The sequence below is a fragment of the Mustela putorius genome, unplaced genomic scaffold (assembly GCF_011764305.1).
Source record: "Mustela putorius furo isolate JIRA1106 unplaced genomic scaffold, ASM1176430v1.1 tig00003898_pilon_pilon_pilon, whole genome shotgun sequence".
NCBI lineage: Eukaryota > Metazoa > Chordata > Mammalia > Carnivora > Mustelidae > Mustela > Mustela putorius.
In genome coordinates this window covers 5,368,019-5,512,197 of record NW_025422047.1, presented here as the reverse complement: position 1 = coordinate 5,512,197, position 144,179 = coordinate 5,368,019, and the positions used below count along the sequence as shown (strand labels likewise).

The 144,179-nt window shown below is 36.5% G+C and overlaps 2 protein-coding genes across 2 annotated transcripts; one reads left to right on the top strand and one right to left on the bottom strand.

Moving 5' to 3' along the window:
• Positions 1-25,539: 25,539 nt before the first annotated feature.
• Positions 25,540-137,149, bottom strand: SPRED1 (sprouty related EVH1 domain containing 1). The gene is made up of 7 exons (XM_004751073.3): positions 136,936-137,149; positions 75,208-75,382; positions 61,214-61,382; positions 57,851-57,900; positions 44,938-45,090; positions 32,362-32,463; positions 25,540-30,639 (listed from the first exon to the last, which is right to left on the bottom strand). The coding sequence occupies exons 1-7, from the start codon at positions 136,965-136,967 to the stop codon at positions 29,989-29,991; spliced, it is 1,332 nt and encodes a 443-aa protein (XP_004751130.1). The 5' UTR covers positions 136,968-137,149; the 3' UTR covers positions 25,540-29,988.
• On the top strand, positions 137,096-137,851 carry LOC106005614 (basic salivary proline-rich protein 3). Its single transcript, XM_013055357.1, has one exon. It carries the CDS (start codon positions 137,096-137,098, stop codon positions 137,849-137,851), a length of 756 nt encoding a protein of 251 aa, XP_012910811.1.
• The last annotated feature ends 6,328 nt before the right edge of the window (positions 137,852-144,179 follow it).

Below are 144,179 nucleotides of genomic sequence, written 5' to 3'. Positions count from 1 at the left end.
CAGGGCATGATCCCAGAGTCCTGGGATCGAGGCCCGCATCGGGCTCTCTGCTTAGCGGGGAGCCTGCTTCCCTTCCTCTCTCTCTGCCTGCCTCTCTGCCTACTTGTGATCTCTGTCAAATTAAAAAAAAAAAAAAAAATCTTAAAAAAAAAAAAAGCTGCTAGGTAATGTATAGACTTATCCAATCACTATGCTATACACCTGAAGCTAATGTAAATTGTCAACTATAATTTTTTTTTTAATCTGCTAGGCACAATACTATCAACAACTACATGGCGTCAGAAAAAACATTAACACATTTAGCACACTTCATCTTTCACAAATCAAATCTCATATTTTGTCCTTCCCTTTCAGGGGAATTCTGCTTCTATCTTTGGTAGGCTAGATTGTTTCAGAACTACATTCCTATTAGTTAACATTCCTATTCATTGGCTAAACCTATAAGTAAGGCGAACAGAAAAAAAGCATCCCTCTCAAAGACTGGAGCCCAGCTTTGAAGCACGTCAATTCCCCTCAAATTAAAGTTATATGAAATTGCTAGCATCCCTTGCCTAGATGACTGCCTAAGCAAAAGTGAATCTTCTTTGAAGAAGATAACATAATCCAGAGCTTTAGAATATTTCTTCAGTGTCAAGATCTCAAAAAAAAAAAAACAGAAACAAAAAAAACAGGCATACAAGAGGACAAGGCATAACTGACAAGAGAAGAAGCACGCTATAGATATAAATGAACAGGGGATTCAAATGATGAAATTTTCATATACACCCTTAAAATACATACAATTAATAAGTTCAAGTAATTAAGGACAAATCTGAGAATGATGGCAGGGAACAGGAAAGTATAAAATATAATCAAATAAAAATTTTAAACCTGAAAAATAATAAATGAAATCAAGATTTCAAAGGGTAGATTTAATAGCAAATTAAGCACAGCTTAAAAAAAAAAAAAAACCTGTAAACTGGAAGATAAGTCAGAAGAAAATACCTAGACTGAAGCATGAAGAAATGAAAGGATAGAAAATAAAGAAAGAAGATAGACAGTCTAGGCATACTTTGGAGATACTGCTGGTTTAGTTCCAGACCACCATAACAAAGCAGATACTACAATAAAGCAAGTCAAATTAATTTTTTGATTTCCCAGTACATATAAAAGTTAAGTTTATACTCTACTGCAGTCTATTAAGTAGAGAATAACATTATGTCTAAAATCAATGTACATTTAATTAATTAAAATGTACATTTTTGTTAAAAAATGCTATCATCTGAGCTTTCAGTGAGTCATAATCACTAATCACAGATCACCATAACAAATATAATAGCAATTGATACACTTGAAATATTGTGAAAATGGTCAAAATGGGACACAGAGACATGAAGTAAGTAAATTCTATTGGAAAATGGTGCTGATAGACTTGCTTGATGCAGGGTTGCCACAAACCTTCAATTTGGAAAAAAACACAGTATCTACAAAGCACAATAAATTGAGGAGCATAAAATATGTCTGTATGTGATAAATATGAACATCTATAATTAGAAAAGAGAGAAAATTAAGACAAAAGAAAAGTCTGAAGAGATAATAATGGAGAATTTTCCGTAACTGATGACAGACATTCAACTATAGAATATAGTTGTAAGGACTTTGACACAGGAAACACACAAGCTTCTGCGAGGTGCAAAGCATTTTTAAACAGTTTTGTATAAAATTCACTTAATTAATGGCACCTGGGGCTCTCTGTAAATGTCTGGATTTATCCATTTTTTTTTCAGCAATAGCTTGCCTGTGAATCATGTGGAGAATAAATTTCATAGATGGTGCTATATTTGTAACTCCAGAATCTTTTATCTATTTATTCTGGTCACAGTCACTCCATTCAGTGGGGTAACATGTATAAAAACTTTCTATAATATTAGTGTTTTTTACCTTTAAAATATCACTTCTTACTGAGACCATATATTCTGTGATATAATCTTACATAGCAGTTCACCCACAAAAGTAGGCTTTTGTATATTTCATTATTGAAGTATTCTAAGATATACAATATATTTTGATATATTAGGATCATCTAAGTCCTAATTAACTAACTCAGACATCAGCAAACTTTTTCTGTAGAGGCCAGATAAAAAATGTTTTGGGCCTTGAGGGCCACTTACAGTCTTTGTCATAAATATTCAACTCTGCCATTGTAGCATGAAAGTTGACATAGGCAACTGGTAAGCAGATGAGTGTGGTGGCTGTGTTCCAGTAACAGAAATAAGCAAAAGGCCAGTTTGACAAGCAGGCCATAATTTGCTCACCCCTTGATCTGACCGGATAACAAATCTCCCATTCTACATAATTTTTTCTTATATTTCTATCTTCATATGATCAGCAATGATTTCTGTCTTCCAACAGTATATCCTATCAACACAATGTAATTTATATCTTTGTCATGTTGATTCTTGTGACATTACTAACAATGTGTTTCCAAATGAAATTTAAAACCATCTTTTATTAATACCAAGTAAGAGTCTTCTAGAAATGTATCGTTGAGTTCAGAGAAATCTATATGCTGCTGGACTGAGTAATACAGTATATTCGTAAGGCTCTGCAGCCATCACCACGATCCACTTCCATAATTCTTTCCACCTTGTAAAACTGAAACCCTGTACTCATTAAACAACAGCTCTCCATTCCTCTTCCTCCTCAGCCTCCAGCAACCACAGTTCTACTTTCTGTCTCTGTGATTTTGACTACTCTAAGTATCTCATATAAGTGGAATCATGTAGTATTTGCCCTTTTCTGACTGGCTTACTTCATTTAGCATAATGGCCTTAAGGTTCTGCCACATGACAGCATATATCAGAATTTCCCCCCTTTAAAGCTGAATAATATTCCTCTGTATGTATGTACTACATTTTGTTTATCCATTCATCTGTCAATGAACATGGGCTGCTTCCTTGTTTTAGCTATTGTGAATAATGCTGCTATGAACGTGTTGTTCATAGTATCTTCAATAACTATGCCATGAGAGGGTCATTACTGAAGACAGGAGATAGAAATTCATACTTCAGATGGTCTCTTGGCAGTTTCTAATCCTTCAGGCTGACTTTAGCCACCCTGGCTTTAATCTCATGTTGAGGAGCTTGTACTGGCTATGGCCGAGCCTTGTCTACCATTTCCTTTATAAACATGAACGGACATTCATAGTATTATCTTCAATCTTAATCTTCTTTGCAGTAATTTTTAAAGCTACTTGTCCATTTATCATAATTTATTTGTTAGAAGTAAATAACATTACGGGTAAGTCCCCCTCAACTGAGTATATACAAATAGCACATAGTTACAAAAAGGGTGGTGAGCTTCTTGCCTGATCTCAGAATGCATTGGTTAACATCTATGTAATGTGATTAACATACATACCTATTTGTTTTAGTAAATACTTATAAAGATGAATTTGTTTTTTAAATTTCTAATTACAAGTAAAGATACTTAGAAATTCCATTATTTTCTTCTCAGACCCTAGTGAATTGTTACTTATTAGCTGAATGATTTACTCCCACTTTAACCATGGATCTAAAAATTAAAGAACATCTAAAACAATGGCACCCTTGTTATTTTAAAATACTTGTCATATCTGAGAATTCCAAAACATTTAACTATATTCCTACAAACTATATAAGTAGTAGCTCTCAGCTTTTTTGAGATCTGGATTCTTTGAAGAACTTGATTAATTCTATAGCATCTGTCTTAAAAAAGGACTTCCCAGTCAGCTGAGTGCCTCTGCCCTGTTCTTACCCTCAATCCTGTCTTCTTCCCTTGAATGGAGGTAGGGGACTGGAGGAATGATTTAATTTGATAATTAAGGAAATTATTTAATTTCCTTAATTGAGAAAATTTTTTTGAGGAAATTTTTAATAGTAAAAACATTTTAATTCTTTGTACAATTACCATCCTATGTAAAGATGAAATTTGTGTTGAGTTCAAGATTTTCATGGAATAAAGATCACACAGTACTTTACAAAAAGGAACATAAACATCATAAATATTTTCTTTCTTCCTCTCTCCCTCTCCGCCTCCATCCCCACTCTTTCTCCCCTCCTCCTTTTCCCCTTCTCTTGCTAGTTTAGTCCAAAAAAATCTTTGGGGTCAGGGACCTGGGTGAAAAAGATGCATGTGGTATCCCTGGGGAATAACAGGGACCTGCACAAGGAAATTATGCCAGTGTGGGCAGTGACATCTCAGAGACAGGGAGAGGGCCCACAGAAGGGAGATACACTAAGTGGGATCAAGCAGGATTGAGCCAGTAGGTACATTGAGGAAATGGGCCCGAGCCTTCTTACTATAAAAGAAACTTACAACCACGGGAAGAAAGAAGCAAAGAATGAACCCTGTGGTATTAGACTGAAATCAGAGATATCAGGTTGAACATGTGCTTTTAAAATACACAGAAAGATAGATTGATAGAGATGTAAATGTGTGCATGCCTATACCTGTGTATGCACTTACCTACATACATACATATATTATAATGTGTGTCCACTGAGAAGGCCTGAGAACAAAAATACCTCTGTAACAGTGAAGTACCTTGTGCCCAGATCTGGAATTCTAACTGCCATCTTCCAGTAATAGGTGCTAGAGCTTATTGGAAAGGTGGGCCAGTTCCAGGGCTGGGACAGGGAAAGTACAAGATAAGCCTGGAACATTTGTTAGGCTAGAAAATTTAAAAGCACTCAAAACATGATGGGGACATAATCAGAAGTTAGTTTGAAGGGGATCACCCTGGCTAAATCTAAAACAATAGGTCATCAATATAAACAGTAATACTAATATATCATAACTCCCTGAAATACCATGATTCCACACTCACATAATAGAATAAATAAAAGGCAAATGTGGAAAAGGGAAAGCTCCATCTTACAGTAGAATGTCAACAAAAAATGTAGAAAAGGATTTTAAAATCAGCAGGGGAAAGTTTGATGACTTTGATGAAGGAATAAATAATAGTGTAACAACAACAAGATAATACTGGGGAAGTCAAATCACTTGATTTTCCATTGATCAAAGAGAGGATAATTTGAACATTATAAAAATAATATCAGTCATGGATTAAAGTACATCAAGTATGTTAAAGTCCACAAGTTCGTGGATCTAAAAACCTCATTGGCTGCTTCTAAAGTATTCTAGGGAACCACCTGACTATTTTGAAGACTAGTAAGTTGAAGGAAAGAATCAAGCACTTACCCTGCCTGTTCCACATGATATAAGCCTCATGGTAACCAAGATAGTTGCCTAGGGGCCTTCCCTTTTATGGAAGCACCCCAGTTTATAAAATGAAGAAGGAACAGAAGAATCAGAACAGCATCATTTTATAGCACTTAATGAATTACTGGAACCAAACAGTGAACACTAATGGCTAATAATATCAAAAAAAGAGAAACAACCCCACACCATTTCCTGATAGAAGTATGCCACCCACGAATTCTTCTCACCAAAGGAAAACAAACTTGCATCTGACAAGTTTTGGATAAGTCTCAAAGCACCCACCTTGAGTTATATACAAACTCATGGCCCTAGGTTGGGGGAGCCTCAGGAAACATAAGCCTACAGAACACATACCAGTCTGTCCCTTAGCATTCATAAATTCTTGCTATCCACAGGATGCTGGCTGATATCCCACAGGTGGCCATTCACGGATTCCAGGCAGCTGTGTGAACCTGTGTATTCCCGACCTAAATCTATGCTTATAAGTGACTAGACATTAGGAGCCTAGTTTTCAATAGATGCATTTCTAAATGATGACTGGCTTTGCTTCCATTCACTATTATTTCAGAATGGCCAAAAATGTGTTTAAATTTCAGGTGGTCAGTTGATTGGAAATCCATGTCATCACAACATAGACATGGTGACATTCCCCACACCACACCTCACATTCAAGCATGGACACAGAGCCTCCACATATTCCCACACTGCATGTGTACCAAAAAGAATATGTCCGTTCTCAGACTCACTACGCAGGGAGCCTGACTTCTCGGCTTCCTCCCTGGTGATTTCCCAACTTGGCTTCTGCAGGAAGCAGATCTGCTTTTCTCCCAGAGGAGGCCAAATGTCATAAAAGAGGAAAAGGCTGCAAGCAAGTGAGAGAGCAGGAGAAAGGTTGGACCCAAGATCCTGAACAGATCATTTTACTGGAATAGAGAGAGAAAAATGGTTTTTCTAGGGCTGATTCATTTACTCCAGACACTTCTTGTCCTGATGCCTCCATGTTCCTTCCTGGATTCTGTCCGCCACCCCCACAGAACCCCTTCATTGCTAGTTTTGGAAATCAGTGAGTGATAGGTTAGCCTGGGTCTCATCCCATGGTGTCACCTAGCAACGTGATGTTCATAAATAGCCACAATCATGTCTTTTCCAAAAACGGCTATAACTTCTTTTAAAGACATCAGGAAAAATGCTTAGCTCTTTCCACGCTGGTGTGAAATATTCCCTTGTCTCAGCCCTCCCACTCCCAGCCTTCCTCTTCCCCTTCTCAATTTGACCTCCCAGTATGTTTATTGTTTATACTCTGCTTTTTTTTTTAAATGCACATTTCCTTCAACAGGGTCACATAACAGCTGTTCATGGAAGAATCTCCCAGTAGTTTTGTGAACTTCATTCAGCTCAAAAACAACTCAAAAGCCAAAAAACAGTCCTACTTAATCCTCATCCCTTGCACTGTAGAAGAATTCAAACTAACAGTCACAGATTACAAAAGCTGAGGGAGAATTGCTTCTAGGTAAGTGAAGACAATATTGGTCACATAAAAGTTTTACCCTTTTATTTTGTTTTGTTAAAAGTTTAAATATAAAAGAACAAAAAGGGTCCCTTTAACGAGACCAGTAACCAGCAAACCTTATTAACTCATAAATCCAACATATATATATATATATATGGCATCTACTATATTTCAAATATTGTGCTAGATAATGATACAAAGATGAGTAAGATTTCACCATTGAAGGGCTCACAGTGCAGGGAGAAATAGCACGAAATTCTCATTGTCGATGGGCTGCACAGACAGGACTCAGTCTTCTAATTCTGCAGTTATTAAAGATGGAGAACAACCAATGGGCAACCTCTACATAAAAACCATGAAGACCTAACAAAGTGCCAACACTTTATAATAGCATCAAGTCTTGGGTTCTTGGCTTAAGGAAGGGGATGCATGCTGGTACCATGCCCTGTGGTGGGAGGACTGAGGTCTAGGAGGTATGGAAGTCCTACTGGGGCTGTGTTACCTTTGCCTAGTGGTGTCCATATCCATCTGGATCAGGCAGGAAACAGATACACTCTCAACTGGGGCACAGCAGAATGGTCAGTGAACAGACTGTTCCAAGAGCATGGGCAAAGGGAATAGTAGACCCTGGTGAAGCTTGTTGAGACCAACCATAGCACTGAAGGATGATAGGCTCTGGGCCTGAAGGAACACGGGGAGGAAGGATGGGCTCACCAGAGAGAAGCCAGAGAGAAGAGTTGTGGCCACTGGGGAGGGTTCCCCCTGATAGAGGGAAACATCTAACCCATGGTGAGCAGGTGCAGAGAAAGACAAGGGAATGCACACTGGCCCTCACTCGCCTTCTACCTTCCCATCTATTGCCAATGCTTCCCATTAGGCAAACCCAACTGGAAGACAGACAGCTTGGTGATGCTATGTGTCATGGTCAGCCTCAGAGAGAGGACACAGAGCAGAAAGAAGATGGGAGGAGAGTGGATCTGGAGAGGAATATGGAAAACATCCAGCACTGCATCCAAATGGAGATGTTGAGAGAGTCCTTTTGGTTAGGCAAGTCTGGGAGTCAGGGGAAGGTCAGAATCAGAGATAGAAATTCGGGAGCTCTTCAGTGAATAGATAGTAATTAAAGCCATTTTGCAGATGAGATCACTCAGAGAAGACAAAAGGGCTGAGGCCTGAGCCCTGGAGCATAATACAGCAGCTTAGCAGAGGAGGAGGAGCTAAGAAAGGGGTCTGAAGAGGAGGCCCCGAGAGTTTAGGCAAAACCAGAAAGTGATATCCCCAGAGCTAAAAAAAAAAAAAAAAACATGCATGTTTCAAGATGTCTAGGGTCCTGAATTGTCTTTCACATAGACATAAAAGTATAAAAAATACTCCACAAAAATGTACTCATTCCATTGAATAAGTAGAACTTTAGGGCACAACAAAAAAACAACTTAATCCCTTTCTCACAACTGCCTTAATAATTCTTTTGAGTGAGCTAATTTTGCCTCACCCAAAGGCATAGAACTTAGGCCAGGCCCATGATTTTTCAGGTTACTCTCAGATATAATTACTTAAATTATTATTGGTTTCCTGAATGTTCTTTCTTTTGGTTTTCAGAACCGGACAGGCTCTTAGAGCTCAGGGACCAGTGGATAGATGCGCTCTGTCCTTGCAGGATCTCCAAGCAGACAAATCCACATGCAGAAGCAATCCCAGGTACCAGGGGCAGCAGGGATGTCCTACCTAACCTTCAGCACTCCTCATTTCCTTCCCAGGGGTCATTCACTTTCTGCCGCAATACTGTGTATTAAATGATGTCAGTGCCCTTCTACACGATTATAGTCCTGAGGAAAACAGATTACTAACTTGAAGTGTTCTAGTCTTGAGGTACTTAGACCTCGAGGGAGAACCAGAGGAAGAGGGCGATGCTTAACAGTATTAATTTATTTTTAAAATATTTTTTGAGGGGCAACTGGGTGGTTCAGATGGCTAAGCATCAGATGGTTAACCATCGGCTCAGGCCATGGTCTCTGGGTCCTGGGATCAAGACCCGCATCAAGCTCCCAGCTCAATGGGGGAGTCTGCTTCTCCCTCTCCCTCTACCCCTGCTTGTGCTCTGTCTCTCTCTCTCTCTCTCTCTCTCAAAAGAATAAATAAAAAATCTCTGAAAAATATTTATTGAGCTCCTACTCTGCTAGGTGCTGGGGATTCGAATAATGAACAAAAAATAAACATTGTTCCTGGTCTCATGGGAATTATAGCTTCTGATTTAGCAAATAATAACACGGATAAATGTCAAATGTATGCCTAAAACTATGGGAGAACATAGCCAGCCAGGGAGTCCAGGGAAAGTTTTTTTGAGAAAATAATGCAGGGCTTCTCAAAAGGTGAGTAGGAGTTCATCAGGAGAGGAGATGTAGTGGGAACTGTCAAGCCGGAGATTGCACAAGTAATGGACTTGTGGTGACAGTATGGACAGAAAGAATGAAAAGAAAGACAGGGGAGCTGGAGCTCTGAGGCTGAGGGGCCTGTAGAGAGCCCCCAGCAGTACTAAGGGGCCCGTGGAAAGCCATGGAAGGGTTCAGAGCTGGGGAGGTACTCGGTCAGACCTGAATTATAGAGAAGGGGTTGAGGGAGATGGGCCAGGGCACAGATGGGTGTAGGTGGCATAGACTAGGGTCAAGTTTGGGCAAGAGGTGATGGCAACATGGACCAAGGACATGGTGCTGAGCAGAGGCCCCAGGAATGGGAATGCAGAGCAGGGTGGGTCCAGAAGGACGCTGGGTTTCTAGCTTACAGACTGGTCAGATGGTGAGGACAATCACTCATTCATGGAGAAAGGCAGGGGCAGAGGACCATGAGGAATGTGAGAAACATTTTATTCTTTATACCATCTCTCTGTAGAACCTGCTTTCAGCCATTTCTCTCCTTTGTGGGCTACCATCAGTACAAAATAATCACCAATTTTGTTAGGGAGATAGCAAGCTGCTGAATGTAGTGTTTCACTCTTCAGTATGGGCAGGACTTTGCATAAGATGCCTAAACATTTTCAAAGCATGTTCACATCCAGCATTTTATTTTATCCTCACCATAATTTCATGAGTTCCCCCTACTCATCCTTTATTTAAAGATCAGCGTGTTCACAATCTTGATCCAATTGTGGTGTGTATTTCTGGGCACATCATCAAAAACCTGCAGCTGCTAAATCCATTATGAAATCTTAGAATCTCAGAGGTTTAAGGGAACATTAGCTCTTAGTTACTTCCAAACCACTCATTTTACTGAGGCCCAAAGAGCTCGCTAGAGACAGAGCCAGGATGATAGTCAAATAAAACAAGTACACATCCAATTAATACTCAGAATCTCTGATAGTTACTATATTACTTTCATATAGGGTTTTTTAAAAATACATGGAAAATTTAAGACTCACCTTAGCATGTCTCCATAATGCTAACGTGACAGTCCAGTTCTGCTAACAAGTCGTCCTCTGATATCAGTCATCAAAAAGTATATGGCTCCATGCAATGTGCTGTGGGCACTAAAAGACAGAAAAGGCTCATTCCCCTCACCCCGGCCTCTCCTGGATGGGGACGGACCCACACTCGGCATCAACTGTCCTCTTTCAGAAAGCTGCCCCAGCCCTAGAACTTTGATAGAGACCCCGAAAGGGTGAATAGGTGAATTAGAAATGTCCGCTCTAGCAGGGACCCAGGGTCATTCTTTGAAGGTATGCTAGGGTACTGTAAATTAGGTGGCTTCCTGGAACTCACTGGTTAGGGGATTTGAGGACAAGAAGATGGAAACAGAGATGGGAGATGATGAGTCAGTCGCACGGTGGTGCTAAACCAACCAACCAACCAACCAACCAACCAACCAACTGAGCTCCATACACATAAAATCAACTCCCAAACTCCTAAGACCACAACAGGCTTCAAGATGAATTTCTGTGACTCCTTTACCTTTTCAGTTGCCCTTGATGTTTATCTGAATCTGATCGGTTCTGCAGAAAAATGCTGGAGGCAAGAAATGAGAGCATTCCAGAGGATTTGCCTCAAGTTTACATCTTATCTGTCACTCTCAGGACTCCCTCGGCCTCTACCTCAGGTCACTTGTTCAGCGAAGGTTCCTGGAGTTTTCCCCAGTGCTGGGTTTTGTGTTAGGATCTGGGGATACAACACAAACATGGAAAAGACACTTTCCTGTCCTCCAGGGGTAGAGTGTAATGGGGACTCAGACTGCTAAACAGATAACACTGGATACAGATTGGTGTTCATTGGCTCATGAGCTAGTGCTGGAGGAGGTACTGGGAGAGACACTGCAAAGGAGACGGTGTGATGAAGCTTTGGAGTACATATAATTTGATAGGCTGCCAAGGGCATCCCAGGAAGAAGAAATCGTGTACACTGAAGGCACAGAAACATGGAACCACTGGGAAAATACTGTCAGGTGATGTCAGGAGAAGGACCAGAAGCATTCCACCACAATATATTCTTTATATGCTCAGGGTGTTCCCACACCCTGCAGAAGCTTGTTTTGCTACAGTGATGCTGAGGAAGTAACCGAAATCTCAGTGGTTTGTAACAACAAAGGTTATTCGTCATCCGCATTATATATCAGCAAAGGACTAGAGGAGGTTTGGCAGCCCTGTGAGTCTGAGGTACTGCTCTAGGTTGCAGGTGGACTGTATGTCAGGCCTCCATGTCTTCCCATTCTAGGACACAGGCTGACCAAGCAGCCCTTTTAGGAGACTCACTGTTCTCATGTCACAGGGTGTGGAGGGAAGCTCCCATATCCCCCAAACCTTCTGCTGAGGAGTCCTGTCTACTCACATTTCCTTTGGTCCAGGCAAACAGAGGAATGAGGAAGCATACTTAGTCTACAGGGAGGTAGGAAGGAATAACAAGGACGGTGAGGTAAAATACTCTTTTGGGAGAGGGAACGGATGATTAGAAATGATAACACAATGAGCTATAAATGGACTGAGAAGGAGCAAGGAGAGGCTGTTGCAGTAGTGAAAAGTGCTGGCAGTGCTGGCTGCCTAAGAAATTATCCCAAAATGTAGTGGCCTAAAGCAAAAACAATCATTTTATTATTGCTCATGGTTTCTGTGGCTCTAGAATTCAGGAAGGGCTTGGCTGGGCATTTCTAGCTTGGGAGATTATAATGCATTTGCAATTGGAGTTTAAGGGGAATGGAGCAGTTCCTTCTCAGGGACTCTCCAAGTCATCTGGTTTGTTTTTTCTTACAACATGATGACCCCAGGGCACTCAATCTGCTTATGCAGTGGCAAAGGTTTCAAACTTAAGCACTACAGTCAGCGGGGCAGAAGCTGCACTGCCTTTTACAATCTAACCTAGGGAATGACATACCATCACTTCCGTTGTACTCTACAGCAGGGATTGATAGACTTTTTCTCTACAACCCCAGATAATAAATGTTTTAGGCTTGTGGGCCATATGGTCTCTGGCACAACCACTCATAACTACACAAGTTGGCCACTGTTGCATGAAAGTAGCCATGGTCAATTCAAATCCCAAGAACACATAATTTATGGACAATGAGTTTGAGTTTCACATAATTTTCATGTCACGAGACATTATTCTTTTGATTTTTTCAACCACTTACACATGAAAACAACCTTCTTAGCTTGCAGGCTATATAAGAACAGGCATCAGGTCAGAATTGGCCCCCATGCTATAGTTAGCCAAGCCCTGCTCTACTAGAGAGGTCCAGCTGGTTATGTCCACAGGCAATTGGAAACACAAGTTTTACACTCGTAAGAAATATCTGGGCCAGCATTATAGAGTTAGGCGTCACCTGCTTGTGAGTGGCAGCTGAAGCCCCCAAGACCAATGAGATTTCCCCACAAGTATGCGTTTTGTAGGAAGCCAAGATATCCTGGAACAGAATTTTCAGAACTCAAGCATTCAAGGGGTGATTTGAGGGGCCAATGAAGAGAGGCCAGAGGAGAACCACAACCCAGCTTCCCTTTCAGCTTTTCTCTCCACTCTACAGTTCCATCTTCTTGTCCCCACCTCCTGCTCCTGTCCCCAACACCAAATTTCCACCCCAGACACTGTTTTCAAATTGCGAGTTAGACAGCAAGGCCTAAGACTCTTGTAATTTGGAGGAGGTACGCTTCACACTCCTTTCTGTCCCATTCACTCATGCAAAAAATATGGTTACTTCATTTGTGAAATCATATGTTATTTAAATACTAGGTGGCATTATTGCCTGTTAAGATTTTCTTAAAGCTAGGGAGACAAACCATAAGTGACTCTTAATCTCACAAAACAAACTGAGGGTTGCTGGGGGGAAGGGGGTTGGGAGAAGGGGGTGGGGTTATGGACATTGGGGAGGGGTATGTGCTTTGGTGAGTGCTGTGAAGTGTGTAAACCTGGTGATTCACAGACCTGTACCCCTGGGGATAAAAATATATGTTTATAAAAAAGAAAAAAAAAAGAAAAAAAAAGACTTTCTTAAAGCTAGCATAACAGATAGCTACAAACCATAATGGTTTACCAAATACAGAAATAGACCAACAAATTTAACCATATGAATTAGTATTTGAAAACATTATTATTTGCACTTTATTGACTAAAAAGGAAAATAAAATTTCTGTAAAGGAGTCACCAAATTGCAGCCTTTTGGAAAGACTGGAAGTTGCTTAACTATATTTTCTCCACTTTAATCTTCAAAAATCTATTCAGAACTTCTTCAAAGAAGGGAAGCTAACACTGGGTAAATAATTGAAGTAATGAACATACTTTTTATCCAGTGTTGGGGGCGTAGAGAATGATAGATTTGTTGGCACATAAAATGTCTGTGCAGAACAGGCAGTAATATTTGACAAGCAAGGTATTAGAAGTGAGTACAGATAATTTTGCAAATTGAGGCCAGGATAAAAATGACAAAAAAGCAGAAGTAGCAGAGTTCATGATGTAGTTCAAAAGAAGGCAAAAGTAGTGCAATCATGTGACAGGTTCTGAGAAGACAGATTTTCTAACTGGTGAATTAGGAATGTGGAAGGTGGGACCCTCAGGGACCTCCCCCTTTCTGTGATTCACTTATACTGTTCCATGTGGCTTTAAATAACATGTCACCAATTATTCACTTATTCAGCTAATATTAAGTAAACTTCTAAGCTGAGATACAAATCAAAATGAAGAGTACTCTGTCAGGCTAAACGATAAACAACATTTAGATAACATTCAGTCCCTGCCTAAGGGAGATCATATCTTGTTAGGGAAGATTCCATATGTACATGAAAGGATTATTATAGAAGACCTCCTTCTCTAGGCTGAGATTACTAGAGCTAGAAGCTCTGCCTCAGGAAACTATCATTTCAAAGACTGGTTCTGGTGGTGCTAATAGCCAAGGATCAGGAGATTGGCACCTTTGTGTAAGAAAACACCCTAGAGATGGGGTGCCTAGGTGGCTCAGTAGGTTGGGCATCCAGCTCTTCATTTCAGCTCAGGCCGTGATCTCATGGATTGTGGAATCAAGCCCCACATCTGGCTCTGTGCTCAGTGGGGAGTATGCTGGAGATTCTCTCCCTCTCCCTCTACTCTTCCACCCCTGCTCCTGTGCATGCATGTTCCCTCTTTCTTTCTCTCTCAAATAAATAAACAAGCTTTTTTAAAAAAAAAAAAAAAGAAAAAAAAGGAAAAGAAAAGAAAAGAAAAGACCCTAGACAGTGTTTTTATGCAAATTAGGTCCTAGGGCCCAGTCTGGAGGATGAAAGCTTTCCAGTCTAACAATCTAAAAGGTTACCTGTTATCTCCTTCACAGAGAGGGTAATTGTTGCCTAACTCTATATTGCTGGAGATTACTTTAGAATTTATAGTATAAATATCTAAGAACCTCATAATTCCATTTCTCCCCTCCCAGCTTTTGTGCTATTGTCATAATTTCTATTTCTACATGTTATAAACCACATACTACATTGATTAAACAGTCAATATTTTGGTAAAAAAGAATTAAATATGAGGGCAATATTTATTTGATCGTGTAGTGACTATTTCTGGTGGTCTTGACTATTTTGTTTAGATCCAGATTTCCATCTGGTATCATTTTTATTCTGGCTAAGACTTCTTTTCACAGTTATTACAGTGTGGGACTGCTAGTGATGAATTCTTTTGGCTTTCCCATATCTGAACAACTCTTTGTCTCACCTTTGTTTTTGAAATATGTTTTTGTTGGATATAGAGCCCTGATCTTATTTGTCCCTTTTTCATTTGGTCCAATTTTGCCAGAGGTTTATCAATTGTAAACCAACTTGTGACTCTGTTAATCTTCTCTACTGTATATTTTCCAGTTTATTTAATTCCTACCTTATCTTTATATTTTCTTCCTTTATAACCTTTCTTCAACTTTATTAGACTATTCTTTCTAACATTTCCTATTGGCTGTTTAGTAACAAGTTAGTTTTAAGATTTTCTTCTTTTCTAATATTAGAATTTCAAGTTATATATTTCTCTCCAAGTATTGCTTTAGCTGTATCTTACATGATTTGATATCTGTAATTTTTACCATTTCTCTGGTCTAAAGAATCTTAAATTTTGATCTTAAGTCCCTCTTTGAACCACAAGTTATTTAACAGCATGATTCTAATACACCTTATATAGTTTCCTTTTTTCTAATTATCAGTTTATTTCCCTAATTTCAGGGAGATCATAGGTGTGTCTATGACCAATCTTTTAAAGGTACTGAAATTTGTGTTAGGGTCCAATATATAGTCCATTTTTGTGACTTTTCTAAATGTGCTTGAAAATAATGTTCTATAATTTTGAGGTGCAATATGTGCTCATTAGATCAAGCGTACTTATTAATTACTAATCCTATGAGCCCTACAAAATGAAAGCTAAAGAAAGGTGAAAGCAAATATACCAATACATACCAATTTTACCTCTCTAACTGATTGCTCCTTAAACTAATTCCTATATTTAAGTTCCTATTCAAATCTCCACATGGGTGTCTAATAGTCACCTCAAGTGTGACATGCCTGTCCTTTCCACCCCCACCAAAACCTGCTCCTTCCCCAATCTACTTACATCAACATCTCTCCAGACTTAGTGTCCTTCATTGATTCCCTCCTCCCACATCCCCCTTTCAATCCATTAGGAAGTCCTTCTGCTGCCTCCTCTAGAACTTACGTGGAGTCTGTCCACCTTTATTGATGCTTACCACCATTGCCCTGATCCAAACAAGAACAATTCATGAAGACTACTCTAACAGCCTCCTAACTGGCCTTCCTGCTCTCTGTTTTAACTTTCTCTTCTTAAATCAGTTCTCCATAGAGTTGCCATCGGAATCTTACAGAATTATAAATTTAAAATGTCACTCCCCCCACTTAGAATGCTTCAATTATTTCCTCTCGTACTTAGAATAAAGTAAAAACTCCTTACCTCAGTTTACAAAGCCTGTGTGATCCAGCTTCTGACTGCTTCCCCATGCTCACTCTACTCTTATTCCAGTCATCCAGCTCATCTTGCAAGCTACAAAACTTGTCCCCATCTCTCGGTCTGTATCAGACAGGATAGCATAGGTTATGCTACTGCAGTATAAAATCCCCACGTCACACAAAGTATCTGGTAGGACTAGACAATTCCATAGGACAACTAATACCCATGATGGAGACTCAGTAATTCAGGCAGCCTTAATCTTGAGCTTCTGCCATTTCAGCATGCAATGTCACCAATGTTTATTGTGGTAGAAAAAGAGAGGGTCATACATCAGCCTGGAAATTATTTCTGTCACTTCTTCTCACAACCAATTTCTCAGAATTTGTCCATAATCCCACTTACTTGTGAGATGGTTGGGGAGTTTAACCCTTTGTATGTTAAGGAGAAGCATGTCAGATATGAGTACCAGAACTGGTCTCTACTCCTGGAATGTACTTTCCTCTCATTTTCACATAGCAGGCTTCTTCTCAGCATTTGGGCTTCATCTCAAAAGCCACTTTTGTAGGCTGTGGCTGATCACTCAGGTATTCTGTGTTCCAAATAAATAGTCGGTTTTTGTACATAAATTTCAAATCTCTAATTTAGTTGTTTGTTTATTGAATACTCTCTCCCCAACTTAGAATATAAGACCCGTGAAAGCAGGTAATATGTCTATCCTGTTTACCCTAGAATCCCCTGAATAAATATTTGTTGAATAATTTAAAAGAAAAATCACTTGGGATCCCTGGGTGGCTCAGTTGTTTAAACATCTGACTCTTGATTTCAGCTCATGAAATGATTTCATGATCTCAGGATTGTGAGATCAAGCCCCCACGTCAGGCTCTGTGCTGGGCATGTAGTCCACTTAAGATTCTCTTTCTTCCTTTCCTCCTCTTACTCCTCCTGAGCTTTCTCTCTCTCTCTCTCTCTCTCTCTCTCGCAAACAAAACAAAACAATAAAACCCATCACTTGAAAATGCAAATCTGATCCATGGCATCTCTCCTTCCATTAAGAGATTTTTATAATCTGCAGAATAAAGTGTAGACTTTCTGGCATGACATATGAGTCTTCAGAATACAACATTTAACTTCCATTCATCCCCAGAAGTTGCCACTGGAGATACGGTAGTAAAGTTAGAATATCACACAGAGCTTCATATCTAACTCTACTCTTTGCTGTACTCTGGGTTAGAAAAGTCACGTAACAATTTAAGCAGCTAACAAATTCTGTTTCTTTAAATAGATCCTCTTCAAAGTTGAAGATTTACTTAGTGAGGATGGGGACAGATTAAGAGTCTACCAATAAATATTGTACAAAGAAAAAGATTCATTTTCTAATTTGCTTTCACTGATAAATTCAGTATCCTAAAGTAATTCAGAAAAATGCTTATGACTTACATTAGTCAGGACAATCCTAGATTATATTCTTGAAACAAAACAAAACAAACAAAAACCCAAAGTACTGTGGGCTTAACGCAAAGGTTTATTTCTTATTCAGGCAAAGTTCAATGAAGTTAGGTGATTCTCCTCTATCTTGAAGCTACACCAGCTATAGATGACTTCCCCGTGTGCTGCAGCAGGGCAAGAGACAAAGGAGGCAGACTGGTTCTTAACTGCCATGCCCCAAAGCTGACACATGTCATTACCTCTCAAATTAGACTAGCTAGAATTAGTCATGTGGCTTGAACCTATCCCCAGGGGAAGCTTAGCGAAGCAGAGAAGCACATGGTAAAAATCTCTGCCTTAAGGAGGTCATCAATTATTCCTTTGATCCTTTCACAAAGAACACAATCCATTCCCAAGTGAGACAACCTAAAATACAGATCTTCCTCAATTTATGATAGTATTATGTCCCAATAAACCCATTATAAATGGAAAATATTATAAACCAAAATATATTTAATACACCTAACTTACTAAACACATAACTTACCCTAGGTTACCTCAGATGTGCTCAGAACACTTACAGTAGTCTATAGTTGGGCAAAATCATCCAACACAAAGCCTCCTTTTTAATCAAGTGTAAACATCTCATGTAGTTTGTTAAATACTGTCCTGAAAGTGAAAAGCAGAATCATTACAAGTGTACTGGTTGTTTACCCTCCTGATCACCTAAGGGAGCTACGCCTTACTGCCCCTACTCAGCATCACAAGAGAGTATCAGACTGTGTATGGCTAGACCAGGAAAAGATCAAAATTCAAAATTTGAAGTATGGTTTCTACCAAATGCAAATCACTTTTGCACCATTATAAAGTTGGAAAGTCATTAAGTCAAACCATTTTAAGTTGGGGACCGTCTGTCCCGTGCTATTGCATCCAGCTTATGTTCTAGATCTTCTAAGCCAAGAGTCAACTCTCTGTTCTTCCCTCCAACACATCCAATATACAATGCTGCATCAACAGAATAACCACAATAAAAACTCTCATTTGAAAATTAGAGGAATAGCAGATCTAAAGCAACCAAAGTCATAGCAATTCTTCTACTTGGGGAATACCAGGAAAGTCTCCTACCCTAGAAGTGGGAAAGAATCCTTGATTAGACTCTTGATTTTGCTGAGAACTACTGCCTTATCCATTGTTTTCTAGGGCCCAATGCTCTGCCTTTTGTGAAATGTATTCATTTTCTGTGGCTGTTGTAAAAATAACCACAAACCTGGTTGCTTACAACAACAGAACTTTATCCTCTGACAGTTCTAGAGGCCAGAGGTTTGAAATTAGAATCACTGAACTAAAAATCAAAGCACCAGCAGGGTTTTGTTCCCACTGGAGAATTTTGGTAGGGGAGAATCCTTTCCTTCCACTTCCAGCTTCTAGTGGCTGTTGGCTTCCCTTGGCTTATGGCTACATCCCTCTAATCTTCAAGGGCAGCATTTTCAAATGTCTCCCTGTTCCATCTTTACAGATGGTATGTGAGTGTGAACTACCTTTATAAGGATACTTGTGGTTGCATTTGGGGCCTTTTTGGACAATCCAAGACAATCTATCTCAAGATCCTTATATTAGTCATACTTGTAGAGACCAATTTTTTGATATAAGGTAACACAGGTTCCAGGGAATAGGATCTATTATCTTTGAGGACCATTATTCAGCCTACTATAGTAACTTAATCCTTTCTGGTATCCTCCATAACTCCATCTGAAGTGGGCGTGTGGAGGCTGCATAGCTTTCTCTGCCTGTTTCTAGCTGGTGGGAGTTTAGTCCAAAGATTGTCTTGTCTTGAACTTTCCCAGAGTTCTGGTTGTTGATTCTTGTTGTTGTTGATTTCTTTTTATTTATTTATCTTTTAAGATTTTATTTATTTGACAGAGATCACAAGTAGACAGAAAGGCAGGCAGGGAGAAAGGGGAGCAAGCTCACTGTGGAGCAGAGAACCCTATGTGGGGCTCGATCCAGGACCTTGGGATCATGACCTAAGCTGAAGGTGAGGCTTTAACCCACTGAGCCACCCAGGCGCCCCTGTTGTTGATTTCTTTTACCACTTTCTGAATTGGATGGCTTCTTGAGAAGCACAGGGGAGCTTAGAAATTAGATACTGGTACAACTAATAAATAACAATTTACTTCTGTTTAAAAACACTACCATGTATTATTAGGTTTATTCATATTAAAATTGGAAAAAATTAAAAGCCTAAGAAAAATATCATTACACAGAAGATGATTTTTAAATGCAGAAGAGGAGAAATTCTCTATTATGATACATACAGATTAAACCTATAGCATGTCATCAGAAGTAGAGATGATTTTAACTAATTGTGGATCAAACTACAAGAAATGAGTAAGTACCAGTCTTTACTAAACACCAAAGACTTAATGCCAACCCATTCCAGGACAATGGCTTCTTTATCAGAATGTGAGGTACTGCAGACAACATGCTAAAGGCTCAGCCTGACTTCCCAGTTAGTCCTTTTCTAGGTCTTCAACACATAGACTTAACATCTTTCCCCTCTCCCCCCAAGATTTCACTTACTTATTTGAGAGAAAGAGCATGCATGAGAGAAGGCACAAGGTGTGTGTGTGGGAGGCATGTAGAGGGAGCCGCAGACTCCCCACCAAGCAGGGAGCCTAACAGGGTTAGATCCCAAGGATCCTGAGACCATGACCTGAGCTGAAGGTAGATAGACACTTAACTGACTGAGCCACCCAGGGACCCCAACATTTAATATCTTTAAGTGGCTTTTATATAGACAGTCATGAAACTAAGCCCTTTGAAAATCTAGTATTGCTCAAGCAATCATTCGTGGATAAAAATAAGTTAGAGTATAGTAAGAGGAAATGCAGAAGATGAGAGAAAAAAAAATCAAGGATTTGAAGGAAAAGAAGGCAGAATGAACAAAAGCAATAAAGGAATAGAAATCAAAGTTGAGGAGAAACCTGGGACTTAACAAGGGGACAATGGAGAAAACCCCACCAGAGGCAGAACAGTAGCTAGGAGAGTGGGAGTCAGAAAGAACAGGGTAAGAATTTCAGTTCCCACAATTAAGAATGTAGGTAATATTTTCTTAATTTTGGTATGCCCTCAGTTTCCTAATTTGTGAAATGGAAGTGATCATGCCTACTTCACAAAGTTACTAAGGAATTAAATAACATCTGTGAACATATTCAATCCAGTGCCTTGCACCTAACAGGCATATAAATGTTAAGTTCTCTTTCCTTATTGCCTGACCACAAAGTACAAGTGGGAAGGAAAGGAAAGAGTAGGGGAAGTAACTGTCAAATTAGGGGGAAAATGTATGAATTCTGAAACTATGATCATGGAAAAGACAAATGTCCCATGGACATAGGTAATAAACCAATTCTAAAAATAAGATACAGAAGAGTGAAAAAGTGGAAGCAAGAAGTGGTCATGGAAGTACAGGCAAGAGGTGAGTGAGGCTTGGACTAAGATGGTGGTGGTGCACCTAGCAAGAACCATTCGATTCGCAAACTATTTTAAAGTCTTCAATGAGGAAAAATTCTTGGATCAATTGGGTAAATTATGATTATTTCTTAAAATAAGGCAGATTGGAGGTGGAACATGTATAGAGTGGGAAATCAAGAGTTCTGTTGTGGACTTACTGAAATGGAAATGCCCGAGACAGCCAAGTGGAGATGTCAAGTAGAAGACCTAAAGTGGATGCACCAGCAGATGCATGACAGGTAACTGAGACGAAATAATATCCCCTAAGGGAAGTACTGCTAGAAGAGAGGGAATCTATTACTGTTTCCTGAGGAATTCCAACTTGTAAAGGTTGGAAAGATGAGGAGGATCTAGCAAAGAGAGGAACCAAGGAAATAGAAGAAAGCCAGGATCATGTAGTGAAAGGAAGGAAAGAATATGTCAAAAGCTGGTCCATGAGGTGTGTTCATCCACTGGATTTAGAAATGTAGAGTTGGTGGGGACTTTATTGAGAGCATTTCAGTGAAATGGTCAGGACAAAACTCGAGGTAATACATGAAAACCCAACCTCTGAAGCCAGTATTGGGTTTTCTATTTAAAAAAAAAAAAAAAAAATTTCACTGGGGAGCCTGGGTGGCTCAGTTAAGCGCCTGCCTTTGGCTCAGGTCACGATCCCAGGGTCCTGGGATCAAACCCCACATCTGGCTCCTTGCTCAGGAGGGAGTCTGTTTCTCTCTCTTCTCCTCCCACCCACCCCACTCACCCTCGCCCACCCCTCCTCCCCCATTCCTGCGCTCTCAAAAAAAAATCTTTAAAAAAAAGTCACAGCCGATCATTAAATTTCCCTTACAAAACCTTCCAGTGGATTTCTGTCATCCACAGAATAAAATCTGAAATCCTTTCCATGAGCTTCAGGTTCCCAGAAGATCTGGCACTTGCTATCTCTGTGACTTTATCTCCTTTCACGAGCTCCTGCACGCTGCCCACTCTAGTCATACTGACCTTGCAGTTCCTTCAACAGGCCAAGCTCCTTTGCATTTGCTCTTCCTTTAACCCGGATGGCTCTGTTCCAATTATCTTTTAAGTAATCAGCTTTGCCTGAAGACATGACCTTGTGACCTTCGAAAGGGAAATCTGTACCAGGTAGGCTACTTTTGATGTTTTTTTTTTTTTTTGAAAAAACAGGTTGTAAAAAGCAAAGAAACCTTTTGAATATGGGCTCACCTGATTATGGAGCTACTGATTTACTTATAATACTAACAGCAAAAGGATCTCATAGGTTTCCAGCAATTGACTCTTCTTTTACCTAAGCTCTTAGAAAACAACCACCACTACCACAATTAGACAAGCTTGTATTAAAGGGAATGGGGACTGGGGAAGGGGGGAGGAATGGCTTTAAGGAAAGGGGAACATACAGTTTAAAGCCCATCAGTTTTTTAAGTTTGTACCATACATTTCAAGTTGCTTTTAATTCCCTAACTGATCCTAAGTGCTCAACTATTCTTCAAAGTCACTTATCATTTGACCCCTCACTCCCACCATAAACCATTCCTTTTGTTTGTATTTGGGTATATATCAGTCTGAAGATGTCTACTTTTTATCATTACCCTGTTGAGTCTAAAGTGCTTTCACCTTTCAATCATATTTAAAATATAGACCATCCTTTGGTAAATACAAAAATGTACAAGTGACTCAATGCCTAATCCCTAGCATTAGTTCGGAGATGACTTGTAGTAGGATAGCAGCAGTGAGGATAAAGGAACACAGATTTAAGTGATATGCAGGAAAGAGAACTGTAAAAAACTGGGAATTAATGGTGAAAAGTAAGAGAAAATGAGAAACTGATGATGACCAGGTTTCTGAGACTACTGCATAAACAGTGGTATCACTATGCATCAAGATAGAGAGGAGAGAAAAAGGTTTAAGGAATGGTTGGGTGGGGGGAAATTAGTTTGGCGCTTACTGAATTTGAGGTGCCTGCAAGAGATGTATGCATTTAAAAATGCAGGCTGTGTTATTAAATGAATGACCCTGCATTAGTATCTTAACCTCCTTAGGTCTGTTTCTAAATTTGCAAAATAAGGGTGGTGTGTAAATCTCTAAAGAGAGGTTAGGATAGACCCAGTCCTAAAACTTCAGTGACCTCAACTTTATCAGCAATCTTAATTTGGCTTGGATCCTTATTTCTTTCTTAGAAGTTTAGAGTATCATCCTATCTGTGTGCATTTCACTTAGAAAATTTAACAAGAACTTTAAAAAGGAACTGTTAACTAGCTAGGAATTCACAAATTCATGCAACTTGTTTTCTCTTAAATTTTAAGTGATAGGTGTAAACCTGGTGATTCACAGACCTGTACCCCTGGGGATAAAAATATATGTTTATAAAAAATAAAAAATTAAAAAAAATTTTTAAGTGATAGTCAAACACACATTTAAGCTTGTTGGTCATTCCTGGGAATAATGCAGGCACTTTTAAAAGAATTATAATACACTGATGAAATTACTTCTCTATGTATTTTTCACCTCATGGATTTGGAGAGATTGGAGATATTCCTCTAACAGGGAAAAGGAGGGAGGAAAAGACAAAGGAGGCAAAAGGGGCTTAAGTTGGACAAGTAATATCCATAAGATCTACACCACAACACATTTTAAAAAGAAAGAAATCACTTAAATTACTATCTTGCAATTTGACAATACCAAATTAAAAATTAGTAAGAAATGGAAATTAAACAGGTCTCCTTAAGTTTTATCATCCAGAATAATCTTATTTCAATATTAGGAATCCTAGAGTTCTTCCTTTTTCAAATTGCACATAACCTCTTGGTTATTGCAAATTACTTCTAGGTTAAAATTAAGTTTGAGGGAAGAGGGACACCAACCTCATTGTGACATGGGTATAAGGTGCCTGGACACTAAATGCAACTCGGATTCAAATACAGGCTTTGTGGAAGAGCTGACATACAAATGGCTTACTATTTTAAATAAGAGTCCAGAATCCAGAAGACTCATTTGAGAATATTGTTTCCTACTGCCTCAACAGGAAGTATCACTGCTTTGGTGATAAAGAATCCCTCATAATCTTCAAGGAAATGACATCCAATTGGGCAAAATGAACAATACCACACACTGGACAGCATGTATGTCTTCAGTACTTTCTGTTGGATCAGCACCAACTGATAAATCTTGGTACGTTGAAGTATTACCACAATCTTACCCTCCCAGTTTTAAGGATCCCCACAAGCCATAATGCAGACGTGCACCACAACTGAGGAAGACAGATGACTAGGAGAACCAGAATTGATACAAAAGAGTGGGAATTAAGAAGTTATTCCCTTATATAATTTTCCAGCTTAAATAAAATTTCATTTTAACAGAACAGTATTGTTTTAAGTACATCCGTAACCCATGTAACAACACATAAAATTGTCTTGCGACTAAAAGCATAGATTTTGAAGTAAGGCAATTTGGTCCAAATCCTGGTGCTTCTAACGTGATCTTGGGAACATTTTTTAATCTCTTAAAGCCTAAACCTCCTCTTTAATTAAGAAAAAAAAAGGAAGACAATACTTCATTATGGGGTTGAGAACTGAAAAGTGATCATTTAAAATATATTATGTAACAAAAATAAAACCTGAGACAAAAGAAAAACACCATTTCAACTATGATTTTGTTAGACTTTTATTGTTAATATATTTTTTGAGCCATCATTTCAAAGGATCTCTATAAAACTGCAAATCTTAAAGCAGTTAATTTTAAAGGAGTCAACTCCAGTTTTATTATTAATACCAGTGTTTTTTTTCTTTCAGGACCACTGTGAGCATGACACTAGACTGATGGCCAAGCAGAAACCCTAGTTTGAATTCTCTGATGTAAAAACTATTCTCCTTACTTGTGGATATTAACTTGACTGTGAAGAATATAAAGCAAATTTCTGAAAACCTGTAAATAAGCACATGAGACTATATTTCATAATTCATGGTAAACAGTTAATTCTTGATTCTTCAAGTAAATGTAACTGTAATACAGTAATCTAAAAGTTATTCTGGTGTTGAAATATGCTATCATTTTTGAGTACTGTCCTATTAATTTTTTATCCAGAATAATTAGTTATTTTTGTTTATATTACAGATGAAACTCTGAAACCAAGTAGGACACACAAAAAATCAGTAGTAGTCTTGGGTTAAAAATTTCCCACATATCTTTCAAGGATTATCATTTAATCCAGGTTTAGTGGTAACATGTTCCCAAACCAATAAATATAACATGTTTATATTTATTGTATTTACCTACTTATAAGTAACAGACCATTAAAAAATCTGGATACAATCAAGGGTGAATAAAATGTCAATAAGATGAACTATACACATGAACTTTCAGTTTTTACCTTAAAAAATTACCCAAAAAGTCCATTTCTACTGCTTTCTCCTTGAGAAATTACTATCTCTTATGTGATAGTTTGTTATCCTCTAGAAGATTAAGAAAAAGTCCTTTTGTATTTCATGATAGGTTTAATCAGGTAATTAAAACAAATTCTTATATCATCTGATATGTCCAATTACATGGGTATGATGTAACAAAAACAGTTACAAACTTATATATGCATATTTACATTATATATCCAAACTATCAAGCTAATCAACTATATCTAAAGAGATACATTATGACATGAGTTAAACAATTTTTCATTGCTTATTAGGAAGAATGCAGTCAAGCTTTTAATGGAATATACAAGTGAGGCACTTTTGAGGTCAAGAATAGAAAGCAAATGACACTACATACTGGCAATGTTCACAAAAATCTATGTGAATCTTTAATACAAAGGTTTTTCATCTATATTATTCTTGAAAAGTTTCAAAACTAGCAACTTACGCAATTTAAGGAGCTTTCAGGAACAATGGCTAACATCAGTGTATCAAAGCATATGAAAGTTTTATAACCACCTGGCTGCTAGGCAAACAGTACCTTAATACCTTAAAGCCCTTTTTTTGTTGTTGTTGTTTTTTGGTTTATATAAATCACCTCAGGTTGTGATTTCTTAATGTTTTGACTTGCTGCAAAACACCTTATGGTACTATTATTATCATGGTTTATAGACCAATTTTTTTTTAAGTGCAACAACAATGCAAGTTTCTAGTGCTTTCCGTTCTACTTAGAAATGTGATCCTGGAGGTCAAATTAAGAATGAGAATATTTAGTGAAGAATCTGTTTTCTAGGTAACTGAAGTTTTCAAAGTTTTATATAGAAAAATGTTACACTTACTTAATGCATCTTTGGGCTAAAATTAAAAACTCAGTCTTACCCACATATTCCAAAGAGTAATCACAAAGCCTAAAGTAAATTTCAACAAAAGAAACATCCTTTAAATTGCCCATCTGGAGGAAAGGACAGGTTTCCTGTACTTTGAAGACATATGGGTATTAGAAAACATCTCTGTGGCATTCAGTTAAGGGGGTGAGGTGGGGAGTAAAAGAAAAAATGCAAGACTTACCCAAGATAGCAGATGGCACTATACACATGAATTGAAAGTGCATTTGTATTACTTCAAAAGTTCTTTTTAGGCACTGCTGAATAACCAATGAAAATAGGTAGTTTCAAATTTTCCCCTTTAAATTTTAACCCCTGTCCCAACATCATCCCAGAGACATACACACATTCTCTGAAGTTGTCATCATCAAATATAGGTGCTGTTTATTTATTTATTTTTTAAAAAAAACTCCCTGGTTGGTAATGGGAGGAAAATGAGAATACCATTTTGGTAATGGCTTTTGCACGTTAAAAGAATTAGTTTTATAAATGCTTCGGCACATCCATTAAGTTTGATTGCCAGTTCCAAATATCAAGAAATATTTTAAGACAGGATATGTAAGAAAAAAGTGCTTAAAATCTTTCAGTGACCAAAAGACACATTAGAGAAAACGTTCATTTTACAGCTCCTTTAAGATATTTCTTACTCTTGCTTTCTCTGTTTGGAGGTGACCACTACTTAAATAGCCCTTTTTATTGGTAGTAGTGATGAACCCTATTAGATCCTAATTGCCACCTCACGTCTCTGGTCTATAAATCATCCAGTAGGTGGTGCTGAAGTTCCATACCGCCTATTTCTTCAGCCTCAAATGATTCCCCTGTCAAGGCAGGAGAAAAATCATTTAATTAGCAGTTCTGAACACAACAAGCCATCAGACCAAAGTTTTTCTTGTTATGCCATCTAGATGATTTCATTTTCAATATTTACTATAACTTAAGCTGGTTTAGCCATTTGCTTATACTGCCAGATTAAAAAGCAGAGAAAGGTTTAAGAGGAAAAGCCAGTTGGCAGTGCCAAGTCTATATGCAGAAGAAAATGTTCCTGAACATATCTATACACGTTTTAAAAATGAGAAATTTAAACTATCCTTCCCCCCCCCACATAGTTCTAACTTACTCAAAAGAACATTTCCACATAGGGATTCAGATAACATTATATTATCAGTTAGTCTTCTAGACTGGTTTGGAATTTGAGTATGTTATCTATAAAGATCCAAGGTGAAATAAAAACCATTTCATCACCATAGTTTTTAATGAAGAAACTTGTTTAAAATTGTAAAGGAAAAAATGGGAATGGGATGGCAAAATCTTAGCAGCAAAGTGGTTAAACAAATTGAAAATATTAATGCACAAACATTAAAATATTAAAGCATATATGTTGCATATAAAATACAGTACAGAACCAGGAGTTGCACTATACTGATTAGTGCTTAACAGAAGAAATGATTAAATTTGTTCTTCCCAGAAGTATATACACAGTTCATTTCCACAGCATTTTCCTATAGAGCCAGCAAGTTATTTTCTTCAGTTATTCACACCTTGCTCAAACCTGAATTATGAACTCAGCACTTATAAATATGAAAATTCACTCACAAGGAAAACCAATATTTCCATTTTACCAGTAAAAAGTAATTTTGAAAGTTAACAGTCTATTCTAGGAAACCAAGTTTAGCTGAAAACTTCAAGGATGAAGATCATCTGGTGTAGCAGTGTTCAATTATATAAACAGTAAAAATAAGTCTTAAAACTGCTGCTACAGTGTCATATTTTGGATTTAGTTCATCCAATTGATTTTTAGTACAAAACTAGAAATAACCTCTTCTTCATAACATCTATAGTTATCAATATATTTTTCTTCTTTTCAATGTGAAATAATACTTCAAGATGATCTATATACACAATGTTGTCAGTTCAAGCTGTCATATAAATATAAATGCTTTCTTAAAAAAAAGTATTTTACAGACAGATAGTGTTATATACATTGTTCAGTTTGATCTGGGGCAAAAGAAGAAAGCTAACACAAGCTTAAGTGTGATATGTAAAAAGAACGATACATAAATGACATTTTAAAACCTGCATAGAAATGAGCTTCAAATGGTAGTGTGATTTTAATTTTATCACTTCGGAAACTTCAAGCCATTAAAAAAAAGGCACACTTCTCAACTTTATCCCTCTAAGGGAATGTTCTTAAAGAACCCTTTACTTGTTAGAGTTTTAATGTAACACTTAAAAAGACAAAGAAAACAAAAAACAGAGAACAACAAAAAAACAAACCAACCAGACAAATTGACCCCAACTACTTTAAACCATTTGTTGGAACATTTATCCAACTACTTAGTAAATAAAACATCCAGTAATACAATGCTCTGCAAAAGAAATAAAATTATATGTACAAGACATTTCATTCACAATGTTGGATTAAATACTTTCCTGGGACAGTTTAGTATACACTTTAACATAAATTTTGCTTTTGGCAAGTTTAAATAAAGTAAAATGCAACTGGGAAAAGTTATTGTTATGTGAATAATAAGCACTGAAAATTAAGCTTAAAAATTATTAATTACAGCTGAACATATTCTAGTTTAGCAGAATGATAAATGGAGATCTCAGTAGGAAACTTTTACATGAACTATCCAGTTACACTTTTTGCCTTGTAAAACATTTGTAAATGCAATATGATTTTTTTGAAGGAGGAAACTCTGAAAGAAAACAACTTGCTGGTTGAATACCACAAAACAAAACAAAACAACCCAAAACCTCACTTTTTTCTATAATGTTTACTCAGTCTCTTTTTATATAAAAATAAGTGTTACGTTCCCATCAGAACATTAGACAATTACATCTGTGCTTTAAAATAAAATTGGTCACTCAAGGCTATTAGGATATTTTTAAAGATTTTAGATTACCAGAATGTACAGACAGAACTCAATATAAACTGTAGCCAAAGGGAAATGAGGATGAAAATAGCAAATCATTCACATGGAATAAAAACATTATTAACTAGATGAGTAAAATATTCAAAACATAATGGAATGTGACAGTAGATATATGTACATCTACTTGAGAACTAGGAAGGGGAAGAAAAGTTTAATATGTGATAATTCGTACCTTATATTTAGTTAAATATAAACATTTGTTATTTATACATAAAACCACTTTCAAAAAACAACTAATAAATGATTTAGTTGTACTTGTTTTATTTCTTATAATTCCCAAGTGTTAACTTTCTTAGACTGATATCAACTGTCCCTTAGTGCACTTTTAGTTTATGTCTTAATGAATTTAAAACTCTAAAAGTCCCATCACCTAATGCATAAATATACAAAAAAGCCAAAAATTAATCCCTTTTAGGTTGGATATTTTATGCTCACTTTTTATAGCCAATAACCAGAAATAGTTTCCTTTTGCAAATACTCTTTACAACCTGTAACAAAACATGCCATGCACTCAAGGGAAAAAGTTAGGCATGGCTAGCATTTGTGAAATGCCAAGAACTAACAAGTTCTGCTTCCTCCACGTGTGGCCCCAGACACCAGGCAAGATTTCATATTGCTTGCCAAAAGCTTCCACAAATCCAAGTTAGCTAATTCCTGGAAACAAAGAATTTAAGCTCGTTTTGGCACTGGATCCTTTCATCCAGCAGCTTTATGTTTCCCACCACAGCACCCACATGCCTCACCACAACGATGGCACATTCTCAAGGGGACATAGCAGCACATACATGGTACAATGAAAGACAAAGCTACTAGGGCTAACCATCGTAAGCAGAACTTGTCATCACTAGTGTCACATGAACAGGGATCAGAAAAATCTCCCTCTGAGTCTGACATACAATGATATAACATGCTCTCTGCACAGAGCATGCAACTAACTTGATATATGCATCTTTTAATAGGGTCTGGAGCATCCTGACATTTTCCCCTGCCATTTTCTTCATGATTAAACCTTTCTTGGCAGTATACACAGCGGGAACGTTCACCATCTTCTTTTCTTCGTTTTGACTTCTTAAATTTTAATGAGGAAGGCTGTGTCTTAAATACCACAGAGTCTTTGAGTGAACTTAACTTAGTCTCATCTCCACATGAGTACAGATAGTCTGATTTTTTACTGTCTGGTTTAGAAAATTGAATATTGGAATCAGTATCATCTCTCTCTAAGTCATTTTTCCACATGTCAGGATGTCTGTAGTCTGCATACCGACGTATTAAGATATCTCGAGGGTTTATTCTGACAATCTCATCCTCATCTTGAAAGCTGACGTGACGGATTGATTTCAAAGGGACCTAAAAAGGAAAGAGATGAAGACGGCAATAAGAATGGTGAAGGTTAATTGTATATGTCAATTTGGCTAAGCTGCAGTGCCCAAATATTTGATCAAACGTTATTCTGGATGTTTAAGTGAAGATGTTTCTTGGATGAGATTAATCTTTAAGATGGTGGATTATGAATGAAACACATTATCTTCCACAACACAGACAGATTTCATCAATTAGCTGACGGCCTTAACAGTATGAAGACTGAGCACCCCCAGAAAGACAGAATTCTGCCTCTGGATGGATGGGACTGCAACTCTTCCCTCAGTCTCAAGCCTGATAGCCTACTTCATATTTTGCCTATGTATCTTCACTATTCCATGAACCAATTCCTTAAAATAAATCTGTGTGTGTGTGTGTGTGTGTGTGTGTGTGTGTGTATACATATATATATATGTGTATATATATATATGCAACTAGTTGGTTCTGTTTCTCAGGAGAACCCTTACTCATACAGATTCTAGTACCATGAACCGGAGTATTGCTGTTAGTAAGTACCTAAAAATGTGGAAATGCATTTAGAAATGGGTAGAGGCTAACAGAGTTTTGAAGTGCATGTTACAAAAAGTCTTGAAGAGACTATTGTTAGAAATACATTAGGGATGCCTGGGTGGCTCAGTCAGTTAAGCTTCTGACTCTTGATTTCAGCTCAGATTATGATCTTGGGATCGTAGAGTCTGCTGGAGATTCTCTCCCTCTCCCTTTGCCACTCCTCCTGATTATACACGTTCTCTCTCACTCTCTAAAATAAAAATAAATAAAATTTTTAAAAAGGGGGGTGGGGGAGGGAGGGGAGCAGAAGTGAGGGGAGAGGAGGGGAAAAGGAAAAGAAATTTGGGCATACAGAGAGGCAACAGGGGTGTGGATGTACAAAAGAAAAGACCATGTGAGGACACGACCAAGAAGCAGACATTTACAAGCCAGGAAGAGAAGGCTCAGAAGAAACCAAATGTGCCAACATCTTGATTTTGTGACAAAATAATTTTGTTTTATTAAGCCACTTCATCTGATACTTTGCTATGACAGCCCTAGCAAACTAATACACATACACACTAATACACACACACACACATATATATAGCTTGGCTATATGAGTCTCTGAAAATGACTTAAAACACATTACACCCACTTATTCTCATTCCCTCCCCTTCTAATCTTCTCCCAACCCCCTTTCTGGGTATATTGTCTTCCTGAGGCCCAGGAGCAAATGAAATCTTTCTGGAGATAAACCAAATGGGGTCTAAATCAAAATGACCTTTTCCCCTTTATCTATACAAGTGGGCTTCTTGTAGTCACATTTGTATTTCCTAGTCCTAGCCCTTGGACACAGTAACCGGTCTGCAGGAAAGCACCTGGATCCAGGTTGAGGCAAACTTCCATTCTCAAGATATTATGGAACTGGGGCTAAAAAAACCCCTCCAGATCTGGGCTACAGAAATGGTGCATACAGTCTATTAAATTACCAATATATAATTCCTATCAGCTTTATCCAGTGATAAACATACAGGGGCAATCCCCAGACTCAAACCAGAAACTTGGATAGAGTTTAAGTAATCATAAATACAGCAAATGTACACATGAAAAAACTTTTCTAGTATAATTCAGCTACATGGAGAATGAGAAGGACTAAAAAATTTCACCTATTTGTTAATTAGTTATATTCTATATCGGAAGATAAAACTAAGAACTTACCCTATTTTGGGACTTCAGACTTCCACAATCCTTGGATATTTGCCGTTGTACATATTCTATACTTCTGCTCTGAATGTCTAGGCCCGGATGACTGAACGTTATCTAAAAAATAAACAATTTCTACTTAAGTGACAAGAGAATGTATTTATTTTTAATAAAACCATGTGCAGTATGTATTCCAAAACTTTATAGCCTATTAGTAGTGAAGCTTTTCAAAACAGTTTTAAGAAAAAAGAATCACTTGAATTATCCTATTATTTAAACTTAGGTCATTCGTCACACATTTATTTTTATTTTTAAGATTTTATTTTTTATTTCAAAGAGAGAGCACGAGAAGGGGGAGGGTCAGAGAAGCAGACTCCCTGCTCAGCAGGGAACCCAATGGGGGACTCAATCCTGGGACTCCAGGATCATGACCAGGGCTGAAAGTTGGCCACTTAACCAACTGAGCCATCAAGGCACTCTTCCTTACACATTAAAATTTTAATTTTGAAAGTAACACGAACTTCTGGTTTCTGAATCTGCATGTGAGGAACTTAGTAATTGCCATTCTGTCCTAACAAGCAAAAAACCTAAATATCACTAACTCTTCTCAGATCTGTGATAGAGAGGATGACACAGTGTAAACCACTGCCTCCAAGATTGGAGACAAACAGGAAAATAAAGGGAGTCACAGCTCACCAGAGCAGATTCATGAGCAGAAATTGCAAGAGAAACCAGTGCTGAGGTAGGAAAACCTGAACTATAATTGATGGGGTCCCAGAGCTCAGTGTACATATGGAGTTAAAAACTCCAAGTGGAAGCAGTCATAGTGAAGCTCTCGAAGTTTTGTTGGGATTTACCTCCAAGAGCTCAACCAGGTTCTTGCAGTAAATACCAGAGAAATCCCTGCATGCTTTCAGAAGGAGGAGGGGAAAATGAACCTTTTGTAACTATGTCATAATACTCCTTTTTTGTTTGTTTTTTAAACAAGGTTTGCCCTCAGGAGAAACTAGTTAACCAGAGCCTGACCTAGGATATTATCAGAGCCTACTTGACCTAGGAAAAGAGAGCCAACTTTAGTCAACTCTAACCATGTGACCCAACTAAAAAGTTAGAAAAAAACTGCAAAATACTTGTGGAGTTCACAGTCCAGAAGCATAGGCTCATTCTAAAAGATAGACTTAATCAAAGGACTACGGAATGCTTCCCCTCCCCACCACATACTAAAGACCTATTTATAGCAGTTCCTTTTACCCAGTACATCATGTCTAGCTTTAAGAAAAAAGAAAAAATTTGTAAAACATATTGAAAGGCAAAGGCAAAAACACAATTTGAAAAGATAGAACAAGCATCAGAACGAGACATAGCAGGGCTGTTGGGATTAGGAGACTAGGAATGGAAAACAACTATGATTAATATATTAAAAGCTCTGATGGATAGACAGCATGCAAGAATAAATGAGCAATACAAGGAAAGAGACAGAAACTAATAAGGAATCAAAGAAATGCTAGGGGTCACAAACATTAAGAGAAATGGAGAATGCCTTTGCTGAACTTATTAGACTGGACATGACTGAGGGGAAAAAAAAATCTCTGAGCTATTTAAAATAGTAACGACTGAGAATTCACAACTAAATTAATGTCGGACATCAAACCACAGACACAGGAAACTCAAAGAACACCAAGCAGAATAAATGCCAAAAAACACACTACACTCAAGAATATCATTTTCAAACTATAAAAACTCAAAGATAAAAAAATCCTGAAAAATGAACAAAAACAAAAGTTCCTCACTTACAGAAGAGCAAAGAATTACATCTGACTTATCCTCAGAAACCTTGTATGTAAGAAGACAGTGGAGTGAAATACTTAAGGTGGTGAAAGAAAAAAATCTGTCAGCCTAGAATTCTGTACCTTGCCAAAAAGCAAACTTCAAAAAAGATAAAGACTTTCTCAGGCAAATAAAAACTAAAGAAATTTGTTGTCAGTAGACCTGCTTTATAAGAAATGTTATGAAGTTATGAAGAAATGTTATGAAGGAAAATGATATAGATCAGAAACTCAGATATATGTAAGAGTAAAGGAGCACTGAGAAAAAAAAAATTATTTTCAAAATAAAATACAATTTCATTTTCTTCTTATTATTATTTTTTTAAGATTTTATTTATTTAGCAGAGAGAGAGAGGGAGAGAGAGCAAGCACAGGTAGGCAGAATGGCAGGCAGAGGCAGAGGGAGAAGCAGGCTCCCTGCTGAGCAAGGAGCCCGATGTGGGACTTGATTCCAGGACGCTGGGATCATGACCTGAGCTGACGGCAGCTGCTTAACCAACTGAGCCACCCAGGCGTCCCTCCTTTTCTTATTCTTAACTGAGCTGCAAATAGGAATAATACACTATGCTAACACTAATCAAAAGAAAGCAAATATAATTCATTTCAGACAAGGCATACTTCAAAGCAAACAAAGTTTACTGGTCATAAAGAGGGGCACTAAGGAGCACCTGGGTGGCTCGGATGGTTAAGCGTCTGCCTTTGGCTCAGGTCATGATCCTGGGGGTCCTGGGATCGAAGCCCACATTGAGCAGGGAGCCTGCTTCTTTGTCTCCCTCTGCCTCTCCCCCTGCTTGGGAACCCTCTCTCTCTCTCAAAGGAATACATTAAATCTTAAAAGAAAATAAAGAGGGCATTACATAATGTTATGAGATTAATTTTCTAAGACCTGCAATCCTTAATGTGTACATGCTTAAGAACAGAGCATTAGCTTACAGAAGGCAAAACCCGATAGAACCGCAAAGAGATACATAGGTACCTATTACCATAGCCGGAGACTTCAATACCCTTCTATCATAAAAGGACAGATCCAACAGGCAGAAAATCAGTAAGGACATAGTAAGGACATAATGAATTCAACACAATCAACCAAGCGAATATAAATGACATCTACAGACTACTTAATAGCAGAATACATATTTTCTCAAGCTCACATGAACATTAACCAAGACAGACCACATTCTGGGCCATAAAACAGACTTTGCTAAATTTAGAAGAATACAAATTACAGTGTCTGCTCTTACACCACAAAGGAATTAAACTAGAACTCAGCAACAGAAGGGTAAGCGAAAAATCCCCCCAAATATAGAGATTAAACAAAACAACACACATTTAAATAACATATAGATCAAAGAAGAAAGCAACAGAAAATAAGTAGTATTTTGAACATAACAGAAATGAAAATTGTGGGACAGAGTGAAGGAAGTCCAAATCTAAATATATTAGAGAAGAATCAGTAATCTAAGTTTTCACCACTGGAAATTAGAAAAAGAAGATTAAATCCAAAGGTAGAGTTCTAGCTAATGCAATAAGACAAGAAAAGGAAATAAAAGGCATATAGATTGAGAAGGAAGAAATAAAACTGATCTTGTTCACAGATGACATAATCATCTATGTAGAAAATCTGAAAGAACTGATAAAGTAACTCCTAGAATAAAAAATAAGGCCATAAGATACAAGATTTATATATAAAAGACAATCACTTTCCTATATATGAACAATAAACATACAGAGTTTGACATTAAAAACACCGTACTATTCACATTAGCACTCCACAAAATGAAATACTTGGGCACACATCTAACAAAATATGTATGTAACATCTGTATGAGGAAAACGATAAAATGCTGATGAACAAAATAAAAGAAAATAAATGCAGAGATATTCCACATTCAAGACTGGGAGACTCAATACCATCAAGACGTCTGGTCTACAGAGTCAATGAAATCCTAATTAAACCCCAGCATATTCTTTTGTAGATACTGACAAACTGATGCTAAAGTTTACAGAAAGAGGTAAAAGACCCAATATACCCAATACCATACTGAAGTAGAATTAAAGCTGGAAGAGTGACATTACCTGACTTCCAGGCTATATTAATCAAGACAGTGTGGTATCAGCAAAAGAACAAATAGATCAATGGAACAGAAGATATGACCCTGGTAATGGCGATAACTTTTTAGATACAACACAACCCATGAAAGAAAGAACTGATAATGTGGACTTCATTAAAAATTTAAAACTTCTGTTCTGCAAAATACAATGTCAAAATAATAATAAGACAAGCCACAGAGAAAATATTTGTAAAAGATATCTGATAAAGGACTGTTATCAAAAATATACAAAGAACTGTTAAAAACCAAACAACCCAATTTAAAAAATGGGCCAAGATCTCTAAAGGTATTTCACCAAGAAAGATACACAAATGGAAAGTAAGCAAATGAGAAGATGCTGCATACCTTAAGTCATCAAGGAAATGCAAATTAAAATAATGAGATACCGCTACACAACTAGTAGAATGGCCAGTATTCAGAACACTTAGAATGCCAAATGCTGGGGACAACATGGAGCAAGAGGAGCCCTTACTGACTGCTGGGTGGGAATTCAAAATGGTACAAGCTACTTTGGAAGACAATTTGCTAATTTCTTACAACACTAAACATATTCTTCCCACATGATCCAGCAATTGTGCTCTTTGATATTTACTCATAAGATTCAAAATCTTATGTCCAGACAAAAATCTGCACAGCAATATTTATAGCAGCTTTGAAGGGATAAAGTGTGGTATACCCAGACAATAGAGAGTATTATTCAGTATTTTTTTAAAAAAAGTCATGGAAGAGTTTTACATATATATTACTAATTGAAAGAAACCAATCTGAAAAGGCTATACACATTATGATTCCAACTATATGACTTTCTGATCCAGGCAAACTATAAAGATAGTAAAAAGATAAGTGGTTGCCAAGAGTTGTGTTTTGGGGGGGTGGAGTAGAGGTGAATAGAAGGAACACAGAGAATTTTTAGAGCAATAAAAAAACTCCATGATACCATAATGATGGATACACGTCATACATTTGTACTTGTAGTATAGGGAGAAAATCTTTGAGAAAATAATAGGGAGGAATTTGTAGAAACACCATCAGGAAAAGAATGATAAATTTAGTTGCATTAAAATTTAGAGTATCTATTCATCAAAAAACCCTTTAAGAGAGTGAAAAACTACCAGAAACTAAGAGATATTGCCCATAAATAAAACTAAAAATGGAGAAATGCTACTGAAAATTTTATTATTCAGATTACTCAGAAACAAGGTCATAGAAGACCACTTAGTTAAAATCATTTTATAAAGGAAAAATCACAGCTATTTCTATAATCTCACAAATGCTCAATATCTCTTATTCCTAGAACACGTGAATCCTATAGACTAATTTGTCTAATTTGTTCAGAGTCTTCTGTACACATCAATGTCAATGTTTCCTATACATGCTGAAGTAAGTCTTACATATGTTTGTACTAGCGGTATGCCTAGTAACAACAAAAACATGCAAACAACTGAAATATCCACTGGCTAGAGAAGAAGAAATAAGTGGTTGAGCTACCAAGAAAAGCACAGGAATGCAAAGCAAATAAAATCCAAGGTAATGGTTACCTCTAGAATGAAAAGCAAGGAGATGAGACTGGGGGTGCTCTTTAAGTTGTTTGCTGTTTTCTCAGGTGTTCATTATATATATTGTTTTCTATGTATTAAATATGTCATAAATCTTCCATCAGAAGCTCACTGATACATGTGCTTTTATTTGTCCACAATGAAATGACCTTCAGGAACTTGAAAGTAAGCAAAATTGAGTACAAGAGCTATAATGGCTTCTAGGCCTATTAGATCTAACTGACCTAATACCTGACTGAGAGCATTAACATTTTGAAAGAATGTACCTATCCATCAAAAGGATTTAAATAGCCTATAGAAGCACAGAAAATGAGTCAAAGACAAATACTTACAATGCCTATCTATGCATATCTTGAGGAAAAACCTAGTGTTTTTTTCAGCTAGTGTTAAGTAACAATTCTCCAGAGGTCTCATTTCTGCAGATCTGGTGAGGAAAGGCACTGTTTGCCTTTGTTTCAGACTATTTCTATGCCAAGATGTGTGTAAAGTGAAACCACTGAAGTATAATGTCTTCCCAGTTTTCAGTTAGGTTTGTTTAGTATCCAGTATGACTACAACACTGTCTCCCTCCCCGGCAAAAGTCAGGCAAAACTTACTGTCCTTTAAAAAAGACTTGGGTTCCCTAAGCCCAGGGTTCCAATGCTGTGATGCAAACTCAAATGAGTGTGCAACATCTACTGAGCATCTCAGCACCAACCCCAGGGGGCCTAGAAGGCCAGGGGGCCAACGCAATCATGAAGCTCAGGCTACTTTATTGTGCTGTTAGTAATAATGCCCTTTGTCTCTCATCTACCAGTCTTCTTTTCTGTCAGCATCCATAGAAACTGCAGGTTAACCTGTTAGCCAGGATGAAAATCTCAGACCTTTTGTACTTCTTGTCTAATCCTTTTGGCAAGATCATTCTGTTGTAGGGAAGGATCCCTCAAGCTATCCAGTCAAAGGCAATTAAACATCCAAGCACGTAAGTACTCTGTTGAGCATGTGTGCATGAAGCTAGATTCTGGCAATCATCTAGTATCTCATGAAGATCTATTTTCTGTAGACAATGTACTAAAACAAGCTACACTAGTACTACAGTCCACATGATAGCTTAAATTAAATTTTCCATTCTAATTTTTATTAAACATTTTTCTTAAATTTGATTATTTTATGCCATGAAAGATGACGCATGTCTTAACATCCTGACAAAATATGGTTTCTGACCTTCAAGTTTAAGGCCAGACTCTGTAATACAGGTAATTCATTCTGTGAGGCCTATTAGGGGACATCCAAATGGACAAGTGGAATACCACTATAACAGGACTGTGCCAAATATAAATGTGCATTATTCCTGTTAAGAAACTCTGTAATTACTTATTAAATGCATAGTTAATATCTACAGTAGCTTTAAGGGAGAATACCTACTCCACTCTAATCCCTAATAAACTGAGTTCACTTATTTTAACATCAGCAAATGGGTAATTAAATGTCTAGTTAAACAAACTCATAAAACATAACCCTTGTTTCTCTATGTCACATCAATCTTAGAGATAAGGAAAAGTTGTAAAGAAGCTGGAATTTAGATCCTAAAAGTCTGGCTCCAGAAGCCATGTTCAAAATCCCCATGCTAAGAGCTGCCTGGCAAATGTTTACTTCCCTCTCTGCAGTGACCTCGCATTATTTTGTAGTTTTCTGCAAGGCCACTATATTCTTCAACCACTCCACTACTACCATCATTGCCAAGCTGGGAGAAGGGCTCAGTTCTTCTCTCTCCCATCAGTCAAAAGAGTAGCTTAAAGTTTATAGTTCTCTCAGCCAAGAAAGGTAGGCCACATAAGTTCCCAGGGTCTGGGATGATATTAGTTTATTGTAACTTTGTGTCAGAGTCACCAAGATTTTTCCCACTGCTCAACTATATGAATCACAGGTCTACTTCAGGATGTTTATATATCCCACTCTCCTCCACTAATGAGTTTTTCTGCCCATCGCTCAAGATATTGGAACATATTTTGTATTTAAAAGTATTAAACTGGATACCCCCAATCTTAACTATCTTATTTCCTAGGAAGCCTAGATGCTAATGAGCAAATAATGACTCCAGATGGATTGTTCTGATTCCAAAAATCCCCGGAAAAGGTATGCAAACTATTTTCAGTCTCTATTTTTGCTATTATTTTTCTCAAAGTGAAACTGGCTTAAAATTACTTTTTCCTTCTTGTACCAATTAATTTTTCTTGCATTTCTTATAAAATTTCATAGTAAAATTAGACAAAAACATGCATAAACTATAGATAATTTCTATCTCCCAAATGAGGTAGTTTGTCATAGAGGTTGCTGTGAAGAGCAATGAGTTATAGAAGTGCTTTCCATAGTACTCAGCATACAGTAGAGACCAGCTATGATAAGGTTCAAGGGGCCACACTTAATCAGATTCAATGAAATATAAAGCTGCCTGTTTACCATAAAAGGAAATACTTTAATCTGAGTTAGAATAAAAAGGAAGAGAAGGAGAAGAGGAAGAAGGTAGAAGGAAGAAACATTTAACATTTGTAAATAACCTCAGAATTCTTATAATCAACAAGTATCAATCTAATGACATTCAGAGGTACTTAATGATTCTATGCATGAATTTCTTTGCTGACAAAAACTAAAGATATTGTTTCTGCTCAAGTGTAATATCAGAATCAAAAGCACTTAGTGAAAGACCAAAAGACTATAAAAATCTCATTTTAAATAGTCTTCTTGATTTCCTAAGACAATTACAGAAGTTAGATAAAATTATTAAACATGAAAACACATATAACACTTCTAACAACTAATCTGAAAATAATTAAATATGAGAATGAAAGTCATCTTCCAAAGTAAAAGCAGAACGATTTTCTGAAATTAATGTGTTGCTTTCAGTAATTTTTTTATTTATGATAAACACCAGGAAGAAATACTACCAGGTTCCTTTATGCCACTTCATATACCATGATTTAGAGGGGAAAATGTGAAGAATATCGATATAAACTGCAGTTCTAGGTACTGGGGGAACACTCATGTGTTTGACAGAACAAATCAAGACAATCAAACACTATCAAAGAAAAAAGAGTCTCATCTTCTTAGAAGGAGAAAAAAAAAGCTTCACCAATAGATGACAATACCAATGTGTTTGAAAAATGGCCAACGTGAAAACGAAAGGGCCTATAAATTCTGAGGACAGGGGGGAAAGTGGAACTTCATTCAGTGAAGTAAACAATTAAAAACTATCTGATCACATGAAAGATTTGAGAGTCATCTTTTTCACCATGAAATAATCACAAGTTTATTTAATGATGATACACATCATTCAGAATAGAAGAGCCCACATGTCCTAACATACAACCTTCGGATATTAGGTCAATCTTTCACTCTGTGCTAACAGGAGTGGGAAGTGGGAGTGGTCCTATATTGGTGGTGACAGAAGTAACTGTCCTAGTCTTGCCCATCTCAGATAATGGCATCGTTACTCATTCTCTTGCTTAGACCTCAAACTTAGAAGGCATCCTGGACTCTAATCTATTATCCAGACTCTTTTGGCTCTTCCTTCCAGAATTTACTCCTTATCTAACCAATTCTCATCATTTCTATCTAGTCCAAATCACCAAAATCTTTCACCTGGATGAAAACAATAGCTTCAAAATTGGTCTTAATTCCACTCATGACCACATCCTAACTGTCCATTCTCCACACAGAAGCCATAATAATGTTTTAAAAATGCAACTGGGACCTTAATTGGAGATTAAAAACCTTCCAATTGCTTCTCATTGAAACTAGAACAAAATTCCTACTCCTCCCAACAGCCTACTCTATCCAAACTCTACTAAATTCTCTAACTATAACTTGCAGTATATTTACCACCTTTGCTCACTAACTGTCAGGTCTTCTCTGACATACCAAGCTGCTGCTTGGATATCCCGTCCCTCACCCCTGGATTTTCACATGACTATTGTGTTTTGTTTTGATATTACTCATATCTTCATATAAATAGCTCCCCCAGAGGACTTTCCCTATCACCTTATAGCTCTATGTAAGTCCCCCTCTATATTCCTACTATTCTATTTCCCATTACTTTGTTTCATAGCACTGTTACTATCTATTATTGCTTTAACTTATTTATTGTCTATCTCCCTTACTAGCATTTATATCCTTCATGAGGCTAGGGATGTTATTTTTCTTGTTCACAGCTACTATCAGGGCTTAGAAGAGGGCCTGGCACATAGTAGGTGCTCTAGCATTTATCACATGTACATATTTCAAAAACATATCAATGTCTGCATGAATGAGTGATCTTCCTTAACCCCTAAAATAACACTACAGGAGCAAGTTTTATTATCATTGATATTTACATATGAGGAAACAGTAAGACGGAGAGCATTAGTTTTGTAATCTGAAGTAAATTAAAAGGACAGGATTTAAAACTAGATCTGTCTTTGTCTGAAGCCCAAGATCTTACCAACTGGTGGAGAAATTTCTATCCAGGAACAATTTTTCTCCCGGTGCCTAGCTTGGTTCTATTAAGCAAACAAGACCATATGAAAAACAGCAAAGTAACAAGTTTAGGGAGGAAATGTAAAACATACAGATTAAATTTACACAAGGCAAAAAAAGAAACATCTCTTTGCTCAAAGGATGCCATGAATAGCCTTGCCAATCTCTTGCCAATCAGCCGTAAGTATGATTAAACCAGGATCTGGCACTTGACACAAAGGCAAGCCATATACTTACAAGATAGTCTAGAACAGGAGCTCTGCCCAAAAGTGGCAAAGTTGGATAGTGTGCAACATTTTATCTCTTCTTTGCCTAACTGGCCCATCCTGTAACCTTGGAATGGAGAGCTATGTAGCATATATAAATAAACCTTCCTTGAGCTGAACCAATAGGCTTCCTTCTTGTAAGAATATGGAATTGGTTTGGGACTATAAGGATCCAGGTTAGAATGTCATGTTGACTGAAGAGCTAAGCCTGACATTCTAAAAGTCATAATACACTACTAATCAATGAGGAAACAAAGAACCTAGACCCCAGGAAAAAAAGAATGAAATGGGTATGTAAAGAGAAACAGAGATAAATGGCCATGCTGAGTTTGTATGAAAAAGATAGAGGGAAAGAGTGGGAATGAGGAAAGAGAGAAGCTACTTAATGCCTAGCATCTCAAAAGTCCTACCTGTATTTATCCTCAAAATGAATCCTGAGGAATGCCACTGAGTCATTAAAATAAAGTCTCACACGGCACTGCCCCCACCCCCGCTGGGTAAATATATACAATGAAACACTACGCATCCAACAAAAACTTTGCCCTTTGCAACAACAAGGTTGGAACTAGAGGGTATTATGCTAAGTGAAATAAGTCAGGAGAAAGACAATTATCTTAAAATCTTTCTGATACGTGGAATTTAAGAAACAATGCAGAGGATCATAGGGGAAGAGAGGAAAAAACGAAACAAGACAAAACCAGAGAGGGAGACAAACTGTAGAGACTTATAGGAAACAAAATAAGGGTTGCTGGATGAAGAGATGGGTGATGGATACTGGGGAGTGTGTTGTACTGAGCACTGGGTATTATATAAGATAGATGAACCCTACACCCTGTACCTCTGAAACAAATAACATTGTGTGTAAAATTAAAAAATTATAATATAACGAAGTAAAGTCACCAAGTGATCCTAAATTAATCAAGTTCCCAGCACTGAATAAGACCAGGAATAAACCAAATCAAAACATCATTTGCTTCTAAGCTGATGCTGTTAGCATTTATCTATTCTCTCATTCAACAAATGTTAACTAGAGGTTCACTTTATTCAGAAACTTCTAGGTTTCTGAAGATATCAGGGAACAAACTAAAAGTACAAATAGAAAAATTAAATACATTAAAGTTAGGAAGTGATAAATGTTATGAAGAAAAATAAAGCAGAATAAAGATAGAGTAGTGATAGAAAAGTTGTTAATTTATTTAGACTACCCAGGGAAGGGTTCATAGAAAAGGTGACCTCAAGTGAGGGGTAAACTCCATGAAAATCTAGGAGAAAAATGTTCCAGATAGAAGGAAGAGCAAATGCAAAGCAAATTTCTTCCCTAACAAGCTGCATGTTTGAGATCCTCAGGTTAAAATGAGAATCATGAAATGAGAATCAGGTGGGCTTTAGTCATAGCCACAATCCCAACAGACACTAATACATCTTATAAATAACATATATCAAGAAGAGTACTTTAAAACATTTTTAATTTTTTTTTTTAAGATTTTATTTACTTATTTGACAGACAGAGATCACAAACAGGCAGAGAGGCAGGCAGAGAGAGAGGAGGAAGCATGCTCCCCGCTGAGGAGAAAGCCCAGCAATAGGCTCCATCCCAGAACCCGGAGATCCTGATCTGAGCTGAAGGCAGAGACTTAACCTAAAGGTGCCCCTAAAACATTTTTTTAAAAAGCACTTTGATTGGCTTCTGATTTTGTAGACATATACTGGGTATCGTTTAAACCACATGTCTTCATACTGAAACAGTTAAAATGCTTATTTAACAATGAAAGCATTTGTTTCTATTACTAAGAGAAATGGGGTCATGAATGGTCTAACAGATTTGATAACATTTGTGAGTGACATAAAAATAGGGTTACAGCCTACTATTAAGGTCTCATTTTTAGATCAACTGGAACAATTAGAAGGTTGTATACTGAGTACCCAAAGGAAACACTTTCACTAAGTTGATTTAGGAGTACATTACTAGTATCTGAGCTAAGCTACAAGAAACAACTCAATGAAATTTATCAGTCTATATGCCAAAACAGGTATGTTTGCTCAGGATATTTTTCACAGTATCTCTAATCTGAGAAGCTTCATGTAAAGTTAGGGAAACTTTTGGTTCCTAAGAGGCTAAAATGGCTTTTCCTCCCAGATAATGAAACTATAACATACTTTCCCTTTTCACCTTTATAATAAAAAAATATAAAGTCAAATTTATGGTTTAATTTAATCACATTCTCCTAGATTTCTGTTGTTTATTTTGTCTGACAAAGGCAGATAGTCTTAATGTTCTTCTCCAATATATCCAATTTCTATACATATGAATAATACACTGAAAAATATTTAATCTTCTCACCTGATTGGCTTGGCTTTGCAAGTAAACTCTTCTGGCATTCAGATCTTCAAAGGCAGAAGGTCTTGAGCTTCTATAAGGCTCACTGGTAACAACTGTCTCTTGCTGGAAAAGATGATCTTTCACTAGAGAACTGGAAGTGTCCTCTTCAGCTGCCTAATGGAATAATCCCCCAAATTCATTAGTTGCCAGGATATAAACAAAAACAAAGTAAGAGAGTTTCAGGCTAGCAAGTATTTAGCAAATCATTAAGTACCACTACCATCATTATAAATGGCAATACCCCAAACTCAAATAATTATGATTAGGGAGCCAGGTCAAAATAAAATAACAATAATATTAATAATAAATCAATTTTATGAGCAAAATGGGCTTCCCTCTGGAAGACAACTTAGGAAGAATCAAAAGCCTAACCATGCCACGTGAGAGAGATAATCTAATCTAAATGAAACTTTAAACGAGAAGTGACATACATACATAGAAAATGAAGAAATTATTACAGAGAAGAAACAAATCAATGTAAGTGTTGTCTTGTAAGTTAAAAAAGCATGTACCAAGGACTGTGCTGTGCTACATGATACAGGGGATCAAAAGAAAACCACAGGCCATGATCTTACTGAATGAATGAAAGAATTAATTAGCCTGAACATGCTGATTCAACTGAGGCACACGAGACTTAGGTAGGGGATAGGCTCAATGACAGGCCCTAATGACATGTTTTTGAAATTTCATAAATAATTTGTTTAAAGATATGCAGATTTGCCATTACTTTTCCTGTTACTGTGTAATTATCTGAAAAGACTGTGAAAGCCAAATAAAAATGACAGAAATACTTTCACTGCCTTAGCTTAAAATAATATTTGGAGTAATCACTACAGGGCTAAATCTTAAAGGTACAAACCTTTATGAACTTAAAAAAAAAAAAAAAAAAAAACCAAACATTTAAAAATCTGGTGCTCTAAGACTAAGTAATAAGATTAATAAAATAGCTAACAGATTTTAGTTTATAAATGCAGGTTCTAGTCCTTGCCCTGGAACAAAGTAGTCTTGTGATACTTAATTTCTGTGGAATTGGTTTCTTCAATTATCAAATACTTTTAATACCTATGCTATTTTATCACATGGATTTTCTTAAGGATTTAGTGAGATGATAATATATGTGAAAATGCCCTGAAAACTAAAAGCAATTGAACTTTAAAAAATATATTTGAGGGGTGTCTGAGTAGCTCAGTCGTTAAGTGTCTGTCTTTGGCTCAGTTTGTGATCCCAGGGTTCTGGGATCGAGTCGGGAGTCAGGGTCCCTATTTGGCAGGGAGCCTGCTTCTCCCTCTCCCACTCCGCGCTTGTATTCCCTCTCTTGCTTTCTCTCTGTCAAATAAATATATGAAATTCTTAAATAATAAAAAAAATAATAAAATAATAGATAAAAATATATTTGAGAATGTAATATCACTTAAAACTAAAATGTCAAACCCAGTTAATTGTTCTTTTTAGCTAATTTCCATTACAATTGTTCCAGTGAGTTATGATAGTTACTGCTAAATTAATTACTAGAAATAAGTCAGTTAAATACTAGTAACCAGCAAACATTCTTTAAAAATGCAAGATGAAAATTGGAAAGAGTAAAAAATTTTGAAAGGTATTAAAATGTTCTAGACAGTTTTTAAAATAATTCAAGTAACTATCAAAAATCATAAGCAGACTGAATAGAAGAAAACATGGGGGACTGGGAGGAGGTTTAGAGAAAGGGCCTAAGTTAGAAACTTGTCTCATCCAACTAAGGTATAAAATTTAAGCAATTAACTTCTCTAAATTATGGTTTTATTATAAGCTGGATATATCTGCACCAATAACTTTGGGGTTAACTGGAATACTCAAAATATTAAAATTTGTAAACAAGCATGAATTGCTCTGGTAGCAGCAGTAGTGGTGGCAGAAGTAGTACTAAGACCAGTAGTAACTACAAAGTAATTATCCTTATAATGCTGACAACTATTTGGACCAGGTTGTTTTTACTGAATTCCAATCTAATTGAGAAGTATTTTAAAATTTAAGATAAGCCTACTGAAAAATTTGTATCTGAACATCATAAACTTGTTATATAATACAAGTATTTTACTCTACTGACTTGGGTTTATTCTATTTATATTCTGTACATGAAGCAAAAACACATTTCAGTAAATCTGGTGTAACAGGAATTAAAATGTAGGAAAAAAGTCTTTAACAAAAAAATCTTCACCCACAAAAGAAATAATTCTAATAAATGTAAAAGTTCAAATTATACAGAAAAATTCTGCTCATTATCCCGACCCCATGGAATAAAACCTACTATAATTTGATAAAGAGCTTTCCAGACTTCTTAATGCATGTTTATTGGTTCAGATCCTACAAAGAATATGGTTTCACTTATACTATAGACAGTCTATCCATGTGGTGCTTTTTCTCACTTCAAAATGTATCATGGACCTTTCACCACATCAGTTTATAAAGATGTACCTTGTGCTTTGAAATGGTTGCAAAAAAGTTCAGTATTTGTTTGTAAGCAATACTCTAATTGTGAACCTTTAGATTCCTTCCAACTTTCTATTATGTATGTTGCAATGCACGTCCTTATACACACAACCTGGTGCAGTGCTAATATTATTTCCTTAGGATTCATTTCCATAAATATAATCACTGAATAAAGAATATACATATATCTCCATTTTATTACCAAGCTACCTTCTAGTAAGTTTATGTATCATTCGAAAACCCCTCAACAGTACATGTCAGAGAGACCATTTCCTCACATCTCTGTTCACACTGGGCTTTACCACTTACTGATCTTTGCCAATCTTATTTGTCAAATAAGAAAAATACTTTGTTATTTTCCAGGAACATATCTGCACTATTTCCATAATTAAAATTAATAAAACCCAAAACTTTAAGTTGGATACAACTGAGTAAAAAAGTATTCAGCTAGGTCAAATTTGAATGTTTTTAACGGAATTACAAACCCTTAAAAGTAACAATTACTATGGGAACATGGACATATTCTAAAGTTAGGTGTTGGGAAAAGCCAAAAATCTTTCACAAGAGCAGAAAATTTAACACATGATATACATAAAGACTGTACATACATTTGCATGCTCCCTGGCTTTAAACAAATTATCTATAGCAGTCCTATACACCCACATTCAATGCTCTTAGGATTGTGCTGGCATAGGCTCATCTGTATTATCTATATAGTAACCGATGCCAATATTTAATGTACAATGGAAATCTGTTTCACTCTCAGAGGCTGGTATAATAATTATTCTCCTATGGTTGCTAAGAGATTGTGTAGCTTTTTCTTTTTCTAAGACTACTATAGCAATTTAATGTGTAGAGGCAAAAGGATGCTGGGTAAAACAATAAAATAATTCCAGCTGTAGCTCTCTATCAGAACATAAGGCTAGATGACAGCTGCAGGGAAAATAGAAACCGACTTTGCTCCTCTCCTCCCTTTATCCCTTCTTACTGTGTAATTCTGAGTACAGACAACTTAGCGTTGTTCTGCAAACCTTTTAAAATACGATTCCCAATGAATAATCACATGTGGAAAAAGTATTATTGGTCTACTTGCTGCTCAAGAACTTTACTCTTGTTTTTGTATATCACAAAACACAGGTTTGAAAATGTGTGTCTGGGTTATAACCAACAAGAGAAGATTTTAGTAATTATATTATTAGTTAATTTTAGCATGATGAAAGAATTTTAAAATGTTCTTTGACGAAAAAGTCTTACATTTTAGCATTGCATATGTTAAAAATGTTACAAAAACTGTTTTTCTTTTGGCATTTAAAATCATATACTCAAATTATGCAAACTTGGGAAGCACAGAAAAAATTACAATTCCACAAGCCCAGCAAAATCATCATTAATATTTTGGTGTAGCACCCAGTAGCAATTCATTTTAGATTTGACCACAATTATCTCCTATTCTGCTCACTAGATTTCTTTAGTTCCTTTGATTAGTTTAAGAGTAAGAATACACTAACCTGTAAGTTTTTAATCTTGCATTTGTCTGTGAGCTTTGTCTAAAAATACTTAATAGCACATAAAGAATTTTAAGCAATCTGAACACAGTAATCAGTTATGAAATATGGAAGGAACGAGAAGTGTACCAAGACATAATGTCCCACAAAAACAGAAAAAAGAAAACAAGTCTTCCACCCTAGGTTAATCAGCAAACAAACCAAACTACTTTTCTAATAAAGTCAGTTTGACTTAAATGTGGTGTTAGATTTTCAGGAATTGTTTATTGTCTGTTAATTTGTTTTTTAGTTATTTTGTTCCTGGTAACGATATAAATTTATACAATCCTGTAACTGGTAAATCTATTTTTAGGATTTTATCCTAAGGTCACACCTGGAAAAATACCAACAAAAATTAATGTAAGAGACTGTGGAAAATAAAGGTTCAATAAAACATGAGTGGTTAAATAAACTGTCTGGCACAGTTACGTGATTAGAATGGCTAAATGCAAAAACTCAAGTCAGACTTTGGGGGTCCACATTTTAGGATTTATACTACTTAAATTTCAACTACCACCACCACTACCATCACCAATACAAACAAGAATCCTTCCAAAACACAATCAAGGAGTAGGCCCAGCTGGCTCAGTCCATGGAGCATGAAACTCTTGATCTGATGGCTATAGGTCTGAGCTCCACACTAGGTACAGACATTACTTAAAAATAAAATGTTTAAAACACACACACAATCCAAATGGAAAAGAGACTGATTCTCATAGTACTTTAAATAAAGAAATATGTATTTGAATACAAGCAAAAGAACAAAGAAAAACCTAGGCAGAGCTACCTAAATTTTTCATAGCAGTTACGTTTGCGTAGGAATAAATGATTCCTGATTTTTTCTTTATAATTTTCTAACTGCCCTAATATTCTGCTTAAAGATGTATTAGTCTAAGAGTCAAGAACAAAATGTAAATGACAAATCATTATGCAAAAAGGTTATATAGTTCTTTTGCTCCCTTGTTAGATAACAAAAACTCAATGTGAAATATACTCAAGTTTTGGGACCTCAACTGTGGAATAGTACTTAATGTAGGATGGTGACGGTCACAGTAACATAGCATCCATTTGTTAGCTAAATAACGCCTTTCCGCGGAGGTGCCTTGGTGGCTCTGCTAGTTGGGCATCTGGCTCTTGACTCTGGCTTGGGTCATAATCTCTGTGCTGAGACCAAGTGTGCCTCTGTACTCAGTGGGTCTGCTGGAGATTCCTTCCCTCTGCCCTGCGCTCTGCTCCCATGCTCACACTGTCCCTCCCTCCAAGCACATAAATCTTTAAAAAAGGATAAAAATGCCTATCCACTTAGTTTTCAGAAACAGAGCCTTATTAAAATGTTACCACCTTTGAAAGTTATTGCATGAACAACTCATATCCCCCTTCCTAAACCAAAGTTACATTAAACAATCAATAACTAACTGTAAGTCATAATTCTTAAAATGATTTTGGCTAAGAAATGACACTATCAAAAGAGTAAGTTAGTCAAGTATTTCTCAGTGGCCAAAAGAAAAAATAAGACAACCTTCCATTTGGATCAACTGAGTGTCAACTTTCTTTCTCCCAAAAGCATGAAATCTGAGATCTTTTCCTCTTAGAACCACAGCCTCTTGTGAGGTGAGTTTTATGGATTTTGTTACCAATTTAGCGTATCTGAACAACAAGAGCTATTCTCTGGTCGGAGAAACACTGTAAAAATGATCTTATAACAAATACGAGATAGCATTTTGAAAAACAAAAACAAAAACAAAAACACCTTAACTGGCTCATTCCCCCCACCCCGCAACTGGCTCATTAAAACAGTCAAAGAAAGAAACCAATGAAAAACAACATTCGTACTTTTTTACAGCTAGGTTAAAAATCCTAAGTGTGAAGGTTTTTCTTTACAAAGCCCTTCTTGGGTACCACCTAGGTATGTCATCAGCACTGTACTAAAAACATCAGGGATAAAAGATGAGCAAGATGCGATTTTAAATCCAAATGATAATGTATTTTATATAACCCTTCAAAGACAGATAAGAAATAAAAAGGGAGACTTCTTCCTGTTGATTTATGATGACTGATAAAGACACCAAAATTACTGAAAGCATAAAGGGCCCACCAGGAAATAACCAAATGCCTCATATAACTTTAGAAGAAAAGGTGCTCAAATAACTGGTGAATAAATTGTTGAATAATTAAAATGGAGAGGATTTCCACTCTGATATTTTAATGTCTTCGAGACATTTAATGATCTAAATAAAACACAATCATTACCTCTTCTGGTTTAAAAAAAAAAAAAGATAATGGGTTATTCTTTAAAACCCATTTTCGTTGCCTTTGCAAACAATCACCAATGAAGTAAACCTGACATAACCACTACTATGAATCACAACCAAGTTGTATTTGAAATAATTTCAAAATGTTTAGTTATGCCAAGCTCAAAGGTGAATTACAAAACGATGTGGTTTATTTCTGATACAGTGATTAAATTATTTTATAATCTCTAATATATTCTGAAGAATGACAGTAAAAACTTTGGCCTATCATGAAATCAATGGCACTAAGGTATGAGTTTTCTTCCATAGTTCTAATTCTGGATATCGATTCTTTAAAAATTTTTCAAACAGGAAGTTCAGAAAAATTTATCTCACATATTTGTAGCATCTCAGTATCCCCCACTCCTTTCTTGATATAATTAAGGTTAATGTATATATAATCAGGTTAGACTTTTTTAAACAATAAAGACGATTCTTTCCCTACCTGAACATACTCTCTGTTACAAAAGGGCTATAAAACCAAGATATAATACACTCTTCCACTGAAAGACAGAATTTACCCTAAGCTAGACATCATCTGAAAAACTGAGAACTGATGAAGTTTAGGGATTAAAGGAACATAACTACAGGTGTTAGCTTTCATTCTCATCATATTCCCTCCTGCTTGTGTACTGGTTAGCTATCCCTGCACAATAAATTACCAGAAAACAGCAGCTTCAAAGAACATACATTTATTATTCCACAGTTTCTGTGAGTGAGAAATTTTGAAGCACATTAGCTGAATGGCTCTGGCTTACAGTCCTTTAGGACATCACAGTAAAGGTACTATCCATGGCTGCAGTTATCTGAAGGCTTGTTTGAGGCAGGAAGACTTTCGTCTAAAATCAACCCATTTCCTTGCTGGCTGCTGAAAAAAGGTCTTAGTTCCTCACCACATGGATCTCCTCACAGAACCTCTCAAGTATCCTTGCACACAGTAGCAAGCTTCTCCCAAAATGAGTAATCCAAGAAAAAGAGCAAGATGGAAGCCACAAATTTTCTTGGGACCTACTCTCACTTCCTCCACATTCTATTTGTTAGAAGTGAGTCACAAGCACAGTGACACTCCAAGAGAGGGGAATTAGACTAGAATGAAGACAGGATATGAAAGAATTTGTGGACATATTTTAAAACCACTACTGTTCACCACTTTTTGGACAAATAATTTACAGTTATCTCATATACAAAATACACACACTCATCCCTCTCCCAAGGCTCCCCAGAAGTCTCATCTCTTTAGAGCAACAACTTCACTTCCAGGATGATGTGATCGAAATAGATCCATGTACAGATGATACTTCTCAGGTATAGTTCCTAAGTACAGTCATCTGAGTATAATTTCTCCCAACATGATGACCTGGGAACTAAAGCGACAAATTATCTGCCCTACACATACCCAAAATACAAGGGCAGGATAGGGAGGAAAACTGTTTTAATACCACCATGTACAGAAGAAAATAGGGAGGCACAATGGAGTCAGAGCCAAAGTAATTCTGAAATCAAGGTGGACACATCTTCCAAGCTGCATAAAGAGAACTTAGGACCTAGGAAGAATTCTCCATGGCTCTTGGCTCTGGCCTTAGAGATTTGGTCTCTGATTTCTGAGTCACCCTTCCATTTTTTGAAAGGTAGCCCACATTTACATACATGTGTATAGAATGTTTTAACCTGACTCCTACCAGAATTTTGGGAACCTAAATGGCCACTCTTCAGTCCAAGGTGGTGATACTTCTGCCAAAATAACTCTTTTGAAAACACTGTGGGTCTCTTGTGATTCTTATCGGGGTTCACACCATTAGACAAAAAGCACAGTCACAAATCCGAGATAAAACGCTTCTCTACTTTAAATTTTTGCTAAGGGACACCCTAATCTGATAATAAGCCCCATCACTTTGATTGAAAGGTTCTTGGAGGTATACCTTAGATCTTTCTGAGGTCTTAAGAATGGATTTTATAAATTACACACTTGGCTTCATCTTTAGACAAAGCTATTCTGAGAGTGCCCTGGATCTGATCTTTGCCTGGAAGCCATTTCCCAATTTTGGCATAGTGTGATATACTAAGAGGATGAGAATTTTCAAACCAGCAGGTCCTGGCTCCATTTTGTTTAGGAGCCCTTCCTTACCCCATTTCCTATAAGCAGAAAGAAGAAACCAAGCAACACCATTTTTTACCTTCTGCTTGAAAAATCTTCTTAGCTAGATCACCTAGATTTTCTTTCTCTTTTTCTTTTTTTAAAGATATTTATTTATTTATTTATTTATTTGACAGACAGAGATCAGAAGCAGGCAGAGAGAGAGAGGGGGAAGCAGGCTCTCTGCTGAGCAGAGAGCTCAATGCAGGGCTTGATCCCAGCACCCTGGGATCATGACCTGAGTCAAAGGCAGAGGCTTTAACCCACTGAACCACGCAGGCGTCCCCTTGGATACATTTTCTAAGGCCCATATTACTGCAAGTAACAGTGCTGCTAACCCTTCTGTGCCACTATGTAGCAACTCCCTTTCTCCCAGCTTCCTATATGGTTTTCTTCATTTTCATATAAGCCTTTACTGGCTTTTAAAGTATGTGTTACAGTAGCACCCCATTTATAGGTACCTAAATCTCTATTAGTTACAAATTACCCCCAAACTTAACGGCTTCAATTGACACTTAACATAAATGATTTCTGTAGGTCAGAAATTAAGAATTTTGACTGTTAACTGAAAGGGTTCTGGCTCACAGTCTCCAGTGAGTTACAATCAGAACATCAACTATGGCTACAGTCATCTAAAGGCTTGTTTGGGAGTAAATGACTGGCTTCCCAGATGGCTCACTAACACTGTTATTGTCACAAGACTTCAGTTCCTTACCACATGGACATCTCCACTGGATTGTTTGAGTATCTTAATCCTGTGAGAGCTGTCATTTTCTAGTACAGGCAATCCAAGAGCATCAGAAAGAAGCTGCAATGTCTTTTATGATCAACCCTTGGAATTCACATTTTGTCACTTCTACCATTAAGTCTCTTTGGTAAGAAAGAACTAGGTATAATGTATACTCAGGGAGAGGAGAATTAGGTTCTATCAAAAGAAATATAATTTAATAATCTATTTTAAAAACACCAAAGAATATAAAGGCAAAAGATAAAACTTGATATGAAAATCGCTTAGTAAAATTACATTTAAATGGAAGCCTACTGTTATAATCTCTAGTGACACTGCATATTTTCTATTTTATTATGAAAATAAAAAAACCGGGACGCCTGGGTGGCTCAGTTGGTTAAGCAGCTGGCTTCGGCTCAGGTCATGATCCCAGCATCCTGGGATCGAGTCCCACATTGGGCTCCTTGCTCAGCAGGGAGCCTGCTTCTCACTCTGCCTCTGCCTGCCTCTCTGTCTGCCTGTGCTCACTCTCTCTCCCTCTCTCTCTGACAGATAAATAAATAAAATCTTAAAAAAAAAAATAAAAAATTTAAAAATTTAAAAAAAATTAAAAAACCAAGCAAGTGCTTTAGTGTCTAATGAAGGTAAAATATAAATAACTCTTTAAGGGGTTGAGTGTGTGTGTAACATTTTGGACTGAGGGCACTGGAGATACCTTACTATGAAGTAGCCATCCTAAGGAGCTAACAGAATAACTACTCTTGCTGCTCTTTATACTACAGTAATTCTCTTCACTAGCATCCTGCTAATTCTAACTTTTCATTCTTTTGTCTGCTTCTGAAATAAATTTATTATTCTTCATTAATATCATCCCCATTTTTAACTCTACACCAAAGCCTTCATATATACAGTACTAGTAGCAAATACAATGATGGAAACAACAGTTTTTTTTTTTACAAAATCCACTGACTTTTATATGCACAGAGTACTGCAAAAATTATGTCCTATAGCAGTTTTTCCTTTACACAATGGTATATAAAGAAATGCTGTGAAACCAAATCAGAAGAATATCAAAATGACTAATAGCATTATGTAATGGACTGTGTTAGTATGTGAAACTCTACTTCTGAAACTGAATTTTAACCAAAGTTACTTTCATCACAGGGAGCAATCCAGAAAATGCCTCCTCATTTCCAGACTAATTTTAACTGATACCAGAACAAAATGGAACTTTGTTAAAGACTTAAGGAAAAATATTATTTTCATTTTATTACTTACTTCTTATATCTAATTAACTGCAACTCACTGTGTTTTTAAAATAATAAATAACCAAACATAAAATTAAAAGATTCATATATTTAAACACAACAAAGGATGCTTAAATGTACAATAGGGGGACTGGTAATTAAGATATATCTATTAAAAAACAAATTACATAAAAATTATAAACTTGAAGTACTTAAGGACACAAATATATACTGGAGTGGAAAAAAAAGACTACAGCATAATGATATTATAATAACCCATGTGCATGCCCATTTATGTCTACAGAAAAAAATCCAGCAGGCTTTATTCAAAAATATGTATGGTGGTTATCATGGATAGTAGCATACATGTTTTTTTCTTTAAACTTAGCTATATTTCTCACATTTTGCAAATAAAAACATTTTTATTTTCTGATTATAAATGCACATAAAACATTTGCCATGTCTTTAGGTTACAAGTATTTTTACAGTAATATAAATAATTAATACTAGGTATACAGGCAAATTTGGGTTTACTGTTATAATATTGTTGTGAAGTATTAATACTTATTATATCAAAGCTGCTAAAAAGTTCTAAAGTTCTGGAAAAGTTCTAAAAAGAAAGACATATATAGCTCAGAATCCCCCAATCCAAAAGTAATAAACAAAAATATTTAACATTTTAGCGTAGTGGTAACACCATATAATTTTTATGTTTTTATTACTTAGTATATTATAAGCAAATTACTAATAAAATGTTTAATGGTTACATGATAAAGATATACTTTAATTAATTCAATCATTCAAATTTTCCCAAATAGCTTATATTTATTAATACTTTATTTTTAAAAAAATATTATTATTATATTAAGACTTCAATTTATTTGACAGAGGAAGACACAGCAAGAGAGGAACACGAGCATGAGCAGGAGGAGTGAAAGAGGGAGAAACGGGCCCTACATTGAGCAGGAAGCCTAATGCAGGGCTCAATCCCAGGACCCCATGATCATGACCTGAGCAGAAGGGAGATGCTTAACAACTGAGCCACCCAGGTGCCCCTATTATTAATGCTTTAAATACTCATACCTAAAAATCTGTGTATAAAAAAACCTTTGTCCAAGAAAAAACAAAGAAACACTTTCTGCATCTCTATTACTTAGTATAAATTACTGGAAATTGGTTCACTAGATCAACAGGCATTCAGGTTTCTGTTTGTAAGGCTTTTTAATATATATAATCAAAATGCTTTCTAGAAAGAACCTACCTATCTACATTTTCTCTAGCACAGCATCAATCTGTCAATCTCACAGAGAAACACAGTACGGGACAGTGTCAATCATTTATTTATTTATTTATTTATTTTCTGAAGATTTTATTTATTTGAAAGAGAGAAAGAGAACAGGGAGAAGTAGATGATGAACGAGAGGGACAAGAAGACTCCATGCTGAACATGAAGCCCAATGCAAGGCATCAAGGATCCCAGGACCCAGAGATCATGACCTGAGCAGAAATCAAGAGTTGGACACTTAACCATCTGAGCCACCCAGGCACCCCGGGGTGGGGGTGGGGGGGTGTTGTCAATTTTTAAACCCTTCTTCCTTTGATAACTAAAAAATGTTAATTTGCACAACCTGCTGCTTACCACTGTTCATATACGCTTATTAACAATATGCAATTCCTTTTTTGTGAATTCTTTATACAAGTACTTTGCCTATATTTGATGGTTAATTTTATCTGTCAACTTGGCTAGGCAAACACCAGTCCAAACGTTGTGGAGGCATTTTCAGATGTGACTAACATTTAAATCAGTATATTTTAAGTAAAGGAGATTACCCTCTATAAAGCAGACAGGTCTCATTATGAAAAGACTTAAAAAAAAAAAAAATTAAAAAAAAGACTTAGGTCCCCCAAAGAGGAAGTCTGGCATGAGACTGCCTTCCAACTCAAAACTAAGACATCAAAGTATGTCAAAACTACCATACATGCCTGCCTAACTACCCTGTGCATTTCTAACTTGTCAGTCCCCACAATCACTGAGCCCATTCCTTTGCAAAAAACAAACCAAAAAAACAAACCTCCAACTACAAAAAACCAATCCAAGGAAACCAAACAAAAACAAACTCTCTATAACACATGCATACCTGTATCATGCCCACACATCCTATTGCTTTTGTTTCTCTGTGTTTCTTAACAAATACAATGTTGAAGGGGCAGGGATTGGGTAAGTCTGGTGGTGGGTATTAAGGAGGGCACATATTGCATGGAGCACTGGGTGAGGTGCATAAACAATGAATTTTGGAACACACACACACACAAAATTAAATTAAATTAAATTAAAAAAAAAACACCCAAATACAGTGTCAAGAAATTTTCTTAGAAATTTATAGAAGTTGTGTATTTCTTAAGGTTAGTGATTTCCTCCCTATCCTTACATTCAGAAATTCCTTTCAAGGCAAACTACTTACTTGTAAGTCATCTTCTGTTCCTTCAGCTTCATTTTTAAATGTTGGGCATCCTAAGAAAACAGGTAGATGTTAATTACGCAAAGAATTTTTGTCTTGGGTTTTAATAATTGACTAATTGATTAAATCATTACAATACTATAGAACTGATCAGAGATCATTCTGGGCTGCCTAGCAACAAGTCAGATGTTGGCCACTCATACCTGCCTCTTTGTTAGGAGAATAAAGTGATTGTTTACCTCTTTTATGGGTATATTTCCAGTAATTTTCTAACAAGATGTTCTCTGTGAAGGTGTACTATCTCTAGTAAGCCCGACCCGATTTTTCTAAAATGCTCACACTGCTAAGCAGGGTATATGCATTAAAATTTCTCTGGTGTTACCCACATGTGATTTATTCAATTTTCTAAATATTCTTACCCAGGAAACAGTATTTAATACCCCAAACAAAGATTTTAGTTGCTTTTGCAAGAAAGAAAACAAATAAGCCTTAAACCACTGTTTACAGCCAATAGCCAGCTGTTGCTATTGATCTTTGTGTATCAATGTCTCTCTGTATATTTTCCTAGTGTTCAAGAGGGTCTTTAGTTTTAATAAATTAATAAGGAATGATGTCTTAGCAAAGTATTCTTAGTTTATGCTACCCTTGAGAGATACAGCTGACATGGAGATGAGCAGAAATTTATCCTTCCGAAAGGGCTGCATATTTTATTCTTATTGTCATGGAAGATTAAGAAAAAGAAATTTAATGGGACTGGTGGAAGTCTATACAGTGGCTGGTAATAACACTAACCAGTATGTTTTTAAAAATGTTCAAAAATAATAAGATAGATTAGTACTGTAGTCTATTCTACCTGGCAAGGAGTTTGTAGGCTCCTCTACATATATAAACGGTCCTTTAAAACATGAAATTTAATCCTAATCTATTTGATCCTAGTGAAAGAAGTATCCTTTTATGGAGCCATGAGTGTGGCTTCAAAGTAATAACACTTTAGGGAATGTAACTGGTGCAGCCACTGTGGAAAACGGTATGGAAGTTCCTCAGAAAGTAATCACATTACTATTTACACAAAAAAATACAAGAACACTAATACATACATCTCTATGTTTATTGCAGCATTATTTACAATAGTCAAATATGGAAACAGCCCAAGTGTCCACTGATAGATGAATGGATAAAGAAGATGTGGTATATATACATAGTGGAATGCTATTCAGCCATAAAGAATGAAACCTTGCCATTTGCAACACCATGGACAGAATCGGGGAGTATAAGGCTAAGCAAAGTCAGAGAATGACAGATACCATATGATTTCATTCACACATGGAATTTAAGAAACAAAACAAAAGAGCAAAGGAAAAAGAGAGACAGAAATCAAGAATGAGACTATTAACTCTAAAGAATAAACTGATGGTTATGACAGGGGAGGTGGTTGGGGGTGGGTGAAATATGTGAGGGAGAATAAGAATACACCTATGAAGAACACTGAGTAATGTATAGTATTGCTGAATCATTGTATCATACACCTGAAACTAATGTAACACTTTATGTGCTATATATACATATACTGGAATGAAGATAAAAAGCTTAATAAAAAAAGGAAAAAGTAAAAATAAATTAAAAATTCTAGCAGCCATAGATAATGATTGTCTTTTTAAAGTAGCAGTACTTGAACAATAGCTAAATATCAGAATCAACTGGGGACATTTCAGAAAAGATGCTCGTACCACAGTATATTCTCAAATCAGTATTGCCAGAATCTATGGGATGAGGCATAGGACTTCATGTCTTTTTAATTTCTTGCAGTGGTTTGAGAGCCACAGTCACAACCACAGGACCTCAGGGACATTTTTTCCCCTCTAAATTCATAATAGAATCATTTCACAATTCTTCATCACATTTGAAATAGGAGGAGCTTCAAAAACAAACAAACAAACAAACAAAAAATAGATGCCTCAGCTCCTGTCCTTTGGCAGACAGATTCGAATAGTCAGAGTAGGGACCAGTTATTCTATTTTGCATAGTATCCCAGGTGACTAAAATGTGTAGCCAACATTGAAAACAATGACCTAGAAAGAACTTACAGGTTCTTGTAATAAAGATAAAATGAATGTCATCATTCCACAAAAATTTTTCTGAACTGGAAATCAATGTTTATCAATCTCTCATCTTTTAAAATAGCTAAATAAATTATTTAGGCACAGTTTCATGGACTATCAGTACAGATCTGTATTAAGCATTTCCAGGTTCTTGCCTATGGTCAGTCTCATTCATTTCTTCTAATTTTCCTAGTAAAATGTTATTTTCAAAATACAACAAATCTCAATGCTGCTAATATATTTTGATTCAGTTACTTTATATATAAGTTTATTTCTATTTATAGAGACAATTTTCCTTCTTTATTAGAAAAACAAATCAAGTCTTAATTATAACTTCACTTTGGGGATTAAATGGGCTTTAAAGTGATTTCTTTTTGCTTAATTAAGCAGAGGCCAGTCTTACATCTAAATATATTCTTTTTCCCTTTAAAACCTGCAGGCTTTAGAGTTAATAATCTTAACAGATTGGCAACATATACAAAGAGATGCATGGGGCTCTGGTCTCTACCAACCCTCAATAATGAAATCAGGTGAAGAGTTTCAAGAAAAGGTTTGCCATAGGAAAAATAGAGCCTACCTATGAAATAATAACCAAATACAGTTGAACCTTGAACAATACAGGGGTCAGGGACATCAACCCCTGCCCCACCCCAATGCAGTTAAAAATCCACATACCACTTTTCATTCCCCAAACACTTAACTACTAATAGTCCATTGCTGACTGAAGCATTACCAATAATATAAACAGTTTCAACATATACTTTGTATGTTATATGTACTGTATTCTTAGAATAAAATAGAGAAAAGAAAACATTAACAAGCAAATTATAAGGAAGAGAAAAATAAATTCATGGTACCGTACTGTGAAATAATCCACATCTAGTAGACTGGCACAGTTCAAGCCCATGTTGTTCAAGGGTCAACTATATTTGATTATTAGGAATGTTCTTTTTTATGACCAAAACAAGGATATGATTGATAATAATAACACACAAGAATTTTGAAAGTTCTGCCTATTCCCTTTTCACACTCCTACTTAAAAACATTTGCATTATCTGATGGCTGCTATTAATGGGTTCAAGAAAACACATGTAAGTGGTATATGTGACAAATATAAAACAGATTTAAAAACCCATTATTTTATCTTTGCCTACAGTGAGCTTTCAAAACTAATCACATATATCACAAAAGAGGACCTGCTTAAAATCACTCTATTCTACTACATATATGATAAACAAATTGTTAAAAAACAGTCAAGAAAACCTACCTTGAGAAATATCTTCTATAGCTCTTCGAATGCCTCTATCAAAAGCCCTAGCATCAGCAGGACTTTGAAAGGTAAGGCCAAATTTCTTGTCATCAATCTTCCAGTGGTGAAATGTTGGAGTGACCTTATTGTAAATGAGGTCTTTTTTAAGCATACATTCCAAAACCACCTGCCAAAGTTAAATGCCAAAGATTACTATACATATATCAAATAATCTAATGTAGCTCTTAAATATAAACTGAGGTGAGAATAAGAGCTATTATATTTCAGTAAGTGCATTTCCTCCCCTCTATTACCCCCCTATTAATGTAGAGGTCTTGCTATTTAATCTATTTCATAAAGTCACTCAATACAGAAATTTTTAAATGCTATTAAAGAGGATTCTGGGAAGATGACAAAGTAAGAAGGAAACTTTCTCCCCACCTAAACAACAATTACACTGGCAGAATCTGTCTGACAGAACAATGTTGGAACTATGAAGTCTGATAGGTTTGCAATTCCCAAGGGAAGACACAGACAATAAACTGGGGTTAACTGGTCAATTTCAGCATTAGTACAGTAGCAGCTACCCAAACCCCATGTCAGGGAGGTATATACAACATGTTCCTTAGAGCAGCTCACACACAAATCACAAGAGCCAGGGTGGGTAAAAAGGACCATGTCCTCCAAGTATCAGCAATCCATGTGCTCTGATTACTGATGGCTAAGAGATGCAGATGAAGGAGAGGACAACCATAGTTGGTATAACTTCCCTTACTGTTTCAAGTCCCTCCTCAACAAATGGAAGAGATGTCCAGGTTATTTAAAGGATCAGCATCCTTTTTTAGCTATTTTTTTTTTAACTTTTTCCCATTTTGGGTGCCAAACACTAAAGAGGAGGACATTCAAAACCAATTACATTCATGGGGAAAAATCAGAAAGTGACTATTCATATCCAAGGAAATACTCAGAAAAGACATGAGAAGACCTAAATTTACACTTCAGGCAGATCCTCAGCAGAGATAACCTACAACAATTTAAAAGGGAAAAAAAAAAAGCACAAATCTTATGGAAGGGGGACAATGTGATTTCCAGAGTTACCACATAATTAGACTCAATGTTCAATGTTCAACAAAAAAGCTCAAGGCACACCACCGGTAAATTCATTTTTTCATTTTCCCACTGTAAGTAAAAAGAAAATCAACAGAAACTGTTGAGCACATCTATTAGACAAAGGATTTTTAAAAATCCCACAAAACTGTTTTAAGGAAAAAGTCAAGAAAATGACCTACAAACAAAATGAAAGTATTAATAAAGAGAAAATCTAAAAAGAAATGAAGAAATTCTGGAGCTGTAAAGTCCAATAAATAAAACAAAAAATTCACTACAGAGATTCAAAAGCAGATTTGAACAGGCAGAAAAAGATCTATGAACTTAAAAATAGACAATGGACATTATTGGGTCTGAAGACTAGAAAAACAATGATTAAAGAAAAGCAAACAGCTTAAGGGACCTGTGGGACAGCATCAAGAGGACTAACATGGGGGTGCCTGGGTATTTTAGTTGGTTAAGCGTTAGAGCCTTGATTTTGGCTCTATGATCTTAGGGTCATGAGCTTGAGCCTGCCTAGGGCTCTGCTCTCAGGATGAAGTCTGCTTGGGATTCTCTCTCCTTCTCCCTTTGCCCCTCCGCATTGCTCCACCCCCCACCTCACTCTCAAAATAAGTAAATCAATCTTTGAAAGAAAAAAAAGAGAGAGAGAGAGAACCAACATACATTGTGGGAGTTGCAGAAAGAGAAAAGGAAAAGGGGCAAAGAGAATATGTGAAGAAACAATAATTTAAAACTTCATAAATTGATGAAAGACATCAATATAAACATCAAAGAAGCTCAACGAATTCCAAATAAGATGAATTCAAAAGATAGCCACACACCAGACAGAGAGAGAATCTTGAAAGCAGCAAGATACACATGAACCACCACATTCAAGGGGTCCTAAGAAAGAGTATTAGCAGATTTATCTTTAGAAACTTTGGGGACCAGAAGACAGTGGGCAGATATATTCAAAGTACTAAAAGAAAAAAAAAAAAAGTCAATCCTTTATTCTGGGCAAAACTGCCCCTCAAAGTAGGATAGAAATTAAGACATTCTCAGATAAACAAAGACTGAGAGAATGTTCCCACTAGATCTACCCTGCAAAAAAAAAAAAAAAAAAAAGCTCAAGGAAATCCTACAAAGTGAAATGAAATAATACTAGACAGTAACTTGAAGCTGTATGGAGAAATAAAGATCTCAATAAAGGTAACTGCATGAGCATTTTAAGAAGCAGTAGAATTTTAACACTGTTTTGTAACTGACACATAGTAAACCTTCAATAAACAGTAGTAGTAATGGTGATGTTGGTCATGAGGTGACAGCACTAATCCATAATACAATAAGTGCTATGAAAAACCAGATCAGAATTTGCGAGAAGACTTTTTTTAATAAAGAAGGAGGAAAAATTTGAATGATAAATAAAAAGCACTCAGGAGCTCAAAGAGCTTATGGATAGATTCTGAGAAGCTAAAGTTAACGGATTCTAAAGGCAGTGAAAAATTTCAATCTCCAATGTTTTTCCTCCTTCTGAAAGAAATTCTAGAGTAACTAAAACTTCTGAAGATATATTCCAAATTCTTTTGGGAAATATAGAGCAAAACTCTCATCATAAAATTACTGGACTGTTTGCCAGAAGTACTTAAAATAGACCAAGTCAAAAATGGGTACAAGTTCATTTTTGTTTTCATTAATAGCAACTAACAATTTGGGAGAGCAGAGTAAAATTAAATATGTACTTTCAAACTACTATGTACTTTATTATAGCTGCTACCTTACAAAGAGCTAATTACAGGTTTACAAATTGTATTATCTAAGAAGTAGTACAGCTGGCAACCAGGCTTAAGTTTTTTCACAAGTAATTTTATGAAGTATCTTTGACTCTGAGGAAAAAATCATTTCATTTTTGAAATAAAAATGCCAACTTCAATGTGATTACTTCTAACCAAAATCAATACTTGTTATCTCAAATAGTTGCTTCATTTCTAGTTTTCTGGAGGATATAAAATCCTTTATAAAAACACCAAGAAATATCAAACAATACTGTATTATCAAATATATAATTTTACTAATTATCTATTAATAAAAATTTGTCTTCCATGGCATGTTCTGAGCTGAGCGGATTTTAGACATTTTTAAAAAGAAACAGAAGAAACAATGACAGTGTTTCTCACATAAGAGCAGTTCAGCTACAACAGAAGGGAGGGAGTCAGTATTTAAATATATGTATGTCATAAAGAAAAGACTGAGGATCTGCTCTAGATTAAAGGAGAATAAAGTCGTGACATCTAAGTACTATGTGATCTCATACTGAAGGAACAAAAATGTTCTAAGAACATTTTTAGGACAGTTAACAAAACTGGAAAATGGATGGTAGATTCAAGTACCATATTTATGTTAAACTTCCTAAATAGGATAATTAAACTGTGACTAAGAAAATATCCTTGTTCTCAGGAAAAATACACTGAGGCACAAAGAGGTAAACGGCAGAATATATGCAACCTACTTCAAATAGTTCAGAAAGTGTGTGTGTGTGTGTGTGTGTGTGTGTGTGTGTCTTTCTCTCTCTCTCTCTCCTGGGGGAGGGAGAGAGAGTAACAAAACCAATAGGCCAAAATGTTAAAGAATTGGTATATGGAAGGGGAAGTGGATTTCATGAATTTGGGTAAAAGATGTTCAGGAGATCTTATCCTATTCTTGCTAAAAGTTGACTCTCTGCAAAGAAATGAAACAGACAAACAAAAAACAGCATAAAAGCACAAATAAATGGGGACACTTGAGTAGCACAGTTGTAAGTATCAGACTCTTGGTTTCCGCTCAGGTCATGATCTCAGGGTCGTGAGATTGAGCCCCACCTTGGGTCCCCACTCAGTGTGGAGTCTGCTTAAGATTCTCTCTCCCCCTCCCTCTGCCTCGCCCTCCCCTCTCCCCTGCACACTCTCTTTAAATAAAATCTTTTTTTCCCCTAAAGTATAAATAAACAGAATTAGGAATGAAAGTAGAACAAAACTGAAACCACGACAAAACTTTAGAAAGTAATAAAGAATACAGTATAAGGTTTTATAAACCCAAATTTTAAAAAATAGCCAATTTCCTAGAAAAACTTAATTAAAACTGATTGAAAACAGAAAACCACCAGAGACTTGTAACCATCAGAGAAACTGAATCAGTAGGAAGAGTAAAAGGGGATGAAGAAGTGGAAAATGAGATACATGGTCATTCCTTCAGCACCTGAGAGATATGAAGACCACCAGCAAGAAGATTATCCCCTGTAGAGAATTTAGAAGAGACTGCTACCAGTAGAAATTGGAGAAAACTGGTCAATGACTTCTAATTAAGACACTGTTCTAACTCCTGGTGGCCGCACAAACAACCACCCAAAATTCTTGGGCACAGGCAATAACTCCTGCTTCTTTACTTGGCTCTTTCCCAAGCTCCCATAGGCTGTTAGATCTCCAAACTGCCAAACTAAAACAAAACAACCTTAAAGGAAATGTAACATGGCACAGCCATTCTGGGAAAAAGTCTGGCAGTTTCTTATGAAACTATCATACATTCAACAACTGCACTCTTGGTCATTTATTCCAGAGAAATAAAACTTAGATTCATAAAAAAACGTGTACATGAATGTTCAGAGCAGCTTTATTTGCAATAGCCCAAAATTGCGAACAGCCTACATGTCCTTCAATGAGTCAATGGTTAAACAAATTTGGTACAAAGACATCACAGAGCACTAGCCAGTAATAAGAAGGAACAGACTACTGATATACAACCTGAATGAAACCACAGGGAACAATAGTCAATGAAAAAAGCCAATCCTGAAAGGTTACTTACTTATGATTCCAATTATAAAACATTTTTGAAATTACAGAAGTAGAGAAGTGGAGAACAGATGGGTGGCTGCCAGGGGAAAGAGGAAATGGATGTGGTTATAAAAGAGTAACAGGAGGGAGGATTCTCATGATTACTGAATTGTTCTGTATCTTTTCTGTGGATGGTAAAACTGTATAGTTCTAAATACACACCCAAATAAGTACTAGTAAAAGTAGGGAAACCTGAAGATCATGGTTTTTACCAATTTGAATATATATTCTGACTGTGATACTATAGTTTTGCAAAATGTTACCCAAGTAACAGGATCTCTTCATATTATTCCTTACAGTAACAATTAGTAATCTCTAATTTTCACAATAAAAATATCAATTAAAAAGTCTACAGAACATCTGCACAACTAGATTTCAGAAAAATGAGTATCAACTTCTGGTAGGGGAACCTAAGAGACATTAAGGACACTTTCTTATAATAAAGGACATCTCAAAGCAATAGCTAAATCACACTTGTGTCTGCAACACCAGATATTCCATTAAATTCACAAAGAAGCCAACATTAGCACCAACATTTAATATTATTCTGAAGTTCTAGCTAATGCTATACAAAAGAAAGGTAAGTTTCATGAATAAGCTTTAAAGGACACCAGAAATGACACCCCTTCCCCCCAAAACAGCATTTACAATCAAACATTTTTGATGTGCCTAGGGAAAAAAAAAAATGAGTGTACCTATACCAAAAAAAAAAAAAAAAAAAAAAGACGACAAATTGTTCACTGTTTTGAATGAGCAAAGATATACCAATAAAAAAGGTTAAAAATTACTAACAAGGGGAAAACTAGTATTAGCAGATATTAAACTACATAAAACTAAAATTAAAAATTTTAGTGAAATATTCACTTAACAATCAACAGACAAACCAGTGGAACTGAATAGGAACTGTAATGTATTTAACTGCTTCCTTCTGAAATCTAGGGAAAAAAGTTCTCATCAGAAAATGAACCAGTTAGCACCTAGATCTTGGACTTCACAATGAATTTCCACTGTTTAAAGCAGCCAACCTGTGGCATTTTCTTATGGCTGCCCAAGCAGACTATTGTAAGAAGTCTAAATCAAACCATCATACTATATCATAAACTTAAAAAGTCTAGCACACAGAAGGCACTCAAATATCTGTTGATTAATTAAAGGAATAATATCAATCAACTAATCTATTAAATACATGCTACATTCCACTTAGATTCTAATAAGCAAAAGTAGTGAGAAAATATTTGTAAAGTTAAAAAAGTCAGTAATTTGGGGTCAGAGAGTTTGGGCTTTAATTTAGCTATCACGGAGGCTACTAACTATCATTAGCAGTTTAATGGCAGTTGGAATGTAATGGAAAGGATGTGCAATATATCACAATGAGATATAAAACAGAAACATCAAAAGGCGCCTGGGTGGCTCAGTGGGATAAGCCTCGCACAGGGCTCTCTGCTCGCTGGGGAGCCTGTTTCCTCCTCTCTCTCTGCCTACTTGTGATCTCTGTCTGTCAGGTAAATAAATAAAATCTTAAAAAAAAAAACACAAAACAGAAACATCAAGCCAAGATAATTCTGATGAGCCTGATAGAACAAATTAGCCAGTATAAGTCAATCATTAAACAATTAAATATTACTTTAAAATTAATAATTGAATATTAAAGAGGAAGTATAACATAATAAAGAGGGTGCTGAAGCAAGTGTTATGCTTAAGTTTTCTAAAAAGACGAAATAAAAGTAACCGGAAAGGTAACATGGGACACATTCCAGATATTAATTTTCAAGAAACAGCTATTACATGTCTCTAGAAGAAAGAGCATAGAAATGATAACAGGCAGGTTTCCCCCCCCCCCCCTTTAAGGAATACAGGGACTATTAAAGAATTAACTGGTGTAAAACAACTTCTGGGAGGAAAGTCACAAAATTTACAGCTATCCAGAAAGCCATTCACAGTATAATTTATTATAGTCTCTAAAGATAACAAATTGTTAATTTTGGACTAGATGAATGTTATTAATTAGTATTTCTTCCATTCCAGGAATGCTGGTTTGCCCAAGGTGCCTTCTCTAACTCAGTTTTCCTATTTTTCCATCTGTTACTTACCAGGGACAATAAAAAGGCAACTGTTCCTTCCATTCTCATTTCCTCATGAGTAGCAAGCTGTCTGCCTATATTCACTATTCCATATAAACTTTCAACATGCAATCTTTACAGTTATTTCGTTAATGTAAAAGAGGGGAAGGCATTTCCATAAGTTCGACACATACTTTTGGTGAATCACGAATGAATAATTCACTAAGGCAACATCATAGAAAGCACTGCTTTGGTAAACAGGCAGATACATTCAAGACAAATAAAAAGAGCAGTGACCAGACTGTAAGTTTTTTGTGTTGAGATAAGACGATAGCACTGTCTCAAGGAAATTTCTGGAAACTACTAAAGAAATATTAGATCCAGGTTTTAGAAAGTTCAGTATGATAAGCACTATAGAAGCCAGAGAAAAGTAAAACTGGGCCATGAAAAATATTAGGAGACTCATCTGCAGTAATACAGGCAAGAAAGGAGAGGTATACAGAAGAAAGGAATGAAACAGAATAAAAAACAAAGAGCACTTGTTTGAAGAAATGGAAGAATCACTAATTCCTAAGTCTATGACTATTATCGTTGCACTATTTGAATCCATTCACCACGTCCACAAAAAGTTCAAGATCTTACATAGTGTAGCATAAAATCTTAGCCAAAATTACAGATTAATTCTACTTTAAGGATACTCAAGATTTAAAAGTCCAAACATATAAATTAAAATATAAGGCCTTATCCAAATAGAAATCTTTACTCAAATGTTACCTACTTCTCAGTAAAACCTTCCTTGGCTATCCAATCTAGTTTTAACAAACCTCCCTACAAAAAACTCCCTACACCTCTTTTCTCCTGACTTGTTTTTTTCCCCTTAGCACTGAGAACTATCCAGCATTTTATTGTGTTTATTCTAATATTTCTTCGTCCCTCACCAGAATGTTGCCTTACAAACTGGGACTTATTTATTTACATATCCCTAGTGTGTAGAACAATGTCTAGCACACAGTAGCTACTCAATAAATACTTGTGACATGAAAGACTCACCTTTAAAAAGGGAGTATTCCCTTTTGATAATGTGGGATTCAATGAATTTCCTTTAGTGCAAGGTAAGTCAAAAACTCATCACATACTGGCAACTGAAATATGAATGAGAGTGGTATGAATAACTGACAAGAAAAATCAGACTGGATTAAAAAAGAAGACAATAGGAAAGATACTGAAGCCTGAAGGAGTCTAGTGAAATTGGGAGAAAATTGGAGGTACAAAGTGATAGATTATGCAGGACACTCTAAGAGCAAGAAAAGGGGAATAAAATAGTAATGACATATGCAAAGAAAAGCAGCCAAAAATGATGAGGCTCAGATGTGGAAAAGTTAGCTACAGGAAGGAACTGCTACGGTCAACAGATGAAAATGAAAGCTAGAGGATGGTGATCTAAATGGCATATACATGGGTGATAGAGGAATATCCTGTACGAGGAGTAAGGAACAAGAAAAATCCTGAACTATCTCTACTCCCACTGCCACTTTTCCCCCAACTCTGTGGTATTATGGTGACAGAACCAGCATTTTCAAAGAGACAGAGCGGCTGAATCCTGAACAGAAAGTTAGTTAATGCCATTCATTGGTTTTCAGTGGAGGAAGAGTTCTGTAGGACTGAAGTTTCACAATGGAATAATTCACTGAAGTACAGTGGGAAAGGCTAAGCAGAAAACTGTTGTTCTGTACTTTTATAAAGTTCAATCCAAGACAGAAAGATGATCCCTGATCTTCTAAGGTTTCCAATGGTGGAGAGTGGGTAAGTTTCATTTTTTAAAAAGCCACTGCTATATTTTAACTATTTTATTTTCTTCCTAGAAATAAACATTCTAATTTTGTTTTAGGTTCTGGCAACTTAACTGGAAAGAAGCCCCATTTATAAAATGTGCCTTTTTAAACAATAGAACTATTATCTTACAGGCATTTTAACTTTTATAACCATTTTTATCCACAACCCAATTACTTATTAATCCAAAAAACAATTCCTTTAATCTCAGGCAAATTCTTAAAACTTAAAATGCTTCTTATTTTTCCTTTCTTCATTTTAATATTACTTTGTCACTTTAAGCTTTTAGTTATATCTGTAACTGCTTTGACATAGCAGTGTCTTTTTCTTGATTCCAGAGTATTTTTAAGTAATCTAGATATTGTAAGAATCCTACGTTATCTTTCTATATAGCCTACCCCATTTCTTGTTATCTCGTAGTATGTAACTTTTAAATTAAATTTGTAGTATTTTTATTGTATACTACATAAAATATTCTAAATAGTTATTTTAGAATCTATAACTTAAAACTGTGTTGAGTAATATTTGAGCAAAATTTTAAATATTACTGAGAGTTTGTTCAAGTACTCATAAAGACTAAAGGTATATATAATTTAGTGTTCAAATTTATATATCACATGCAATTTAGCTAAAATGGTCAAATAATACAATCTATACATATGGTAAATACTTTGATAAAATGTTTGCCTATAAAATAGGACTATCATATTAACAGAGAAGGGTCACTATATCCAGTGAAAACTGAATGCAAAAGAGAAAGTTTCTATCATGGGAAATGTGAAGCTCAACAGTGAAGTTAACCCAAATTAACAGTTAAATTTTAGTTAGCATTTTTTAAAATGTGATCCAAGATAACACTAACTTTTACTGAAGAAACCAAGGCTATAAAGATTTAGAAGGAAATGGAGGCTACAATTCATATTAAAAGAAAAAAAAAAAAAGCAGTTCTGAGAATCCATCCTTGTCAAAAACTATTCCACCCATCCCCAAGTGTCATTATTACCTAATTAAAGGTAGTATTTTATTACCTTCGGCTATTAACACCAAAGCCTGGTGTTTCTTTTGAGTTCCTTCTCAATCATCAATAAAGTATGCAAGTCGATGTAGAGCAGAACTTTCCAACTTTTTCCTCAGGCACACTTAGAAAAAGAACATTTGTATGGCAACAAGGAAAGAGGAGGAACTGCTAGTGGTGAAGAGGCAAGCAGTCTGGGAGCTCCAGCCACGTTTACCTATTCATGAGCTCTAATTTACAGTATGAAAGGATGGCTGCGAAATAAATTCCACCTTTGCAAGCATCATAACTTTGCAGGCAAGTTATAGGTAAGCATCATAGGAAATAGCTTCTAATCTCTCTGAATGAATGAATGAATGAATGAGCACTGACCTAATTATACAAAAGACCATCTTCCTGAAAAAAATCCCAGTGAGCCTGCTCTTTATCTGAGCTCCCTTTCTTGTGAAAGAAGAAGAAGTAGTAGTAGCAGCAGCAGCAGTACTGAAATATAACCCTTTGGGAATGTAACAAGACATTTTTAGTATAATAACTGTAAATCAAAGACTGGAAAAAGTCTTCTACCTAAGTGTCTATATTTTACCTTTGAGAAAAGCCACCTTTCTTCTTAACTGTGGTTAACCAGTATTCTGACTAATACATACACTTTAAAGTATTATCTAGTATTTCTTTATTAGCTACACAAGTATTTCTTTATTAACTATCAGATTACTAATTATTGATCATTTCTTAGAGGGCACAAATTTTCTCATAGGTATGAAAGGCAGGTATCTCACTTCATTTCTACAATTCACCTAAGGTAGAAAATTCTAAGATGTGACTCACATTAAAAAAATGGGTACAGAATACAGCTTTTACCAAATATCTTTTACATGAATTGCATGGAGATAAGTTAGTTGCAGTTTACTCACCAAGGATTTTAAAGAAAACCATCATTAACTTGGGAAGACCTCTGTAAACTTATAGACAGTCATAAGGTACTTCTTTTTTAGATAAATCATGAAACTCGAATCCAGAAAAATGGATTAAAATAAAACCAATTAATGAAAACATCGATAGATAAGGACATTAATGATCTCAAAATGCAGTGATAATGAAAAACGTATACACTTCAATTCTGTTATTGCTTCAGAATTTTCTTGGTCAGATGTGCATTACCCAAGAAAGGGGGCCAAATAATGTGCTTATTTCAATGTCCCTGTCCCATTTATCTTGAGATTCCGTAAGACTGCTATTTTCAATTCATCTCTAGGCATTACTGCCACTGCCTTTGATCACACAAGTCCCCATCACCTAAACTCTTCACTACTGCTAATCCTTACAAGAAAAATGGCAACCTTCCAACTGAAAGTAATTTTCCTTTTATGTCTACACAGAGATATACTTATCATCCTTGTTCACAAATAAGATTCCTCTAGGCAAAATGGTCGGGTGAAAGAAGAGATGTTCTGATTCCTAGGTCAGTGCTTCTATCAGGAAAACCTATCTTCTTTTTAATCTATTACGATTCTATACCGTAGGATTAGGTTATGGACTCAAATTAAGTCCTGACAAGGAAATAAGTTTTTGTGTGCTCTTTCTGAATCCCAGTTTTATTCTCACTAGTTTTATGTCAAAGCCACACTATAAGCAACCACCTAATCCATCAATCTGAGCTTTCACTGACCAGCTTCACTCCTAATTAATGCAGATTTGGTCCTGTATTTAATTATCCTAAAGTACACTGTCCACCATCATTAATATAACTAATATTCTGTTTCACTTTGATATTCCTTTTTTCTACTTCACATCTAGGTCATCCTTTCCTTATTTTTATGCTTTTTCTAGCAACTGTTTTCTCCAACTCTTTCTCCACCTTTGACTTGTCTTTCTTCCTATTTTTACAAAATTAAAACATGCCTTAAATCTTCAGTATTTTATTCAGTTCCTAAAATCTACAACCTCTCCTCCAACATTTCCATTATTATTTGCTCAGACAGAAGCATAAAATTCCAGGACAGGTCGCCGTATGTTCTTTCTTAGAAGTTTACAAGTTTTATTTAAATAAGCATTAGTATGCCATCCACCATCTTATGCAAACTCAAAACTACCTTTAAATATTTAAACTTTTAGAGACAGTATGTTAAATATATTATATACACTTTTGACTTCAACTGGGGTTTCCTACAATCCTAAAACCACATTCTGGTTAACTGAGATACCTTGTCAGGAATGAATCATAAACTCAAAAAACAGAGTTGGAAAGCTTTCAAGAGGATTTAGGGTAACTCCATTTAACTGAGGCAAAAACTGGGGCACAGACAATTTGGGCAAATTTCTAAACTACTAAAAATAACTCAGTAATAAAAAATACCCAGAAACCAAACCAGATCTTGCCATTTGCGACAACATGGATGGAACTAGAGCGTATCATGCTTAGCAAAATAAGTCAAGCAGAGAAAGACAACTATCATATGATCTCCCTGATATGAGGAAGTGGTGATGCAACATGGGGGCTTAAGTGGGTAGAAGAAGAATCAATGAAACAAGATGGAATTGGGAGGGAGACAAACCATAAGTGACTCTTAATCTCACAAAACAAACTGAGGGTTGCTGGGGGGAGGGGGGTTGGGAGAAAGGGGTGGGATTATGGACATTGCAGAGAGTGTGTGCTTTGGTGAGTGCTGTGAAGTGTGTAAACCTGGTGATTCACAGACCTGTACCCTTGGGGATAAAAATATATGTTTATAAAAAATAAAAAATTAAAAAAAAATGAGGAACAAAAAAAAAAGTAGATTTAATCAAAATGTTCGTGTATTGAAAGAATTATTTGGAACTTAAAACACATTTCCAACAGAAATAACATTACTGATGGTAAGTAAATGGGCTTACAAACTAGTCCACAATTACATATTTGAAGGGAATTCTAGTTATTTTCAAGAATCTTGGAAATTTTTGGCATTTTATTCTCCTTTTGCTTCTAAGTGTGTGCTTTCCTTTTGCTTGATGCAGAAATGACATTAACAACTCTCAGCTTCTCAGGTATGACTGCAGTTGTTTTTTGGTTCACAAATGAGATAAGAAAGAGCTTTCCATACCAATTAAAAGAGAACAAATATCCAACATTATCAAAGTTTAGATTCAAATTTTAAAATATACAGATGGAAGGAGTAGAAAATAGTAGTGTTAAAAACCAGTCTGGCAAACAGGTAGACTTATGAGCCCAGAATAACTAGATTCATAGAGAATGAAGAGAAAGAACCTGAGAAAAGAAACTGCAGTTAGGAGCCAGTAAAATTTTCTGTAAGGTTCCAGATACTTATGGTCTCTACAGCAACTACTCAACTCAGTCACTGTAGTATGAAAGGGGCCATAGAAAAAATTAAATGAACAAGCTAGGCTATATTTCAAGAAAACTTATTTATGGACACTGAAATTTGAATTTTATGTAATTTTCATGTGTCACAAAATTATTATTCTTCTTTAGCTTTTTTTCAATCATTAAAAAATGTAAAAACCATTCCTCTTTTTTTAAACTTGAAGTTGTTGTTTTGGTGGTGTTTTTTTTTTTTAAGTTTAATTTATTTGTCTCAGAGAGAGAGAGAGAGAGAGACAGAGACAGAGAGCATAAGAGCAAGCACAAACAGCAAACAGGGGGAGTGGCAAGTAGAGGGTAAAGCAGGCTCTCTGCTGAGAAAGGAGCCCGAGGTGGAATTCATCCCAGGACCCTGGGATCATGACGTGAGCCCAAGGCAAGTGGTTAAGAGATGGAGCCACGCAGGTGCCCCTATAAAAATCATTAACTCGTGGATCTTACAAAAACACATGGTAGGCTTGGGTATTCCCTGTGGATTATAGTTTGTCAACCACTAGTCTAGGGGAGAGTGAGAAAGAAGGCAGGCAGATTATACTTGGTTTTAATAACTGGGGGGGGGGGGGCTATTCATGATTAAACCTAATAAAAAATGCAGCTCCTTTCTAACACAATACATTAATGAGTCCCAGCTGCAAAGAAACAGGCATGTTTCACTGTCCTTAACATTAAAAGAGCTTAGAAATATAATCACTGATCCTGAGCAAAAATCATTCTCCTAATGGTACGCTAATGAAAACTTTAAGTAGATAATTCATTCTACAGAATCTTAAAATTATAGCAGTAGATACATTATTCATTACCATTTTGTCCCTGAGTCGCTCTCCACGGATAAAAAAGTCAGCACAGCCATTCTCTTCCTGGTGAGGGACTTTGAAGACAGTGACGCAGCTCAGTCCACTCCCTCCAAGTGGTAGCCATCCACCACTCGAGTCATCCCGGGTCATCACCACAGCTCGCACTCGTGCATAACTATTACTAAAACAGATGCAAAGATTAGAAATTAGGTTTTCCATAAACAAGAAACAGCCAAGCTGTCAGTCTTATTTGAGAACTCAAAACCACATTAGTTAATGTGTGGTAACTAAAATGTTTCCTATTTCCATGACAATCCACAAAGTAACCTACTTGAAGAGAGGTAAAAAAACCACAAACTAACTAACTTAAAAGATCGACCTTTATCTTGAAGACTAACCTTACAATAAAAGACTGCAAATACTGTATTTCAATTCATCATTTGAGTAGTTGAAGCACATGTGATTGCCGTGGAACAAGTCATAAAGGACCCCAGAGACAAATATTGTCAATCTACAGACCACCATTAAACTTGTCTATTTATGTCCACCTGTTGCAATATAACCAGGACAAATTAATGCTATATTTTAGCACATTTCATTGTGATATCTCCAAGTTTCTAACATTTTTGGGTTATAAAAAAAAGTGCTGAAACAAACACAGTACAGATACCACGTTTTTTATTTCCGCTATAAATCACACAAATCATATAAAGACAAATGTTCTTTTTCAAGAACTTATCAAGCAAACTCATCTATAGAAATTTTTCAGGCTCTCTTTTTAGCAGTCTCTAAAGAGACCACATTCTAGTTCTAGCCAGAATCATTTCCCAATATTAACCACAACTGTTCTTTACATAAAATCTAAGAAATGTGTCATATAAACTAATATTCTAGATCATCCATATCTAAGCATCTTAGTTCCAAACTTTCAATATAATAATTAATAACTCCTTTCTAAAAGTAGCACACCTTGATAACTTCTTAAAAATTGTATTAAATAAAACTTAAACTTGTCTTGGTTACTATGACTATCAACTGAGATTCTATGTAACAGTTCTGTGCTACTTAGTGTCTTAACATGTTCCGAAGTGTTAGGCTGCCAGTTGTTATTTCTGTTGTCCTAGTGCTTGTCTGAAATCCCCCAGTTGGGTTTTTTTTCTCACTTTACATATTTATTTTGTTGAGGTATATTTTATATATAATATGTTGATCTTAAATATAAAATTCAACAAATTCTGACAAATGTACATATCTGCATAACCAACATGATCATCAAGATATGAAACATTTTCATAACCCCAGAAAATTCCTTTAAGCCTGCTTCCTATCCAACAAATAGGTAACCACTCTTGTGTTTCTAAACAAATAATTAGCTTGGACTGTTACTGGGTTTCAATACCCATGGAATCAAACAGAATGCCCATTTGTACCTTTTTTTTTTTTTTTTACTTATTTGACTCATTGTGCTGTTATATTAGAAGTTCACGCTTTTTTACTTGCTAAGTAGTACTCTCACTGAATAAATACATCACAAATCACTTATTCTTTCTTGTGTTGATGGGCAACTTGTATTGTTCTTAGTTGCTAGCTATTATGAATAAAGTTGTTATATAAATATTCCTGTACAAGCCCTTCTGTAGACATATTGCTTTCATTTCTCTTAATATGGAAAAATGGAATTGATGGTTTACAGGATAATATGTTTAACTATAAAAGAAATTAACAAACTGTTTTCCAGAGTGGTTTTATCATTACACATTCCCATCAGTAATATATGATAATTTCAGTTGCTGCATATCCTTGCTAAAATTTGGTGTTTCCAGTCTTTTAAATTTTACTCATTATACTTACAGTGGCAACCCATTATGGTTTTAGTATCAATTTTCCTGATGACTCATGGCGTTGAACAACTTTTCATGTGGCAATGGGCCATTTATATGCCATCCTCTTTTTAAGTCTTTGGTCATGCTTTTATTATGCTTTTATTATTGATTTTTAGACATTCTTTATATATTCTTGGCCCAAGTCTTTTGTCAGAAAGCTGTATACTTTTTTTTAAAAATGTTATTTATTTATTTGACAGAGAGAGATCACAAGTAGGCATAGAGGCAGGCGGAGAGAGAGAGGAGGAAGAAGCAGGCTCCCTGCTGAGCAGAGAGCCCGATGCGGGACTCGATCCCAGGACCCTGAGATCATGACCTGAGCCGAAGGCAGCGGCTTAACCCACTGAGCCACCCAGGCGCCCAGAAAGCTGTATACTTTTAAAGCATCGCTGTGTTGTGGTTGAGTGAGGAGTTTAAAGTCATATTTTCACAAGTTGGATCCTGGCTCAGCAACTTACTAGATGTGCGTCCTTGAGAAAGTTACCTTTAATAATTGTAAACAATGCCTGACACATAATAAACAATATTTAAGCATGAATTATTATTATTACTAAAACAAAGAACTAAAATTGTAGGAATCATCCTGGTAATTCAAAGCAAGAAGGAACTGGAAAAAGATAAAATTTACACAGTCAACCATAATTCTCTATTATTGGTGTCAAACTAATTCTTTAAGGGAAGCACTATAACTCTTTAGCTTTACAGGTTACTGTTCTAATCTTTTTATTACTCAGTTACTCCGAGGCTCTGATTCTTATCTGGACCCCATTTTTATCAATCTTCACTTCAAAGAACTGGTCAGAAGAGGTATGAGTGCATAGCATATTAGTTGGTATAATGCATGTATCAAGTTGGAGTCTTCCTCTTAGGACAGGCTGGAACAAGTACCTCTACTATACACATGACATGTATACCAAGAAGTCGGGAAGCGTGTTACAATGACAACCAGCTTGGAGGTAAAGAATCAATACTAGACAAAGGTCATTTGGTTAGTCAAGAATTTAACCTAAGGATACCCCAGAAGCACAGCATATAACTTGGACATACTAGGTTCAGCTTAAATGTTTGTGAACTGAACTCCTTCATTTAAAGGTCAATATCTGAAGTTCAAAGAAGTCACAAAGGTAGAACTTGGATTAAAACCAAAATTCAAGTTCCCAACAAGTACTTAAGTATTTATTTTACTGTAAGATCCTGACTCTTCTTTGTTCTCATCTAATGTTGTAGTAAACTGGGAAGTTTAAGAACTTTATCCTAGGTTCTACAAGACTTAGAAACCCCAAAGAGTAAAATAACCTGTATGTAGAAGATCAGGTACATTTTGTCTTCGGAGTGTAAAAGTAGTTAAACTCTTTAGGGCATAAACTCTTATTTTTTCATTTTTGAATTTTATTAATTCTCATTTACAATTTGTGTAATGCTTCTCAGCATTTTATATTTTTTTAAAAAATATAATAATATCCACAAATAACAGCATGAGAAAGTATATTAAAAACCCTAAGTAGTTATTTTAGGATGGTGAAGTTTAGCATTTTCCCTTAATTTCTGTTTCTTCAAGATAATTTTATAATTAATATTTATGAGATGAGTGATTTAAATATAGAACTTACATTTTAACTATGTCTTGGCTTTATTCAACATACTGTAAAAATTATAGAATGTCCTGTGTATGAACGCTTTTTCAAAAAAAGCATCCCTAACATAATTCTCTTTGTTAACCCAATTATTTTGTTTTCTATTTTATAAAGTGCCACCTAGAAGAGACATATTGTCCTCTCTAGAAAAATCAGATAAAACAAAGAACTCTTTAGGAGAAGAGTAATAAGGCTGCCTGATTCACTGTTCACTTTAATACAATAAAAGAAGTTTTCAGCTGATCAGTAATTTATATACTTTTTTAATCTCACTATACCAAATACGTCACTGTCTCACTTAATTATTCAAGCTGATCCTTCAAGCTTTAAACTATCCCAGAAGCTTATATAAGTAAATCTTTATTCCCCCTACCAGGGCCTTCATTAGTTTATAATTTAATAACTCAGCTTCCAACTTTAAGACCTAAGACTAGAATATGTACCATAAAATGTTTCAAGTTGTTCGATAAATGTGTGGGGTGGGGCTTTGGTGTTTGTTTTTAAAGACAGACCTTCCTTCCTGCCAAGGTTAATCTTCTCACCTGTGCCTTCAATTATTATAATCTCTTTACCTTCAAATGTCTTCTTTGCCCAAATGAAAGTAGTTAACTCTTATCTAAAACATGTGACCTCTCATCTAAAGACTAATGGCAGCTCTTACAAATTGTCATATCTCCCTTTCAGTATAATAAAATTTGTACTCGTAATCCCCTCTTTCTTTAGATAAAAGTAATTTTAGAGCAAGGAACCAAAGTGTATTGTTCTATTTAAAATAATAATAAACATTTTCCCCTCATCCTGTAAACAACAGAAGCCCATTTTAGTAAATGGGGAAAATAAAGAAAAATAATACTTGCCATGATACAATTAAAATCTTAAGAACTTGTTGGATTTTACTCTCTGTGTATCATATTTGTAATCTATCAGTCTATTAGTCTAAGACAACAGCTATTTATGATAACAATTTGTTGTTATTGCTAAGAATCCAACAATTTCCCTCTTGAGCTGCTTTAAATATTTAGTTGAAAGGCACTTGTTCTCGGTGATTTATTTTAAAAAGTCAAATTTGACAATAACTACTTCTATAATTTTCTGAAATAGTTCAAACTAAAGCTCTATTCTTCCCTGTGGTAGTGGACTACACAATAACCACTTTTCATCCTAGCTTTTATTCTAGTAAAACGAAGAGGCTCTTTTGTAAAACCTAGCTGGGTTTCATTTATCTTATTCAAAATCTAAATTGTATCTCAACTGATAGTCTCTGATCTCATCTGAACAATTGTATCAAATATATCCTTTCACCTATAGTCAGCAAGTACAAGTGAGAGGTAATGTTGGATTGGCCTTGGGTGAGAAGAACAGACCCAAGCGCGGGATGCCTGGGTGGCTCAGTGGGTTAAGCCTCTGCCTTCGGCTCAGGTCCTGATCTCAGGGTCCTGGGATCCAGCCCCACATCAGGCTCTCTGCTCTGCGGGGAGCCTGCTTCCCCTTCCCCCTCTGCCTGCCTCTCTGCCTACTTGTGATGTCTGTGTCTCTCTGTCAAATAAATTAAAAAAAAAAAAAGGAATAGACCCAAGGGGAAAGAAATGATTTGGGTCTCTTTTGGTGGAAGAGCCAGGAGGACTTACTAATGGGATTAAGCATGTGTTCTAAATTATCTAAAATTCTTAGTCACCATGACGTTTATTTCCTAAAATTTTCAACTGGTACTTCGATAAAGTTAAAGGCAAAAGAAGAGGACCAACATGAAGATAAATTTTGCCTCTCTTATATTGTTCCACGTAGTTTCTTTTGAAATAGCAATACTGTATTACACATAATCCAGAATAACTCTAAAGCTGTACATTATTGTATTTTGTGGCAAATGCCTATTTTGGTTGCATTTTCAAATGTGCACATTGGTAAAACATTTCTTATCAAATCAGAGTACAGTTATAGAAAATTCTACAAGCCCCAATACTCTAATATGCAAAATGTCCTTGGCCTAAAAATGGCTGTCACTTTTAGTTTCTTTTCTCCCTTATACCATACTCTTGCTCCTCCGTTATTACCAAGCCTATTATATACATCTACCCAAACACTTACTTGCTCTCTTCATTCTTTCTATATTATCTAATTTTCAACTGAGTTGTCCTTCTATTGATTTGCATAAAGTCTTTATATTAGCGATGCTAATCCTCTGCCAGTTATGTGAATTATAAGCATCTTCTGATCCGTGGCTGCTTTTATTTTTGTAAGGGCTTTCAAAGAACAGAGCTTTTCTTTCACCATGGTGAAATGTATTTCTTTTCCTTTATGATTTGTGCTGGGGACTTTCTATAAGATCTCATACAAACCTATTTTAAACCTTTTACATTCTATTAAGAGATAAAACTTCTTTTTCTTTTTCTTATATTTTGCTTATTTATTTGACAGAGATAGGGAGAGAGATCACAAGTAGGCAGAGAGTGAGCAGGGAGCCCCATGCAGGACTCCATCCTAGGACACTGAGATCATGACCTGAGCTGAAGGCAGAGGCTTAACCCACTGAGCCACCCAGGCACACCAAAACTTCTTTTTCTTTTAAAAATCATTTCAGCAAACAGAATTCTCTACTTTCTCTGAAAGTAAAAAAGTCCTTAATATCACCATGTCTGGCAGAACAAATACTCATGCACCTACTGAATTATACCCTATGATCACTCACCAGAAATTAAATCCAGTTTGGTCTTTGTTTCTTAGCCCTACATGATTCTGTTTCCCCTAGGCATGGCAATCAAGTCTGCTATACATACCGCTGGTGAATTAAGACCCATTTTCATTAACTTCTTTTTGTATTTAGGGTCCACTATGGTCCAGTATGGATTTATACCAGAAAACATCTCTATCCCATTCCAAAGCCTAACCCAACCTCTAAACCTTCTTACCCTTCCATGCTTTAACACTTCTAGGTGTTATCTTTTTCTTTTTATTTCATGAAATATTAAATACTACTTCAAACAGACCTCAATTATATTTTCACCAAAACACTGCCAAATTATTACAGTGATGTTGCCAATACACATCATTTACGCTCTTACCTAAGAAGTTCCCTAACTAAAGAGGATTTTTTGTGTGTGTTGTAAGCTCATCTTTATTTTTTTTAATTAACAAAATAATTTGTTTCAGGGGTACAGGTCTGATTCATCAGTCCTATATAATACCCAATGCTCATTACAACACATACCCTCTCCAATCTCCAGCACCCCGTTACCCCATTCCCCACCCACCTCCCCTTCAGCAACCTAAAGAGGATTTTTAATATAGATTTACAAAGCTTGGAAGTACAGACAATTTTATAACAAGGAGAGAGTGGTCAGAAATTACTTAGAAAGTCATAACAAAATTAAAATATATTTATATAGACAATTCTGATTATCACTACGTTACAGTACCACAACTATCTGTAATGGAAGCTAGGAAATACAGCCTGTATTTCCAGACAACCATGTGCCCATCTAAAAACTGGGAACACTATTACTAGTAAAATAGAAAAGATACCCGGGACTAATTAGCAGTCTCTGGCAAAAGGTAAAAGGAAAAAATTACAAATAAAAACTTAAGACCTTGGAACCAAACTGCTCTCAGAATGAAGTACAGAAGTATGCTGGGATAGGACCATTATTTAATGGCCAACAGGCAATGAGAAATGTATATATTTAGGAAACAGATTCAAGAAAAAACCAGAACTGTACAAGTCATTTCATTGTTTTGTACAGTAATGGTTCTTATTAAATTGGGGGCTCAGGGTAATCACTGATACTACTGAAATTGTGATTAAAGCTACAAACTATCTCCCCTGAAGAAAATACACATTAGACTTAAAAAAAAAATCACATTTGAATACAATTTTGGGGATTCACAGTCCTTGCAAATGAGTTACCTGAACACTGGGTAGGGCAGAGTTACATCATCCTCTCTTAAGCAAATCAAAAAAATTATTACATTTCCAAGGAAACAAAATATACTAATATCCAGAAAACAAAAATAAAACTAATAGAAGATCAATTAAAGAGGTTAAGGGAGGCAAACAAGGAGGTCAGAATCAGAGACTTGATGATGCTATACTGTTTGGCTTTGAAGATGCAAAAAGGGGTCATGAGGGGCGCCTGGGTGGCTCAGTGGGTTAAGCCGCTGCCTTCGGCTCGGGTCATGATCCCAGGGTCCTGGGATCGAGCCCCGCATCGGGCTCTCTGCTCAGCCGGGAGCCTGCTTCCTTCTCTCTCTCTCTGCCTGCTTGTGATCTCTCTCTGTCAAACAAATAAAAAATAAAATCTTAAAAAAAAAAAAAAAAAAAAGGGGTCATGAGCCAATGAATGCAGGCCTCTAGAAGTTGGAGAAGGCAAGGAAACGATTCCCTAAATCCTCCAAAAGGAATGCAGTCCTATCACCACCTTGATTGCAGCCCAACAAGATCTAGTTGGATATCTGACCTCCAGACTACAATATAACAAAACTGTTATTTTTAAGCCACCAAGTCTGTAGTAATTTGTTATAGTAGCATCAGGAAAGATGAGGGTAAACTTTCCTGAGGATATGAAAGCAGTCCAGATACAGGAGGCAAAGGTAACTATTTTCTATTTCTAACTACAATAGTACCAAACAAAATTGCTAGAAATACTAAAACAAAACAAAACTTAGAATCCCTTAAGATTCAGTACAATAAGAATTTATATTTTTCCATAAGGAGATATTTACTGTGACAAAACATTCCATGTCCTCAACAGTATATTTAAGGTAAGTATTACCATCCAGGTATTAAATATTATTACAGAGAATGGGTAAAGAGAAAAAGGAAGCATTAAACAGAAGTAAATCAGAACAATATAGCATTTCACAGTATAAGTACTTATTTTCTCACCCATAAAAAATACAGATGGTATTCAAAAGATAACCACATTACTACCCATTCATCTATTCAATTATCCAGGGAACATTTATTTATATGCTTCATACTGAGACAAAATTTAGAAGTTATGGTCTCTTCCTAAAAGCTCATAATTTAGTGAGAAATATAAATAGTGGGATATGTTAACACAAAATGGGGAGTACAGGAGATGACTAAAATTACATTTGATGTGGGTTCTGAACAGCATTATATCAGATGGAAGAAAAGCTAAGAACACTCCATGGAGGGAGCATGACACAACGAGTACACCACATTTAAGGACAAATATCAAGTTAACTTACTGGATCTTACTGTATCAGGTCTTTCATACCATGGTCTAAGTTAGTACTCTATTTTAACACAATAAAGAGACCCACAAGATAAAAATCTATCAAGGGAGTAGAATACTTTGATTTGTGTTTTTAAAAATCTCTCCACGACCAAGTGCAGTAACAGAACTTTGACTGCATCAATGCTAATGAGACAGGTTATTTCAAAATTTTACAGATGGGGCGCCTGGGTTGCTCAGTGGGTTAAGCATGTGCTTTTGGCTCAGGTCATGATCCCAGGGTCCTGGGATCAAGCCCTATGTCGGGCTCTCTGCTCAGCAGGAAGCCTGCTTCTCTCTTTTCCTCTGCCTACTTGTGCTCTCTATCTGTCAAATAAATAAATAAAATCTTTTTTAAAAATTTTACAGATAAAGATATAAAAGAATGAGTTTGATTACAAAAGTAAAAGTCTTAAATTACTCATTTTGTATTGGCAACTTTAAACTTGGAGCAAATATTATTTTCTACATAGTAATCGCCAAAGCATCACATGGCATTGTGTTTCACAGCAAGTCAGATTTCCTAGAATGCAAAGGCAGGTGCATCATTTAAAAGTTATAATCTTGGGCAAATTAAATTACTTTGCTCTCTGTACCAACATTTTCCTACTCTGTAAATGGGGATAATAACTATCTAACTGCAGTGTTTGAAAAGTGAATGAGGAAATGCAAGTAAAGTGCTTAATATTGTACCTGGCTCACAGTTTCGTACCCAATGATTTAATATATGAAGTTGATTTAATATATGAAGACATTATAATAGTAATTATAATTATAATGCCTTCATATGTTAAATGCTTCATATATTAAATCAAATTTATGATATTATAATATCTGCATTCTGAAATTATCTAAATTTATCTCATTCTATCTTTATGATGGCTTTGATAATAAACCCAGGGAACAGCTTTTTACTTTCAGTAAGAATTGTTAGCCACACCTAAGTATCAAGTATCAGTTCTCTAACTCTTCCACATACTGCTTACATGATGAAAACACTACTAACCAAGTCACAAGCATCTGGAAGTCTTCCAGAAGAAGGAGGAATAAAACTAAAATCTAAAAAGAATAAATAAAGAGGTAGTCACAAACTATCCCTTAAGAGTCAACAATTCTAGGTTCTGCTAGGCAGTATCATCAACCAACCAAAGTCTGGTTTAAAACTCTACAACTTTGTATGTCCCATGCCATCTGGCCCCACTACTGTTAATTCCCCAATTCCTTAATTACCAGCACTGATTACATGATTTCATTTTTGGAAGTACTCTTGGTCTATGTTAGAAAAGCTGAAGTATAAAAATATTCATTGTCAATAAGAGACTAGAACGTAGAAGACAGGGAACCAATATTAATATCAGAGTTTGTAATGAGATAAAAGCATCAGAATGAAATACAGTAGTTTCAAAATAATCCCACAGTAGGAAAGGCCCAAGATCCAGAGGCAATTAAAAAATAAAGGGATAAATTCAACTATACGAAACATTCCTGTATAGCAAAAACACGATAAACAATACTGTAAAAAAGGAGTAACAAAAAAGAGTGGCTTAAAACAACACAAATTTAAACAATTCTGTGCACTGGAAGTCCAAAGGGCTTCACTGGGCTACAGTTAAGGTACAAGCAGTGTTGCACTCTTTTCAGGATAATACAGAAGAGAATACGTTTCTTTGTCTTTTCCAATTTCTAAAAGTCATCCACTTCCTTGGAATGTGGCCTTCTTCCATTCTGAAAGACAGGGACATTGCTTCCCTCTCACCCTTTTGTAGCCACATCTCTCTCTGACCAGAGTCGCACCGTCAGGAAAAGTTCTCCACTTCTAAGAATGCAATGCTGTGTAGCCAAGATAAATATGAAGAAACTCTTTATAGTGTCAAGTGAGCAGATCTCTAGGTTTTATTAGGTTTTGATTTTTTTTTTTTTTAGGTACATGAAATATGTCTAATATGCTATCATTTGTGGGGAAAACACACACAATGCTCGTGCGCGCGCGCGCACACACACACACACACACAGGTACATGCATATGAATAGAATATACAACAGATTAACTTTCTTTAGCAAGAGAAAAAGAGAGGTACAAAAGTAATTTTCCTTTCATTAAGTGCTCTTATTTTTTTTTAATTTTTTACCATATGTATGTATTACCCTTTATTCAGAAATGTATTTACCAAACTCTTACACACACACACTTCTTGATGGGCTATGATCTCAAAATGGTACCTGTCTCTGTAACAAGAGCTAGCAGTTTTTGTACACTTGTCATTTATACTACAACAATGAATTTTAAGTGGAATGCAGATTGATTTTAACAGCCTTCTTGCCCTCCATAATGTTAAAACCTGCCCCATCCTGCACACTGAATCTCTCCCAAGAACCTGAAAGAACCAGTATCACCGTTCCCACCTATTTACTATGTGTAATTCTCCCTAATAACAGAGACTTGTTTAAATATAGCCTAGTATCTCAGCCCTCTCTACATTCCATAGAACATCCCACCAACTACATCATATGCACGTATTTCTTCTAAAGATAACCTGGCTCATTAAGGAAATAACAACGTGCCTGAAGAAAGTTGAATATTGTACGAAGTACAAATAATGAGTATTATAAAGACATACAACCAGAGAAGATGAAAGACAAGGGAGGGAATTTCTTAGTCTTCCTAAATCTTACACCTCAGATCAAGCTTTTGAGGAGGGAAGGCCTGAGAAGGATTCCTGGGTGGTAGAAGAAAAATGATTTTTATCCTTTGAAAGCAGACATAGGTTTAGCAGAGAGGGATTCTTACAGAATCCAAAGTGAACATGGATTATCTCTAAATTATAATACATTATCTAGTTTTATTTCTTACTTCCCAGAAAGTCTCCCCTGATGCCTATCATGGCCTATCAGTTTCTCTTATACTGCTTCCATCATGTAAAGTGTGAGTAGAAGACTCAAAATAATTCATACTTGATAGTTAGCTGTGTTTAATAATTCCTCTATAAAACAAAAAGGGGACACTGATTTAGGTAAGATACATGATATCCTTGTGTGTACCACTATGTAATTACCTGATTAGTTCCTTTTTACCAGATTGGAAGGCATAGTAATCTATATCTCTTGTTTCTTGGCATCTTTAGCAAAATTTTATTGCCTGATCTTATCAGTGCTACCAGAATAACTAATGAAAAATTGGTGGGTTTATGACAAAGATGAAGTAATTCTCATCTAAGTGTATCAGGTCAATACCAAGAACATTTGATGAGAGATTACCCATCTCTCCGGTCAGAGAACAAATGCAAGGAGATTCAAATGACACTCATGAGGAAGCAATTCTTTCACTGTCAACATAAATAATATGTTTTCACTAAGAAATCCAGCAGAATCTTTTATATTTAGTACCCCCAACCTTTGAATATGTTGCCAACTCCTTCTATATGGTTTTGTACATGTATGTAACCTCATTTAGTAGAGATGATGAGCATTTACTTTTTCAAATACACCAGGAAGCAAGAATTGAGAGTAAAGCTTTTACCCATGCTGAGAATGTATACAGTGCCTTTGGCACTTAAGGGCAAGGAACAGAGTAATAATGAGGGTAAGCTGACAAGCCTGCATATCTAGGATGCCAATTTTTTACTGATTAGGCAAACAAGCTGAGGGTGCTGAAAAGATATGGAGTCAGTGGCAGAGACCAAAACCAATCAGCAGATTAATCTCCTGAGAAAAAGGAAGTATCTCTCCATACAGTATTTAAGAAAATCACCAACATGAATATCTGGCAGTCCTGGATATGCCCAACACTTGAAAGTCCAGGAGTACCTCCATAAAATATGTATTTAATAAATGCTTGTAAAACTGAATCCAGAAATAGAAAAGAAAATCAGATGAAGAAGCATGAAGAATGCTCAACAATTCTTACAAATATCTATGAAGAGTGCTTTGGGGAAAAAAAGGCTCAAAGCCCAAGACGATTTAAACACTTAATCATATGAGAATCTAGTCAAAATTTAGGAGTCTTCAATGAGGTAGGTACATAATTACACAATGTTAGTAATACTTCATCCTATAGAAGGATGTTTAGAGATTCTCTAAAAATGCCATACTTATCTGAAAATACAAAGTATAATGGCAAATAGCTATTCCTAATTGTGCAACTACAGGATCTTTGAGAATTTCAGGCATTATTCCTTCCAAATGCAACATAAAGGTACTCAATTTCCACTGAAAATGCAATACTACAACAGTGTGGTCTAACAGAAATATAATCCAAGCCATGTATGTAATTATTAATTTTCTGGTAGTTAGTTACATTTAAAAAAGTAGAAAAGTAGGCCAACAGTGAAAATACCAGAGAAGGTTAGCTTCAGGGGCCCATCCCTCAACTGAAATACTAAAAAACAGAGCAAACAGAATCAACTTTGTCAGAACTCTAGAAAATAATCAAAGATTTACAGTGACCAAGCAAATTTTAAGTCTAAGGGCAACTTGAGAATGGGAGGAAAGCTTTGTGGCACTTGCCCTTAGCCTAAACCCACTCCTCAACCCCACCCTCAGAGGTAATCTTAAACAGGGCAACCTGTGTTCTCAGCATGAGATCCTGGTCCCTGGTTCTGGAGAAAGCAGAGCCAGATTGCAGCATCAAAGAACTGTATCTGGAGCTCTATGAAGGACTGATATAAGGTGCCTGCATTCCTCAAACACATCATAAGACAAACAGCCAGCTGCTGCCAAGGGCAAAATATTACAAATGACCAGTAAAAAATGTACCAAGAGTCTGGGAGGAAAAGCTGGGAGAGTTTCTTTAAGGAATTAGAGCAATCAAAAACAGTTATAGACTGGGGAATATAGAAAGCCCCATGCATAGCCAGGACAAAGTTCTGAAAGACTCTCTGGGGCTGACCTCTAAACTCAGCGCAAGTGGGAAGTAAAGGGTAAGGCAGCTATAAATAGCTTGGCTAAGCACTGAAGGAGTGTTGTGATACGGAGATAATATGTTTAAGACTGGAGAGTTTTCCTTTGTTTCTTTCTTTCTTTTTTAGCTCCTGGAGTTCAAGGAAATCTCTGTCAAAACATGAGATGACCCCAGGTTTTAAGAAGAGAGACTGCAGAGACCACACATGGCAAAGAATAAAGACTTCAGAGTTCAGAAAATTAAACTACAGCCCATGACCAGCAACAAACCTTGAAGAGTGGGAAGAATCTGATTTCCAGAGTTATTACATTATAATATTCAAACTCTTGTTTTCACCAAAAAAATTTACAAAGCATATAAAGAAATAGGAAAGTCTGGGCCATTCACTGATGAAATTAACACAAACTATCCCTGAAGAAATAAAGATACTGGACTTACTTATGGACATACATAAACTGTCACATACTCAGAGTAAAAAAAAAAAAAAAAACAAAAAAAAACAAGAAAATAATGAAAATTATGTTTAAGCAAAGGAAACAAATTATAAGGGGTGCCTGTGTGGTTCAGTCAGTTAAGCATCTGACATTTGGCTTTGGCTAACTTCATAATCTCAGGATCCTGGGATTGAGCCCCATATTAGGCTCCACATTCAGTAGAGTCTGCTTGACTCCCTCTCTCTCTCTAAAATAAATAAATAAACCTTTAAAAAAAAAAAAAAGGAAAGAAAGAAAAGAAAAATTACAGGAAGGAACCCAATAGAAATTCTGGAATTGTTAAGAATAGTAACTGAAATGAAAAATTCTAATACCAGGTTTGATCAGGAATAAGAATCAGTGAGATTCAAGGTAGGTCAACCAAAATGAACCGGTCAGAGTTGGAGAAAGAAAAACAAAGAAAAATGAACAGAGCTTAAGAAATCTGTGAGGCAATATCAAATGTACCAACACACATGCAACAGAGAATCTCAGAAAGAGAAAAGGGAAACAGGCAGAAAGAGTATTTGGAGAAATGGGAAAAAAAAAAAAAAAAAAAAGAAAAAACCTTTACAAATTTGATAAAAGACATAAATCTACACATCCAAGAAGTTAAACGCAAAAAAAAAAAAGATAAATAGTTTTGAAACTGAGACACATTATAACCAAGTTGTTAAGAGACAAAAAGTCTTAAAAGCAGCAAGAGAAAAACTGCTCATCATATACAAGGGATTCCCAATAGGATTAGCAGCCCATTTCTCATAGAAAACAATCGAGGCCAGAGGTAGTAAAGTGCTGGGGGGAAAATGTCAAATTAAGAACTCTACATATAAACTATCCTTCAAAAATGAAGAAGAAATTAAGGTAACTAAAAAGTTGAGGTGGTTGCCACTAGTAGATCAGTTGTACAAGAAGTGCTAAAAAGAATCCTTCAGGATGAAATAAAGGACACTAGACAATAATTCAAAGCCATATGAAGAAATGAAGAATTGTGGTAGGGTTAAAGAGGGAAATACAAAGCCATTATTATTCTATTTTTGGTTTGTAGATTTTTCTTGCTTCTAATAATTATAAATCTGTATTAATGCACACATTAATGTGTGAAGATGTAAACTGTGACAATAACAACATACAGTGGACCTGTATAGGAGTACAGCTTTTATGTGCTATTAGAGCTCAGCTAGTATCAATTTAAACTAAGTCGTTATAAATTTAAGGTATTAACTGTAATTTCCACGATAACCAGTAAGGAAATATCTCTCTCTCTCTCTCACACACACACACACACACACACACACACAGATACATATAAAAGAAAATTGAAAATACACTATAAAAAAATGCACCAAAAAAAGGGGAAATAAGAAACAGAAAAGGTGTAAAATATACAGAAAACAAATGGCAAAGAGGCAGAAGTACTTCATTAACAGTAATCACATGTAAATGAATGAAGTGCTGTTGACCAACTAGCACAAAGGATTTTAAAAAAAGTCATCCAACCATATACTATCTACAAAAGACTTGCTTCACATCCAAAACTACCAACAGGTTGAAAAAAACAGATGGGAAAAAATATTCCATGATTTTTCACCATGATTTTTCTCACCAAAAGAGAGCTGGAATGGATATATTAATATCAGAGAAAATAGTCTTAAAGTTAAAAGAAAAAAAAGTTACAAGAGAAAAAGAAAGTAATTATATATTGATAAAAGGGTCATCAAGACAGTGTAGGGACCAGTCCCAAACTATACACAGTAAACCCTGAAAAAAATGGAGAGAGAAGGAGATCTGCAGTAATAGTTGGGGACCTTAATACCACACTTTTAATAATGACTATAACATCATCTATAAAAAACAATTAAGCACTGATATGCAATAATATGCAATCTTACAAATTACTCCTATAAGTTAAAGAAGCTATAAACAGGTGGTCACATATTATTTGATTCCATTACAACAGGTAAATCTATAAACAGAAAATAGGTTGTTAGTCTGCAGGTTGGGGAGTAACTGTTTAATGTATATGAGGTATGTTTTTAGGGTGATGAAACTATTCTGAACTAGATAGAGATGGTGGCTGCACAACACTGTGACTGTACTAAATACCATTACACTGTATAATTTAAAATGGTTAAATATGTTATGTGACTTTTGCCTCAATTAAAAAAAAGGAGGAGGCAAAATAATACCATATTTTAATTAATCCAATTTTAATTATCCAACATAATGTCACTTTAATAGATACTTAATATAAAATAATGAGAATCTTCCACTTGTTTCATACTAAGTCTTTGAAATTTGGTGCACATTTTATACACAGCACATGTCAATTCTGATTAGTGCTCTATAGTCATATGCAGCTACCATGTTGGACAGGAAATCTAACAAAAAGATTACAAAACTTGTCAGGTGAGCATATATTGAAAGAAAACATTCTCAAAATCTGGAATGCTCACTTTCTCTCATACAATACTTGGAGCTAATCCCTGATGTCTTCTACTTATTATAAACTGAAGTAGCCACCAAAGAAATAAATATATGTATATTCCTACCTTTCATTTCATTTCCTCTTCTGGAATGCTCTTTACACCAATATAAAAGACCCATAGCTAATACCTGTCTTACATTTTAGAGGCTATAAAGGCTTCTCCTTCTGGTGAATTCGGTGTATTTATAATCTCTTTCATGATGCAGTCACTAGTTATGATTCCTCTAGCATTGCCCTGTATCATCTAGTTTTAACCTTCTCCCATTTACATCTTAAATTTCCTATACCATCCATAGCACCTTGAATAGACCAAAAACTTGATTTGACATTCAACATTGTATTGTTCCATCACAATTCTCTTCTACTACAACTAATGAGCACTATCACATCTGCATGTCATAATAAAAGCAAAAGAACATCTGTAACATCGACTCTCTAATCAAAGTCCACACAATGTGAATTAGCTACTTAGCATCTTTAACTCAAGAAAACACAGCACAGGACACCCAGCAGAGCAACTTCAAGACTCCTCTTCAGCAGGTGTCCTCATAGCAATTCAGAGGCTATTCTTTAGCTCCTTAACTGATAGTTCAGTTGTGAGGGAATAAAACCCTATGGGTATGAAATCACGAGTGTATAGAATCATTCCTAAAAGCCCCAAACAGGAACCAAAATATCTGATACTACTACCACAGACATAGCTTCTTGGAAGTTCTGGAAAGGGATATACCCAGGTAAAAGAATACACCACGCTCAGGGCAGAGTAAAGTTCTGGCTTTCCAGAGCTCATTCACAATTTTCCCAGTCCAGATGCTGTTAACCAATTGCTGCCTAATAACACACTCACATTCTACTTTCATCAGGATTCCAGAGAACCAGAGCTTAAAAAATTAACCCCAAATCATTTTCCTAAAGAAGGAGAATGGAGGGGGCACCTGGCTGGCTAAGTCAGAAAAGCGAGCAATTCCTGATCTTGGGTCATGAGTTCTAGCCCTACACTGGATGTGGAGATTAATTAAATAAATAAAACTTTAAAAAAAAAAAAAAAAGGAAAAAGAAGACGACGAATGGATTTGGTTAAGTTTTTACTATTATCTAAAACAGATTCACTGCCAATTAGATGGGACACATTTACATAAATATTTTATTTATATAAGTGCTCAGTCGTTATAATTCATTCTATTACTATCAGCTATCAGAATATGAATATTACCTCGTTATATGTAACTTATTCATTATAACTGAGAATAAAATCAATAAAAAATGATCTTAGTATATCTTACAACATATACTTTTTAACAATGTGGGTTGTAAATCTTAAAAGTATTGCTGCCTTTAACAATAAGATATACTCCAACAATACATCCTCTAAAATCTCATTCATAAAGGGAGAAAAAATTCTAGTAGCATCTTACTTATTTAATTCTAGTAGGATCTTATTTAAAAAGTGGACTATGGTTCAGTAGGTGAAGCACATGCCTTCAGCTAAGCTTATGGTCCCAGGGTCCTGGGATCCAGTGCGGCATTGGGCTGGCTTCCTGCTCAACTGGGAGCTTTCTTCTCCCTCTTCCTCTGCCTGCCCCTCTACCTCTGTGTCAAATAAATAAATAAAATCTTTAAAAAAATTAAAATAATATAAAATAAAAAGTGGACCGTAAAGGAACATTTTGAAATAACATCAAAAATGTACCTGGAATTGTGGGGAGAGAAAGCAGGAGAGGAAGTTTCCAAGACCTGTCAGTCAATTTGTACTGGCACTAAGAAGATTTTAAAAGTGGAAAGGCAGGACATATGCTCCTCTGAATCAAGCATTCTGAGGAGAAAGTCTGGCAGCTGACAATGAATCAAAAGAACAGGGACCCCTTTGGGGATCAAAACAAAGACATTTGATAACATTTCTCCAATTTAAGATTAAAATTAAAATAACAGATTCAGTTGCAGAGCTAGTTTTTCTTACAGTGAGATTTCCTCAAACCCTCATTTTTTTCATACCTAATTACATAGATAATAAGTGATAGAGCAAGTGTTCAAATAAAGGTCTGAATAGAAAGCCTACTTTTTATCATCATTTACAACCAAGCCAATGCATGGTTGATATAACTCACTGATAAAAAACAGTATTCACATTTTAAGTATATATCTACTGAATAATAAATTTTTATCTCAAGGTTCCAAGAAGCCTTAGGATTCTCACAGAATAAGTTAAGATGCTATCTATACCTCTTGCACATGTCCATGTATACACAACCCCTGCCTGCATGTGGACACAATATACAACTGCTAATATAGGAAATTTAGTAGGACTCCTGCTTATTATGCTGTTTGAAATGTACTGACAATGCTTCAAACTACAAGCATTTTAATTTAAAATAAAGGTAACTTCATTGTAAAGTTGGCTCTAGGGGTGCCTGGGTGGCACAGTTGGTAAAGCGTCCAAATCTTGGTTTCTGTTCAAGTCGTGATCTCAAAGTCGTAAGATGGAACCCTGCATTGGACTCCGTACCCAAAGCGTTGTCTAAAACTCTCTCCCTCTCCTTCTGCCCCTCCCCAACCATGCTCATTAGCTCGTGCTCTAAAATAAGTAAATAAATCTTTAAAAAAATATAAAGTTGGCTCTGGTTAAGATTCCTTACTTATCTCATTCATCCCATTAGCTCCAAATGCACAAAATCCTCTTGTTACAGCAGAAACAGCCTCTTTTCAGAGTTCAAAAGTCCTGAAATTGAGCCTCATTGTCTCTAATTTGTCTAGCTTGGGTTATTGGATAATTCCGAAACAAATCACACCTATGAAGGGTCAGTCATGCAACTCAAACCAAAGGCCTCAAAGTGAAGAAGGGGTGATTTTCCCCAAACAGTAAGGGGAGCTCTTCTTTTAAAAGAAAAAGAATCAAGTTATGGTTAGCATACTGAAACAAAAGATAGCCATTACAATGTTGAAGAAGGAAACATGGGCATGGATTTAAGGTAAAAAAGTAATTTAAAGCAGGCGGAACACAATGAAAGACTAAGAGTATGCAATGTGTATGTTATTCCTGTGTAAGATGGAAGGTTACTGAGGATGACAAAAATCAGACTCAACAGGAATCCTACTGGTCAACACCTTGCATACTCAAAAGGAAACTATTCTAGACTTCTGTGCCAGGGGCATATCATTAAATTGGCAGGTAATAATAATTTTATTAAAAAGTAGGATCAGGAAAGCTTGAAAGAGTCAGGAAGCAAAGAAAGAAAGGCAGCTAAGAAAATGCTATCTGAATCCAAGTACTATTTCAGTAATGAACCCTGGGAATATAGCAATGTCTTTACAGAGAGAAGTACAAGGCATAGAACAAATACTATGAAACAAATAGGGAATACAAAAAATACAAAGATAATCTCCAGGGCTGTAAACTTGTAAAGATTCAGTCTAGTGGTGCTGCATGCAGTGTAAGGGATGTAGAAAAGTCGTCAATCTAGGATAAGAGTTCCGTTGTCAAGTGTAGTAAGAACATTCAAGGGGAATAACTAAAAAGCCATGGAGAGCCTAAGTAATTCAACAGTTCATAGCACATAACAGATTAAAAAAAATTAAATGGATGGATGGACTGGATGTCTTTCACAAGTCAAATAATATACTGAACAAAAAATATCCAAAGATGAATAAAAACACAGTCTTTGTTCTCAAAGAATTTACAATCCAATTAATGAACAAATAAAGGGAAATGATTGTTTTAAACAGCCATTAGGGTTCAGAGGAACAACTGATTAATTCTGGAAATGGAGTTTTGAAAGTGAATCCGAAGCCTCCATAAAAGATAAGGAGAATATGCTACTGAGACTGAGCTTTGGGAGAAATACTACTCCTTTTATGGAAGAGAGGAGTCAGGGATTGGGGTCACAGTACTAAAGGGAGGTAGGAAATTTTGTGGAATAAAGTATAATGAAAGCCAAGAAAATGGTTTCTGTCATAAAATGTGAAAGAGAAGCCTAGTTTATCGAAAGTACAATTTGAATGCAAAAGTACTAATGGATTTATATAATAACTGTCAAACACTCATTTCTCCAGTAACAGAGATTAAAGTAGTAATTCAGATTCTATTGATTATCTATCTTGTTAAACCATATCATTTTAAGATAATCTCCTTTTATAAAGGAATAGCTATAAAATAAAAGTTTGAATTTTTCTATCTCTTCTCCTTTCACAAATGAGACTCAGGTTCAGCCTATACTGATAACCATAACACAGGTCTTAAGCAGGTATCAAAAATAAACCTAAATGAGCAAAGATTACTGCTTTTAAGCGTGTATAATACTTGCAGTGATGGAGACTATGGCCATCTACTCCAGCAGCTACCATATAGGAATGCAGGCTCAATATCATGAGAATGTTCTGATCTTTTTTAGCGAAGCTGGAAATCGTGCCTATAGGAAATCTGAATTCTTAAGTACTGGTTTATTTTGTGTGGACTAATTTTACCTAGTTTTCATCCTCTGTCTTAGACAACTAGTCTTGAGTTCAACAGAAATATAAATTACTTTTATCCATTTTTACCACTACACTTTTCTTTCTTTTTTAAACCAGAAAACTGTACAAAAAACAGCATGTTTTGGGATCTCCTCAACAGTGCAAAGCAACAAGGGTGATTAGCCAATAAGTACTTTACTCCTCATTCCTTAAACTGTCACTTAATACATTTTTTATTTTAAAGCACTGAATACACTTTGCTCTTAAATATGAAATAAGAAATTTGTATAATCTCAACAACTCATTTAATAATAAGCACACAGGTACGAGAATAATGAACAAACTTGTACTAGATAAAAATTCCATTGGTAAAAGATTCCCAAACTCACATCTGAGTACTGGCTCTGAGTATTATCTGGGGAACTTTTAGAAAGAGATTCCCAAGGTCCACTCCCTGATTCCTAAGGGATGAGGCTTAGGAAGTAGTTCTGATATGTAGCTGTATTGGCGAATAACTACTTATTCAAAATATTAAACTACAAAACCTTAATTTTGAATAAATTAACTGCAAACATGACACCATAAGATTTTATCCAGAATTTTTTCTTTCCTATCACTTCAGGCAATATAGACAATTACTCTAACCTTATTTTAATCTTAAAGATTAAATTTCAAAGGAAAGCATTAAAAGAGGAACTCAATAGTCAAAGCAAAATCATTCATTTAAGATAGCTTAGCAATCTAAACTCTTTTAGTAGCTCCTTACCATAGTTTCTAAGATTATAACTCTTGATTCCTCTCCTAGCTCACTATCTCCAACAACACCAGCCTTCTTTCCAGTCTTAAACACCTTCCTTCTACCCCGAGTCTCTGCATTTTTTGCTACCTTTACCTGGATGCTCCCCTGAGACATTCAGAGACATTAAGTCTTCCCCCTTAAGTACAACTATAAGCTAACATGAATCCTCAAAGCTAATTCACCCAATCTAAAAAGGTCCCAATATCTAGCTTCCCTCCATCCTATTCTATAAAATTTTTAAATGATTTTTTAATCCATTTATTTGAGAGAGAGAGAAAAATGCACAGAGCATGCAAGAGAAAACAAGAGTGGAAGAAATGGGTAAAGGGAGGGGGAGAAGTAAACTCCCTGCTGAGCAGGGAGACCAAAAACTCCAGGATGAGAGGCTGACATGCAGGGGCTTGATCCCAGCACCCTGGGATTCTTACCTGAGCACAAGGCAGAAGCTTAACCAACTGAGCACCCAGATGCTGCCCCCCCCTCCACCCTATTTTATTACACTCTTGTTTCTTTTCCTGGTTTCATTTCCTTCATAATGCTTATGACTATCCGAAATTATCAAATTTACTTACTTCTCTAGGGATTTATTGTCTCCCTATTAACAGAGTTTATGTTCCACAAAAGCTGGGATTTGTCTTCCTTACTCCATTTTTATTATATTCTATCAAATAGAGTATTACTGGAGATATAATAAGTACTTAGTTATTGTTGTTATTGTTATTATGTTATTGTTGAGTAAATGAACAAAAAAATGTATGTTATTGTTATTGCTATTGTTGTACATTATTGTTGAGTATGTTATTGGAGATAATAATAAATACTCAGTTATTGTTGTTGTTATTATGTTATTGTCGAGTAAATGAACAAAAAAAAATATAAACTCCTAATCTTGCTCTCAATTTACTGATGTCCTATATCAAAGAGCCTCTATGAAAACAAAAAACATTTTATAAAATTTTAGTCCTAAGCAAGATTAAATATTCTGCCTTCCTCCTCTGAGCTCCCTTCCTACAGAAACAGTCATTCCCCTGTATCCTTCTGGTCAAGAAATTTTGACCTAGGCTAGGTAAACATAAGAGACTCTAGAAGCAGCAACTCTAGTGAAATAGAGAGCTACAAGCAATGTGCTAATTAACAATAATGTATATTGTACACCTGAAATTTGTTAAGAGGATATAGCTTTTCTTACCACCAAAAAAAAAGGTGGGGGGGGAGGGGAGGGGACCTATATGTAGTGACAGATATGCTAATTAGATTAATTGTGGGGATTATTTCACAATGTATATGTATATCAAAACATTAAACTGCACACTTTAAGTGTAAATAATTTTTGTCAATTTATACTTTAATAAAGCTGAAGGAAGAAAAGACTGAGCCCTAACAGCTGGACTATAAAACACTTCCCTGACATACACTTCACCACATAACTGAAGGCCTATTTACATCAGTTCATTTTAGCAAGTACAACATGTCTGGCTACCAAGAAAAAATTACAAGGCCTACTAAAAGGCAAGAAACAATTTTAAGACACAGAACATCAAAACCAGACTCAGCTCTGACAGAAATGTTGCAATCATCAAACCAAGAATTTAAAACAACTATAGAATACACAAAGTGTTCTAATGGGTAAAGAGTATGCAAAACAGATGCGCCAATGAAAGCAGAGATGGAAATCCTAAGGAACTAAAAAGAAATCGTAGAAATCAAAAACATTGAAACAGAAACAAAAAATGCCTTTGACAGACTCAAAGACATTAATAGACTAGATGTAGCTAACAAATCTCTAAGTTTGATGATATCTCAGTAGAAATCTCCATAACTAAAAGCAGAGATAAAAGACTGAAACAAAAGTTTAAGAACCGTGAGACAACTAAAAACTGTGTAAGGAGAGTAACAGAAGAGAAAAGAAAAAAAGAAGAAATATTTGAAACACTAATGACTAAGCCTTTACCCAAAATAGTATCAGACACCAAATACAGGTCCAAGAAGCTCAAAGACCACCAAGCAGGACAAATGTGAAAAAAACTATACCTAGGCACATCATTTTCAAACTACAGAAAATCAAAAATAAAGAAAAATAATCCCAAAAGAAGTGAGAGGGAAGAAAAAAATACCTCTTCTACCTCTACAGAAGTGAAGATAAGAACTATGTCTGACTTCTCAGAAACCATACAAGCAAGAAGAGACTAGAGTGAAATATATATAATGTTGAGAGAAAATAAATAACTGGCCTACAATTCCATACCCTGTGAAATTACCCTTCCAAAGTGAAGGAGATATAAAGACTCTTAGGCAAGGAAAAAATTGAGAGAATTTGTTGCCAGAAGACATGCTTACAAGAAATGTTAAAAAGTCCTTCAGGAAGAAGAAAACGAATAAAGGTCAGGAAAACATAGATCCATATAAAAAAAGAACTGAAGACAGAATAAATGAAGGTAAACTAAAAACTTTTATTATTATTCTTAACTGATCTAACACTAAGTTTGATCAAAACAACAACATTGTATCCAATTATGTATGTTTATGACTCAGTGAATATGTATATACATGTGTGTAGTGTACATACAAAACACAATATAGATCAAAAAAAATCTCAAGACATTTGATCTCAAGATCAAGATAAAAAATTTCAAGACAAAATATTCTGAATTAAATGAATATGAAAATGAATTTGTCAAAACTTAAGAGATCAGTGCCTGAAGGGAAACATATAGCACCAAAGGCATCTCTAAGGAAGTAAATATCTAAAATCAATTACCTAGGCTAAAACCTTAGCAAAAGAAGAGTAACTGAAATCCAGAAAGAGCAGATGAGAAGAAATTAAGAAATAAAATTAGGGAAGAAATCAATTAAATTGGATACAGAAAATCATTAGAGAAAAATCTATAATACCAAAAGTTGGTTCTTTGAAAAGATCAATAAAATTGGTAAGTCAAAAGGAAAGACGTTACTACAGATTCTATAGACATTAAAAGGATGATAAAGGAACACTATGAACAACTCTATGCCCACAAATCTGACAACCTACATGAAACAGATCTATTCAGAGACAAACACAATCTGCCAAAATTCACATCGAAAAGTCTGAAAAGGCCTAGATTTATTTTAAAAACTGAGTCAATAATCAATGACCTTCCAAAACAGAAAGCACCAGGCTTACTTGGGTTTACTGATGAATTTTCCCTAAAATAAAGGAAACTTTAAGAAAGTACACCAATTTTCTAGTCTCTTTCAGAAAACAGAAAGAAAATTCTTCCTAACTCAATCTTTTTTTTTTTTTAATTTTATTTATTTATTTGACAGAGATCACAAGTAGGTACAGAGGCAGGCGGGGGTGGTGGGGAAGCAGGCCCCCGGCTGAGCAGAGAGCCGATATGGGGCTTGATCCCAGGACATGGGGCTTGATCCCAGGACATGGGGCTTGATCCCAGGACGCTGGGATCATGACCTGAGATGAAGGCAGAAGCTTAACCCACTGAGCCACCCAGGCACCCCCTTCCTAACTCAATCTATGACACCAGTGTTACCCTAACATCAAAACCATATAAAAACTACAGACTTAAAAAAAAAAAAACCCTACAGACTAATACCACTCATCTCTCTCATAGACATATATGCAATGTGTGTAAAAAAAAAAAAAAAAAAAAGGTAAAAAATTTATATTGTGTGAAAAAATATTATGTACCACCACCAAAGGATCTATTCCAAGTATACAAAGCTGGCTTACCATTTTAAAAAACTCAATTAATATACTATATCATATCAAAGGCTAAAGAAGAAAAATCATGTAATTTTATCAACAGCCGCAAAGCATCTGGTAAAGTCCAACAGCCATTCATAATAAAAACTGTTAGTAACCTAGAAGCAGATATGGAGTATCTTAATAAAGAGTATGTACAAAATACTACAGCTAACATTGTACTTAATGGTGAGAAACTACAAGCTTGTGATCTGAGATCAGGAACAGGGCAAGGAAGCCCCCTCTCACCACTCTTTTTCAACAATGCATTTGAGGTCCTAGCCAATGAAGTAAGACAAGAAAATAAAATAAAATGTATACAGATTTCTCAACACTGTACTTGAATTTCTAGCTAATGCAGTAAACCAAAAAAAAAAGGGGGGAAATAAAAGGCATACAAACTGAGAAGGAAGAAATAAAACCATGTCTATTCACAGATGATATCATATATGTAGAAAATCGAGAGAATCAACAACTTAAAAACTTCTGGACTAATAAGCAATCATAGCAAAGTCACAGGATACAAGATTAAGCACAAGAGCCAATCACTTATCTATATAATATTAATAAACAATTTGAAAATTAAAAACAGTGCTATCCACATTAGCACCCCCACCAAATGAAATACTTAGGTGCAAATATCACAAAACATGTACAAGATCTGTATGAGAAAAGCTACAAATCTCTAACGAAAGAAATCAAAGAATGAAATACATGGAGAAATACTCCATGTTCTTGGGTAGGAAGAATCAACACTGTCAAGATGTGAGCTCTTCCCAATTTGATCTATGAAATGAATGTAATCCCAATCAAAATCCATTAAGTTATTTCACAGTTATCAACCGATTCTAAAGTTTATAACAGAGAGGCAAAAAACAAAACAAAACAAAAAAAAAAAACAGAAAAGCCAACCCAATACTGAAGGAGAACGAAGTTAAAGGACTGACACTCCTTGATTTCAAGACTTGTAAGTTAAAATCATCAAGGTATCAGTAAAAGAACAAACAGACCAATGGAACAGAATAGACAACCCCAAAATAGACTCATATAAATAGACTCAACTGATCTATCCTTTGACAAAGGTACAAAAGCAATACAATGGAGCAAAGATGGTCTTTTCAACAAATGGTGCTGGAACAACTGGGCATCCACATGCCAAAAAAAGAACCTAGACACATTCTTCAGATCCTTCACAAAAATAAACTGAAAATGGATCACAGACTCAAATATAAAACATAAACTACTAAATTCCTCGAAAATAATACAGGAGAAAAACCTGTGACCTGGGTGTGGCAAGAACTTTTTAGATACAAAACGAAAGGCATGATCCATGAACAGAACAATTAATAAGCTGGGTTTAACTGAAAGTACAAAAGCACTGTCAAGAGAATGAACAGACGACAGTCTACAAAAAATAATTTGTAAAAGAAATAGCTCATAAAGGACTCTTGTCCTAAATATACATAGAATTCTTAAAACTCAGTAATAACAAACAAAATGATTAAATATCAGACCAAAGACTCTGACATCACACCAAAGATACACAGATGGCAAATAAGCACACAATAAGGTTCTCCACATCTTATGTCATCTTATCAAAACAAGACTCAACTACACACCTACTAGAATGACAAAAATAAAAAACACTAACACCAACAAATGCGAGTGAGGATATGGATCAACAGAACCTTTTTTTTTATTGTTTGTGAGAATGCAGAATGTGACAGCCACTTTGGAAGGCAGTTTGGTGATTTCTTATAATAAAACTAAACATATTCCTATCACACAACCAGCAATAGCACTCCTTGGTATTTAACCAAAGGATCTGAAAACTTGTGTCCACAATGAAAATCTGCAAATGAATGTTAATAACAGGTTTATGCATAATTGCCAAAACTTGGAAGCAACCAAGATAAACTGTGATACATTCAGACAATGCAATGTTCTTCAATGCTGAAAAGAAATGTGCTATCAAGCCATGAAAAGACATGGAAGAACTTTAAAAGCATATTGCTAAGTGAAAGAAGTCAGTCTAAAGAGCTATATACTGTATGATTCCAACTCTGTGACATTCTGGAAAAGCAAAACTATGGAGACAATAAAAAAAGATCAGTAGTCACTGGGGTTGGCACAGACAGGAGAGAGGAGTAGGCAGAGAACAGAAGATTTTTTTAAAAAGTAAAACTACTCTCCGTGATACTATAATGGTGAATATATATCATTGTACATTTCTCCAAACCCAAAAGAGCCTCTGGGTGATAAGGTTGTATCAATGTAGATCTATCAATGTAGATTCATCAGTTTTAACAAAGGTGCCACTCTGGTAGGGGATATTGACAAAGGTAGAGGTTAGGCATGTGTGAGAGCAGAAGATATAAGAGAAATCTATACCTTCCCTCAATTTTACTGTGAATCTAACATTGCTCTAAAAAATAAAGTCTGTTTTTAAAAAAGAGCACAGTAGATGAATATAAGAAATAATTTAAAAATAGAAATAATAAAAAAATTAACTGGCTTTCCTAATTACCATGAGTTAGGAAACTGTAATATAAAAAGAGCCAATTCACAATAAAATATAAAATTACTAGAATAAATGTGCAGATCAACATGAAATCTGTAAAACTTTAATGAAGGGTATATAAAGGACTTGAATGAATAAAGACTTCTGTTTTCTTTCTTTTCTTTTCTTTTTTTTTTTAAGATTTTTATTTGAGAGAGAGAGAACAAGCAGGAAGGGAGAGAGAGAAAGAGAGAGGATCTCAAGACAACTCAATGGTGAGCAGAGCCTGACATGGGGTAGATCTCATGACTATGAGATTAGGACCTGAACAGAAAGGGACCAATGTTTAATCGACTGCACCACCCAGGCACCACAACTTTTTCTTTTCTAAAAGCAAAACTCAGTATTATAAAGATGACAACTCTCTGAATTCTGTTTATTGGAAACTTAGTTTAAAACACCAAAGGACCGGGGCGCCTGGGTGGCTCAGTGGGTTAGGCCGCTGCCTTCGGCTCAGGTCATGATCTCAGGGTCCTGGGATCGAGTCCCACATGGGGCTTTCTGCTCAGCAGGGAGCCTGCTTCCCGCTCTCTCTCTCTCTCTGCCAGTCTCTCTACCTACCTGTGATCTCTCTCTGTCAAATAAATAAATAAAATCTTAAAAAAAAAAAAAAAAAACACCAAAGGACTTTTTTGGGGAAGAAGTTAGCTTAAAAAAAAAAAAAAAGTCCTATGGACAGCTAGAAGCCAAGAACTTCTGAATGATCTTTTAAAAACACAAGTCAGAGGGGCACCTGGGTGACTCAGTCGACTAAGCATCAGATTCAGTTTCAGCTAGAGTTGTGATCCCAGGTTTGCGAGACTGAGCCCAATGTCAGGCTAGACAGCACAGAGTTGGCTTCAGATTCTTTCCTTCTTCCTCTGCCCTTCCGCCAACTCCCTTGTGAGTACTCGCTCATAAATAAATAAATTAATGAATAATTAATTAATTAATCAAAATCTTTTTTTAAAACACAGTGCAAGTCAGGTCATACAATTCTTGTTCAAAACCCTACAAAAGCTACATATTTCATTCACTGTGACAGGACTAACACTAAAGACCCAGTTTTGAAGAAATAAAAAGATAAAATGTGTACAATATGCCTTAAACAATGCAGAAAAATTTACAAGCAGCAGAGTTAGAGGTTACCTTTATTTTCCCCTCATAATCACAAAAACAATCAAACCATATAAAATGAGACAAAGCGGGGCACCTGGGTGGCTCAGTGGGTTAAGCCGCTGCCTTCGGCTCAGGCACGATCCTGGGATCGAGTCCCGCTCCTGCTGAGCAGGGAGCCCGCTTCCCTCTCTCTCTCTGCCTGCCTCTCTGTCTACTGTGATCTCTTTCTGTCAAATAAATAAATAAAATCTTAAAAAAAAAAAAAAAGAAACAAAGCAATCTAGGCTCTAATAAAACTTTTAACAGTAAACATTTATCTAGCTCTTGTTACCTGTACAGCCTATTGGGTATTTGTTTAAAGGTATTTTCCTTAATTCTGAAACTAGCTCTGTAAAATGGTGTTATTCCACCATTACAGCTGAGAAAACTGAGAAGTTTTCTCAGGAAACAGAAGTTTCAAAATCTTAAGTGACTTGTACCACTTAAGTGACTGAGCAAGGAATTAAAGCAACTGAGCAAGGAATTAAAGCCCATGCTGTTGTAGTTCTGCTCAGAAACTTAAGTTGCTGTGTCTATAAAGGAAAAAAAGTCACTCTTTATCCCCAGTTTCATTTATGTAAAAGTAAGAAATATCTGGAGTAAATACTCTCTATCAGTTATGTTTTTCATTTTTATACAGTTTCATAAGCCTAAATGTAAGCTCACAGCCTCTACTCAAAAAACCGTAATGATGACTCCCCCCTTCTGCAGAGGAGCAAATCTCAAAACCTATAATCCCATTACACAAAGTAAACATCTCCACCTTGACAACACCTCTTTTATATATAATGCTCATTACTCCGTCCCCTAGCCCAAAAATGTTTAGTCTAGTACACTCCATGGAATTACACTAAAACTCAAAAAACACTCTTTATCTGTGAGCAATATTGGACTTAAACTGGTATCATGGTCCTCATACACAGTAGTTTAAGAAAACTAACAAAAACAGCAAGCCAGTAATGCCCTTATAAACTTAGAGACCATGGTTCCCACACAGAAGAAAAACAGGCCATGGTGAAATAAAAACCATCATCAGACAAATTTTAATCATCAGATAAGTTATAATCTATGAACTTTCATTTCAAAAGTTGTAATAAGGGGCGCCTGGTGCTAAATGGGTTAATTCTTCATTTCAGCTCAAGCCATGATCTCAGGGTTGTGAGACTGAGCCCTTACAAGACTTCATGTTGGCCATGGAGCCTGCTTAAGATTCTCTCTCTCTCCCTCTTGGCCCTCCCAACAACAAACATTCAATGAGTCAAAGACTACAGTGAAGATGTATAGAACACATTTCCCACAGGCATTAGGAAGGAGGTAAACATAAAAACTGTTCCAAAATCTGAAAACGCAAAGCATTCTAACACCACTTAACAACTTAGTAGCTTTTATATCAGCTATATATAAATGAATCACAAATACTATCTATGGCTGGAATGAATCACAAATACTATCTATGGCTCCTTGGGCAGAGTAAGGAATGCTTAAAGTCTATATAGTAAACCCACACCCTTTCACAAAAAGACCTTATTTATGGACCATGGATGAATATTATAGACCATGGATGATTTCAGCAATGTTGGTGTCCACTGAAAAATGACAATTCAGAAAATATCAAGGGTGAATCACTTAAGTCAAGAAGTAAAAGCTTTTTATTCCTACAGATAAATTTCACATAGACATAATACGGGTTTCATATAGATACATAAATTTAAAACAATCACAAAAATGTTTGATTAGTGGGGACTGACAAATTTTACTTCATAAATCTCAAACTATAAGGTTCTTTTTTTAGTATATGTGCTGCAGAAGTGAGCACTATAAGGTTTTTTATAAAGCTACGCATCTTATGTTCATACAATAAATATGCATTTTTCAGAAGGTGGACTTCAAAAAGAGGGTGGTGTATTAAGTGTATAAAAATTAAAAGTATGGGCCTTAGGAAGTTATAAGACATCTGAAAGATCTAAACTATGCTGACATACAACACAGCACTCCTTTTTAAAAGATCCACACAGATGGATCCTTTCTGTCTTGGTTTGAAAATAACAAGAAACTCCAGACTTCATGAGACCATCCATTTCTTTATTTATCAAATTACATTATTTAGGAAATTTCTTTTGTGTAAAACAAAAATTTACATCATCCTTTAACTTTCATCCACTGCTTCTAGTTTTACTCTGAGGAACAAGAGTCCAAGTATACTCCTAATATTTTATGAGGTTTATCAATTACTTGGAGACAGCTCGTATTTTTCATTGATCAACTCTTCTCCAAGCTCTACCTAGCAAGTTCCTACAACTTTTTTTCACCTAACCTAGTTGCTAAATACTTCATCATACTGGTAAACTCCGAAGTTATCACAATGGTTATGTGTGTATAGGAAAAAAAATAATAACCTTTTAGATATAGATGATAGGTGATGGGCTAAGTTCACTCACTAGGCAAAGCATTTCACCTACCACACAGAGAAGAGACCTTGATCCCTCCAGGAGATAGATAACATCTGCTGAAGGATGAGGAGGTGCTTCCTGGGTGAAGGGATGGAGAGGCTTTGGCTGAGTTAGAGAGCCTGGGACCTGATATCAAACAATTTAGTTCTCAAAAACAAGGTACCTGCAACTTTCATTGCTTGTTTTGTTCCTTATTATTATTGTGCCTCATGACATAGCAACAAAACTTCTCCAAGAGTAAATTATTTGAGAGAGAGAGAGGGAGAGCAAGAGCACATACCTCTAAAACAGAAGCTGAGTATCATTTACCACTTAATCTTAGCGGTGATTTACCATCGCTTCTACTGTATTTTATTAGCCTCACAGACCAGCCCTGGTCCAGTGTGTAAGGGACTACACAAGAGTGTTAATACCAAGAGGTAGGAAGCATTGGGAGCCATTTTGGAGGATGGGCTAAGTTCACTCACTAGGCAAAGCATTTAATGCTTTGGAAACCTTTTAATATGTCATCCATTCTCATTATATTTCTGAATGATGGTCAAGAGTAGTTCTTTTAACTTAACAGATACTAAATAGTTTGCTCGTTTTAACTCATTTGGTTTTGCAAACAACTGTTTTTTCTTATGAAAGAAAATGTAGTTTGCTGGTCCACATACTCATTAACTTCTTAAATAGTGTCCAACCAAATGTCCTTAATAACCAAAGTGAGAAAACAACATCTTTGTCTTTAGACAAAATAGATCTAATAGTGTAACTCAATTATAATTACCACCACAAAAACAATAATGGGTTAAAAAGAAAAACTGGGAAAAAGATGTTAACCGTAATTTTGGATGATAAGAATGCAAATGTATGTTATGTACTCTGTACTTCTGTATTTGAAATTTCTTAAAAAAAAAAAAAAATAAACAAATAGCATTCACCCAAAAGCTAAATAAACTATTTCTTGCTGAGACCCTATCAGACTAACATGAGGCTCTAAACAGTGCTTTTAGAAAAGTTTTTTCATTGACCTGTTGCTCAAAGGGATTCTTCTGATTGAAAGCATTATTATGCTACCATAGACCCTTAAAAAGGCAAATTAGGTATTTCTCTTCAAACATACACTGGCTGTATTTTAGCAATCAGTGTTCATTACCAGTATCAATGATTCCTAAGAATAAAGAAAAAAAATTACATCCCCAATAAATTATTTCCTTAATAGAGATAGTGGTTTCCATGGACATTGAGGAAAAACATCAAGAGGGGGAAAAAACACTGAACAATCCCAGAGTTCAACACACTGCAGCTACAATATATGGGCAAGTTAGTTTATCATTTCAGCCCTTAGTGCCCTAATCCAAGAAACAAAAAACAAAAACAACAACAACAAAAAACCCAGAGAGACAAGATGCTGTTTAATAAAACGTTTTCTCATTCTTAATTTCTTAACTACCCAAGGTTGTAATATTTCCCAGGTAGTCCACTATAAATATTTGTCATGTATTGGTGTTTATTCTCTCTTATGAACTTTTAATGTTCCTTTGCACTTAATTAATTGCTACTTCTCCTGCTAATAATAGTACTAATAGACAGCTAACACTTTAGTATTTGCTATGTACAGACACAGTGCAATGTTTTATATGGATTACATTTAATCGTCAAAATACCCCTTCAAAACAGGTATGATTATTATCCTTTTACAGATGTTCACAATCCCAAAACTGATAAGTGACAGAGTTGGGTCATCATCCTTGGCAGAACAAACTCAAAAGCCCCTGAAGAGGGATACAGAATAGACTTGTTCACCAAATACTCAACATCAGAACAAAGGGACACTCTGAAACCCTGAACAAACCACATATATAACAGAAACAGTACTTCACATAGTAAGCTGAGTAAAAAACTGGATTTAAATCCATCTTACTTTTATTAAGCTTTATAATCTCAGGCAAGTCACTCCATTTAAGACTCTTTGCTCACTTGGAATATAAGAGAAAAATAATCCCAATGTAAGATGCTACTGTAAGAATTAAAAGCAACAACATAAAGTGCTTATGTGTAATCAGCAAGCATGTCATTTAATAGTTGCATATTTTTAAAATTATGAAATGACAATACATTAAAATACACATATAAATCTAAATACTACATATTTATGTGATATATATTATATATAAATCCTTAAGCCATTTGGAGTCACTGATAATTAATTTACAATAGCCACACCACCTGTCTCTCTCTACCCCCTTAACTATAAATTGAGGGGGGGAAATTCACAATAAACAAACAAAAGAACATTCTCAGCACAATGTCCCCCCACAACAAGTACACACATATTCAAATACTACCAATGTCTTTGATTGACATTGGCTTACCCATATCAAGCATATAATTTTTTTTTATTTTTAAAGATTTTATTTATTTATTTGACAGAGATCACAAGTAGGCAGAGAGGCAGGCAGAGAGAGATGAAGGGAAGCAGGCTCCCTGCTGAGCAGAGAGCCCAATGCGGGGCTCAATTCCAGGACCCTGGGATCATGACCTGAGCCGAAGGCCGAGGCTTTAACCCACTGAGCCACCCAGGCACCCCATATGATAAATATTTCTGAAATTATAACGACTATTTTCTGTTTTGAAATAGTTATACCTATTGCTGGAAAGTAATTTTCTTGAATATTAGAATCAGACTGTGCTCTTTCCTTGCCAAGAAAGACAAGCAACAAAATTTATGGAAAAGACCAATGTATAAAAGAAATATTATAGTAATAAAAGAGAGCAAGTAGAAAGAATCTGAAATCTAGAATGAGAAGGCCTGAGTTTATGTCCCAACTCCATCACTTCTGTCTTGGAGTTATGAACAAAACTTTTAACTTTCATCTCAAGTTTTCTTCATCTGCAAAATGCGTAGCACCAGCCCCATCCTAATGCCAATGAGCACACCTAGCAGTGGGATAATAGTTCCTAAATACAATTCTCCAATAAAAGGAACCAGAGCTCCCTGTATAAATGGAATGACTCTAAAGCTGGAGTGAAGAAAATGTAGATGAGTCTGAAACATTTTGTGAAGCCAAAAAGAAAGTGCTCAAAAAACGAAGAAATATGTCAAAAGGGCGCAGAAGCCAACCTCATGGGGCTCCAGTGGCCAAATATGGCCAAAAAAGCATCAAAATAATGACAGCAATGGATTATTTCCCATATTTATAGAAATACTTAAATAAATGCAAGGAGAAGAGAAAGCTTCTCTACAGAATTCCAATTAATAGTAGCAGAAGGAATGATGGAAATAGAAAATCACCTTTGGCAAACATCACAATTAATTGTTGCAAGCAAAAAACAATGGCTATTTAAAAAAAAAAAAAGTAGGCAAGTGTGTGGTAAGAAATAGAATATTTATACAGTCTTAAAGTATCTCTTCCCAGAAGATGCTTATTATAAAAAGAATTTACCAGCTGAGAAACCTGGCAGACACCACCTTAACCAAATGATAAAGTTCATTATCATCAATATGGTTTATATCAACTTCATGGACCTTCTGATGTGAAGCATGAGGACATCACCACTCTATAAGCATTACTGTCAGAAATGCTTACCTTGAATTAATCACAAGTGAACATCAGACAAACCTAAACTGAAAAACTCTATAAAATACCTGGCCAGTACTCTTCAAAAATTTCAAAGTTAAAGAAAGACTGAAAAGCTGTTCTAGATTAAAAGGGACATAAATACTTAATAAAATACGTGATGTGAGATTGTACCCTTAACTAGAAAAAGGACATCAGTGGCACTGATGAAACTTGAATAATATTATATCAATGTTCATTTCCTGATTTGGCTATGTAAGATGTTAACATCTTGGAATAAGGAATATATTTTTGTGTATTTTTTCCTACTTTAAGTCTAACATTTCAGAGTGAGAGACATACATACATATATATGCATGCATCAGAATTTTCTGAAAGAACACAGCAATATGAGGACTAGCTTATACTTAATTTACGAGTAGTTGCCACATCTTTGAATGACAGCTCTTCAGTATATAATAATGAAAAACTTCTCAAGATTATATAGGATGCGTCGCCTGGGTTGCTCAGTGGGTTAAAGTCTCTGCCTTTGGCTCAGGTCATGATCCCAGGTCCTGGGATCAAGCCCTGCATTGGGCTCTCTGCTCAGCAGGGAGCCTTCCCCCGCCCTCCCCTACCCCTGCCTGCCTCTGTGCCTACTTGTGATCTCTGTCAAAATAAATAAATAAAATCTTTAAAAAAAAAAAAAGATTATACAGGATGATAAGAGGCAATGACACACCAGCATGTTTATACAATCCTTTCAATGTTCCTACCTTGACGTCTCACCCATAAAATCTCCAATTTTTAGCACAAACAATTGGGAAGAAAGGAAGAAAAATTATAGTTCAGTAGGTTAAGGACAAGTTATTTGAGGAGTTTGGAACCACAACCCTGTACTTCACCAAAAATACCCCCTACTCTTTTAATCAGAAATGTAGGCTTATTTGGACCATTTATCTGATTTAGAATGACACATCTTGTGCTCTTACATTAAAGCCTGACCCAAGAGAGCTAAATAGTTACAAATTACTCATTTCAAAGCTCTTCCTAGTGAAAGAAATTATTTTCTAAAAAAAGATTAAAGTCCTACACATTCTATAAATAATAAAGTATCATCACATATAAAATTTTATTTATAATAAAGGCTAAAGTTACAAAAACAATTATGTTCACAATATTCATCTGCTCTAAATTAACCGACACTGTATCTTTTACCTTTCTTACAAAATCTCTCCTGCCATACAAACTTCAAAGTTAATCAGTTAAGACTGTAGCTATTTTGTCACATTACAAGACTACTATAGTATATATAAAGTTAAGCATAACACATAAAAATGCCTCTCAAAATGAATTAATTTTTACTTCAAGTTGTTTTTCTCACTCTTCTGGGAAAACTGTATTTTCTCCTAGCAGAAAAATCAGTATTTCCAAGTCCTTCATTATCAAAAAAAACCCACTTACTTCTAGTATCAGATTGAGAAGTCAATGAGGGCAAAAAATTCATCTTTTACTCCTCTATTTCCCCAAAGCCTACTGTCTTAACACCTGGAACACACTAAACCTCAAAAATGTTAGTTCCAATCCTTTCTTTGGCATAATATTCAGTAAATGTTTGTTGTAACTATTTCACTCAGTATCAACATTAATGACTGTGCCAAGCCTAAGAGCAATGTAAACTTCAGGAGAGGGACTAAATCTGACTAATAAGAAACACTGCAACATCCTGATTTCCATCTGTTTGGTGCTTCTATCAGCCTACTATTCCAAGGCACATGTGTGATTGATCCTCTTGGACCCACTGCAGTAAAACATTTAACTACCACTCAAATATGCAGCATACACACAATGGATTTGAATTAAAAGATCTTTCCTTATTGAAAAAGACCTAACCACTGTTTTTACAGAACCTAAACATGTTAACATCTGAATAAATAATACCTTACTTTGGCAATATACATGAGTAATTGGGTGTTTATTATTATGTTTGGCACTTTGTCATTCAATAATTATTAGGCCAGTAAATTCTCATCTATCACTAGAATTATAATTTTAAAATAATATTTTATCTCAAAAAACTCAGTACCTAAAAGGTGAAACAAAAAAACCTCCAAAATATCTATTAAGCATGTAAGCAGATGATGAAAATGATTGGCTTAATAAAGAACTACCTCAAGGACACTACCTAGAAATGTTAAAGGAAAACATTTCAATCTGTTCAAGGGATATATGTACCAAAGCTTATGTGAAGATCAGTATACATTCAAGTCCACTCCAGAATTTTTTTAGCTGCTTAATACATTAAAAATAGTCTATGAAAAAAACACAGTTAATATGGAATTATACAATGATATAAAGCATACCAAATTGTTTCACATTTTAATACTACAAAGAAATATAAATAACAGATTATTCTAAAACTAAAATGAACTATATAAAAGAACAAGTCAAATTATAAAATATTAGAGCCAAAAATGCTATAAATCATCTGAACCATCTTACTCATTCTAGCAATGAGGAAGCTGGACTTTTGTAGGAAACTGCTTTTTAAAGGAAGACCACACAATAGACAGTGCTAATACAACACAAGCACACATAGGCCTAGAGATTGAAGGGAACAGAGGGAAATGGAAAAAAAAAATATAAACGCACAAATATGAGTTTCTGAAGAAGTTCAATTTCCCATCAGTTAAAACCCTGAGTTCTGCAGCCTGACCTGACCAATCTGAATCTCAACTCTTTTACTAGCTTAACCTCACCAAGCCTCAGTTTTTTCATTGGGCACAACAATATCTTCCCAATAGAGATGTTGTGGGATTAAAAGAATTTATCAATTCATGTGTTTAGAATAATATCTGGTACACAGTAAGCACTGAAAAACATTTCACCAAAAATCTTTAGATCACAATAAAGTATAATTTTTTATCTGGTCTCTTCAACTGCTGGTGGGGAGTAGAAATTAGAATATTTTGGGACACAATTTGACATTACCTTGTAAATTTAAAATCCACAACACAACAACAATCCATAATCCAACTATTTTATTCCCAAGTATATACTCAGGAGAACTTTTAGCATATATGTATCCAAAGCATATAACAAAAATGTTCACAGTAGTAATATTCATGACTACAAATATCTGGAAACAGCTCAAATACCCTTAAGAGTATCTGAATTGAGGTCACATCATTCAAACTATACTACAAAGCTGTAGTCATCAAGACAGTATGGTTCTGGCATAAAAATCAGATACACAGATCAATGAAAGCGAATAGAAAACCCAGAAATGGACCCACACCTCTATGGTCAACTAATCTTCAACAAAGCAGGAAAGAATATCCAATAGAAAAAAAGACAGTCTCTTCATCAAATGGTGTTGGGAAAACTGGATAGCAACATGCAGAAGAACGAAACTGGACCACCTTCTTATACCATACACAAAAACTCAAAATGGATGAAAGAACTAAATGTGAGAAAAGAATTCATCAAAATCCTAGAGGAGAAAACAGGAAACAACCTGTTGGACCTCAGCCAGAGCAACTTCTTCTATACATGTCGCTGGAGGAAAGAGAAACTAAAGCAAAAATGACGTATTGGGACTTCATCAAGATAAAAGGCCTCTGCCACAGCAAAGGACACAATCAACAAAACTAAAAGGCAGCCTTCGGAATGGGAGAAGATATCTGCAAATGACATATCTCATAAAAGGTTAGTATCCAATACCTGTAAAGAACTTAACAAATTCAACACCCAAAATACAAACAATCCAGTTAAGAAATGGGTAGGAATAGAAATGTTTCCAAAGACATCCAGATAGCTAATAGACACATGAAAAGATGCTCAGTATCACTCATTATCAGGGAAATACAAACCAAAACCATGAAGAGATATCACATCACACCTGTCAGATAGCTAAAAATTAACACAGGAAACGCGATACTGGTGATATGGAGAAAGGATAATCCTCTTGGACTACTGTAGAATGCACACTGGTGCAGCCACTCTGGAGAACAGTATGGAGGTTCCTCAAAAAGGTAAAAACAGAACCACCCTATGACCCAGCATTTGAACTATTATCTATTTACCCAAAGACACAGAACTACAGATTCAAAGGGGTACATGTATCCTTATGTTTCCAGCAACGTTATCAACAACAGCCAAACAAATGTCCATCAACTGATGAATGAATAATGATGAGGTATATATACAGTGGAATATTACTCAGCCATCAAAAGAATGGAATCCTGCCATTTACAATGACATGAATAGAGCTAGGAATAAGTCAGAGAAAGACAAAAACCATATGATTTCACTCATGTGGAATTTAAGAAACAAAACAGATGAACATAAGGGAAGGTGGGAAAATAAGAGAGGGAAACAAACCATGAGAAAACAACAGAGAACAAGCTGAAGACTGATGGGAGGGATGTGGATGGGGAATGGGCTACATAGGTAACAGGCATTAAGCAGAGCACTTGCTATGATAAGCACTGGGTATTATATGTAAGAATGAATCACTCAGCTCTACTCCTGAAACCAAAATTATACTATATATTAACTAATTAGAATTTAAATAAAAATTTGGAAAGGAAAAAAAAAGAACTAAAAAAATATTTATTTTCCAGTGTGTGCTAGAGAAGAATAAAAATCAAAAATGACTGAACTTCCTGATCAGTAACAATCCTACTAACTTTACTGTCTATGATTCTCATCTTTATTAGCTTCAGTGGATACTAATTCTAATATTTAATTTTAATATTATGATCAAGAAAGTACCTCAAGTTGTAGGTTATGGAGGGGTGTAAATATAAAATCTGATTAGATGCATTTTAGTGGTATACTCTTCCCTTTTTTTTACATTTCATTTTATTTATTTGTCAGAAAGAGAGCACACACACAAGCAGGGGGAGCAACAAGCAGAGGGAGAAGCAGCATCCCTGCTGATGAAGAAAACTCATGCAGGACTTTATTCTAGAACTCCTGGATCACAACCAAAGCCAAAGGCAGACAGTTAACGGACTGAGCCACCCAGGTGTTCCTGGTGTAACTCCTTTCTCCATGTTATACTACTGAACAGACAACTATTTTGACACTTCTCAAAATAGTATGCAGAGAGGATACAGATAGAAAAACTACAATTTAAGGGTCAACTGGGTGGCTCAGTTGGTTAAGCATCTGGTTCGTGGTTTTGGCTCATTCGTGATCTCAGGATCCTGAGATTAAGGTCCAGTAGGGCTCTGTGCTCAGTGCTCTGTGCTCAGTGTGGAGCCTGCTTAAGATTCTCTCTCTCTCCCTCTTGCTACTCCAGCATGCACAGGAGCTCTCTTTCTCTCTCTCTCTCTAAATTAAATGAATAAATCACCTTTTAAAACCCTACAATATAAGAAATTTAAAAATTACAAAGGTGCATTCTGTACTTTGATCAATCACTATAAGTAACATCACAAAAATTAACATTCATAAAGCATTTTAAAGCTATACTGTAACTGTCACTTTTTGTTCTTATACTCTTTTGTTGTGTAGATCATCATGGAATCATTTGATTAATCGCCACCAGAATCATCATGCTAAGTTGCTAAAATGAATTATAAGCATGATTTTTATCATCGTTTCCTTTAAATCAAATATATTCAGTATTCCAAATGCATTTTGTCATTTGACTGCATCAATCATCTATTAAAAGGAGTAAAATGTCATCTATTTAAATGGATTTTTCTTTGGGGTGTCTGGGTGGCTCAGTGGGTTAAAGCCTCTACCTTCAGCTCAGGTCATTATCTCAGGGTCCTGGGATGGGGCCCCACATTGGGCTCTCTGCTCAGCAGGGTACCTGCTTCCCCTCTCTCTCTCTGCCTGCTGCTCTGCCTACTGTGATCTCTCTCTCTCTGTCAAATAAATAAATAAATAATCTTAAAATAAATAAATAAATAAATAAATGGATTATTCTTTAATATAAACTCTTGTATAAAATGCCTTTGTGCATTTGCATTTACTTTAAATTTTTTTTTAAGATTTTTATTTACTTATTTGACAGATGGGGATCACAAGTAGGCAGAGAGGCAGGCAGAGAAGAGGAAGCAGGCTCCCTGCTGAGCAGAGAGCCTGATGCCTGGCTCAACCCCAGGACCCTGAGATCATGACTGAGCCAAAGGCAGAGGCCTCAAACCACTGGGCCACCCAGGTTACTTTAAATTTTCATCATGAGAAAGCTTCATCTTATTTCTTCCTTACATTCAAAGACCAACTATTGTTGTTAATGTTGTATTATCTTTTATAATTTGGTTATAGAGAAATCAAGAGACAGTATATCACATTGATAAAAGCCAAATATATTAAATTATCTATTGGCCCCTTAAAATGTCCTTTTCTTGTTTTGACCTTTATTCTAGATGTCTTTTACTTCTGTCACTAAAAATTTTTACATATCTCAGTACTGCTGCCATTCACAGGAGATATGAAATCATGATTCTCACTGTTAGTCATACTAAATAAAGACTTCCTCACACTGAACTTTTTTAGAAATGGAAAAGGAATTGGATATTAGTTTTTATTTACTGATTTTATTCCAAATTATGCACTTACTTTTACTTTTCTTAAATCATTCTGTAATTTTTATTAGATAAACTGTATTTCATTTCCTTATTCCCCAAACTGATCTTACACTGAGTGTTAATAAAAAGCCAGGGCTTGATGCAGAAGACAGAGCTGGGGAAGAAGAGTAGAAAGGATTCCTAAAAATTAAAGTTGATGGAGGGAGGCAGGAATCTAGTTCTTCTGGGTTTCATTATTTCTCCTCACTCACCAATTTGAAACATCTACTTTTTTGTTCTTTTGTTCCTAAAATGTCCCATTATTCCTCAATTAAATACAAAGATTGAGTGGGGGGTTAAGGTGTGCTGAGTATTTATCACAACCAAAGAAAAGCAGGGGAAATAAATTCAGGTATCTTCAGCTATGTGTAGTTAGACACACAAAATTTAGAGATGGTTAAATTTAAGTATCACTGATTCTGAAAACAAGAAAACTGATACATAAGATGAAATGATTTCATCATGAGCTACACACCATCAGTGATATCCCCCTGAGTGTTAAATTAAAATTCAGGTGTTATGAAATATGCTAAGTATTTGATTATCTTTCAGTCTGAAAAATAAATTTACATTTTAAATAAATAATTGTGGTCACTTTGCACAATGGAATATTACACAGCAGTACAAATGAATAAAAACCCATGCCAAAAAAATGGATAATCTTAGTATTATTAAGTATAAATAAATAGTTTAAAATATCAAGTTCCAGGAGTTGATAAGTAAATATATTCCCTTTGTTTAAGCATACATATATATGACAACTTTTTTTCTTAAATAGGAAGGGAATAGGAAACACATAACTCAGGATAGAGTAACTTCTGAGAAGAAGTCAAGAGATTATGACAGAAGCACATTATTAGGTAAATGTTAGTTATCATTAATGTCCTGATCCTTGGATTATACTGTGAGAGGATATGTCAAGTAAATGAAAAATTAAAATAACAAGTTACAAAGGTCCATACATAAACCAATGACGATAGTATGAAGTAAGATAAGATTAGACCAATTCTGTGCACCAAAAAATTTTTTAAAAAGGAGTGACAAGGGGCGCCTGGGTGGCTCAGTGGGTTAAAGCCTCTGCCTTCAGCTCAGGTCATGATCCCAGGGTCCTGGGATCGAGCCCCACATTGGGCTCTTCAGCGGGGAGCCTGCTTCCCCCTCTCTCTGCCTCTCTGCCTACTTGTGATCTATGTCAAATAAATAAATAAAATCTTTAAAAATAATAATAATAAATAAAATTTAAAAATAAAAAGGAGTGACAGTTATGTGTAAACGGCTTTGGAGTGAAGGATTAACTGAGGTAAATCATGTTTGACATAGAGCATGTTTGACATACAAAGTGTTTAATACATCTTAGCTTCTGTCCAAAATGGTACGCTTTATCAGTTATTACAGTATAAAGTACACTTAAAAATATAAGTCTCTGAAACTAATATAACACTGTATGTTAACTATACAAGAAAATTTAAAAATTTTCAAATCTCTTCTCACTCAAAACCAACCTCTTACCCAAAGAAAGAAGCAGAAGAAACCACACCTAAAAAAGACAGACTGCCTCAGCAAACTAGTGTCACAGCAGGACTTCTGATTCTCTACCACTCCAATTCTCCTTCCACTAAATCAGTATGCCACAGATTTGTTTTGACATTCACTACCACCATCAATTTTTTACCTTAAATACAGTACCACATTTTTAACCAAAAAATACTCCTGAAAGGTTTTTTATCACTACAGCCAATTTAAAACAACAGCAACAACAACAAATCACAAGACATAAATAGATGATAACTATAACATTTAATACAGTTTGGCTTTTACTGTATTGGCTGTCTACCAGAGACTAAGGCTGATAATACTCCTTCCTTATTAAACACACACACGAACACACACACCTTTTTTCTTAATTAAGATGTAGAAAGGAGGGGCGCCTGGGTGGCTCAGTGGGTTAAGCCTCTGCCTTCGGCTCAGGTCATGATCCCAGGGTTCTGGGATCGAGCCCCGCATCGGGCTCTCTGCTCAGCAGGGAGCCTGCTTCCTCATCTCTCTCTGCCTGCCTCTCTGCCTACTTGTGATCTCTCTCTCTGTCAAATAAATAAATAAATAAATAAATAATCTTTAAAAAAAAAAAAAAAGATGTAGAAAGGAATAGCTTGTCATTTAAGGTCATGTTTATAAAACAGCTAAAATATCTTACATACCACACTTTGGAAGAAGCTTATCTACTACCTAGCTAAGGTAGTATATTTCTTCAATAAACTGGCTAAGATTGAACACAGAACATGTTATTGTTTTCAAAAATTTGCTGGGATTGAGAGATTAGAAATTCTCTGGATCTGTGTTATCTAATACAGGAATTACTAGTTATATGTGGATATTTAAATTAAAATTTTAGTTCCTCAGTCCCACAAGCCACACTTTAAGTACTCATTAGCCAAAGAGCCACAGAGTGGCTCCCATACTGGACAGGATTTACAAACAAAATCTTTCTACCAGTACAGGAAATTTCACTGGAAATGATGGATGGATTAGATTCTTAAAGAATTCTAGTTAGGACGAAATGGTAGCAAATGGAAATAAGGAAAATTTTAGGGGAGAAAAAAGTATATTTGAGTGAAGTAATAGAACCATTTGGAAAGAACTGTGAGAGACAATGGATTAAAAGCTGGTGGTAAAAATATTTTTTCCTTTTCTACAATTCCTTTATAGTTGGATGATTTCGAAGGCTGGAGATGTATTAAAGCAGGCAGGAATCACTCCACAACTAAGACAAGAGTTGTTACTGCAAATGAGGAATGAATTTAAAACTTAAAAAATAAGGTTGAGAATGAGGACATACCTTGAATGCATACTGCCAAACACTTAGTGCTTACTGTGTACCAAATACTGTTTTAACATATGAGCCTATGAAAACTCTTAAAATTACCTCAACTTCATGAAAATAGAGCTACTCTATGACCTAGCAATTGCACTATTGGTTATTTACCCTAAAGATACAAATGTAGTGATCCAAAGGGGCATGTGCTCCCCAATGTTTATAGCAGCAATGTCCACAACAGCCAAACTATGAAAAGAGTCTAGATGCTAGATGTCCATCAACAGATGAATGGATAAAGAAGATGTGGTGTGTATACACACACACAATGGAATATTATGTATCCATCAAAAAATGGAAATCTTACCATTTGCAATGACATGGATGGAACTAGAGTATATTATGCTATGCAAAATAAGTCAATCAGAGAAAGGCAATTATCGTATGATCTCACTGATATGAGGAATTTGAGAAACAAGAAAGAGGATCATAGGGGAAGGAAGAGAAAAATTAAACTAGATGAAACCAGAGAGGGAGACAAACCATAAGAGACACCATTTCAGGAAACAAACAAAGGGTTGCTAGAGGGGCAGAGGGTGGGAGACATAGTGTATCTAGGTGATGGACACTGGGAAGCATATATACTATGGTAAGAGCTGTGAATTGGGTAAGACTGATGAAACACAGACCTATACCCCTGAAACAAATACTACATTATATTTAATTTAAAAATTACCTCAACTTCATTAATAAAGCAATAAGGCAAACATGCTCAAATAATAGAATATTGGTATCTTTTTAACATAATGAGTCTTGTATAATGAACTCTCATTTACCATTCCCTGATCAACTTAAAAATGTTAGGAACTCTCTCCTTCCCCTATATGATCTCAACATCCTTGTGAAGTCATTGTTTTGCTGCAAACAGTATCTTAAAAAGCAATTTTCCTAAATCATTTGGTAAACCATTCAAACGTTCACAATCCAATTTTAACTATGCAGATATTTTAGAAAGCTTCCCAACATATAGATTATATAATAACATAGCTAACACACTACTTACATAGATTTCATGTGGCTTCCCAAACAGGGCCAGGCTCATTTTCCCCTAGGTTTCTTCCTTTCCCTAAGGTTTTGCTAAAAACCTCTTATTTTTCTGTGTGCCTTCTGCTTTACCTCCCTTTTCTATTCCAATCCTCTAGAAAACCCTCCTTTTCCCAAGTAAATTAAAACTCATCTATTTATTTACATTTTTCATGAAGAAGTATTTATGGACAGGGAAAGATAACTGTGCTCATTAGCACAGACACTAAAACATCTAAGTCACATAGGTAAATAGTAAAACTGAGACCAGAATCTGAGTTTTCTTTTCTTTCTATGCAGCTTTGCATATTTTTAGAGTGCCAATTAGCAAAATTTTGTTCTTCCTAATACAGGTAATTCACTGTCTATATAAACTGTATAATCTACCTAATATTTTTATAGAAACATTTTTTTAAAGTTAAGATCACTTCTACATATTGTTGCCTTTATAATACTTCTACTATAAATAAGTGCAGAAAAGAAAATTTTTCAATGGGTAATTTCCCATTGTCTTCCCAGTTTCCCACAGTGTATATTGTTTTTGTATTTCAGAAAGTTTTTATTAATTTTTCCTGGATCCAAAGGTTCCCTACTCGTTTGAAAATGGCAGCCACTATAATTACAGGATATAATCATGCCCTCCACCCAGGAGCAACACGCTGATGTACCTCAAATGCTGCCTCTCACCAGAATATACTTCCTCCCAGGAATGTGCCACATGAGCTAGACACATAATGGCACAGGATATAAATATGCAAAGATATGATAGTTAAAAAGCTTTCCATCTAATATAAATAATTAGAAGCATTTCATACAGGAAATGCGACTATAGTACTGATTAAAATGTAAGATTTACATAAATCTTTGAAATCGATTGCTAGATTTCAAAATAATTTTATACCTTTTTAAGACTGCTTTGGGATGCATTCCCTTACCATTTGGAACCCTTCAGTGAAGAAATGTGAGAAGCAAGGATGTAACACATATTATCTATAATTGAGCTACAGCAATTCAAATCTGAATTCCCCTGAAATTCCTCACAACTCGACCTTGAAATGCACTCCCCTGAGGATTCTATGCTTCCAATATTATCTCTTATTTTCATGAAATAATAAACTGAACATAAATGTAAATCTTTAGTACCAATAGAAGCATCCTTGGAGTACAACATCCCTTACACACTGTAGTTCAGAAGAGGGAATTTTTTTTTTTTTAAAGATTTTATTTATTTATTTGACAGAGAGAGAGATCACAACTAGGCAGAGGCAGGTAGAGATGGGGGGGCAGGCTCCCTGCTGAGCAGAGAGCCCGATGCAGGGCTCGATCCCAGGACCCTGGGACCATGACCTGAGCCAAAGGCAGAGGCTTTAACCCACTGAGCCACCCAGGCGTCCCCAGAAGAGGGGATTTTTAACTACAAAGTCTTGACCAGCATTATGCTTTTATACAGAATAGGAATGGGCCCAGGGATAAAGGGGAGCGGGAGGTACAAGCTTGCAGTTTCAGAATGACTAAGTCACAGGGATGATAGGTACAGTATAGGGAATCTAGTCAGTGGTATTATAATAGCAGAGCAGGATGAAAGATGGTCGCTACACTTGTGGTGAGCATGACATAACATACAGAATTGTTAAATCACTATGCTGTACACCTGAAATTAATGTATTAACAAAGTTTGTCCACTATATCTCAATTAAAAAAAAAAAAATACAAAAATCCTCTTGTGCCATCGCAGTGTGTCTAAGTTGATCTATGAAATGATGTTTGCATATGAATGCATGTATTATGTACTTATGACTGTCACAGTCAAAAGTTTAAAAGCCTGTTTCAGGGGTACATGCTCTGGAGTCTTTACCAGCTATATAATCTTTGTCAAGTTCTTTAACTTTTTGCTAAGCCTCCATTTCCTCATCTTTGTAAATGGAAGCACAGTAATTATAACAATGTTGAAATAGTTGCTGTTGAAGACTAAATCCACAAGATAATTTTAAGATGATGCTGGTAATCACTCAAATATTAGCTGTCACTTAATTATGGGCTGGGAGCTATATAAAAAAACTGCAAGATACTAAAAAAAAAAAATGGAATCTAAGAAGTCTGAGAATGAATTTCATTTATAAATAATCTACAATACTAAAAAAAATGTGAATTTTTGGAAGCAGCAATTCATAACAAAATTTTTAAAAACTTAATATTCTTTGACATATTTATTGCTCTCCTGTAAATTCATCCTAAGAAATTAATTGAAAAGAAAAAAGCAATTACATGTAAAAAAAAAATAGCTCATTACAATGTTATTTACTTATTAAGGCAAAGAGTTGGAAACCAAGTTTTCATGAATAAGATAATGGCTGTGTAAACATACAGTACAACTAGATGAAATATTACAAACATTAAAATTATATTACTAAAAAAACTATGCATAAGTATGAAAATTCTTAGTATATTAGGTGAAAATGAATAAACATTTGTACATATACTGTTAAAACAAGTAAAAACTGTATGTATGAAACTAAAAGCAACTGAAAATTGTGCTTTTTTTTTTCTTTCCTTCATTCTTTGAGGTAATTCTTGTTCCTTGTCCTCACCCAAACAAAGAAAAGTCAGTATCTTAATCCATTCAGGCTTCTACAACGAAACTCCACAGACTGGATAGCTTACAAACAAGAGAAATTTGCTTAAGAGTTCTGGAGCCTGGGAAGTCCTAGATAAGGCGCCAGCATAGTCGGCTCAGGGTCTTCTTCCTAGTTCATAGCGGAAGCCTTTTTGCTTGTGCCCTGACATGGCAGAAGGGGCTAGGATCTCTCCAAAGCCTCTCTATGGAGTCTTGGAACTGGGAAGGCACAAGGGCTCCAAGCTCAAGATTTAAGCTCCTGGGTGGCTCAGTGGGTTGGGCCTCTGCCTTCGGCTCAGGTCATGATCCCAGGGTCCTGGGATCCAGCGCTGCACCAGGCTCTCTGCTGGGCAGGGAGCCTGCTCCCCCCCTGTCTCTGCCTGCCTCTCTGCCTACTTGTGATCTCTCTCTCTGCGTCAAATAAAAAAAAAAAAAAAAAAAGATGTAAGCTCCTGCCAAAGGCCCCACCTCCTAATATCATCTTTGAGGGTTAGGATGTCAACATGGACTCCCAGGAAGATGAATATTCAGACCATACTAGTCAATTACAAGGATTCAGCTCAGTTTCACTATTTTCTTCCTACTATCTAGTTAAATCTATTTGAGACAGGATAAATGCAAAAATGGGACTCAAAGTTATCCAGTAATTATAAGTCAAACTACTTTTTTTTTTTTAAGATTTTATTCATTTATTTGACAGAGAGATCACAAGTAGGCAGAGAGGCAGGCAGAGAGAGAGAGAGAGAGAGAGGGAAAGCAGGCTCCCAGCCAAGCAGAGAGCCGGATGCAGGGCTCGATCCCAGGACCTTGAGATCATGACCTGAGCCGAAGGCAGCGGCTTAACCCACTGAGCCACCCAGGCGCCCCTCTCTCTTCCCTTTTTAAAGTGTTCAAAATAGGGAGTTGAAGAATACCTTAATTTGATATACTTATTAAAGTTATCTGGTATATGTTCTCAACTTTTACTAAGTTAATGAAGTTTGGGTTTTTGGATTAAATAATTCTCAAGAGAAAAAGTACATATAATTTTCATCATATTTTTAAGTTCCTGATTTATGTTCATTTAAGAGTTTGATTCATAGACACCTTCAAATTCCTTTCTAAATCAAGTTTCAGTAATTATGTATCTAAAGCAACTATTTTTATTAATAAATTAGTTTCAGATTAATAAGCTAATAAGGCTACATGAAAATATAAACAGATTTTTGCTTTAGTTGTTGGTGACTAAAAAGAACATTATGTTTACAGACCTTTAGCTGCCCAAATTAAACTTAACAGACTAAATTCAGAGCAATGAACTGCTAACAGATTTAGCCCATCTCACCTATTAGGTAGAAATCTTAAGTTTGATTATAGCTGCAAAAAAGTAAATGTCTACATCTTTAATAAGCCGAAAAAATCTTCCTCTCTACCTTCTCTCTCACAAAAGTAGATTTTATATCTTCCATGGGATGCTATTTTTCTGAGAAGGAGAACTTTTTCCACTGAAATGGACAGAGAGATGTCAAAGCTATTTATACTTCCAAAATATACTCATGTATTAAAAATTGCTTTAATTAATAAGCTCTAGAAATATACTCCTTATGTAATTAGTTGTATTAAGTATCAAATAAAAAACTGGCTGGAGTCAGGTCTTTGCCTTATATCTTGGCCAACACTAGTTAACTAATCTAGCTACCTCTTCTCTCATTTTTTGATCAGAACATAAAAGAAAATACTCACAACATAGATTTGTTATTTTTTGCTTGTTGGAATTTTTAGATTTTAAGTTCTTTCAAAAAGCTCCTTCTTTAACATTTAATTTGAAATACAATTTTTCAGGGTGCCTGGGTGGCTCAGTGGGTTAAAGCCTCTGTCTTTGGCTCAGGTCATGATCTCAGGGTCCTGGGATCGAGCCCCACATTGGGCTCTCTGCCAATGTTGTTGGTGACTAAAAAGAACATTATGTTTACAGACCTTTAGCTGCCCAAATTAAACTTAACAGACTAAATTCAGAGCAGGGAGCCTGTTTCCTTTCCTCTCTGTCTGCCTCTCTGCCTACTTGTGATCTCTGTCAAATCAATAAATAAAATCTTAAAAAAAAAATAAAAAAGGATTATTGACCTCCTGGAAAAATTGTTTCCTCCTGGAAAAAATTATATATATATTTTTAAGATTTTATTTATTGATTTGACAGACAGAGATCACAAGTAGGCAGAGAGATAGGAGGAAGCAGGCTCCCTGCTGAGCAGAGAGCCCGATGTGGGGCTCTGGGGCTTGATCCCAGGATCCTGGGATCATGACCCAAGTGGAAGGCACAGGCTTTAACCCACTGAGCCACTCAGGCGCCCCAGTAATCCCTTTTTAAAAGTAACCCTACCTTAGGCTAAATGAAATTGAGCACTGATTATTTCATGAACATAGTACCTTTCTTCTCAAGAACTAGAAGTTCTTTTTAATATCCTCTTATCTCTAATCAAAAAAAATGTTGGGGGGAGGAGGAGGTTTACTTTAACATCCCTTGAAGTAGTGACATATTATCCTGGTTTTACAGATGGAGAATCAAGCACAAAGACATGTTATGTGATTTGCCAAAGTCTTAATGAGGCAGTCACCAGTAACTGCAGGACCCAAGTTAATCACAAAATTGTAATTTTAGTGAATTTTGTTTTGAAAAGGACTTTCTGATTACAAAAATACAAAACCTTCTCCCAAAGACAGTATAAGGTATCTGGATAAAACCCTACAGTATCAGTCAATATCTTGGTTAGCCTCTCAGAAAACCTTAACGTTCTCTCATTAAAATCCAAATCTGGTTAATTTATTCACATGTCTATCTTCCTTTCTCTAACTCCCAACATCCCTAGTTCCCAACGTCCTTATTCAGGATAAGACCCTTACTACATGAGATCCTATCATTTCCAATACTCTCAACTCTTCCCACAGCTAAACCTTTCCCTCTCTTGCCCTCCTTCCACTGGCACCCTCCATCTTCAACCTCCAATTCTAAAACCTTTATTCCAGTCTCTTCAAATAGTAGAAGCAGACGTCAGCATTCATACTTGCACTCTAAGTCACTCAATCCACACACACATTAAACACATTGGTGCTGCCTCAAGATTACTTTCCACCTCAACTCCTGATACCACCCAACCTAACAACTTAAACAGCCATATTAACCTTTTTCTTTTTTTTTTTTAAAGATTTATTTACTTATTTATTTGACAGAGATCACAAGTAGGCAGAGAGGCAGGCAGAGAGAGAGAGAGAGAGAGAGAGAGAGGGAAGCAGGCTCCCTGCTGAGCAGAGAGCCTGATGTGGGGCTCGATCCCAGGACCCTGAGATCATGACCTGAGGCGAAGGCAGAGGCTTTAACCCACTGAGCCACCCAGGCACCCCAATATTAACCTTTTTCTATAAATATCCTAGCAGATCCTGGCTCCTCTATTGCAACAACCTTTTCTACCTTAATATTCTCTCATCTATCATTACTCTGGAGTCTATCTTTTCTGATCAATATCTATTTTTCAATTTTTCCCACTTCTACATGCTCTTTAACTTTACCAAAACTTCCAGTCCCTTAAAACAGCCATCAGTTCTTTGTGTCTATGTATCACTCCAACCTCACTTTTTTCTTTAAAATCAAGTCTGACTGGCATACATACTGGCATATGGTATGGTACAAACACAATGCATTTGGATCTCAATTCTACCACTTACTCCCTTTTGTGGCTGTGGGCAAGTTACTAAACCACTCTTAAGTCTCAGTTATCTCCTCTGTAAAGTATGGATAATACTTAGCTCACATGGGTCATTAGGATTAAATCTAGCACAGCATATGACAAACAATAACAAAGTCTGAGAGACTTCTCTTTCCTAGACTTTGTTCTACCTTTTACCCAAGCCTTCTGTAAATGTTTTTTCTCTTTCTTGCATCACCTCAACAATAATCTCAACTCCCAATTTTCCCCTGAATGTGTATAGCCGTACTCTTTTCTGTCTCTACTTCATTACTTCCTATTTTGTCTTTAATACTCTTCCTCCAAACTCTCCTACCTATCAAGCATTTTCTATCTTGGGATGCCAGGGTGGCTCAGTTGGTTAATCCACTGCCTTCGGCTCAGGTCATGATCCTGGAGTTCCAGGATCAAGTCTTACATCTCCTACCTCCTTGGGGAGTCTGCTTCTCCCCTTTCAGGCTCTCTTTTCCTCTCTCAAATAAATAAATAAAATCTTTTAAAAAAGAAAAAAAAAAGAATTTTCTGTCTTTTGTCTCTTAAAAACATTGCTGTTTCTCACCATTCATCTTCCCACTACTAAAATATTCTTCTTGGGCAATTTACCCCTGGTTCAACTATTACATATGTCAAAGACATCACCTCTAACTCTACCCTCTCAACCTTCTTTGGAATACCAAATCTATATTTAATACACCTTATGAGACATCTTCTACCTTGATGCTTAGAGGTAGGCAAGTTTTAAAAGGCCAAAACTGAGATGTTTTCCCAATAAAAACCTCTGCCTCTTTCCACTTCATTTAAAAGCACCAAGAGGCCCAAATTTAAAATGCTGAAGTCATCCCACACTCTTCCTACTCATCCCTTCACATCCAGTCAAGTAATCATCTGGCCATCTGAACTGCCCCACAAACTTATCCTCAACAGTTTCAAATGCACTATTTCCTGCTGTTCTGACTTGGTTATTATATCTTCCTCATCAACTGTAGTTCATCTTCTCCCTCCAATCAACTGCCCAAATGAATCCCAGCATTCAGCTTTTTACACAAATCTGGGATCGCTGCCTCACTTAAATGAGTAGTTCTGCACTGCCTACATGAAAAGACTTAAGCTGGTACTTCTCATTAAGTATCCTTACTGACCTACGACTTGCAGTTGGGGGTGAGGAAGGGTAGCTCAAAGAACAACTTTTCTCTGAAATCAGTGCACTGTCTGAAGGATTAATGAGGACCCTGTTCAAAAATATCATCGCTGACCAATTAAAATAAATTTTTTCATCTTGTCAAGACCGACTGACTTTCGGGGCACCTGTGTGGCTCAGTTGGTTGAGCACCCTACTCTTGATCTCAGCTCAGGTTTTGTTTTTTGGGGTTGTTTTTTTTTTTTTTTTGACAGAGAGTGAGAACGCATGCATAATCACAAGCACAAGCACAAACACAAACGGGGAGGAGCAGGCCAAGGGAGGAGAGGGAGAAGCAGGCTCCAGAGAGCTGATGTAGGGAGGATGTAGGGCTGGACCCCAGGACCCTGGGATCATGACCTGAGCCCCAGACACTTAACCCTCTCAGGCATCGAGGTGCCCCACTGGCTCAGGTCTAGATCTCAAGGTGGTGAGTTTGAGCCCCATACTGGGCTCCTGCCTGGGTATGGAGCCTACTAAGGACATGACAAGACAGGAGAGGGTAGGATAGGAGAAGAGGGGTGGGGGCAGAAGAAGAGAAAACAAAAACTGAATTTCAGCAGCTTCTTTCACATTCATCTTGTGGGGGTCATGCTCCAGGGCTAGCCATCACCCTTGCCCCAAGGTTGCTGACAAAACTTAAGCATAAATCTAGACTTCTCACAAACGCCTCCAACAGTCTTTTTTTTTTTTAATTCAATTAACCAAAGTACAGTACATCATTAGTTTTTTACATAATGTTCTCCCCCACCACTCCTGCAAATAAGTATATCCAAAAAATTATTACTTTTCTCCTAACTTTTCATTTCCCATTTCATGCTTGTTCTTGTTTTGTTTTCCCCTCCTTTCTTGAAATGCCCTTCCCTTTCCATCATCCTTATCTCTGGCCAGCTCCTAAAATTTGACCTTTTCTGAAGCCTTCCTTCACACAACTCCCACACTGCCATCCGCAGCCAGGAATAATCACTTTCTCCTTAAGCCTTGAAGAACTTCATATACAGAACACACATCACATTTCAGAAGGATCTAGTTCCCTTGCTGGATAGTGAAAGCAGTTATCAGGTTTTACCTATCTTTGTATCTCCAGGGCTAAGGAAAAGTGGAAGTACCTAGAAGCCACTCAAATGTCACTGCACTGAAATTCTTGAAGAGAAAGTTACTAATGGTATCTGTCCTGAAAAAAACTAAAAAAATCCATATAATTCAAGCAACCAAAATTCTGAAATGCTTTTACATTTCATTAAGAGTGCAAACCCAAAACTGACCCCTAACTCCAAACTCACAAAGTCAATGTAATTCACAACAACAAAAAAAGTTTGGTGACTTTATGCCACAACTCTTATACTAAAAGCTATCCTAAAGTTGACCAAACCCAATACCATCTTTTTAAATGAGAAATATTAAATCTAGGGGTGCCTGGGTGGCTCAGTGGGTTAAAACTTCTGCCTTTGGCTCAGGTCATGATCCCAGGGTCCTGGGATCAAGCCCCACCATCGGACTCTCTGCTGAGCGGGGAGCCTGCTTCCTCTTCTCTCTTTGCCTGCCTCTCTGCCTATTTGTGATCTCTGTTAAATAAATAAATAAAATCTAAAATATATATATATATATATATATATATTAAGTGTAAAATTCTAGGAAGTAGAAAAGTACTATAAATCTACATTTATGAACATATACTATAAATCTATAAATTATAAACATTTAGTTCCATATTATGAACAGAGACTGAATGACAACACTGCACTTCTGGCATTTAAGACTGTATTATTTCTCTTCCTTAATCTTTATATGTGATAAAAATACATCAATTTTCTTATGTTGATCCATTAATGCAGTCTCAAGATAAACCCAGTCTGACTATGAAGCTTTGTTTCGTATTTAGTTCACTGAATTGGGTTTGATTTGCTACTTCTTGAAAATTCTCAGCCATTATCTCTGAGTATTTCCTCTCCTCCATGATCTGTTTTGGAACTATGAGCTGTTACGTTGGACTTGTTCCTTTAACTATTCATGTTGCTTAATCTTCCAATTTTATAAACTCTATCTTTGAGTTCAGCCTCTTGTCTATAGCAGAAGATTTTAACCTTTTGTGTCAAGTCTTCTTTGACTGACTGAAGGCTATGGCCCCCTTCTCAGAATAATATTAAAGGCCTAAAACAAAATACATAGGATTACAAAAGAATCAATTATACTGAAATAGCTATCAAAATATTTTTAATTTTGACACAGCAATAGCCATGCTTTATTAAGATACACATAAGCTCTACCAATGGTTTAATAACTGTAACTCCATTTATTTATTTATTTATTTTTAAGTAAGCTTTATACCCAAAAGGGGGCTTAAACTCACAACCCTGAGATGAAGAGTCACATGTTCTTCTGAATGACCCTGCAAGCCGTCCCTACAATGACTCAAAGCACTATTTCAATAAATCTGTAACAAATGAACAGCAACTGAACCATAAGGAAAAAAATCTGACTTATTGGTGTTATAGGTTGAATAGTATCCCTCTAAAAAAATATATGTTGTGTTCAAACCCTCTACCTCAGAACATGACCTTACTTGGAAATAAGGTCACTACAAGTGTAATTTATTTAGAGGGGGTCATACTGGAGTAGAGGCGGCTCCTAATCCAATAAGACTGGTATCACATGGCCGCTTGAAGACACAGAGACACACAGGCAGAACATCATGTGATGATGAAGGCAGGAAATGCAATCAGGCAGCTGCAAGCCAAAAAATGCCAGACTGCCATCAACCACCAAAAGCCAGAATAAGGAAGGATTCCCCTACTGGTTTAATAGGAACGTGGCCCTGCCAACACCTTGATATTCGACTTTCAGTCTCCAAAATTGAAACAATGGATTTCTGTTGTTTTAAGCTATCCATTTTGTGGTACTTTTTTACATTACAGCAGCCCTAGGAAACTAACTGCTCTCACAAGTATCTCTAATGCTGCTATGGTTTGTTGGAAATTCTGTCAATTATGAATGTAAACAAATTTCAATTAGAGATTAGCAAAAACACTCTTAATTCTAAGAACCCTATGTCTGAAGCAATTTAATAACTCGGTCTAAAATCCATTACTAATGAACTATGTTTTAACAAAAATAATGAACTACATTTAAACAAAAATACATGAAGAGCTCTTTTTCATCTCAAACCATACTGAGTGCCATAAAAACATCTCAGGGATCTGTAATGACTTTGGCTGTCAACTCTAAAATGAGATGCAGGGGCACCTGAGTGGCTCAGTGGGTTAAAGCCTGTGCCTCTGGCTCAGGTCATGATCCCAGGGTCCAGGGATCAAGCCCCGCATGGGGCTCTCTGCTGGTCAGGGAGCCTGCTTCCTCCTCTCTCTCTCTCTCTCTGCCTGCCTCTGTCTACTTGTGATCTCTATCAAATAAATAAATAAAATCTTTAAAATAAAATAAAATGAGATGCAGCTCAGACATAAAACTTGTCATAAATAGTGAATTAAATCTAACTATCAAAGAATGAAAAAACTCATTATCTGAGTTAACTTCTTAAACTAATTATGGGTAAAATTATCCCTTAGTCTTAGGTTAATATGATTAATATGAATAACCAAATGAAAAGACTTTTGACACTTCTTAGCCAGTAAGTAAAGCATGAGAGAGCTGGTCTCTTGTTATTCCTTTTAGAATATATTCCTTTTAGAACTACTAAAAGTAGTATATTCCTTTTAGAACTACTCAAGTTGGTTTAAGCCCAATAGTCTTTTGCTCACTTATTCATCCAGGGGCCATAGTTTTTAAAAGAAAAAAAAAACAGTACAAAGTTCTCTACATGTGAGGTATATACATTATCAAAGACATGTGGCTATTAAGCCCAAAATAATAAAGTCTTAAAAGATTACGAATGGGGGCACCTGGGTGGCTCAGTGGGTTAAAGCCTCTGCCTTCGGCTCAGGTCATGATCCCAGCCAGGGTCCTGGGATGGAGCCCCGAGTCGGGCTCTCTGCTCAGTGGGGAGCCTGCTTCCTCCTCTCTCTCTCTGCCTGCCTCTCTCCCTACTTGTGATCTGTCAAACAAATAAATAAAACTCTTAAAAAAAAAAAAAAGATTATGAATGTACTAATTGTCTCCAAATTTTTTACCTTGGCCCTTCAAAATTCATGCTTTTACTTCAGTATCCTACCAGATCTCTACTGGAAGACTTTCATTTGCTTAAATATGTCAAAAACAACATAATAAAATTAATCAAAAAAATCATTAACAAATACATATGTTTGTCTATCACTAAATTATTTCAGGGTAATTTAGTACAAGAAGGACCTCTAATGATGCTTAGTTCAAATTGCTCAAATGAAATGAGCAAACTGAGACCCACAGATGCTGCACTTGTCCAGAATCACAGAATAATTAGTGACAGCTAGGACAGAAAGGGATCTCCCAATTCCAAGTCCAATGCTCTTTATGTTACACCATACTACATAGAAACTAGTTAAAAGTTATGTAAATTATCTGCAAAAGCCTTTTGTATGATCACTTTAATTCTATTCATAACATGATATTTAAAAACAGTCTGGTTGCCCAAAACCTAACAAGTTTTGGGGTTTGGGGGTTTTTTTGTTTTGTTTTGTTTTGTTTTGTTTTAGTTTTGGGGTTTTTAAAATCAATTTTATTTTACCACCCAGGGCATTTTAAAAATAGGAAAAGGATTTCATTTCCACCTTTAAATTTGGCAAAAATGTTTTCAAAGAGAACTGGACACATATTTCAAAACATAAGCACTGTCATGTGAATTTTTCCTTTCTAGAGAGCAATATAGCAGAAAAAACTTAAAATTTACATCTTCTTTAACTCCATTCCTAGACTATCTTAAGGAAAGAGTAAGATTTGGATGATGACAGAGCTAAGGATCAAATGCAGCACTGTTCAGTAATAACAGAATATCCAACGATAGTAGCCTGGTTAAAACTAATGTATGTTATATACTGAACATAAAAACTATGCCATTAAAAACTATGTTCTGGGGGGAACGCCTGAGTGGCTCAGTCATCCGTTAAGCATCTGCCTTCTGCCTTCCACTCGGTCACCATCCCAGGGTCCTGGGATCTAGCCTTACATTGTCTGCTTCTATCTCCACCACTCCCCCGATTCTCCCTCTCCCACTCCCGTTGCTTGGGTTCCCTCTCTCTTTGTCTCTGTCAAATAAATAAATAAAATGTTTTAAAAAAAAGTATACATGTATGTACATAAAATAATACAGAAAAAAGCCATCATAGTGCATGGTACATAGTAAAAAGCCAATAAATAAAAAGGATTCATCATCAACATCACTGGAAAGGTTTGATTACAGTATATCAAATGTTAAGACTTGTTATCTGAGAAACAAATACACAAATAAATTATTATTACTTACTCCCTTTAAGGACTATTTTGTACATTATCGTAAATTACTACTTTTGCAAGAAGGATTTTTTTTTAATTGACTCTTTAAGTTAGTTCCAGTTATTACTGAAGGATGGAAAAGAAAAGCAGACTTTTACAAACCCTTCCCCAAATTTGGCACTGCATAAGATAAAGTCTTACATATAATAGATCCTTCATTAATTATTGGTTAAATATACACTCACAATCAACTTTTGAGAGCTATCTCTCCACACCAAACTCTAATTTCAAGTAATATAGTATGTATTAGAGGATTTCAAAATGAGGCCTCTAAAGGCCTTACTGGATTTTTCCACAATGGTTACCTAGAAAAAGTTACTGGTTTCCCAAAATATTGGGTGATTTTCAGTCTTTAAAAAGTTGAAATCAGGTGAATAACATTTAAGTGTTAAGAACAGTCTCTAATGTAATTAAATTCCTACTGATTATGGCTCCTAAAAAAGGAAAATGAAGGTAAAAAATATATATATGAAAGGCCCAGATAAAATCCATATTATGGGGGAATTTTACTATGCTGAGGCTTTAAGTGTGTCTGCCATAACACATATATATATATATATATATATCTTTTGTTGTTTCTTATTATATACAACTATAAGTAATAAATTACCTCTATTAAAGTAATAAATTACCATTTATATAGTAAAGATAAGATAAATTATTGGAATAAAAACTACATTCCAAAGGAGTTCACACTTTGTGGCTTAGCTAATGAACAATGTTGGCTCTAATAAAACTGATTACCAGATAAACACATCGTTTCCTAAAATTTAAAAAAAATTTTTTTTAAATAAAACCTCCAAGAGTTTGTCCCCATAACATCTCATTAAAAAATACATATGCTAAAATACTTTTTACTGTTCTACCAAAACTAACATAACAAAGCCCTGGGGAATAACTTTTTAATAATGCAGGAGAAATTTGTGAAAAAAAAAACAGAATTCTAAAGGTCTCAGTGAATGAGGTAATCTCCAAGGTGACCTATATCAAAAACTTTTAATTTTTTTGAGTTTAAAAAAAAGGCAACCCTCTCAACTTGCCTTTTGGTGTCTCAAATCCCAACATCTTTGGGATTAAAAGTACTGGGAATTGTTTACTGATTCTCAGTGTAAGAGCAGTATCATCCACCAATATCACTAATGAAAAACCTGCATCCTTAATCTGCCCACAAGTATTAGAAAAAGTCTATTTAGAAACAATGTATTTTATGCATGTGTCAATTCACCTTCCCTCATTTTTCTATTAGATGCATCCAGAGAGAAAATATTAACATTTTACTTTAAATATGGTAATTTGTCTTTTCCCATCTCTAAAACAGAATTTGACATTTGATCCAGTCTACTTTCTTAAAAGATACCAGTAAAAATTATCGTCCTTCCGTTCAGGATTTTTAGCAGTTTTTCCCCTAACTAAGTGTTATCTGAGATACTTCTTGATCTCTCTCAAAGTAGGTCTAATCTGCGGAAGGCAGTGAGACAGTGCACTGCACTGTGAATGGACAGCCAGGTATTTTATGAATGGAGGCGATCACGTGATCCCAGCACCTCCCCGAACTGATATTTCCCACATAACTGTGTCAACATTCTGAGAATAGAGGTAGTTGTTTGTGTGTGCGTATGTTTTTGAATTTAACCTATAACTTGTAATTCTCCTTACTTCCTGATCTCGAAAATCTATAAGAAGACAGACAGTCAGGCTTTGAATCTTTGTCCTGGGAAATCCTTTCAAGATGTCCAAGGTGATGGATGTTTAATTATTTTTTTATGAATGAAGAGTGTGCTATGCAAATGAGGGCGATTCACAAAAAGAGAGAGAACATGGCGGCCACTTCTGCTTCTAGACTGCACTGACACTGCAGCAATCTACCTTCTCCCACACCCGCTCATCAGAAGAGTGTGTTGGGGGTTGGGGGGGGTGGAGGTTTCAGGAGAAACGCTGTTTGGCATTTCTCAAGCTATTTTATGTTAAACAGGCCTAGGCTTTGGATTTTAAAGTTCTCTGAAAAAGGTCTGACTCGAGGAATGCACTTTATTTAAAGGAATGCATCCTAGGACTAGTCCTAACTCTCTTAACTCTTTCCAATCCTCCAAAGATAAACAAAACTTGAGCTTAATTACAAGAGAACGGACGCAAATATTCTGCACGAAATTAAATCCGGTCTCCGTAAAAACTGTTACCGCACCATTATTCTTGCAGGCAGCCGTTACCTTGAAGCAAAATATTTAAAAGGCAACATATTTCGTTTGGAAAACGAACCGCCCAAATAAACACAAACTTAAACCACGACACTCTAGAAGTTAATGAATGAAGTCATCAACACATTCGGCAATGTAAATACTGTTAAACCAGGGTAAACGGTGTTTCTCAATACAGCCGAAGGATAAAAATTAACATTCAATATTCTTCTATGCCCCTGATAAAAGCATGCCCAGCATTCGCAAAGGTAAAACGTAACAGTTCAATGTCTCCCACACTCCAGGTGTCCTTCGTTATTAAATTCTAAAAATGTTTCCCTAGTTCCATTTTCTACATGAAGCTTACAGGTCATAAGTTTAAAAGGGGGGAGGGGGGAGGTTTAATCGGTATTTAAGAGTCACTGACTCATCGAATTAAGATTCAAGAGCAGTTTGCTGCAGGAGGTGCTCCCACACATTAGTTTCCAAGTAAAATAGCTATAAAAGAAGCAGGATAATATTCAGGGTATATGGACTGGTAGGCTAAAGTGAAAAAGAGCAGGCCAGGGGTCTTCGAGGCAAACAAGTAATTTCTACCCCGCCACCATCCGTCCACATTAGTCCATCTCATAGGCGTACAATTGCCATCCCACCCCAACACTCAATACCCTCCCCCAGAAGTAAGCAACTGAACGCGCAAGGGGGGCGGGGGGGGACTGCCATTAAATGGCTAAAGAAATCAAATGTTATCTCCAGAACAAGATGCACCGAACTCTCCAAGCTTGCAAGCTTTCCGGCACCCAAGTCTCAGAGGGGTCGGAAGGATGGGGGGGGGGGGGCTACTAATCAAGATCAATGAGGCGCTTACTCGTTGTCAGAAGTCGCCGTCTCCTCGCTCATCTTTCCCTCACCGCGATCCGATCTGGAGATGGAGGAGCAACAGCAGGCGGAGGAGCAGCAGCAGCACCGAGGGGCAGGAGGCAGCGGCGGCCGGGGGGGCGCGGGTGCAGCGGCTCAGGGGCCTCACCATGGTGGATGCCTCACCCGGAACGGTGCCCCCCCAGCCGGGAACCCCGGCCACCCCCGCAGGGGGGTGGCGGCAACAACCTCCGCCGTGGCGACCCCAGCCTCTTCCTCCGCCTCAGCGCCCAGCCCAGGGATCCGAGGAGGCCAAGGAGGGTGGGTGGAAAGGAAAAAGGGCAGAGGGGCTGCGAAGGCTGACTGGAGAGCTGCTCCTCCCGCCACCGGGGTGGAGCGCGGCGGGGTCCGGCCAGGAAGGAGCGGGCGGGCGGAGAACCCGGGAGCAGAGGCGGCGCTTCCCTCAGGGATGCGGCGAGGAGGAAGCAGAGATCCGTTCGGTGGGGGCCGGCGGGAGGGTGCCGAGCCCAGGCTCCAGGCGGCGGCGGCGGCGCGGTCCTGCCGGAGCCCACCCCACCATCTCCCACCTCGCCGCCGGCTGCCCGCTTAGCGCCGAGAGGCGGCCGGGGCGGTCCTCAGCCACGAGCAGGACCGGGGCGAGGGGCCTCGCGGCGGCGGATTCCTCCAGACACGCTCCAGCCGGGACGCCTCCAGGAGGGGGAGGAGGGGGCGGCGGGGAGCGTGTGAGGCCAGGGCAGGCAAGCCGATCTCCCCCACCCGGGTCGGAGAAGAGCAGGCGTACTCAGGAGACAGGGTCCCGGGAGGCAGCGGGAGAGCGAGGAGAGCGGACGCAGGTCCCCCACCAGCCGGTGCCCACCGGCAGCTCGGCGGGCCAGCTCCTCACACCCGCCAGAGGGGAGCCGTGAGGGGGGCGGCGGAAGCGCTCACGCCGCCCGCTCCTTCCGCCGCCGCCGCCGCTGCCCGAACCGGGGGCGCCCAAGGGAGAAGGAGGCGAAGTAGTCCCTGGCGACTTCTCCCGGCCGCCTGCCTCCCCCGGGGGCCAGAGCGGACGCGGGGTGCGGTTGCCGAGCGCAGTACCCGGGCTGTGAGGGCGTGTGAGTAGGGCTAAAAGCTGCGGCCTCCGGGCGAATCACTGCAACTCGAAGTCGTGTGCAGCATAGCAAGTTTCAGGAAAGTAGTTCCCTCCTCCCTTCATTTCCCAAATCGTTGTCGAGCCACAGAGTGGGGAAAGGAGGAGGGAGGCGGAGGGATACGCCAGGCACCGTGTTCGGTGTGCGTGCGCGCGCTCCAAACTCTTGGCACGCCGCGAAAGGGGGCGGGGGTGTGAGCTGCACGGGGAGCTGCTTGGGAGGTTGCATTGTTGCGGCGCGTTACTCCCCGTTACACCCCGTTACTCGCTTTGGAATATCTGGGTTGTTAGAACGAGGAGGCTAGAATGACAGGGTGGTCAAGGAGGAAATTGGAGGCTGCTCTGTTTTGCCGCGTGTGTGCGTATGTGTGTGTGTTAGAGGCTGCTCTGTTTTGCCGTGTGTGTGTGTGTGTCTGTGTTTTCCTTGCAGAGCGAAGAATGGAACTGGCATGAGTTCATTTTTAGTTGGTGGGGGTTAGAGGGAGGGACCGTACAAAGAGAGCTCCGCCTGCTGTCCCTCTGGTTGCACTGCTGCAGTCCCCTAGCTGCATGTACAGCGGGAGTGCGTGTGTGTGTGTGTGTGTTTGTGTGTGTGTTAGAGTTAGTTTTAATACCTTGGATTCTTAAAGCGCGAGGGGTATGCTGTGCAGGGCATTCATCTCCGAAAGCTAGAGTGATTGTTAATGGAGAACGACTTCCATTGAAGCCCAGAGTAGGCGTGTTACATGAATCTGGCGCAGCCAGAAGCACAGGAAATAACTCCCGCTGCGAGTGAGGTTGCATAACTATAGCGCAGAAGATGCCTCTGTGGCACGAACTGCTCTAAACGGAGGCGGAATGATTATTGAATAGGCAGCTGTCACTTTTGCATTATTAGAGGACAATGTATGCATTCATCTTTAAAGGTTTTTGCACAGAAACCTGCTGGGGTTTCAGCCGGCAGTCTAGGGTCTGCGGGACTAGAGAACTCACGGCCCCTGGCCTTGGCCTCTGCAAATTCTATCATCCCTTCTACCTAGAAAGTCAGCCTTACGCCATCCGCTCTGGGGGCTGAGTCCTAAGTTTCTGACGCATCTCTCTAGCTATCAGTCTAGTTTTGTGTGCGGTGTTTTTCTCTCATTTTCAGGTTTATGTGGCCTGAGAGTAAATGCTGCACCTGTAACCTTGAGGGGTAAAACAATTCCTGAGGATGAGGAAAGTGGGGGAAAACTCCCAAACCAGCCAGCGCTCCTCACCTGGCATCTGTCTCCAGGAGGTTTCAGGATTGCTGCTTTCTAGAGCGCATACACTGGCCTGTTATTAAACAGTGTTTTATACATAGTAGTGTTTTGCACATTGCTTAATAAATGAGGAGTAAAGGAGCTAAGACTCTCAGGCGGTCCCTAAAACCAGCCCACTGATTTCTGAGGTTTCCTTAATGTAACTCTTGCCTCTTTCTTGGGCAGCAGCATTTCCTTACTCAGAGTGAGGAAGGGGCAGTGTTGGTGGCTGGAAGAGGTGACCTCTTTTACCCCTGAACATGCGTTTTGTTGTTGTTGGTGGTGGTGGTGGTTTGGTTTTGTTTTGATCTTGTTCCTGGGAAGACCCTGTTCCGGGAATGTTGGTACTGGCCTGCTCTCCTTCCTACTACTTCTACTACCCAGTTTGCCTTCTCAGATTTGAATCAAGTCCCATCAGTTATCATTTGTGTGTTCTAGACAGGTTACATAAACATTGCCCATGAAAAATGGGGAGAATAGTACCTAATTCGTAGAGCTGTTGTGCTGATTCATGAACTAATAATATACGTGAAACCCTTAGAACAGATGAAGAGATCAATAAATTCTAGCTCTTCCTTCGATTTTGTAAAATGGATATGATGGTACACTCCATGACAAGGTGGTGGCAGTGGCTTGGAAGATTAAACTCAGCCTTGCTTGTTCATTCAATAAATAACTATGGGCTTTCTTCTGTTACTACTCTTGCTAGACACATGGCCCTTAGCAAGCCTTATCCATAAATGATTGCTCTCAGTCATTATGGTTAAGTAAGTACAAAGAAAGTTGGGTCACTGGTAAAGGCCTCCTTTTCTTTTGAAGAAGTTTGCATCTGCTTGAGATTCACCTGCATCAGGGAAAGGATCAATGACAGGCTTTGGGAGATCTGAAAACCATCTTGGCTGTGCTGTGCAAGGCACTGTGCTGGCCACTTTCACACACATTACTTACCGAAAGGGGCAATATATGATCAATAGCCCAACTTCACACTTTTTAGATTGTTCCCAGTCCTATAACCAAGACATAATCACCAAACTGTTTCTCCTCCAGTGTTCCCCGTTCCCCTCTCAGGACACATTTGTGCCCTTCTTTTTAAAGGTACATTTCTAGTCCTCCCCTCTCACCCAGTTATTGAAGATCTTACCAGCATTTTAGTAAACTATCTTGGTCTGAACAGAGAATTCTCCTCTGAAGCAATCAGAAATGGTCCTACGTTCAGGTTCAAGGGTCAGGGGCCTTTCAGTCTTACTCACTGTCAGTAGCTACCTTAAGTTCAAGAGGCCTCACTGCTCTATCTCAGTGTCTGTACCTTCACCAGTACAAGAGACAGAATGACCAAAGGCAATATGGGAGACCTTATCTGGATCCTGATTTGAACAAATACTTTTACATTTGAGATCATCGGGGAAGCAAACACCAACTAGAGATTGATGATAATAAGGGATTTTTTTTTAAGTATTAGTGTTATGATTATGGTTTTTTAAGTCCTCATCTTCTATAAAAACATACTGAAATATCTATAGATGATATATCTGAGATTTGTTTCAAAATAATTCAGTAGGGTGAGGAGTGGGAAGAAGTAGGTAGGGATAGAGATGAAACAAGATTGGCTACAAAATGATAATGAGCACATTCTCTTTATTATTTCATATATTTGAAATTTTCTATTATATATATATATATATATATATATATATATATATTTTAATATGCTGGAAGTACTGCTTGAAAGCAGATTCCTTAGCCCCACTCCCAAGATTGGGATCAGCAGATCTGTAATGGAACTGACAAATCTGCTTTTCCAGAACAATGCCAGGTTCTTGGTCCTTCTTAACCCTTCACAGTCTTCTACCTTTTTCCCTACAACTACTTTTCATCCCATCTCCAAACACATCCCTACCTAAGAATCTCGATTTCAGCAGCACCCAAAAAAGGGTGGCCCAACATCTATCATAAGCTAAGGCAGGTCCAGGCCAAAGGGATAGTTCAGTCAGGGAAGCTGGATCTAATAAGACTTGAAAAGCCGGCGCCTGGGTGGCTCAGTGGGTTAAAACCTCTGCCTTCGGCTCAGGTCATGATCCCAGGGTCCTGGGATCCAGACCCGCATCGGGCTTTCTGTTAAGCAAGGAGCCTGCTTCCTCCTCTCTCTCTCTCTGCCTGCCTCTCTGCCTACTTGTGATCTCTGTCTGTCAAATAAATAAATAAAATCTTAAAAAAAAAAAAAAATGAAGCTGTATTGACTGACATGGTGATGGAAATTCAGAGCCCCCTCCAGCTTGTTATTGCAACCTGAACACAACAGCAGCTCAGCATTTCACACATGCTGTCCCTTGTGCTAATAAGCTCTCAGCAGAGATTTGTATACTTGAAAAGCCAAAAGAGGAGATAATCATGCCAACATGTGAGGTTCTAGCAGTGCATAAAATACATACTCAAATTTCTATTTCTAAACATTACCCCTGAGCAGATGTTTCAAAATTTAAAATTTTAAAACTGTAACTAGAATGTGCCTAGATCAAAGGGGATTGATTCTATTTTCATGCTGTACTTTGTTTAATGAACAATCTTTTTCTTTCTTTCTTTCTGTGTGTGTGTGTGTGTGTGTGTGTGTGTGTGTGTAAAACCAGTCTCTTGGCTAATGAGCTTTGCCTCTCAGAGGAATTACTAAATGGTAACCATGTTTCTAAATAGTTTCCTTGCCTCTGGCATGAGTCTGTTTCTCCATTGCTAGGGTTTCCTTGTTCTTCCAAACTAATACAAAGTATAAAGGATAAGTATGCTATTTTATTTTTCTCCCAAAGGATTGCAATTGTTGGTCTGGTAGTATCCGGTGAGTGTGAAATCAGTTTACTTTTAATGCTATAACTGCCTTTTACAGGAAGTTTCCACAAGATTACAACCAGTACAAGGGAAATGAGCAGTCTGTGATTTCCTTTATTTTCAGCATAATCTTAGCAGGGAGGATGCTTACCAGGCCCACACTGCTAAATAAAGCACTTCTCCTTACCATCATTCTCCCAAATGGAATTGGCATGCTTGTTCCTTGAAGGTTAGATCCCAGTACAGTAAATGTGAAGGATTGAAATATCTGTGACATAAAATTTCCAAGGATGTGTGCATGCAACAAATGCACCACAACAGGAGTCTAGATGATTCCTTGGATTTTGTTTCAAATATGGCATTTGACTTCCCTTTTAGTGAGTAATACCCGGCCATTGTATACAACTACCAAACTTGGAAAGTCTTTTAGAAACTTAACCTTCCTAACCCCCTTGCCCACTAGGAATTATCATCAGTTCCAATTTATAGAAAGAATTAGGAACTGACCATCAGAGAGGTTAGGTGACTTGCCAAAGTTCACACATTAGCAGGGCTGTGGCTGGAGCTCAAACTAAAATTTTTCTCCTCTACAAACCCATGTGTGTTTGTGTGTGTGCATGCACTTGTGTGTGTGTCTGAGAGTGTGTGTGTGTGTGTGTTTTGGTAGTATATATAACTTCTCCAAGATGAGCTCCTTGGTGGCATATACTTTCTATTTCAAATCATTATTGTTGTGGATGATGACTTGGCAGGAGAACTGTACTTTGGAATAAAGGGAGGAGGAGTCGTTATCAGCTGCCTTCTGTGATGCCCACGTACATAAATGCCCTTATACCATCAGTTCCAGAGGCAACAACATCTGGTTAGTTCTCATGATCACAGTAGCCACTAGCCATGTGTGGCTAAATTAAAATCAATTAAATTCGATAAGATTAAAAACTTACTCTGTAGTTTTACTAGCTACATTTTAGGGGCTTAACTGCCATGGATGGTTGGTAGCTACCATTCTGGACAAGTTCAGATATAGAACACTTCTATCACAGAACGTCCTTTTGGGTACTTTCGTGTGCAGATATGTTGCCATAAGTAACTATCTTGTTATTAATATAGACATCTAACCATGGTTGTGCTTTCGAATATGTTATTATTGGTTTGGACTGAGCATTGTATTCCCTCTTTTTATCTTAGATATGTCTTCATTGCCATCAACTAAGGGTAAAAAAGAGATAAATTTCATAATTAGAGTCTTTGGTAAAGCCGCAGAAGATATCTACCTTAGAAGCACTAATGCATTTATTTATTTGTGTTTATTTATTCGATAAAAATGTTTTAAATGCTCATGTTGAATATTGTAATTACTTGCTGCTCAAAGTAGCATAGCTTCCCCTGGGAGCTTGCTGCAAACTCTTGCAGAAATGCAAACTCTTGGGCTCCACCGGAGTCCTACTGAATTATAATCTGCATTTTAACAAGATCCTTAGGTGATTCAACTGTGCATTGAAGTTTAAGAAGCCCTGCTGTAAATAATCTCTTTCTCTGGTAGGTCGCCTTTCCTAACCTTGATTAGGGGTATCATTAGTCAGGCTTGCCTATCCTCCAAGTATATAAAAGTAAGATATTCCCACCATCATTTTCAGCCATTTTCATACCCTGCCCCCCGCCCCCCCCGCCCCGCGACAAAAGGATTTTTGTTCCTATTTCCTTTGATCCTCTTCTTTCTGGCCTAGGATTAAGAACATTCAGCATCTTGACTCTGCTCTTCCCTCCATCAAGTCTTCTACACTCAGCTCCATGAAGTCCCCGGTCTCTCCACCAGGGCACTGTGCCCATAAGGGCTGCCCCTTTCCTCCCACCTCCCCATTTCCCCCTTTTCTCTCAAATCTTCCTGCTTCCCTAAAAAGCATTCTTTCTTTTCCCAACTCTCTTTTTTCTGACTTACCTGAAAGATTCCTGCTCTTTCTATTCAACAATATCACACTTTCAGTCGGGCTTCATTACACTCTGATGGGCATGTGTAAAGCCTGGCAG

Excerpts from the sequence above, each read along its gene's own strand:
- SPRED1 (XM_004751073.3), bottom strand. The coding sequence starts at position 136,967 with ATGAGCGAGGAGACGGCGACTTCTGACAACGA. Across the intron at positions 57,901-61,213 it reads TATAGAAGATATTTCTCAAG|GATGCCCAACATTTAAAAAT; the intron begins GTAGGTTTTCTT and ends CTGTTTTCTTAG. Across the intron at positions 45,091-57,850 it reads GAACAGAAGATGACTTACAA|GCAGCTGAAGAGGACACTTC; the intron begins GTAAGTAGTTTG and ends TTATTCCATTAG.
- LOC106005614 (XM_013055357.1), top strand. The coding sequence starts at position 137,096 with ATGGTGGATGCCTCACCCGGAACGGTGCCCCCCCAGCCGGGAACCCCG.